We start from the raw sequence: 126,920 nt of genomic DNA, 5'->3' as shown, positions 1-126,920 counted from the left end.
AGAAACACCTTTATTCTTTTAACAGTAAAGTAAAATATGTAACATAATCTCAGAAACAAAATACTCCAGTTTTAGGCCTGATGCAACATAAAAAGAAAAAAAAAACTATACTTTTCCCAAACCAGACACAATAATCAACTTTTCAGATAAATACATGCTATGTCACTTGAAGGTTATAATAATCCATAATAATACTAAAACACAACAATAATAATAAAGGAAAAAAAATTCATGAGACATCAACACACACATAGTCCTCATATTTTTACCTAAATCTGGTTAACACACAACTTCCTTCTCACTTTAGCATCACCTTTGTCAGGAAAGTACAGTTACAGTTTCTGACCAATCCCCACAGACCTCCATCACCACTGTATAGTGGTGATTTTATATCTATATATATATATGATATGATATATATATATATATATATATATATACATACATATATATATATATATATATATATATATATATATATATATATATACATACATACATATATATATACACCAGGCTCACACTCCACCTCTTTGCCTATATTTGGAGTTTAGGCAGACTTTGACTATGCCAACATGGACAGTCTGAGCCCTTCCACAGGCTCAAAACAACTCTTCTAAGGGTGACATGACTCCATCCATAGTTATATATGGTCTACGTTTCACACACAATAACACAATAAAATGTGTGAAATTGTTATTTAAGTGAACGACAAAGGGAATGTTACACTCCAGTCTGACTTCTTGCTGTAGTTCACTGAGTTGCTGTTACATCAAAAGCACTTTTTATCTAGCAGGGTACTGTCTGGACTTATACAGTCATGCTACAGAAAGAGCCTGTATGCTCCATGACTGTTCGACTAAATGGGGAATTTTAGACTCCATTTTCTTCCTCTGCATGTCAATCAGCCCCTGCCACTACATTGTATACGTCATTCATACAGAAGTAGGTCAAAAGATACAGTGAGTCACCTACAACAAAGGACACTTAGTGGTTGACACCCCTCCCATCCGTCCCTCCCCTCTTAAACCCCGGGAACATCTGCTGCTTCAAAGTTTCATTCATGTTTTAATGGTCATCATTTATTAGTCTTCACAGAGTACAAAAGCCTGAAATGATAACTATTGACACTATTGTTTTGTGGGTATGTAATATTTTCTAAACTATTTAAAATCAGCATGGCCTGAAGCGGCAGTAGGAAGATAACTAAAGCTGCACAGAGGTGTGATTTCTAGCTACTCGGCACTGCTCTGTGCTGCAGCCCTGCTGACCACTGGCTGCGAGCACTGCTGGCTGTGTTTAGATAAGCTGGTGTGTGTAGGCGCAAAGCACAGATACTGTGGGCTCATATGTGAAAGTACATTACAGTGTTAAAATACACATGAGCTTTGACCTGATGTAAACAAAAGTGATGCAGTGGCCTGTTTAAAAGTCAAAGCTATGAAAACGGGGCAATATTAATTCAACAGAATTTAACAGGTTTGCAGTATTGACCAAAAACAAGCCTAACGATTAGCAGAGAACACTTATACAAATGGTAGTTAATTATTGGGGCAGTAAATAGCTGTGTAACTGAATCATTCAGACAGTAAGTAATAACATTAATATCAGTATTAGTAGTTGGCTAACCCACAGCTAGCAGTGTTTGGCTGTAATTTGGTGACTACAACTAATTTTTATTTAATAAAATAAAATATTATTTAATATAGTACATATACAGCTTTGGAAAAAGAGACCACTGCAAAATGTATTTATAAATATGAATTTAGATTAAATTAACAACATTTCAATTTTTAGGAGGAGTTCAGCAATTCAACTACCTTTTTTAGATAAACAGTCATGATCGGTCAGGTGGGGGATTGGGTGGAGGTTGGCCAAGGCTGTGACATCATCATAATTCGACGGCCCTCCCTGCAGACCTTGATTGGCCTAGATGTCTGTCATAGAGTGTTGTCATGCTAGAGGACACACATCTATCCATCCAATCCCAGAGCAAAGTGAAGGTTTAACAAGATTTTGAGTGGTCTCTTATTTTCTTCAGGACTGTATTTCATATTTGTCAATGATTTTTCACTTGAGAGATATGTTAGTTAGAAAATGGTAAGCTGGTAATCCAAACCTTGCTTAACCCCTTAATTAGTACCCCTTTAGTAGTCCACTGTTACCCACTAAAACTCGTATGGCGAGACAAACAAGGTGACCTTGGTGAGGTAGCGGCCCAGCAGGTTATTACGCTCCAGTTCGCTCATCTCCACCTCAGCCTCCAATGTTGCTGGACCCTTGATGGGTGTCACAAGTAGGAGGGTGCCTGTCTGCCGCCCTGAGCGCTGCACGCTAAAGTGACCCCGCCCTCGGCCCCCACCAAGGCCGAACCGGAGCGTGTCGCCAAGCACGCGGGCCGCAGACACCCGGAAGAGGACACGAGGGGCGGACATGTTGGACACCACAGAGAGGAAGTGGAAGGAGATGGAGTTGGGTGCTTGAGTGCACGCCTTGTCTCCCACCATGCACGGGTTCCTCTCACAGCGCCTAAAGGAAAGTGGGTAAAGATTTTAGGATTAAAGACCAGGTTATTGGCAACGCATCCTCATCAAAACAAAAAAAAAAAACACATTTGGTTGATAATACATCCCTCAGACACAACACATGGTTATGCTGGCTGAACATATAATCATATTGCTCAATGCCATCCAATCATTAGGACCAATACAACCTCAAACGTCTACATTCTTCTATGCCTTTTCTTTAAAAGCATTAAAAGAGTGTGGTTAAGATTATTATGAAACTAAAATAGAAGATTTACAGAAGCAGTGTTGGGAAATTGCATTCTGCTGATTAGCTGCAACCTGCCAACAATCCGCCCTTGATGATTGACTTACAGTATGTTGATGTTGATGGTGATGGGTCTAAGATCCAACCCGTGCCTTAGATCAAAGACGTTCTTTGTTTTTTTCAGCAAGCTGTGGTTGTGGTCAGAGTATGTATGTACAGTAGGCCTATATGTGTGTCTATGCTGACAGCTGGTGTTCTTGGGAGACTGTGCTTAATATAATTACTCCTGAGTCATTTTAAACATATGATTGTCTTTTAAAATGATACCCTAGTCAAGTATTGTTTTTCAAAGGCCTGCTGTTCTTCGACACAAACACAGCTGATGCATGCATGACTGGATAGATCTCTATGAAACAACACAAACCCCAACAATTAATTACATTATAAGGCCATATACAGTTAGGGAAAAATGATTTGAAGCCCTGCTGATTGTGTAAGTTTGTCCACTAACAAAGAAATGATCAGTCTGTAATGTCAATGGTAGGTTTATTTGAACAGAGACAAACATCAGCCATGAAACATTAATGACTTGGAGACGATCTGCAAAGAGGAGTGGGACAAAATCCCCCCTGAGATGTGTGCAAACCTTGTGGCCAGTTACAAGAAACATCTGACCTCTGTGATTGCAACAAAGGTTTTACCACTAAGTCCAGGTGTCTTTTATACAGGTAAGGAGCTGAGAGGGCTCCCAGTGTCAGCTCCTTACCTGTATAAAAGACACCTGGGAGCAGAAATCTGGTTGATTGGTAAGAGATCAAAAACGTATTTCATTCATGAAAATGTGAAATTATTTATTATTTTTGTTCTGTCTCTCACTGTTCAAATAAACCTATCATTGAAATTACAGACTGATCATTTCTTTGTTAGTGGACAAACTCACAACATCATCAGGGGTACAAATCATGTTTTTCTTTAACTGTATCTATAAAAAAGACACGTAGAATTTCCTTATTGATTTCACAAAAATGCCAATAAACTAAAGCCAATGTGTACAACACGTGCTATTTGCATTTTGCTATTTACAGTATAATGAAATATTTTATTTTGTTTCTGTTTTTGTTTTGTTTAGTTTTGACAGAATGCATTTTAAACCACAATAGGTTTCAGATCTCTTTGTGTATCTCAGTATCATTGTCTTCTGCATTCTGGGTCCTGCATAGCGACCCTCCTTCCTGATCATGACTTCCATTGTCTTTGTTGATGACCTTTGTTTTGGTCTTAAATGCTGAAGTGCCCTCAGCTTATAAATCTTCATAATAATAACCTAAAACTTCAGAAGATCTGTGGCCATGTCTGACGCTGAATAAACACTTTACATAAGCTTCAGCCTAAGGCTCACACTGCATGTGGTACACATGCTCCCCTGGTGATTCTGTACAACACAACACTACCCCCCTGCCCCTATACAATTATGACTGAGCTGAAGGAATAAATCACTTTAGTAAACACATTCACTGCCATAAGTATGTTGCACACTTCCTGTCCGATCAGCTTACAGAAGCCTGAACACCCAGCGGTTCAGCTGAGGCCAAACCTCAGTGCGACTGTCAGCCCAGTTTATGTTAGAGGATGGAGGCTAAATGATGGGTGGAGAAAGGAAGTGGTCGACATGGAGGTCAAACTTATTGTATCCAAACATCTCTCCATCATAGGCCCTATCATTGACTGCTTATCTAAGTCTTCTGAGGTAAAAGGTTTTTGGTTTCCTTTGTCTTATTTTCATAGCATCTCTGTTTGCTTTGTTTGCAATTTCATTGTGCTCTTCAGAGGCAAACTCTCAGTCAAGGTCCTTATTCCCCCAACATCTTTGCTTTAAACACTGATAACTGTTTTTGTTTTTTTCGCCCGTTTCTGTTAGCTCTCCCTCTATGGTAAAACAGGCATGACTCAGAGGAAAGAAAGATTCATCCTTACATGGGTGATGTCTTGATGTACGTAGCATTCTTCATGTGAGGACACTCCACACTCACACACTGAAAACCTCCAAAGGTGTTCACACACACCTGTTCCCCTGTGCAGTTGTGCATTCGGGTTTCACACTCGTCGATGTCTGAACAGGAAAGGACAGGTGAGAGAACAGCACATCAGTCAACATGTCTTCCTGACAGGATGACCTCTGACCTCTGAGCTCTGACCTGTGCAGCTGCGGCCGTCTCTGGCCAGGTTGTAGTTGGGAGGACAGAAGCAGTGGAAGCTTCCGGGTGTGTTCACACACTGATGGATGCAGAGCCGACCAGGCTGACCGAGAGGGAACAGATGGCACTCGTCGATATCTGGAACACAGACAGTATATAATTAAGCGGTATTAACATGCAGCTAAGTGGGTTTTGCACTGATGTTTTAAAGACGGGTGGACTTATGACCTGTGCATATGTTGTTGTCGCGGCCTGATATGGTGAAACCTACATCACAGGTGCACCGGGTGGAGCCCAGGAAGTGTGTGCAGTGAGATGGTCGGACGGAGGAGGATGGAGAGGATGAGGTCGGGGATAAGGATGTTAAGGAGGAGGAGGCTGACAGAGCAGCAGAGGCAGGGAAGGAGGACGATGAGGATGAAGAAGGAGCAGCAGGAGAGAAAGAGGCCAGGGAGTTGGTGGTGCTGTTGAGACCTGAAAAGAAAATATGATACATTTAAAAAATCAGAACTGGCATGAGGATTGGCACTGAACTGTAAGACTCACGTCTGCACATGGGCTGCTGGCCGCTCCACTTCAGAGACTCCAGACACACTCTGGTCCGTGGACCAATCAGCTCATAGCCAGGCTTGCACAGGAAGTGGACCTCATGGCCGATGCCAAACACTCTGCCCAGTCTTCGGCCGTGAGCAGGGGGTTCTGGTTTGGGGCAGGATGCTGGAAGCATTAAAGAGGGGCTCATTAAATAATAATTAAATCATTTAATGTCAACAACAGAAAACCATTAATTGTAGAAGACATATTTTAACATATAGCACATGTTTTATTACTAACCCCTGTAATCGGTAAACCTGGGGGCCCAAAACAATACATCCTTTTAAAGGGGGTCTGGGGGGCCCTTTTTGCTATCTGAGCCTAGAGGCCTATTGAATCTTACTTCATCCCTGTTAATAACAGCTCATAAATACAACACATGGTTAAGGTGCGTTTTCTCCTTATATAATTCAGGATAAGGTGTGGTCCCTTCACCATTTTTGCCAGCTTTGAAGATAGCCATGGTGCTGTTGTGCAGAGTGCTGATCTTCTTTCTAAGCGAGCGCAGGCCCTGCTGGTAGGATATCTCATGGACAGCCAGCATCTTCTCCACCTGCCGCAGTGAGTTGAGCAGGTCGTGAGTGGACGGGCACTCCTGTGGGCATCAAAAGAAACACTCTATGTCAAGTCAGAACATTTTTGGAGAACAATAAGATGCCTGCAGTGTTTGTCCTGTTATGCAGAGGGAGAGGACTGCAGCAAACTGGCTTTGTGTGCGGTGCATGTCAGGTGAGAGGTCTATACATAGAGGTGAGGTTTTTAAAGCTGCAGTAACACTTGGGTGAAAACTTGAGAGCTGACCTCACACCGTCTAAATGCTTAACAGTGGGTGAACCTCCAGGTTTGTGTTCTCACTATTTGTGAGCTACTTCACTGTGGTTTGTGACATTAGCTCATAAATATAACTGATCTAATCATAAGAGTAGATGTATTGTTATATTGCATTAATTATACATTATATTTTATGTCCTCCATGACATAAAACTACAGGGTGTTCTACACTGCTAGTGCTATGAGAAAAATCGGTGCTGTGACTGAATGCAGTCTTGATTCAGCAGCTATAGTATATGCAGTTTTTTTTGTTCATATCATATCAATATTCCTTTGTACAGTAAATTTCTGTATTACAAAATGTAAAAACCTAACTTTTTTAAGACTTACATGCTAAAAACTGGAAGCATGCAATCACAGCTAATATTTATTTATCTATTGTTTACTAAAACTGTAAGTATTTGGAAGCAGATTAAAAATATTGTAAATATAATATATTTATTTAAATATTGAGAAGTAGATTTTGACCAGCTCTTGCCATTACATAATATAATTTTTAATTACAAATGTAGAAATTCTCATAACCATTTGTACATATTTTCAAACCCATTGTGATCAAAAGAAAAGAAAAAAGTCATGTCATGAGACATCAGTACTTGCCTGAGCACAAGAAAATGAGACCTGGTGCAGACTCATCATCAGCACAACAACCCCAAGAGCCTTCATCCTGGACAACAAATCCATCCTCATACTGCCAATCACCTGCCAGCCGTTCTGTTCTGTGGTGTTAGCTTCACTTGCTTGCTTGCTTCTCCAAAACTAAATCATCTCCTCTTCTACTCTCTCTTTTTGAGGGCCCTTGCCAAATTTCTCCTTTCACTCACAGCCCTCCTCCTCCTCCTCCTCCCTGTCAGGAGCTGAGGGAGGAGGATGTAAAGGGGAACAGCAGCCACATCTGGAACATGCTTTTTTGTGATCCATCAGCATTCCCAGAAATAGACTCTGAAATTATAAGGAGCAGTCAGCTGGCAGGGACGTCTTTTAATCAACACAGTGACTATTTCAAATTCAGGAATGTAACTACTGTTCAAATTACAGCGCTGTTTTTTTGAAACTCTAAACCTGCTCTCTTGCAGGATAATGCTGTGTGGCTCCTAAATAACAAGGCATCCATGTGTCAGATATCCCCATCTGGATTATCCATGGCTGAGAAGAAAAAAAAGCTGCAGGGTTCCTGGAAGAAAAGACCTTAAAATCACCCTTCAGCGGCTCCAAGTGCTAACTCATATAAACTCGTAGTCATATAGAAAGTATGATAATGGCAGAGTATGCATGCTATCATCACCTATATTAAGTTTACTGCACACTCGCACTTAAAACTCAAATAAGAACTTTTATTGAAGTGTGTCATGTTGACACTTTTACTATATTTTTCTATTAGTTATGCAAAGTTCCAATGCCTTATAACCAGAGTTGCGAACAGAGTGTGAACAGCTAAATCATCATATCTGGGTTGATAAAGATATCTTTAGCTCAGGACCATAACCTTGTGTAATACCACATTAATCAGTCCACTGAGTAATCTGCCCACAGGCCAACAAGAAAGGAGTGTCAGAGTTGTGTCTAACAAAATAACCACTGTGGAATCTGCTGCAAGGACCAGGCTAACATGAGGTTTATGTTTCTCTTTATTTTAAGCCCCCATTCTGTTTTTAATGCCTAACCCTAACCAATAGTTTTTAATGCCAAATTCCAATCATGATTAAAAATGAAGTTAACAGCAGAGTCGACGGAACTTGAACATCAGACCCCTTAGTGACAATCTGCATTGTATGTATGTCCACCATCCCTAGCCTGCCTACTAACACTATGCCTGTATCAGTCCTATGACTGGATTACATGGTGTAATATGTCATGGGGTCATGAGGTAATATGTTACGTAAAACATAACTGTATGTTTTATATGTCTCATGTACTTCCTCCCACAATCTAAAGCTTGTTAGGTTAATTGATGACTCCCGTAGGTGTGAGTGTGAATGGTTGTCTGTCTGTGTGTTGCCCTGTGATGGACTGGTGACCTGTCCAGGGTATACCCCCCATTTGGCGATTTCTGACCCTCCTACAAAACTTTTCATGCCTCACATACTTCATCCAATTGAGCTGAAATTCACTGTGTCCACTCAGAACACCTGAACAGGATGATACGGTCATAGCGACACCTACTGGTCCTATCTAGTTTCTCTTGTAAACATGTGTTTGTTGTATGTCTCTGGAAATGAGAGGAGAGGAGAGCATAGGAGAGGAGACAGCCCCGTGGACCACAAGGTGTGCGAGGGCTGCAATGCTGCTTGCAGCTTTAATTAAAATTGAAACGCTTGAAGTTTCCAAAAGAAACTGTAATTTAATTACATACTTTTCTCGAGTATTCTAACTAATTACAAATACATTCATTTTGTAATTAAATTACGTAACATGTAATTCATTACTCCCCAACACTGAATACATTTCATATGTGTTGTTGTGGGCAGGACTAGTTGTCAAGGTCAAAAATGGTGTAGCAGATGGAGAGGCTTTGCTTTGTAAAAAGTGTTGTGAATGTGTGTTTTAATACAAATTATGATCTTTACATTAACCTATATCTAATTTGTAATGCCCGATGCTTTCCTAATGGTCTACACGATATCAGCTAAACCTTCAGATGAGCTGTTATAGCCATCCAGCCTTGACAAACGAGGTGTCATTTCTGGGTTATTGACCAAGTGTGTTTATTTATGAGGATGTGTTGGGGGGGTGTGATGTTTGAGGGAGCAGTATGTTAGGAAGTGGACATCCTTCATCCCACAAGACGCCTAGGTTCTGTGCTCAGCTCGACTGGTATGTGTCGTTCAGGGTTTGTCCTCCCAGCCTCTATCCAGGCAAAATCTTTGGCTGAATTTGCTTTAGTTTGCCTTGACACCCAGTTCTCCAGCTGCCTTGCTTGCTGGCGTTAATAAACTCCACCTTCTGTGACTTGCACTTGGGTCTTCATCGGAACATCCTTTGTGCAGTCACGATCCATTTTAAAGTAGGGAAAGGGTCACTGATTCAGTAACCACCAGTTCACTGTGCACTGCAGCAGATTTTTTTTGATTGTTGACCACTAGCACATGTGCTGCTGGTCATCTGCCATACCACCAAAACGCCCTGACTCACAGAGACCTGGACTCTATAAGACCTCTGAAGTTTCCCTGTGGTATCTGACACCTGTGTGTTAGCAGCACATCTGTTTAAGTCCTGAATGTTGGGGCAGCAGTGGATCAGAACATGTCTGTCCTGTCGTATCTCTGAAATCCAACTCCAGGAACTGGCTGTTGACTTGGTGTCTAAAATATAGGTCTAAAACTTTGAACTGCACCTAAAGGTCTGTCAGCGAGGGTCCATTGTAGGTCTATTGATCCACTACTGTAGTCCAGATGAAAGATCTCTACACTGTAATAATGGCTTGACGTAGATGATTTTCTGAATCCATGAGGCATTTCAAGAATTTTCAACCTCTAACTTTTTCTCACTCTGATGAAAACTCTTATTGTATGCTGATGTTTTTATTATTTAAAAGCTACAAAAACCATCTAAGGCACAACAGATTGCAATGCAGCGAGACCGGAGGCAAAGCTAGCAGCCGCCATCTAAAAAAGAGGCTAACAACCAAATGGAGAACCAAGCAGACCCAGGAACAAGGCACGGCCATGCACACACACACGCCTCATAAGTGGTCTATTTTCACTATTATTTACAGAGGTTATTCTCCAGTCTACTGGGACCCAAGGCAACTATAGTCACAGGAGGACCCTCCTTTATATTCTGTATAACACCTACAAAAATGGTCTTTGGCTTTAGTTGTCATTAATCACTGGAGGAGATGAGGCAGCCTACAGGCAAGAGGTGGCTCGGCTGGTGTCCTGGTGCCAGGAAAATAATCTCTCCTTAAACGCTGAGAAGACTAAGGAGATGATTATTGACCCAAGGAAGAGGAGAGACCAGCATGTCCCACTCTTCATCAACAAGGCCCAGGTAGAGAGGGTGAAAACCTTCAAAATTCTTGGTACCCACATCACTGAAGATCTCACCTGGGCTCACAACACGCGGCAGATCATCAAGAAGGCTCAACAGAGGTTCTTCTTTCTCAGGAAGCTGAGGAAATTTGGATTACCCTCCAAGCATAATACATAAACAATGCACCTTAAACACTGATAACACTTTACCCTCTATACATAGAACTGCACATTTTGCTTATTTTATTTTTCTTATTGCTTATTCGTATTTTTATTTATTCTTATGCCTAAAATAAGTCTACTGTTTTTTATCTTAGTTAGTATCTTAGTAAAGTGCTGTGCATTTGACAATACATTTCTTGAATCTTGAATCTTGAATAAAAACGCAAAAAACAGATATGGATTAAAGCATCAGTCAACTCCTGGACAGTCTGTGGTGCAATGTGGCATTGGTGGATGGAACAAGACAGGCAGGCCAGTCCATCGCATCAATGCCTTCATGCCTGCTGGAGGTCATGTTGCAGGGCTCTGGCAGTGCTCCTTCTGCTTCTCCTTGCACAAAGGTAGGTAGCAGCCCTGCTGCTGGGTTGTTGCTCTCCCACGGCCCCCTCCACATCTCCTGGTGTACTGGCCTGTCTCCTGGTATCTCCTCCATGCTCTGGACACTGTGCTGACAGACACAGCAAACCTTCTTGCCACAGCTCGCATTGATGTGCCATCCTGGACGAGCTGCACTACCTGAGCAACTTGTGTGGGTTGTAGACACCTCCTCATGCTACCTCTAGGGGTGAGGGCACTGACAAAATGCAAAAGTGATCAAAACATTAGGCAGAAAGACAACATGATTTTGTCAAAACTGTTCAAATTTACAGACAGATTATGATAAAACCCATGATTATTTAAGGTACCCCATAGATTTAGTGTAAAGATTTCACTTATACCACAGCAGACACAATATTCATAAATCCTGTTTGTCAGTAAAACGTTGTGTAAATGAGCATAAGCACAGCAGTGTTATATTTTTAAGACAACAGTAAATGTGGATTTTGTCCTTTGTCCACCAGAGGGCGCTTCAGTCTTTGTCTAGTTAACAAAAATTCACAGCATGCCTATCTAAACATTCATCCACATGTGCCCTTATGGAAAATGAATATTTATGTTAACTACAGCTCAAAGCTTTGATTCCTGCAAACCACATCAGAGCTGATTTACCAAAGTTTGTCTTCACACATGGAAACTTAAACCAATTGCAGGTCCCTTGTGTCTGAAGTTAATGTTTGTTTACAGCTGTTAAATATCTTTGATGTCATTTTTCCATAAAGAAAGCACTGTCACTATTCCACCATCAACAGCTGTGTGTTTGTTTGTGTGTCTGTACTGACCATGTGGTTTGATGGGTAAATGCTAATTGAAATGCATGAAAGGAAGCCGTTAGCCAGCTGCTGACAGAGGTTAACTCAGAAATAAATAAAGAAGCCCACGAGACGGCCCGGCTCCCCTCACCATCATATCTTAATAAGAAAAGACAGCTTTAATTAAAATGAAATCATTTAATGGATTTTGTAATTATAGCAGAATTAGTATGGTGGCTGGTGGGTCCAGCCAGCAGTGCCTTGAACTGAACTGATGCTTGGATTTCATCAACAAACACAGACCGTACTAAGACATCAACATAAAACAAAACAAAAACACAATCCTACAGTGAGAAAGAGGTGTTAGTGAAGCAAAGAAAGTTCTATATGTTTCATAGCTTATTTTCCCGAATGAGCAATTTCCCTCATCTCTTTCAAACATTTTTAGTTTATGTAAATATAAAAGACCCAGTACATCATATAAGATAATATAAAACTTTATTAATCCTGAAGGAAATTCTTTATGACAAAATCCAAAACCTTATGCCTATTGAGGAGGTTCTTCATCATTCAGTTTGCTTTTATGTATATAGAATGACCAAAATTTTATTTTGTTAACCTTGCAGTAACAACAAAACTAATGTAGCTTGTGGTTTCTCAGGGTTGTGAAGCAGCTGTTGTCTGGCACTGTTCGACTTTAACAACCATCCACTAGAGGGTGTGTGTCTCCATAAGACAGATACTGAATACCACCTGCCTGGAATTCCAAGTGCAGGTTCAGAATAGTAATAATAATGGTGGACTTCTGTTCTATGTCTTTATACTGACTCTACTCTCCTTGTTTTACACTACCTCTCTTTCTCACTTGTATGCATGCTCGCCCATCTTCCCTGCTTTCCTCCACATGAATGAACCATTCCCTCCTCCTCCACCCCTACAACACTAGATGGTACAAGCCACTGTCATACTAATCAGCCATCTCTTTACCCCTCTCTCTCTCTCTCTCTTCTTCTCTGTGTGTGTTTCTGTCAGTGAGTGAAGATTCTTTCTCTCACTCACACTGAGTCGTCAGGTTTTATATTTCTCTCCTCCTCCTCCTCCTCCTCCTCCTTCTCCTCTTCTTCTCTTGTTATGACCCATTTCTGGAGCGACTGCCACCGAGACAGATGTGAGTAAAACACACACACACACACACACACAAGCAGTAACATCACATGTTTAAGAGACTGTAGAAATAAGTGAAGCTGTGTTTTACTGTGACTCTTAATGATGCTAAAAGATGGGCAGGTGCATGTGTTAGGTGTAGTGTGTGTGTACTGGATCCTTTGAGTTCATCAAAGCGCCTTTTTGTTGTTGTGTTTATGAATAAACGAGAAAGAATCAAGGTCACTTTTATCTTATCCACACTACAAATTGTATACATTGACATTATTATAAGTCTCATGTAAGCATGTGTTTCAGATTTCATTTTTGATGTGAATTGCCTTTAAATGAATAATAAACATTTCCCATGTTCATGTCAGGTCAGACTGTATATAGAGCAGGTGTGAAACATAGAGATGTTGTTCACAAAGCATCTCAGAAAGAGTTTCCGAACCCTAATTTTTCCTAATGATAACTCACCGTCAGTGCATGACTGTGTGTGCATGAGTTCAGGCACAGACACACTTTCAGCATATTTATATTTTATATGTGTATTTGCATGCCCTTTCAGGCTACTGTACATAAGCACAAACCTCCTCATAAAGAGGTGTTAACATATTGCAAGTGAGATTTCCATGCTTTTTTTTTACTGTACTTCATCTAATCATATCAATTTATCTGTTTAAAATCCAGCCTAAAACCTTATTGTAACAGATGATAGCTGCTTGTGTTGGAAAAAAAAAGATTGATGATGGAGATTTTCTCTATATGACTGTGGGAAGTTCAAGGTTTTGTTTATCCATCCATAAAAGATCCTGTAAATGTCAGCACTTGCATCCTTGTGATCCAGACCACAAAGATGAGGTCACAGATGATAAGCAGCTTCTAAACCCAGTCAGAATGTGGATGGTAACATTTCAGTGGAGACTCTGATCACTAGTGTGTGAAAAAAAATGACCCCGAATTATGTTATTTTACTGTTATTTACTGTTATTCTACTCTAACATTGTGTTCTGTGGTTCATTGTTCACGGCAAGCAGCACAATCATGGCTACAAGTACAGAGAGCTCCAAAAAAAGAAAACAAAGTGTGAAGGTTTTTAGAAATTTTTAGTTGTACAAATAAATAAATATTAAAAGATTAGAGCTCCATCTCAGTAATTGCATTTTCACAACTTCTTCAATAAAGCATGCTATTTATTCATGTATTTATTTATTTAAGTACAATTTTTTACACTTAAACAACACGCTCCAAGTCAGTCACTCTTCTGTGAAATCAGCCTGTCCAGTTAGGATCAACACTGATTGTGAATCAATTTCAGCTGCTGTTGTGCAAATGGAACAGACAACAGGTGGAAATGAGAGGCAGTTATCAAGACAAGCCCTATAAAAGGAGAGGTTCTGCAGGTGCTGACCACTGACCATTTCTCTGTTCTCATCCTTTCTGCCTGATGTTTTGCTCACTTTTGCATTTTGTCAGTGCTCTCACCCCTAGAGGTAGCATGAGGCGGTGTATGTAATGAATGAAGATTTTTAACTGGAATATTTCATTCAGTGTGTTATTTAATTGTTCCCTTCATTTTTTCAGCAGTGTATTCTAGAACTCTTACATCATGATACAGTCAAAGACCATTGGATATTTCAAATGTAATTTTATTTTATTATTTTTATAAAGCTTGCATTTGAAACTTGCTGCAGTCGTTTGGGTTCAGAGGGTCAATTTGGAGCTTCACCCCAATGTTTGGGTTCATCGTTTCACTAAGCATTTACTGAGCCTCAAACCACTAGGAATGTTACTCAGTTTGATGTTAAAGAATGCTCTCTGTCAGTTTAGATTATGAAAATAAATTCCTGACGGAGGCGTGCACATCACCATTTCTTGACCCATTTCAAACCAAGACAGACAGACAGATGTGTTATCGCCATGGCCTCATCCAGACACCAACCTCTGCTCTGAGCTGTTTTTTTTGTGCCAAACTTTAAAAAAGCCATGTCCCTGAAAACCAATAACAATGAGTGTGCAATTGTCTCGTCATCACACTCTTTTTTTCTCCCTCCTCTCTTTTTCCTCTCCATAAAGCTAATGTGTCGTCCAAGCAATGCAAAACAATATAAGCAAACCAATTGCTGTAATCACTCAGTCGATGCTGCACAGTCGCCCATTAAGCTCTCTGTGAGCATGGTATCGATCACTGCTGGGGGTGGGTGGGGGGAATGATGCAGTTAACAGATGGTGAGTGACGACACTCATAAACCTCGCGCTAAAAGACTAATGTCATACATGCAGCATCCGGTGCAGCAACAATAAACAAGGCTGCCACCGACTGTCAGGAAGAAAGGGATGATGGGTGATGGGGGGCCAGCTGCTTCCTCTACAGAATGTGGTTTGGCATGTGGGGGGCCTTCAGAGCCAAGCACTAAGCTCTGATGGAGGTCGTGGAAACACACGTTACAAAATCTGAACGAGTGCCGACAGGGAGGGATTCAGAGAGGATATTGGAAAAGTTACAACAGGAAACAACATGAATTGTGTGTCATGTTGTATCACTGCTGCCTAATGTGAAATGCAAGCAGTTCTGACACCTCTAACATCTAGCTAATACTTCACAAAAAATATACCAGTTAAACCATGTTTTCATGTTAGGAAAAACATTGTATTAGTAAAAAAACTGAACATTCTTTACTTGACTGAGTGAGAAAGGTGGTTGTTTTGTGGGGCTTGTATCAGATCCAACGATAAAGCAGAGGATTGTTTCCCCACAGTCCTCTATTGATTAGTGCTCAGAGTCTGACTGTATGCCGGCTGCTCAGCACCAAACGCCAAACGCCAAAAGGACAGAGCTGCTGAACACAGTGGAGACTTTAGTAGCTAAAGAACAAAGAATTCCCTCCCTCCAGATAACTTCAGGGCCTAGAAACAGCTGGTCTTCACCAGAAAATCATAAGGTCGTATGGTCGGAAGACGCCGGTCATATGTTCTGTTAAACAAAAACATGTGTGTATGTGGAGGATGTATTATTGACTAAATGTAAAGATTTATGAAGGCAACAAGTCACGACATTTCTCATTGTATTGTCGAAGTTAATTGTGTCCTCTGGATGCAATCCTTATCTTATTTTTGCAAGGCAAGACTCTCCTTTGCCTTCTCTCTGGCTGATGGACAGGTGCGTGTTTGTTGTTGGAAGAAGGAAGCAGTGTGAATGTGAGAGGAAATTAACTCCAGTCTGACAGATGGAGGCCAATTAGACTTACAGGGCACTTGTTAAGGTGGCCGAGTAGGCCTGCTGTGCGCCTGGATGTGTGTTTGGGGAGTGTATGCACGGTTGTGTGTGTTTTGTAGTCCATTTGCAGCACAATTGCATTGTGTTCTCTCAACCTAATTTTGTGGAGAAAAAACCCTAACACAAAGTTATGTCTGATGGTGTGCAGGCTTAGTTTGAGGGTACAGTAAGCTTAGGTGTTTATAGTATGTCTCCAGGATTTGGATCTAACTCAATGGAAATATTACTTGTACAGTCATCTGTTGGCCATATAGGAACGTGCATGTTTGTGGTAGCAAGTGACTGTTTTCCAAGTCCATTGCTTTCAGGTCTGGCCCTGCTTCAGCTCAGGCCTCAGAGTCTAACCTGATTTGTTATTTTTTTCCAGACACTATGATGAACAGTGAATTCAGAGCTGGTCGGACCACAACAGCCAAAAGAGGAAGCAGTGTCCTCAACAGGTGAGTCTGTTATACACCGCATCTGCAGCTTATAGGTGGGGAAGCTGGTGCTGTGCATACATGAATAGATTCACATTGCTGATGTGTACATACACCTTAGGAAATGTTTTGAATCACCTCGGTGATGCTTGCTTAATACTTAATTTAGCAAAATACTGCTTTAATTCGTTAAACTCCCAGTGACGACCAGCATGCTGTTTGCTATTGTTATTATGTGATTAACTGAACAATGACAGTTCAATACATTGTAGCAGGATAGCAACTTCCTAGCTGGTGCGATGGCTGCTGTGCCATATGACTTTACTAGCTAACATAGAAACTTTTGGTAATCAAGTTTTCCGCCATTGGAATGATGTACCCATGGTAGAAACTTTTGCATTATATACAATAATGGATGGTGGTTCACAGCAATACCTGCAGATGTTTTGCATTCAACTCTTATTCTGTCATCACACTATGACTGACATGAACAGGTAACATTCTAGATTACATGTGCATGTATACATGTAGACGACAACCCCCCCCCCCCCCCCCCCCCCCCCCCACACACACACACACAAACACACACACATTTTATATTATATTCCTTATTTATCACCACAGCTCTTTATGCCTCATCTTGAATTACATCTTGAATTACCTGTATTAAAACTAGTGGAGTTCATAATAAGTTTTTGTTAATATGCCACCTTATATAATTGGCATGTCTCTGCTTTGACTGCTTGCTTCACCCTGTTTAAGTGACTTGTAAGTGCTCAATGAAATGGTTAGTGTTTAAGATGTGTCATATTGATGATTCTTCTGGCATTTCCTGCAATAATGAGCATCAGCAGTTGGTAGTGCAGGTGGTTTTTACTACTGCTTCAGTCAGTGCTTGCTGTGAAGCTGAGTGATGGTCCAGCTGTCCTCAGCTTTAACCTCATTTTCTTTTTACATGGAAACTAAAGCCAAACTCCTCCAAATCCCTCCAACGCCTGTCGCTGGATGGATTAAAACCGGGGACGAACACAGCTCTGTGCCGACCAGAGCTGGGATTTACAGCCAGGCAGCTGCACAGCCAACCCCAAGAGAATGTGGAGATCTGTGGAGGGAACCAGTGGAAACGGTTCACTCTGCATGAACCCTCAATGCTTGGATATAATTACTGCAGCAGTTAAAGTCAGCAGGCTTTAAAAAAGCTTTAGTTTTTGAAACACATGCATCAATAAAAAAAAGTATTTCTAAATGTAGCTTAATACACCAGTGATCAGATACATCTGATCCTGCATGAAGTCGTATTTTATTGGTAGGTTTTTTTATGAGGTTAAAAGTTATGCTGAAATTACTACCTCATTGTAATTCAGTTCATTGACAATGTAAATGCATTGCTGGACTGTGTTACCTTATCACCTTTATGAATGACCACACCTACTGTGACTGACCACCTGACCACATGACCACTATCACTTGTTTTTGCTAACTACTTCATACTTGGTGCAGTATGTCTAGAAACTAAATTAATGACAAATTACAATTGCCTGTCTAAGTATGTCCACTCAAAGAGAGAGTCCGTTACCGTGGCAACTCCATTGGAGTTTATAAGCAGTCATCATGTTCTCATTCATCCAGTCAGTATCACAGCACATATCAGAATGACTCCATTAGCAGAAGGTATGTCATTGTGAAGACAGAAGTCCTAATTAGATACAAGTGCACAGGAACAGGTACATACAAAATTAAGATTGACATTCAAGTTATATTCAGAGGAAGAGAAGGGGTAGGAGAGGGGAAGAAGAAGGAGGAAGAGAGTAAATGATAATTGCAAGATATAGTTTGAAACACATGCTTTGATAAGAACATTTTTAGCAAAACTGATATTTGCATTTTGACAATCTGCACCACCACAGAAGTGACTCAATGTAAGTAATTAATTACAGCAGCTTTCTTAATTCAGCTAACATTACACTACACAAAAAAACCTTTACTTTTGTATCACTAGATTAAGTTAGAAAAATAAATTTAAAAAAATACATTTAAGGTAGATTTTATATTAAATTGTTATTAGTTAAATTAAATAAATTAGTTTGCATAATGTCATTGTTGAATAAATGTTGCTTTATTTAACATATACTGAACATAAATAAATCCCAGGAATCTCAAAATACACTACAGAAACAAACACTTTATTCATCTGTATGCTTCCTTGACCCAGCTACAGATGCCTCTGTAGACATAGACAATAAGATAGATGCACATTTCTGCTAATTTAACCAAACATTCTGATGCACTGGGTTTAACATCTTTTTTTTTCCAGAAATGATACCTTAGAAGAATCTGGACAAATACATATAAATATATGTAGAACTGTATCATTACCTCTCCTTTGATTCCCACTGTCCTTATCCTTCAAAGGTTTGTCTGTCAGGTTGAAGTTCTCAGGGAACCTCTGACCGTATTTAAAATTCCTATCCACCCTGCAGACTTTCTTTCATGTTTGCAAGAAAGCCTTTTTTTAAGCAGTGTTTGCTTCATTCTGAATCTGAGCTTCAGAGCCTGAGAAACTCTCAGCTCAGTCTAAAGAGAAAGAAGCTTGACTCTGAGTGAGATGTTCACAGTTTCACTGGACAGGTAATGAACAGCAGGGTTATGATTATGGCTGAGGAGGTTGTGTTTGGAGGCCCTATGGGAATCTTTGAATGCCATTTTGGTAGAGTTAGAGTCTTCCTTAACTCCCACAGGCAGCCAATGGAGCAGTAGAGCTGCTGGTTCGACATAGAAGTGGATGGATGTTCGGACAGATCAGTAAGTGCCAATATGGCATCTTCTTTTAACATGGCAGCACATTTTGGCCTCACTTTTGTACAATGGGTGGTGATGGAACTCGCATTGTCCATGTGTTATGCCATCAATGGCTGAAAACTTGATTACCAAGGTAACACGGGGTTAACAAGGAACTAAGGAACATTCAAAATTCAAAAATCTAAACTGATTAAACCATTGTTCATAACTGAAAATATAGCAGAAGCTAAGCACTTCTATGGAAAGTCAAACAAAGGATTCATAAGTGGCTGTGGTCTTTTCCATCTCTTTGAATGTGTTGTTTAGTTTGAGTGTGTGTCAGTGTGGAGTAAAGGCGTTTGTCATTATGTTGAAAGATCTGTGTCACAGAGTCCAGCAGCTGTTGGTTTAACATGACAGGATGTCTTCAGTCAGAGCTGCAGTCTTGCTGCGAACACACACACACACACACTGACATTGTTGTACAATTGTGCAGCTTCTCACAGACAACACACTAAATCACTCTCTATGATTGATGGCTGCACTCCGGCTGTGCTGGCATTGCTGCACTTGTGAGGACCCACTGTACTCCTGTATTCCACATTCACATTAAATGCACGTTTGCTACACTTGCTGTTGCGTGCAATGCCATGTACAGAGCAAAAAAAAAAAGCGATTTCAAAACCTCTACTGAGACTGTGCCATCACAGCATTAGTAATTATTTCAATCAATGAAAAGATGTGATGTTTTCCTTAACAACAAAATGTAGCAAAGTTTGACAAATTTGTGTTTTTTTTGTGCTTTTGCATTAGTGTTGCTATTTGGGCTATGGTGTGTTTATGGCTATTGTGTTGTCTCTCACTGTTGGGCTGTGGGTTTTGCTGTTGTGTTGTAGCCTTGCCTTAATATTGTGACTTTTTATGTGTCTAGTATTTGCATTTGTGTTGTGGCTTGTACAGTTCTGTAGCAACTTTTGTGTTTATGTCAGCTTTGTGTTTATGTTAGCTTTTCTTTTCAGCTCTGATATTATAGCCATACCTATTCACTCTGTGAAAAAGGTCTGCCCTTACTAAGCATTACAAACCAATTTGTACCAATATATAAAAATATTTACCGAATTGCTATTACCAGCTTTCCGTTTTTATATTAAAACCAACAACAGTTAATCACTGACATACCTCCCCCACTGCATGCTGTTTTGGCTGTCTTTGGTTACTATACCCTGGAAATCCAACACAAATCCACAGAGAACAGACTAATCCTTTTGTGTAGAACATGAAAAAAAAACGACTTAATTGCTTAATCCAAGAAGTTAGCTGCTGAAAGAAATGACATTATGGTGGCTTGTTTCCCCCATTTTAAAATAGCAGACAGCCGTGCTCACAGGGAAACATATGACAGGACACAGAGGGAAGGCTGGACTGTAAACACACTGAGGAGTAATTATTAAAATGAGGCACGGGCGAAACGAATATTCCTTCAAAATAAAACAGAAAATGAGCATTGTTTACCAATATGTCATACCCATAGCTTCCACCCATTGTACACAAGTAAGGCCAAGATTTGTCACACGCTACCCATCTGGGAAAAGGGGTCTGTGCAGTGTATTTGTTTTATATATACATATTTATAACTAATTATTGAATTAGGATCTTGTGAATGTGAATTGAATTGATGCAGGAAATGACACTCCAACCCCTTTTTTTTTATAGTCACCAATGTAATGATGTCATTTTTTTAGGGCCAGTAAGCTGCTACGAATCTTGCATATAATCATGTGTGTCTTTCATAGATAGCATAGAGCTATGAATGAAGCTACAGTGATGTCACTTGTAGGCTTTTAAAGCACCATCTCGGACTCCGACTGTTGCCATGTTGGCAGTGTCACAGTCTGCCTAAACTCCAAATACAGGCAAAGAAGTGAAGTGCAAGCGTATGGCCATACTACTCCAGTGATGCCCAATCTCATCTGATCTCAGAAACTAAACAGGGTCAGGTTTGGTGAGTACTTGGACGGGAGATCATCTGGGATTACCAGATGCTGTAAGCTTTTACCCGGCCAACTATCAGCAGGATGGTTTTCCCTTGTGAGCTTGGTCCTCAAGGTTTATTCTTGTTAAAACTGAGTTTTTCTTGACACCGTCTGTTTGCTTGTGGGTTCAGGCTCTGGTTTTCAATAGCACCTAGAGACAATTTTGATTGTAAAAGTTGCTATATAAATAGAATATAAATACAATTGATGAAAATTGAATGAACGAATTAGTATTACTGAAAATGTTGCGTCCTGCTGGTCTGTTTCCTCTGAAAATAGGCTTCCACGGTTTTAATACTAATTTGTGGTTTAGAGGTAATGTGTGTTTTTTCCTGCCTTCTGATTAACTTTACATCAACCTTGTGAGAAAACAGATGCACACAAATCAAAAATGGAGGGAAATGGAGGACAGTGGTGAGATACAGAGACATACCGTGGTGTTGATGAGAGAGCGAGTGCACTATGCAGAAAGCTGTAATTATGTCTTCTTGTCCCTGGAGTGCCCTGCTGAGATGAGCGTTCAGTGGAAGAGATGAATCAGCATTTCCTTTGAGTAGAAAAATAACAGCCTGATAAAGAGGAAAACACAAATGGAGCCCCAAGAAAACAAAAAGCATTTAACAGACAGAAGATAAGGAGAGGAAACTAAGCAGAGCCATTGTTTAGATATAAATATGGTCTTTGATGGGGCCACGATATTTCCTCCATTCCACCTCATCAGCTCCAAATAACCAGGAAACAAAACATCCACTTTAAATAGAATTAAGATAAGATAAGACTGTGGGTAAAGGTTGAGCAGCAGTTCATTTATGTTGTGGCAGCTCTTCCTCGTATGTGCAGTCTGTCTTATATAAAGGACGATGATATATATCTACCTCATCTAATCTTTCTTATTTGGTCATTCTTTTTTATATTAAACTAGGCATGGGCGATATGGCAAAAAATATAGTATTATGATTTTTTATTGGTAAAAATCAAATTATTGTCAATGTAAAAACGAATCATCGTGATCCGTTTTTACATTGACAATAATTTGCATGTTTCCGTGTAAATGACTTAAGCCTACTGTCACGATTTAAAAGATTTAAAAGATTTAAAAGATTTAGTAGATTTAAAAGAGTAATACACCTCACATGGTGTCAGACGTGATCACGCAGCGATATTGGAAGTTTGTCGATTTTGGAAGCTGGAAATGGAAAGTTTTCGGCACAGTAGCAGTTTAATTTTGTCAAGCCGGTGGAATAGCCGAACTGGAAGCAATGTTTTTTTTATGGTACTGGGTCGCAACAAAGCTCGCTAATCAGTCAGCCGACATCCAAGTTAGTGTGCTGATATATTGGGCCTAGATGCGGAGCAGGCGTACGAGTCATTTAATTTGACGGAGGAAGAAGGGGCTGAGGATTTTGAATACGTATCGTGTCTGTTTAACAAGCACTTTGTAGTAGGCGCTGACGCTTCCAGTTATGGACTTAGTGGCGTACTGCTGCAGGATCATGGAGGTACACTCAAACCAGTAGCTTACTGCTCACGGACACTCACTGAAGCAGAAAAGAAATACAAGCAGATAGAGAAAGAATGTCTCTCTGGTGTGTGGGCTTCAGAGAGATTTTATCTTTATTTGTGTGGTCTAAAGAGTTATAGATTATTGACTAATCATAAACCTCTGGTGACACGTATCAACCACAGAGACCTTGATAAAGCCCCCTTAAGATGTCAGTGACTTATTATTCGTCTCTTGAATTTTAACCCTGTAGCTGGGTATGTTTCAGGCAAGAACCTGATCATACCAAGACCCTGTCAAGGCACCCGGAGTCCAAAATGGATGACAGTGGACTGAATGAGGATGGCCAGGCATATGTGGATGCTGTTAAAGAGCAGGAGTGACACAAACCAGTGTTAGAGCACATAAAAGGGGAAACCGTAAAGGATTATGCCCTGCAGCTTGTTAGAAAATACATCATGACAGCTCCCTTGCCAAAAGAGTTTAAAGGAAAGAACTTCCTAGTAGTTATAGACTACTACTCGAGGTGGCTGGAGATACTGAGCCTCAATAGGACCACAAGAGAAGCTGTGGTGAGCAAGCTAATGAGCATAATCACACAGTTTAGAATTCGGGAAGAACTGATCACTGATAATGGCCTGCAGTTTGTCGCTCAGCAATTCAAGGTTTTTATGTCCAAGTATGACATACACACAACGTCAAGCCCATTCTACCCTCAGGCTAAGGGGCATGCAGTTTGCACAGCCTAAAGCACCCTGAGACAAACACCCTCAGCTAGCTCTTTTGAGTTACAGAGACAGCCACCGAACCAATCAGAGAGTCCAGCTAGACTACAGACCACAGTCCCTAAGCTCAGGCCAAGACCAAGGCCAAAAGAGCCTATGAAAGAACCTACCATAGAAGATATTCAGCATAGCCACTTCCTGCTTTGGATGTGGGTGACAGAGTACGTCTCAAAACCGACGCAGAGAAGGAATGGAGGCAGACTGGGGTCATCCAAGCTATGAGTTCAACACCACGGTCATTTGTTGTGAAAATGCCAGGAGGAGAAACCATCAGATGAAACCGCAGGCAGTTGCAGATTATTAACAAAGAACTTAATGAGACCCAAGCAGGGATGAATTCAACTCCACCACTCTTTGTTTAAGAGTAATACACTTCACCATCCTGTATAGAGAAGCCCTTTATGCTGTATTATATCCAATCCGATACTTAAAGCTAATAGATTTTAATGTAGATCTTTGCAAGGACAGCATTCATCAAATTTGTTTTAGTATTATAGACTCACTTCTCTGTGAAGTGGGATATGTCCCTGTTTTTCCCAGCGGTAGCTTTGATGTTGACACAGGCAGTTTTTACAAGGCAACATTAGTGCAACATACGGTCCCATGTTAGCCTCCACATTGACTGTGTGACCTCATGATGACTTCAGTGCAGTCTGAGGTCACCGTTTCCTCCTGACCTGGCTTTCGGTTCAAGTCGAGCGAGCTGAGGTGGCAGGAACATGGCTGAACGGCCCATTAACCTCCTTCTTCCCGCCACGCTACAGTTCGCCGCCACTGATTTATAACACTGCAGCGAGGCTGCTGAGGGGGAGCGGTAAATCAGAATAAATGAATGTGGTGGAAGACTAAACTAAAAACTGCACAGCACGGTCTCACCTGCAGCCAGACGCTCATCCTATGAGCATGAATATTTATGAGCACAAACACACATTGGGTGAGGGGGCAGGTAGAAAGGGGGGGGGTAGAGATGCTGAATGCTATCATTAGTGTTAGAAGGGAGTAGGGGGGGCATTAAGTGGTGGCTATATAAATGCAAATTCCTCATCATTTTCTCACTGTGTCTCCTCTCATTGTTGGGTGTTGGGTTGAGTTTACTCACTTGGCTCCACAGCGCTGAGGTCTCATCCACACTCTACCTCCGAGCCTCCAGCAGACTCCTCATATTGCTCTGCAAAATAAGGAGAGGATATCTGAACACATAAATGATTTCTCCCCCTCTCTCCACAAAACTCTGGCTCTGAATGTGTTTGTCCATTGACGCTGAAGTGTAATTATTCCCATTACGAGAACTGGGCTCTCTAATAACACCATTAGGGTCTATAGCAGTACAGCACACAGCACAATGAAAAGCCGTATTAAACACCTGACAGGGCTTTTTCTCTCTGATTGGGATTAATACTCATACAGACACAGTATGAGCAATGTTATAGCAGTTAGCAACATATGTACTGAGGAGGAACGTCTCATTGATGTATAAATCATATATCTTTCATTTCCTCTTGAATGAATAAATGATACGTTGTTGAAAGATCAGATTCATGTTGGAAGAGTAGCAAATACTGTGAATGATTTTGGGATTGGACAACAGCTGAGTGAAAATAATTAAACCAGAAGAAAAGGCATAGTTTGCTGGATGTAGTGACATGTAAATTTAAACTAAAAAAAGGAATAGATTAAATCTGCAGTTGAGAATTTAGCAGTGACTAAATGGAAAATGAAATTGAAAACAATTATAGAAAATAAGAGTCTGTCACCAGAAGCTGTGCATCTGAACTCAGCTTCACATCCAATAAAGTAAATTTGACAAGCCAGAATGAGGACCTTGGTGCTTAACAACCTGTTCTGGCAATGAGGAGCAGATTGTACCCTGATTGTCCTCTGAGGCATTAGACAGTCGTCCTTTGAAGCACTGTAGTTTTTATTGTTGTGTCTTAACAAGACTTCATTGCCATAGAGCCACAGTGGAGTCAGGTGTTGTTTTCGAAAGCACTCACTCCTGCCCTACTCCCCATATGGGGAGTTCAGTGTAGGGCAGCATGTTTGGACATTTTGGACACTACCTCCGTCATTGCTGTCGCAAATTAAATGAGCCGATCTCTGCTGGCTAAACAAACTATGTTGTTAGCAGTTTTAGCAGCACATATCGCTAAAAGTAGTGACCATCAGATGGACACTACTTTTTAGGATGCATTGTGGGATACATTGAAGGCCCTGTATGGGGTCTATAATTTCTCACTAAGAATTCAGATGGCACTACAAACTGGCGGAGGCTCTATAGGGCCATATATAGTGAATAGGGAGTGATTTCGAACAGACTGACATTTATAACATTACTGAAAAGCATGGGTTCTGGATTCATAGAAACAGGATAAAAAATCAAATTCAGCAGACTACAGCAGTTATTAGAACAATGGTGATGCTGCTTTCTTTGTCACAGCAACATTAGTCAGTGAAAAACCTGTCGTACATCTTTTATTTTATCCTGATGGCACACACACTGTCCTATGAGATGGTGAGATGTCTGTGGTCCTCTCAGTGGAGCCTTCTCATTTGTTATCGGAGATATGTGCAGTTTGGCTTAGCTAAAACACATCAGTGTAAGTGTAATTTTGTTGTTGTTGTAAAGAGCTGTAAATTAGGTATCTTACTTGTCAGGCAATACAAACTACTATTTACCTACAGGGCTCTGGAGAATGTTCTGGCACTTTTATTTTAAATTCAGCTCCTGAATGTGTAATTAGCCTTTTAGGACTGAAATCTGGATCTCCAAAATCTAATTAGCTTTTTTTTATTTTTTTTTTTTTCATTATTTTTTTTTTGTAGCCCAGGGCTGATCTGTTCAAAATGTGAAAAAAATCCTGCTGACAGAGTGCAGCTTAACCTCAGTCAGAGAGGTGATGAAATGTCCCTGACATGGCCATAAAATACATCTTAAAACCTGCTGAGTAAAGGATTTCTGTGTTTGCGGTCCGATTGGATGGACCAGCTGTGATGTTTATTTCATGATCACTGTGGTCAAAACCTATTTGCACACCATTACATCAAATCCTCCTGCAATTTGTAACTGCAGAGGCCATGTTAATCTGTCTATAATCTGGAAGGTAAATAGGTCCCACAGACACTGTCTGATGAGGACCGTCTGATTCTGTGAGATGTTTTTTGACCTCTGTGTAAGGTTGTATTTTACTTCCTTTTCTGCATTGAGCATCTCAATGTAGAGTTTGTTGACATATATGGTAAACACCCTGGAGTAGAGTGGATGTTTATGGCTATAACCTATAACACTTGCAATTCTTTTTCACTGTTAAACAGGCGTAAGAACACTACTTGTACTTGTAAGTAACACTACTTGCTTAGGCTTATAGATTACACCTACTCTTGGTGACGTCTGGCTACTCTCACTAGTTTTTGCTGTTGGGTGCACTAGAACTAAAAAACCTTCCATACTTTGAATCACATTTATTGCTGTTTTCTAGATACAGGCTGTGGCCCAGTTCAGGGCAGCATTCATCCATGGACACATTATAAGGCAAATAAGTCTACAACTGTGTATCATGTCTGTCCCATTTCAAAGGCAAATGCATCAAAACATCCAAAAATATCAGAGGAGCGAGGCTTGTTCTGTAGATAAATATCTTGTGTGTGGTTGTGAATGGTTCATCCAACATGGCCTAAAATATTCGTTATGTGACAGGGAATGTTTGTCTGGGTGCATCTCAGTGTGTTTATTGGGGATGAGACCTGTCACCATACTAGCAAAAAATGGCAAAGTTGAATGTTTTAAGACAATCCTCTCTTAACCTGTTAATGCCTAACCTTAACAATGAGTGAAAACAAAACCCCAACCACCCCGACCTACCTCCTAATGTGTGTCCCAGGAATACAATCATATGGTCAGTTGTGGTAGGATAGACCTAACCATTGTCATATCTGGGGATGTATTATCAACCAGCATTGATACATATGAAGTAAAAAGTAAACAGAAGTGATGTAACCTACTTTTTGGATGAAGTCAATTTATGTTCTAGCCTGTCATGTATATGTAGAGCTATAGGTGGTGCTTTAATTTTGAAAGAAGAGACCGGAAGTGTTGTTGTTGTTGTTGGTATGCAGACTTCTAACGTTGTTGCAGAGAGTTGGAATGTTTGGTCGTTCATTCAGGGGAACCTCCGTGTTTTATTGTTATAATAAGAAGTATAGGTGTATATAGAGTTCGCTCGGTTACACTGTTATGTAGCTTAAAAACAATAAATGAAGTAGTCCATACACTCAAGAGCTTCCGCGTAGTGAGAATCAGTAGTAAGGTGTATGAAAAACAGATTTGGCCCTGAGTGCATTTTTGAAAAGTTAATTTTTTGACCCAAATGTAAAATTAAAGGTTCTAAAAATAAAGCATTATTTGTTTTTTGTATAAAATTTAAAAACAAAAAAATGACTGTCTAGATATTTTTTCATTTGACTGTTGAATATTGAATGAACAAATTATACACAAACCCACTTCTACATGAAAGTCCACAGTATTGTCGTCCAAGCTGGAGCCATCCAGCCAGCGCACTGCCAACCCCCTTTTCCATCCATCCTAACATTTCATAACAGTTCCATGGCCAGTTGATGTTGGGCCAAATGCCAAGATGTAAATGTAATAGTGTCATTTGAGGAGTGGGTAATTACCCACTCGAAGTGTTGGTTTACTGTGAGCAGGCATTGGTTTTACTGTAATTTTACTACTGTAAAAATAGGATAAGACCCCAGTCAATTATTTACCTTGAACAAGTATAATGTATGAGTTGAAATCTTTTGTAAAGTTGATGTATTTCTTCACATGTTAGTACTAGTAATCAGGGCCGGCCCGTGGCATAGGCAGTATAGGCAAATGCTAAGGGCGCCGTACATCCAGGGGGCGCCAGAAATTGAGGAAGAAAAAAAGTGCAACTTCCATTAATCTTAAAACTAGTTGGTGTGATGTCGTCAGAAAAGAATATCCTCACATTAATTTAACTGGATAGCAAGGCCTACCAAGTAGTAAAAGACATGGGGAAAAAACAATAATAATAATATAGCCTCCTCTGAATAATGGACTTTACCAGCTACACGGCGTTTTGATTAGTCAACACGCCACAACATATCAAAACTTCCCGAACTGTCTGATGTCCAGGGGAGGAAACAAGCAAAGAAGAGGAGGAAAAACGCCACAAAGACAGAGGTAATGGTACGGTAAAGATTATGTCAATTATATTATTTTGCTGTTGCAGAACAACGATTGATAACGCCATTAACAATTAGCATAACATGGTTTGCTAATCAATAAATAGCCAGCGCTATCTGTTAGTTTTACCGTCAGCTAATGGACGAGCCTAGTTGTAATGGAAATAGTCATGTAACTCCCCCATCACTCCTTCCTCAGGCAAACGTGTACATATGAGATCTATCCAGCAGGTCTTATTGCATTGACATGGTTATCTGACGTTTTCCCAGCTTGTAATAGTCAATCAAAATGCATTACATAGTTGTGAGTCTAGCTGTTTGTTGTGTTACATTTCATATAGTCTAAAGTGTGTTTATCAGTGTAAAAGTGCACATCATTAATGTCAGAGCAGCAGCACCACCCAGCAATGATGCCGCAGCATCAAGCGGACCTTCTGTTGCTCCAGTAGTGGAAAGTGGTGCTGGCAGCCATGTACATTATCTTGGCAAAACAAGCCAAAATGAACTGATAGAGTTCATCAGTTATAAAATAATAGAAGACATGACAGAGATCAAAATATCCAAATATTGTTCCATCATTTTAGACTGCACCCCTGATCTGAGTCTTAAGGAGCAGCTCTCTGTCATAGTCAGGATAGTGTCACAAGAAGACATTCCTCAGGTAAAAGAGCATTTCTTGGGCTTTCTTGTGGCAGAGCAGTCAACAGGAGAACACTTGTCATCGCTAGGCCTATATTGCATATGTTTAGTATGTATTTCTTTAATTCTAAGTATTTTGAATGTGAAATTGCTTTATTTTAATAAAAGAATGTCTAAGACAAAGATAAGTTTCTTATGAGTATACAGTATGTACACTAGCAGAGGAATTTACTGCTACCAGTAAATGGGGCGCCACCTGAAATCTTGCCTAGGGCGCCAAATTGGTTAGGGCCGGGCCTGCTAGTAATAGGTAATAGGTTCTAATAAGTACACAAAGTGTTCAGAATTTTAAAAAATCCCAACAACTACTAGATGGTTTGCCAATATATTTGGTCAATACATACAATCACATGGATGTTCGTGATCCTGTGAGTTTTCATGTAGCATGATTTTATGTTATTTTGTTTTTTGAGCAAAATGCAAGCTGTATTTTCTGTTGATTATTACCAAGTGTTAACATGCCAACCCATGAGAAGGTAAATATGGCAAATGTCAGTATACATACTGCCTTTATGAGCAGTTTAGCTTGTTAATGCTAACATATTGCTTGATGCTTATGTATAAGTGCAGCCTCAGAGAGCTGTTAGCATGGTGGCTGGTGGTGTTAGTTTGTGCTTTGTATTTTGTGCTCATTGATTGAAAAGTGCTCCCCATTAGTCTTCTTGACATCAGTCTCCCATGTTAATCACATTTATAATCTAAATGTCCTGAAGAAAATGGGAGGAGTGTGTATTTTACAGTGCAATTAAAAGTCTGCCTCTCAAACAACAACTTCATTGAATCCCAATATAAGAGGCTACTTAAACGCTCATGAAGCTGCTGTGAAACTAGTCAAGGGAAAAGACCAAATCATGAGCACAAAAAAGAGTGTAAAAGAGATGCTGCATTGTTTTGTTTTTCTGTCCTCGCACCATATTGTACTCATGGGGCCATATAAAATCCAACACATTTAAGCTGAAGACCTGAAGGACATTTTTATTTTTTTTGCTGGGATTATGAGGAGGTTGTATGGCCTGTTGTGTGTAATTACAGCGAGCATCCTCTGAGGTGGATGTTCCTGCTGTGATATCAAACCTAATTACACAGATAAAAAAGCAGTGCGAGCTTTGAAAGAGTTGTTTAGTGCGATCGCGGCTCAGAGGAGCGGGGCTGCTCTGCAGATCAATAGCCATGTGTAAAGCTTTGCTCTGACACAGCTCAATGGGAGACGCTCGGCTGAGCCTGAGCTCTTAGGAGGCACCCGATCGATGTTGTCTTTAAATGCTGATTAATACCTATCACTGCTGATGAAGATGAATGACAGCAGCGGCAGGAGCAATGACAGAGCTGCTTTCAACAGGCAGGAAAGATATGGATTTTACACCAAATCCCATGTTTGTATATATCAGCTATTGCTCTCTTCTCTAGCTTTATCTGTGCATCATTGTGTTGCTCTCTGACCACTCCATGTCATCTCCTCCTGCTGGGTCTTTATTAGACTCCTCAGAGGTGCTGGTGACCCTGATTTGAGTAGGTGGCTGTAGCTCCCTGCTGCTACTAGATAGTAATATCATTATAATTCAGTTTTATCAATTACATGACCCATATCACAATGTGGATTAAACAGCTGACGAAACATCCTCACTTCCAGGGCAGGCTTTACAATGTAGTCATGAAAACCATCTGGTTTAGGTTTAGGCATTCTGCATGAAGAACAAAAAAATGTTGTTACGTAGAGGGTAGAGGATGTCACCAGTACAGTCCTGTATCATTCAAACCAAATGGCAAAACAACCAGCAATATAGCACCTATATAGCGATAATAGGCAACACTAATTAAGCAGTAAGCCAATACACATACTCAGTGTGCTGATTGTTGTTGTCATGGTAGTACTAGTACATATGTGTTTATTTTTGTGTGGTTCTCAAAATCAAGATTCTTTTGTCAAATCTTATACTTTGCTAACACGTCCATAGACCACAACTTGGGGACCAAGAATCCAACAATTATTATTATGATGAACTAATTTCATTAACGAACTTGACTTAAAGTGACTTATTTACAAAATAACTCCTTATATAGACCTTCTTTATGGCTGCCATCTCTTCGATATGCACCAGGCCACACATGTGACAGCCAATCCAGTGTTTCCCAGACCAATTGGCAATTTGTGGTGGCATCTTGGCGCCGGTGTCACATAGGTTGGTGGAGTCGGTTGTCAGGGTTTATACAGGTTAAATATACACCTGTATGCTTATCTAATGACAGTTTCTAAAGCTACAAGCATTTTGAATTGATTCAGTTCAATCTTAATTCTCTCAGTTCTGACTGATAAGACAAATAAATACATTTTACTAGAACCCTGCCTGGACCTTCCCCTGCCTCAACTCCATACATTACAGGTCAGTAGAATGAGTTCACTCATACAGATACCTGGCCGTTAGGAGGAATACCCATCTTTTCAATTTCATGTTTCATGAATTACTCACCAAATTAAAGTTGAGTTTCTACTCGAATCTGTGCCTAGTTCAGCTCTAAACTTTAGATTGTCATTCAAGGAATGGATTACAAAAACAACTGAAGGTTTTTTATTTCACACTGGCCTCAGCCCATTTAACCTGTTCTTGTGTTGTAAATGACATTTTCTGGTAAAATAAAGGTTAAAATAATTAGTTCAATATAACCACATAAATACATTATAACTTAAATACTATAATTAGTAACTAAAGGTACAACATGGCAATTAACTCGAAGCTTTTGGTGTTATTATTCTTTATGTCACTATGGGCATATAACGTAGTTTATGTCAACTATAACCTCATTTCATGTTTAATCGCCTAATTGTTTGATGTGTTACCAACTCCGTCTATGCTGAGTAAGGGTACGGGATGTTTATTATCAATAACGTTCAGTAAACTCCAGATATCGCTGACCGATCTTCTCTGTGCAAATATCCGCTGAGACAGGTTTTCCTTGATATTTTTTGGGCATCAGGCACTGCGCATGAAGAGGAGCGGGCGGATCAGCTGTCGGTGTGTTGCGAGCATGTATGCTTGCATGTGCGCTGGTGTGCGTTAAACGAGAACGAGAGGGAGAGAGAGAGAGAGAGTATAGCGGAGTTGATACAAACAAAACCTCACAAAACACATTTGTTTTTTTAAATGATACAATAGCCTGTAAGTACATATGCACAAACTGTCTGTAAAACCACTAATCATAAGGTCTAAGGTCGAATTTTCACTGTGGCATCATGATGTGCACGACTGTTAGACTGTGTTTTATAATTCTTGGCAGATTATCTAATATATCCCTCCTTGCCTCCTCAGAGCTGACTATGATGTGGAGTATGACAGATACGTTGATGAGCACTATGATCGGTGAGTGACCGTAGATGTTGTAAATAGAACATTAAAAAGCAGTGTTTGTGTGTTGAAAAGGCTTTCTTTGCCTTTTTTTGCCTCTTTGAAGGCAAAGAAAACGGTGGATCATTATTAGCCTACTTGGAAAAACAATGTTTGTAACAGTAACAGAGTCCGCACTTATTTTACAAGTGCCTGGAAACTTAACTTTGGTTTTCCTGCCACCAACCGATTAGGTCAGTGCACCTGGATGACTTCAGTTGTCCCATCCATTGTTTCAAACCCTTCTAAATGTATTTTCTAAGTGACTCTGAGAGCCTGCACAATTTTAGCTGAGAGGTAGACATTGGTCTCACTCTGGAAACACGGACTGTCTCTACTGTACATTTGTTTCTGACGTGAAGAGGCAAAGTGATTTCCTGTTTGCAGCTCCAAACGCTGGACAGTGAGGTGAGGAAGCAATCTGCCTCTCTAATTTAGAAGAGAGGTGGTTACAATTCCAGAGAGAGCGGAACAGCACGAGCTTGACCTGGTCAGATTTAAGCCAGCCGGAGAGAGGTGTTTTGTGAGGAAGAATGCCGCTGTTGGCATCCTGTCTTGCACTCCGTACTCAGCTTGTATTTTGTTTTAAAAAACTGTGCATCCAGCAATGAAAAAAGGCTCAAAGAAAACGAAATACTAAACACCTAAGAGAGGCAAGCCTTTTTGGAATCTCCCAAATTTGAAACCAATCGCAACGCAACCTTAGGTCACCTGTTTGCCACATGTATTCTCAGAGAAATTAACTAGTGATTGTCTGACAACTATTTGAAACAAATCCAATATATTCCAATATATTTTCCTAACTTTACAATATAATAAATTTACATTGAACTTCTTAAAGTTGACCTGTTTGTAGGCAGGAAGGGAGAAAGTGACACTTAAATATGTTATGCCAATGTGATATCATGTCATGACATATAAATAACACTTTTAATCACATTCAAGCTATTGATGTATTCTTTTCAAGCTGTTTTGCCTGCATTCACTCACATTTTAAACAACTCTCTTGTTATTTCACATTTCTGTATCACTGACACACTTCTTTATAATAGAGCAACACACAGGCAGGCTGAGGATGCTGGTTGGCTGAGGATGCTGTGGAGCTTCAACCGTGAATTGCATGCTTAAAACTGCAGTTAAAAGCAGTGTAAAAAAAGCTGGTGTGATTAGCTTGGAGCTTGTACAGACAAAAGATGCTCCTGGAAAGCTGTAGATGCTTCATTCACTTACAACTTCCCCTGAATGTTAAAATGAACAGCTGTGGTGTTTTACTTGACATGCAAATTATGTCGCTTCTGTAGCTTTATAGTATCACGCTTGCCCATTCTGACTGAAACAGTGTTACATCCTATGGTTACATTATTTAATGCTACAGAGATATCCTTAGCAAAGCCTTCTGCAATTTTTAGTACATGTTCGGCCTCTATAAGCAGAGACTTGTAGCATTCACGCTGCAAGGTTTTTGACAGGAAACATGCTCAAAATTGATCTGATCAGTTTAAAACTTTGTCTTGTACTGTAAGAAATACTATGCATGTTTTCTCTTGAAGTAACGCTGAGCACCAGCACACAGCTGCACATGACCTGCAGGTTACCCAGCAGCTAACAATAAGATGGAGTAGATGTGAATAAATGGATGTGATGGCAGAACCAGTGAACAAACCAGAGGATTAGATTAGTAAGTGATAAATTTTGTGCTAAGCCTTTGTGTTTTATATTTTAGGATGTCCTATTTAGCTGCGGATTGTCTGTTTTAATCTGAGAGCACCACACCGGTAAACACCCTTAGCACCCTTAGTGCTTTACTCAAACGGCTGATGTAGACAATCAGATTTTCACTGGTCTGTGTGTATGAACATGTTAGTGCAAGAACATAAATAAATGATAAATATGAATACATGGTGCGATGAGTGAGTTTTGATATAAATATGAACTGAGTGAGAGAGCATTAGAAATGGATGTGTGTGTGTGAGGTGGTAACACAGATCAGGGTGAAGCTGTGTACAGTGGGTACTGAAAGTATTCAGACCCCTTTAAATGTTTCACTCTTTGTTATATTGCAGCCATTTGCTAAAAACATTTAAGTTCATTTTTCCTCATTAATGTACACACAGCACCCCATATTGAAAGAAAAAAGCAATTTCCCCCTGGAATCAATAAAGTATTTCTGATTCTGAAAAACACAGAATTGACATTTCTGCAGATTTATTCAAAAAGAAAAAGTGAAATATGACATGGTCCTAAGTATTCAGAGCCTTTGCTGTGACACTCATATATTGAACTCAGGTGCGTCCATTTCTTCTGATCATCCTTCAGATGGTTCTACACCTTCATTTGAGTCCAGCTGTGTTTGATGATGATTGGACTTGATTAGGAAAGACACACACCTGTCTATATAAGACCTTACAGCTCACAGTGCATGTTGGAGGGATCATGAGGTCAAAGGAACTGCCTGAAGAGCTCAGAGACAGAATTGTGGCACAGATCTGGCCAAGGTTACTAAAACATTTCTGCTGCAGAAAGTTAAAGAAAGTCAAACATCACTCTGCAAGGAGGAATGGCAGAGGATCCCCAAATCCAGGTGTGAAAACTTCTTTCCCAAAAAGTGCTTCTACTAAATACTGAGCAAAGGCTCTGAATACTTAGGACCATGTGATATTTCAGTTTTTCTTTTTGAATAAATCTGCAAAAATGTCAACAATTCTGTGTTTTTCTGTCAATATAGGGTGCTGTGTGTACATTAATGAGGAAAAAATTAACTTACATGTTTTTAGCAAATGGCTGCAATATAACAAAGAGGGAAACATTTAAGGGGGTCTGAATACTTTCCGTACCCACTGTATAAGTTTGTCACTCTGCAGTCAGTGACAGGGCTGCTCCGTCACAACATTTTTTGACGTTGGGCTGTGTTAGTAAAGTTGTCCACAACTTATAGACCCAAGGTATGCTGGTTCTTGTATAAATACACATGATGTATCCATTCACGGCAGAGACTCCTACTGCATCATGTATTTTGGTTTTATGTCTGCTCTCTCGTCTCAGCTCCCATTGCTCTCCACCTCTTTTGTTGGGAAGTTAAACCTACTTTATTATGCCTTTCTAGACTGCATAAAAATGCATAAGCATAAAAAAGTGAATAAATGTACGCACAAAACTTGTCACCATGGAAACCGAAAGAATGGCAGTAGTTTGTTCGTATTTATAACCGAGAATCTATATAAACAGCACAAACAGAGGGAGAGAAGATCATTCTGTGCTCATTTTTATAGGAGTGCTGCTGCTCATTCACAGCCTTGTAAAACCTCCTCACAGCACTAAAGGTGGCACGGCTCTTATTTGTGCATGCAGCAAATTTCAGACAACAGAGGAAAAAAAAACTGTGCCGCTCTTGTTATGGAAGTTTCTCTGATGAGATGAATACAATTTCACAAGAAGAGTCGTCTTTTTAATATTTATTATCTTGTGCAAGAGGGAGACCGTACGGTCATGGCTGAGGATGTCCAAAGAGTACATGAAAACAAAGTAATTTATATACTAAGACCACTTCGTCACATTACACTGTTGCTGAGCAGATTGGTCTTCAGTATTGTGGTACGACTTCTCTGCACAACATAGACTGGGTCAAATGGGGTTACACACAGATAAGTTCAGTACATCAGGTGCAAAACATCACCTCTAACAAGCTACATCAGCTCTTCATGTGAGGGAGAGCCTTATCTAGTGTCCTTGAAGACAGGTGCTTATTGAAACTCACACACACAGTGGAAAATACAAAGCACAACAGCGAGCAGTATAATTTTTTACCATCACACTGCTTGTTGGGGCAATTTAGTGTGAAGGAGTCAACAATTCAGTGTAGGTAGTTACAAAGCATTTCCTCCCTCTCAGCCTATAATTCATCCTCCATCAGCTGCTGTGAGCTCACCTCAGCTGCTGGCTGAAATCACAGCGAGGGATGGATAAAGCAGGACGCACACTGCAAGGCACGCTCAGACCTACGGATGAGGATTAGGGCCACTGAAAAAAAGGTTGTGCTTTTTCTCAGATTAAAGTCAGAATTCTGACTTTATTCTCAGAAAAACCCATGACCTATCAGGCAGCATCACTGAAATATATGCCATGTAAACAACAACAAAAACACTATTATTGAGTAATGAGGTAAAATAAATCTTTAGAAATCTCAAAAATATTTTAGCAAAGCAACAGAAATTACTTCAAAATAAAATTAATGTTGTGAAGGAAGAAAAATACTCACCGATAATATCTATGAAAATAGACTAAAATAAGTTTGGAATATTAAGTAAAAATTACAAAAGTAAAAATAAATAAATTAAATAAACGAATAAACAAAAAAAGCTGTAGCTGTGTAAACTGTACATCAGCCCAGCCTCAATGGAAAAATGAAAGCTAAACAGCTTGCAGTGACATCTTATCTTATCGTTACAAGCTGAACTGCAAGATAGTAACTGGAAAATATTAGAACAATGAAAAAAAACATTCAGATGCAAAAGCAGATTATTTTGAGCTGCCCTGTAAAAGCTGAAGTGGATATAAGTGCTAGTGGCTGCATCAACAGCACCAGAACCCTACAATGTGTTTTAATGTTTGTTACAATGGTGGGGAAAAAATCCTGTTCTTATGCTACCTAACTAACTGAAACCTTTTTTTTCTTTTCAAATTAAGCCCTACTAATTAAAAAAGGGAGTTCTGGTGCTGTTGTGATTTTCGCAAACTGTTTAACCCCAATCATTCTTTTCACATTGTGCGTGTGTAACTGCTATCACTGTAAGTTCTACTGATTTGATTTTACCAAATGTTTTATGATCAGTCAATTTTTATTCCAACCACATTTGCAAAAATAAAAACTGTCTTCAGAGTTTGAACATCTGTCTGTCTTTGTGGATCCAAGAGCCATTTCAATTGTTTATTAAATGTAAGGATGACAAAGGAAAACACCCTTTGTCAATGAATGGATGAAAAATCAAAATGCCACAACCAGCTAAAAATGAACAACAGAAAACCCGCAGTTTACATGTTTTGTGCATCCAGCAATTGCTTAAAGGGAGTGCTCCTCTACCACATTATCTGTTTAAATAAATAAATTAATATACAACAAATGTTACTCAACAGAACTGAATTGTGTATAAGCATTATGAAAACAAAAAAGAACATAATTTACTGATGTGGCAGCATGACTGAGAACAAAAGTTACTTCTTCGACTGCTCAGGTGAGCATTTCCACCCACTTCCTGTCTCACTATCACTATCTGGACTTGAGATTATTTAATAACCTTTCTTCTTGGATAAATGGGTTCAGTGTTATCTTTCAGGTTTTATTAAGACATGGACAGTTCTTTGCCTGGTTTTATTGGGTTCTTTTCTATGACCACAAGACATATCTTGGTTGTTGAACAAATAAGAAGCTGCTTCATCACTGCAGTAATTACTTAACAGAAGGTTCTTAACTGTTTGCTTAGTTGACCTTTTTGGCCAGGCAGTGTGTTTTCTAAGGTGGTGCTGAGTGTAAAAAGTGAGAACCACTAATCTAATGATAAAGTTAAAGATGGGGAAAGATAATATGGAGATAGCAGGGGAGGGAGAATTCCTCAGAACCCACCAGCTAAAAAAGTGTATATGTGTGTACATTTATGTGTCTCGTATATATTGTTGGAACAATATCAGAAGAGTGTTTAACCAGCACACACTGCATTGGACACCTGTTACTGACTTCATCTCCATCAGCTGTGTGAGCGAATTGTGCCATTTAGTTGTCATGGCAATGGTGCAGGTAGCATCTCAGACTGAGATTTTTTTGATCTGGGTACCTCCTGAACTCTATTACCAAAATGCCCAATCTGTGGGAATCTTTTTATGTGTGTGTTCCTAGTGTTAAAAATGTAAGCACTGTTGTGAGTTGGAAAAAAATGTCTGGGGTTTTGTGATTCTCACACAAAAAGTCTGTCAGTCCCTGCTTGTCAATGGATAAGAAGCAGTACATCCTGGGCAGGTTAACACAGAGAGACACACAACCACTCACAGCCAAATTCAAATAACATGCTTTGGTATGTAGAAGCAAGCCTTAGTACCTGTAGGCACAGAGAGAACATGAATGCAGACCAGGCATAGGGCATAAAGCCAAAATCAGCTAGTTAGTAGGTGAGGGTGAGGTTTTGATTGACATTTCAGGTCAGGTGTGAGTCACTTTCTTCAATGAAATTGCCTAGGAATTAAATCACTCATTTTTTTTCAAGTCATCTGCATTGTTACCATTTTTCTGTTACTTATAAGGCACAAGTGCCTGATCTGCAACAAGCTTCTTTGCCATTTGTTTGGCCCTGCTGTAGTGATCCTGTCCCCCTCTGACTACTATGAAACAAAGTGACATTCCCCTGATAAAGGTTAAATAAACCCTCCAAATAGCTGTTGCCCCACCACCACCTGCTAAAACACAGATCACTGCAGGCAGCCAAGGACAGGAGGAGGAGGAGCATAAAAGTATGGAGGTTGTAAAAAAAATGAAGATGAAGGGGAGGAGCAGAGGATGGATGGAGCAACAGACAAGTGTGAGGAGAGAAAAAAGCTGACTGCTCGAAAAACAAGCACGTTGGCAGCCACACTGATAGATGCTCCACTCACTTTCTGTCTCTCACCCTGCATAACGTGACATCATCGCCCCATCTTTGTCTTTTCTTCACACGTGCCCCCGTTTCACACCCTGACAGCGAACACCACAGGAATCCTTTTTGTATGCAGCTGCATGAAGCAGGAAGAATGATGAATGATTTCACAGCACTCAATGTGAAACGATATGTTTGGAGGAAGGTCGGGTTTAATTGTAACGTCGGCAGTGGAAGACTCTTAGTAACAATAACTCTTAATCTAACTGTGTTTTATCAGTATTTTTATTTATTAACCTTTAATCAAAGTACTGCTAATTACTGCTGCCTGTATTTAGATTAACCAGGGGTTTAGGCAGACATTACTAACATGAAAACACTTTGAGCCACTTCAGAAACCTATTGGAGACATTAATGAAGGACTATCATTTACAGTCTGTAATTTATAAGAGGTGCTACAGTATGGGAGCCCAAAACCGCCAAAATTAGTGAAGAGGAGCATTTATTTGCACAATATATGATAATGTGATATTACATGACATAATATACAACTGATTAAAGAGGAACAATGAGGGTTCCATCCCAGCCGTGGAACACTTAGTCAGCGCTTTGCCTTAACCAGGGTCCTTCAGGGGGCGTGGGGGGTTGCCCAACAAGCCTACATGTGCTTTGTGGATATGGGGTTGACTTAGGGGTGCTCTTTGCTTCATTGAGCCAAGACTTTAAGCTTTCACTGGAATCAAGTGTAAAGCAACAGGGTTAAGAATCAGCACCTCTAATAGGCCAAAGGGGTTAAATGCTCTCTCAAGATTGGGGCAGGTTGTTAGACGAGTGTTCTTTAGTGAACCTCCCTAGCAATGACCAGAAGTTATTTTTTTCTCTTAAGAATTACACAGCTTGAATTTGTGAGCATTGCTGCACAGCCGGAACGCCTCACTCCACATGAAGTTAGGTAAAGCCTCGGAGCCCAGCCGTGTCAACGCTGCTGTCCTGTAAATATTTATAGGCGTTTATCTGCTGGGCTGTGGATAATCAGCTTAGCAAGGTACAGTAGCCCCCATTCTCAATCTCACACACAAATACACACTGGTGTGTTGAGACTGCAGGGGCAAACACAGCGGGAGGTGTGTGATGATCATACGACCTCACAAAATCAAAAAGTTGCTGATCATATGTTAATCCTCTGCTGTGCTTCTAAAGTGCTTCAAACTGTCTGTGTGACTCTTAGAGGACATCAGAAAAAACAGAAATACCAGAAATAAATAGGGGTATGATGAGATCAAAATAAAGACTCTATAAGGAGATGTCAGATCTTTGAGGTGCTGTCAGACCTGCAGGAATATCTTCACAATATTTTGATTTTAACCACATAATTTCAATCTCTCTAAATGATATTGTTCATCATGGGGACAGCAACAAACAAATTGGAATAAGAAAAACCAATATAAAAAAATATTATATAGAATTGCTGACAAGAGAGAAATTCAAAAGAGAAATTGTCCGTTATGAAAACGTCAAATATTGAATCAGTAATGGGGCTGACACCAACTGATGCTGCTTCATTTGATCATAAACAGGGTCATTTCCCCTAACTGAAAGGTATTGACAGTAAAAACCAGTGGGAGTGGTGTATACAATTTAAGCTAAAATTTGGATCAGCAAGCTGTGTGTGTGTTTTTTTACCTGTGTGTGTGTTTGTTACCTATTTGCTGCCTCACACTCATGCAGTTGAGTTTGACCATCATCACTGTCACAGAGTTGGATTAGGATTACAAGCATAAAGAGCCTCAATTCATAGAAGAACTGTGGCAAGTTAGTTGCACGCCAAAAATCGGCCTCTTTATCAGTGCAAGAGACAGTATTACAGAGAAAATTACTAATGTTTAACAACCTCAACCTCATCTGTAAGTGATGAGGATTTATGAGTCATGAAAGCGGATGTTGATGGATAGGGTTACATCATAGAGGTTCGGGGGAGGCTTAAGGATCGGCAGCAGCACCCAGACTTGGTGGACCCCCTTAGTTCCTAAGAGAGAGTGGCAAACAGATAAAGAGGACTCCATTTGTTACCATCCCCTTCCATCCCTTCACAATATAACATGTTAATGTTGGTTAACTTTGCCACTAAAAAGATGAAAAATGTCGGGAAAAAAAGTGTTACAGGAACCAGAGCAAACAAAGAGAGGAGGCTCTGTGCCAAACAAGTAGTAAACAACACCCAGAATGCACTGCACATGCTGCCTTTTTAGCCCATTGCTGCTAATAAACATCTTATTTGAGGCACTGATATGAGGTTAAATAGCAGTGAATGACAAAGTAGGTCAGTGTATGAGCTAACAAAGGTTTCAGTCACTAACATTGCTGTTAGTACGCTTTGGTTTTTTGATCATGATCCCTGTAGAAACAGACTCCATCGACTGTCCCTGCCGGGAACAATGCTGTTCAGCACTGCTCTCATCGCTCAGTTTTACATTCATTTGCCTGATTCCTCTGCACTTTTTGATTAGCTGTGAAAGTTAGACTTTAAACTATAAAGTTGACAAAAATCTTTTGAGAATAGTGAAGTACAAATTTTACTTATAACAGAAACGCTAAAGTCCAGCAGTGTGTCATGTGGCAGACCTCTGCATCCTTCTTGCTGACACGTTATTTCTGTCCTCAGGCCTTTTCATGTCGCTACCAAATCTTTTGAGGTTTACCTAGTGTGTGCATTTATGCATTTTCATGTGCGTGTGACGAGTGTATTCATGTTTCCCCTGCTGTCGATCCTCCTCCACCAGCTGTAGATGGCTGCCAGGATAGACAGCCATGGTTGACAGGGAGAGGATAGGCTGCTTGTCGTCTTCCCCATCGCCTCCTCTATCGCTTTCTGAATCAAATTAGAGCTGTCAGTCAGCTCTCACCTACAGCAAAAAACACACACTATCACAATAACTGCAGCAGAAATCACGGCGTTGGCGAACAGCGACCATCACCTATTAGAAAAAAAAAGCGGGAGAAGGTGCAGCGTGCGCAGAGTGAAGAGGGCACATGTGATTATGTGATGAAATCAGTGCTGGTTATCTGCTTTATAAGATAAATCACTCAGTCCTTCAGGAGGTTTAAGCAGGAAACAGCTGCTTTGAGAGCAAATTCACTTTCAGATGACTTTCAACTACAGCTGTATTAAAATGTCGGAGCTTTCATTCTCAATTAATCTCCTTATAGATCATTTCCATACTTATGTCAGACTCAAGGGCCTTAGCTTGTTAGTGGACAAAGACACCTGTGTCACCCTGCTGAGGGTTCTTTAACCCTTAAGAGGGTGACAGACTAAAACTTTCCACTAAAATGTGACAAGCAGGTAATCTTTGTTGTCAAGATTTTCAGTCATCCAGGTCATTTTTTGATTAAAAAGTTGAAGCAGGGCAGTTGGACCTGTTGGAGTTCTTTGAAGACATTGTTTGTGCAGCCACTTTTTAGAGATTTTAAGTATTTTTGTACCATCATGCAGATTTTGTTGATTAATGATCTGCACTTCCCTTTACAATCATCATCATGTTCAGAATAAAACACTGACACACGCTCAGTGTCAGTGGGCATCAGTTGTATCAGGTGTGCTTCAGGCACGCATGAAGATAAATGACCCAAGGGATGAACGATGACTTGTCCGTTCACACACCCTCACAGTCTCATTGTCACCACTCTTTAGCATTCAGACCTTTGGCTCTGTAATTGGATCACAGTCACACTGCGGCTCTGTACTGAGTCATATTTTATATCTTTTTTTGGCACTCTGAATGGAGAAGGATAGGGAGGCATGCGATAATTATTGTTAAAGGTCTGTTTTACCAGAAGGTCTAAATGCAGCTCCCAGAATACTCAGCCACACGCAGGATTAGATGTGTTTTTGAGAATGATAATACAAAATATGTGTTTTTCCCTCATCCTGAGGTCATGTTTTGTTTTAGTTTCCAATCAGCTCTTGTTTTAGTTCGAAAATATATTGTTCCTATTCTCACTAGAAAACCACAGAAACTAAACGTAACCACGGATGAAGGTTAACAGCAGGTGAAAACAAAACAGCTTGCCCTAAACTCCAGACTTCTAGGTAAAAGTCCACCATATTGCATGTACCCCTAATGTCCCCAACCTGCCTCTTAACACAGACCTTTGCAGCTATATATCTGTCCCATGAGCGGATGACATCGGGCAATACAATTATACATTCTATTAGCATAAATGTACCATGTGTCGTATCTGGTGGATGTATTAACAACCAAATATGGAGACATGAAGGTAAAACCTGAGAAGAATCTACAGTGTGTTCGGAATCATGTTTTGGGGTCCTGATGACAAAATTAGCCTCATAATATGTGCTTTTTTACTTTTAACTGCCAAGTCAAACCAAGTCTCCAAGGATAGTTCCGTAATACTATGTTTATCAAAAGCCGAAAATGAATCCTGATTATGTCTGTGGAGCAAAAAAAATTTTTTAAAGAAAATTCTGCAGAAATTTAGTTCATTGAGAGGTATAATATTTACTCTGTGTTTTCAAAAAGCCACTAGTAAGCACATGCAAACAATCTTATCAGCTTGGCGACACATGCACTGCAAATGTTCACATCAGCTAAATACACAACGACGGACCTGCGGACACCCATGTTTATGCACTGATATCCATCAGTATGGTAATTATTAACATGTTCTACAATGGTCCGTCACTTTTTAAGGTCTGCAGCATCATTTCTGCATCTGCTTGTGTAAATGGTTGCATTGTGTTTAATAGTAGGTTCTGTTGTCTTTTCACACAAACAATGTGAAATTGATGAAGATGAAGATTTTTTGATTTCCTGCTATTTGCACATATTTTCTTATTTTTTTCCTCAAACATCATTTCAATATAATTGGTTACAGTGCACAAAAAGCTGTTTCACAATATGTTTTCCCTTTTGCTGCACAATTGCTGATTACTATTATAATTTCCACCAGAAGGCTTCACTTGATATCACTAATGAAACAGTCAAGATATAAACAGGCAGTGTGTGTTACACACCCAGTCAGAGCTTCAGGCAACACTGGTGCATCATGGGCTTCTAAAGCTTGTCTCTGTGTGTGTTTTGCAGAGTGTTTGATTACCAGCGCGTCCCCTCTTCAGTCCCGGTGGATCCTACTCCCGTCAAACGTCCACGCCCTTCATCAACGTCCTCCTCCACATCTTCCTCCTCTACAGCGGCTCAGAGGATGAAGAGCAGCAGAGCATTTAACCACAGCAGTAACACACACGCCTCCCCTTGTGGCAGCAGCAGTGCTAAATGTAAGAAGATACTGTGCAGACAAAACTACACGTTTGAACATGAGATCCGGTATCACTGCATCAGCATAATCATGTTGCATGCTTGAATTACACTGCTTTTAATTAAGAATTAAGAAAACCTTTATTTGTCCCACAATGGGGAAATTGCGTTTTGTCTTGTAGTATAGAATCACAGGCTGGAGCCTATCCCAGCTATATACAGGTGAGAGGGGAGGTACACCCTGGACAGGTTGTCAGTCCATCACAGGGCAACATACACATACAAACAATCATTCATACTCACACCTACAGGCAATTTAGAATTGATTAACCTAACAAGCTGCTTTTCAGAATGTAGGAGGAAGCCAGTGTACCCGGAGAAAACCCACGCAGGCTATATCCACTACACTACCGTGCTGCCTGCTACAGAACATCTATCAGCTAGCCAGATGTTTTTCCATAAGCTGAGCTGGCAGGAGAGTGAATGACTGCAGGCCTAAGGTGGGGAGAGCAATAAAGAACCTTCAAAAGAGTCCTTCAAAGAACACACCACTGCAACACAACAAGGCTGGCCCATTTCACATCCCCCTTCACATTTGGCCTGGTAATGAAGAGTGCATCAGATGGGTCTTTCACAGACCAGCATATCCCAGGATTAATTGCACACCAGTAATAGAATGTAGTAGTGAACAGCCCAAGAGTACACTTTTGGAAGTAAATATCAAGTGCAGGTTGCTAGGCAACATGGGGAGGCAATCATGATAAAGAGGGAATCTTCCACAGACCAGACCGTTTACTCAAATTAACCAGACCAAAGTGCTCTCTACACAGCTGCTTTGTTCAATTTACTCATGCTTATTGGGAAGTTACAGTTCTTGTCTTTTGATTGATGTAAACTTCAAGATACAACAGCAACAGCAGGCACAACTACACCTCTAAAAAAACATTGAAATCATTGTGTTTTACCAACAAAATCTCAGCAATGCAAGAATAAATGAGGGGGCGCTAACTTTTGAACAAGACTCTAAAGTCATTTAGTGTTTTTTTTTTTTTGTCCATTTAAAAAAATTGGTGTGGAGCTCCTGCTCCTTTATTTTAAGAAGAGCCAGTTTAGGTGGTCCGGGCACCTTATTAGGATCCCTTGTGAGGTGGTCCAAGCATGTCCAACTGTGAGGAAGCCCCAGGGCAGACTAAGGATGCAGTGTCTCTCAGCTGGTCTGGGAGCATCCCTGGGTTTGAATGCTTAAGTTGCCACCCTTGCAACCAGACCCTGGGTAAACACAAGAAAATGGATGGATAGATGAAAAAAAAATCCAGTATGTTTTTTTTTATTTCTGTTAGTCCAAACTTCTATTAGAGTTAGAGAGCAACTCTAACTACTGAAGGAGGAACTACTGAAGCTTGGTACTTCAGTAAAAGTACAGTTACCCAACAAAATATATACTGAAGTTAAAATAAAAGTGCTGCGTCAACAATTCTACCTAAGTAAAAGTCTTAAGTACTTACTTTTAAATTACTGCAATGAGTTGTCTCTCAGTATCTAGGTGGTGCCATTTTAATAAAGAATGCAGATATAGCTCCTGGTAATACAACCCTGCTCTCTGAGTCCCACACAGAATGCTCTGTTATATCCATCAATTGTTTTTGGGCCCTCTAAATTCAAACATATCTTTTAAATACACTCACTGGTGATGGCTCAGTTTAGAGTAGGCTGACTCTGGATCCATGTTCAACAGTAAGGTTAGCTGCAAAGGACAGGAGGCAAGTGACAGTCTATCTACTGCTGCTGCTGAACATGAGCTCTGCTGTCATTGGAGCTGATAGAGCCGCCTGATTGGTTTAAACCGAGTGACGACAAACATTGTAGAAATGTAGAGTAGGAAGTACGGATAATGTAATGGAGGAAAAGTACAAAGTGTGCTCTATTATTTTTACTTAAGTAAAGTATAGATACAGAAAAATGTACTTAAGTACACTAAAGAAGTACAAAATACTTAGTTACATTCCACCACTGCTGCTACAGCTTTTAATTGACTGCCTGTGAGACCCATGTGACACACTGAAAGTGATGGAGACATCAATAAACAATATAACCAGGGTTATGACAGCGACTCTATGGACTGTAAAGGATGAAAATAAATATAATGACCATAAGCGTGCCCCGAAAAGTGAAAGAAGCAGTTCAGGCAGTGGTGTGGGACTGAATGTTAAAAAGCTTCAAACCAAAGAGGGCACAGACACCAACACCCTGCTGCTGGCAGAGCGCGTTTAACACCCTGAACCTCTCCAATTAAAAGCTTTTACATTTGAAGCCCCCATGGCAGTCTCAGCCTTGTGGTTCACATTTGTGACAGTAATATTTAGTTTTTTTTCTCATGAACTACTATGAAAACCTGGATGACTCTGAGGATATCTCTTTTTTAAAACCCTGTTCATGTTACCCCCCCCCCCCCCGCCTGTGTGACAGCTCATCTCAGTGGTAGGGCCCCAGGGTGCTGGAGAGAAGGCGGGGGCACTCCAGATGGTCTCTTCATTAAAAGCTTCTGTACCGCGGGGCTCTCCTCCCCTCCATAACCCAGCCGAGCCTATCAGCGCTCGCAATTAGACTGAGTTAATAGTGCGTGGCAAATAAGAATTGTTTATACTAGTTTATTACAAGCCTTAATAGTTTTTACTGCACCCCATCACAAGGAAATTAGATTGCCTTTGCAAGCTTCCGAGGTCGAAAACCTTTCAGGATTGAAGTAGTTTTCAGGGTCGTTTGGTTAGCTGTTGGTGGCACCGTCGATGCATTACAGAGTGTAGCAAGGACGGAGAGTCAAGCAGCTGAAAGAGGAGGGGTTGCAGCGCTGAGATGGTGCAAGAGTACTAGTGGAGGGTTTTTTGTCTAAAAGCTGTCATTATGCCCTCACCTTAGAGCCAATAGCTTGCTAATGCTAGCTAATGCAAACAAATTGCTTCTTCACCCTATGTACTGTAGCAAAAATAAATGATAACAGCATCTGATTCATCCAAAATCCCAGTGACTGATGTGGCCTTCTATTGTCGACTGTGTTTGCAAATACCACTCCATAAATGCAGCTTGGTAATGTCATTATTATTAACACTGTCTGAGCAGGTCTCCTGTGGCTGATGCTAAATTGGCTGTTTTGTTATTCGCAAATTACATCGACAACTAATGTTAGAATCAGTAAAAAACAGTGAAATGATTTCATCCATGGTACATTCTGTAGTGTTTCAAACAGTGTTTATTTTTACCAACAGTAATTGATGGGATGGATTAGACAATTTCGTGAAAGGATCAACCTTATAATCCTCAGTTAGATATATGTGAAATGTCTATATGTTGGTTTCTTACTTGTGGGTCAACATACATGACATAAACAACACAATAATAATAATAATTTTCTGATTCATTATTCATTTTTAACTTCTTCATCTCTTTTCCTCTGCAGTGAAGATGGCAGAGCTTCTTGCCATAAAGAGGGAGCTGACAGTAATCAAGGTTCAGATTGATGATCTGTTGGATTGCGTGGACAAAATGGACAGACAGAGGAAGGACTGCTCAGGTAGAGACAACAAACAGTCTCACACTGTTTGCGTGTGCATCCGCTTGTTATTGGTGCAGGGTTTCTGTGTTGTACTGTACAACTGTACAAAGTATTTGTAATCTACTTATAGGTGCTTGTAACAGTTAATTTCAGGGCGATTAGCTTTAGCTTGAAAACAAACAACAATGCATCCACTGTGTCCTCTGCATGGTTCATCTGCTGATAAGGATGCCAACTTTTTACCTGGAACCTGAAAGGCTCATACGTATTCTATTTGTATCTTTAGAGTGATATTTTGCATTTCAAAGCAGCAGGTAAAACGGCTTTGTAGCAGTTGTGTGGGTGACTAGTGATACCAGAGTCAATGTCCATATGTCTAGTCTATGATATTGTCATGTATTAGGAATTCATTTTTTTATCATTTTTTACAATAAAAGCTGTCTCTAGATACTGAGCCAGTGGCAAACACAAAAGTTGCAGGAAGATCTGCTGTACCTACAATAACTGGAAGGTTTTAGGTTGAATCCTCAAAGTGGAGGAGGTGTCTTGGCTTAAGGAGGTTCCACAGGACAGGTGCCTCAGTCGCCTGTTCTACTTTTGTAGAAGCTGGGAACCGAGCAGGTAACGGAGCTAGACCTCTTGACCTTGTATGTAAGGAGAAGAAGTCTATTTTTGAAGTCTATTTTACTGGAAGCCAGTGAAGACAAGCTAGAACAGAAGAAACATGATCTCTCTTGTTTATTTAGTACTCTTGCTGCTGCATTTTGGCTCAGCTGCAGACTTTTAGAGAGTTATTTGACCATCTTGATAATAATGAATTACAGTAGTTTACCTTAAACACATAGATACCACTGGTGAGATCAATATGTTGGTAATTCATCATCATGAACCCCAATAAAATCTCACTGAATTGGTGACATCAGTGTAAAATGTCTAGAACCAGGTGTAGATTTCATTCTTCATTTTCAAAATTTGAATTGCATATTATCTTGTTTATTACCCAGCATGACCCACATTCTTAAATATATACATATTTTAGTTGGACCTGCCCTCCCTTGAAATACAGCTCAAGCACAACAGACTAAACACATCCTGCTCTCCTCTAATATGCTAATGTGAATCATATCCATTACATTAGGATGTTCAGCACAGTTTTATCGATCAACAGCCTCACACATTAGTCTCATCCACGCAGTGACTGAACTTCTGCTTCCAATCGTCTGCAGGATGTGGCAGATGCTGATGCAAAGAGAGTCACTGTGTTTACCATCAGATATGAGTCGCTATCACACTGCATCAGCGAGTAATAGTTCAATGACAGAACTGCCACCAGTGGAGCGTGGATTATGACAGTGAGGTAAACAGCGATAAACACCGGCCTCATAACCTTTCATAAGCTCCCCTTCAGCGCTCAGGAGTTATCTTGTCGTCAAACCAGCTCTGCTAGCGTGTGTGTGTGTATGTGTGTGTGTCTGTATGGTGGTTTTATGGTTTTATGCTGTGGATAAACAGATGAGGAAATTATCCAAAGTGACATGTTGATGGTCTTTACTTCCTCAGATTGGTTCAAACGTTGTCTCAAACTGAAATGAGAAAACTGAAACCTAGAGAGTATCAAAATGTAGCTAGGAAAATACAGCATATGTTCAGCCTCAATGTTTTGCTAGGGCTTGAAACCTTTAATCTTTATGGTGCCAGTCATTCAGTTGTAGTCATTTACCCCCATAAGACGTAGTTACATTACCTAAAACATCTTGCCTGCATGCCTCAATGGGGGCACCAAGTTCAGCTTGTCTTTCCTCCAGCCTGTCCTCACCAAGAAAACGTAACACCAGGTCAACATTTCAGACCTTGAAAGTCATGATAAAAACCTAACCACTGTTGATAATGAAACAGCTCACAGTGTTATGGGGACTTGAACCTCGGACTCCTCAGTGAAAATCTACCACGTTTAATGTACCCTCACCAATCCCTACCTGCCACCTTACTCTTTACTCACTCTGCTGTATCAGCCCCATGTTCAGATGATTTCGGGCAATACAATCATGTTCCATCATGTTCCATTAACACAAATGTAACATAATGTTGTATGTCGGGTGATACATCCATATGTTTCGAAGACATAAATTAAACCAGAAGCGGCTTTTTTTAGGACAATTTTCCTTCCTCACATGTAGCTTAGCATTGGTTGCTTATGAATACAAGTACGTATGCCTTTTGTGTGATCACACAGTACATACTATGGTGTCAAAAGGTTTTTTACAGCCTCTAGAGGCTGCAGGGAGACATGCAATTTTTATATGGGTTTAAGGTCTCAGCACTGGAGGTTGCCTAGTGGTAGTCGAATCAGGAGGACAAAAAAGGTCTAATAGACTGTTTTACAATTACAAAGAGCAATCACATTGTCCAGAAATGTCACTTTATCTTATTATTAGGTAAAAGTAAATGCTGACAGATGTTTTTAAACCCAAAAAAACAAGGCTTAGCATGCACCAGTGTTTCCAGCTGAAATGACTTTCAAACACCCAGACAAAGGAATGGCTCTCTATCACACACACACACACACACACACACACTGTTAGGACAAACTTCTGAATTCATTGTAATGTTAATTTCTACTCTCATATTTTGTACGTGTGTGTGTGTCAAGAGTGTCCACTGAACAGGGAGCTCAGTGTGTTGGATTCTCCTCACCGAGGTTCAGTCAGCAGCCTGGAGAGAGAGAGTCCTGAACCAGGAGAGGCCAGTGAAGAAGACCCGCTTCACTACCAGCACTACTACCCCCACAGCTACTCCCACAGGGTAAATACACATATCCCATAAAGGGGGTACGCCACCAATAATTTGATCCCCTCCTAAAAAAACAGATTCTCATTAGGTGTAGGAAGGATTAAATTCCATTGGAATCTTAGGTCAATGTCAACCAATGTCAAAAGCAAATCTACACCTGTGACATAAACTTTAAAAATCCAAAGGGTTGAATACTCCTTATAGGCACTCTATACTCTCTACTGCAGTTTAAAGTTGCCAATAACCAGCTCTAATTACATACCCTGCAAAGTAAATCTGCAGCCAAGTGTGGAAAGTAACGTAATACTGCCCTCTTGTGGATAATCCTATATTACTGTAATTTGTGATGATTTCACTGCAGGGGCTACAGCAGTTGCATTCATTATTATTAAAGTATCTGTCATGAGCTTTTTTTTTATTTATTTACAGCAGCAGACACCTTTAAACATAGTGAAGTGTAATATTCACGTCCATGTTGGTGTCTTGATTCTAGTGGAACTAATGTTAAAATGTGAGGGGTGTGGGCTGTGTGGGGTGGGGGGGGAGGCTCACTGCAAAGACCAGTTCAAGATCAGTGCATAATCTCTTGGAGTTGGAGGACGTATTTACTCCTACCTTGCAGCTGGTCTTTTTTTTAAAAAAAAGCACCAGCTGAGGAGATGAGTGGTGCTTTCATGCAGAGATGCAGAGATCAGACTGGCCCTTAATCTGCTGCATTGTTCCTCTGACAGTGAAAGTAATTACCCTTTGTGTGTGTTAGAGAGAGAGAGAGAGAGAGAGAGAGAGTGTGTGTGTGTGTGTGTGTGTGTGTGTGTGTGTGTGTGAGAGAGAGAGAGGGGAAATTTGTTATAATGAACAGGAAATGAGGATTTGTGCAAAGTGTGGAGACTTAAAAATGGGAGTGTGCTCCATCCAGGCGAGTGAGGCAGCAGTGAGGACAAAGAGGAGGAGGAAGAGATGAGAAGCGATTCTAATGATCATTAACTGCAGTTAACAGTTACTACCTTTCTTTTTTCCAGATAAAGCAGCATCAGTCTGATCTGGAGGACAACCTGTGATGCAGCAGATCAGGTATAAAAACAGCCAGATAACTTTTCAGTATAAAAATCATCTGATTGTAGTTGGGTCTTTTTATTAGGCAAATACAAAAACAACAACTCATCAGGAGCAGCAAACTTCTGTCAAAAGTTGTTGTTTTTATAGAGGTCTGTACACCTGCTGATGATCAATTCATCAAGGACAGATGACTTTAGCCCATTGTTTAAACTTGCTTTCCAGATCCATCCAGAAACACCGCTAAATTCAGTATCAGCTGGGATGGACAATGCTTGGAGAGAGGCTGGCAACATGGATCGGACTGACTCTCCTCCACACCAGAATGTATCCATTACATTCACTTTGGATTATGTTACATCATCTTTTGTTCTTGTTTCGAGTCATGACAAAATATGCTCCTGACAGATGACTCATGGCTCAGGTGGCCATGTTAACATACATGATCCATGCATGTATCAGGTCATTGACTTTAACTACACTAATATGAGTGTACTGTAAAATCTGAAAGTGTCAAGAATAAGATGATGTGGTTAAATATTTGCTAATATTATTTATGGGATGCACAATTAACATTAGGCCTATGTGGGATATGGCCAGACTCATCACCCCATCTCTGCTTCCCGTGTTGTGATCGCTGTTAATAAAGTCACTGCAGCAGCTGGCAGCTCCTTATCACGCATTTTCATCAGGCCTGTTTCCATTATGCGTGGCCAGCTGTGTACAGGACTCCATTTGTGTCAAAGGCTCAGTGAGCACAGTTTTATGACTCTGCGGGTGAATTGCACTGTGTAATTCCCTCAGGAAATCAGTCATAAAGTCATACACAGACTCTGACAACCCCTCAGAAGTGAACAAGGCTTCAATACAGATGGTATCAATTGGATCAAATATTTTAACATTGATTATTTGACAATATAAAGGACTGACACTAGTTGGGCCCATTGTTGCTTGCATGATGATACATGTAGCTACTTAATTTATCAAGTAAGACTGTACATTAAGCTAATAAATCCGCTTATTAAAGCTTAAACACAATGCTTGCATCATCTGCACAATGTGTCTGACAGTCCATCTTACTCAGGGATGACTCCACCCAGTAGTATCACAGAGACTAATAAACAAGCCTCACAGCGGTTAGAGTTTTCATTAAATGGATAATTTACTGAATACTGGTATGAATGTATTCGTTTTAATGTGAAGTGTAACAGAGAGCAGGGTGAGTCATCAATACTGCTCATTTCCACCAAAGTATGTGCCATCACAAAAATCAAAAAGACATTTAGTGTGCAAACATGTTCTGTGATCACATCCCTGTTCACATTGAGTCCTTCTTCACAGAGCTGATTGGAATTTTGACTGATTGAATGAGACACTAATTTGATCAGCAGTTCCATGTTGCTGTTTTTGTAACTATAGCTGGTCATGTCACAAAAATAGAATAATATTATCCAATGTCATAATTGTCTCAAAAAGAGGGGAGGGGATCCTCCTGATGATGGCAGCAAAGGATGGGGAAGAGGATATAGCAAAGTAGGGAATCTTAAAAAAGTAAGTACAGTTATACATATTATACATACCAAATTTAGTAATAAATAAATAAATAAATAAATAAATATCAGTTATACAACAATGGCTGCACATTGATAATTGATGATTGTTTTATTTTATTTCTTGTTCAATGCCACAAATCTGCAAAGAAAGGTGAGACTTTAGGACAACAGTGATTTTAAAATGTGCTGGAAAAAAATTGTAGCATGTTTTCACACAATTCACAACACCAATTCACTTAGTCACGCAACAGAGCTGCATGTAGTGTTTAATTCCAGATTAACAGTGCCATGATCAGAACATGTGTTTTTTTTTACCTTTGCTTATTGAGTTTAGCCTGCATGTAAGTGTTGTCATCAGACATTCCTGCTCCATAAAGGATGGAGGGAAAGCAGTTGGATCCACAGACTGACAGAGACATTTTGAAAGTGGGTTTTTATTTTAATTGCTACAGCTGATGAAGGGATGATATCCATACTCTTCACCTAATGCACTGCAGAGTATTGTCACTGGGATACACATGTATCATCATCGTGTAACAGTTCACTGTCATGGGCTGGCTCTTCACATTCATTCATTCATTCCAGCAGAACTTGGGTTTTACAGAGAGCACACTGACACCAAACCTGTTGCCAAGGACAACTGTGACTGTAAATATGTTCAGAGCATTCATGTAAAATATTTGTCAAGTTGAAATGTATTATTATATTTATGTGTATTTATGTGTTTCTTTATACTCATTTTAGATTAAGTGAAAGTAAAAGGTTTTAATAAGGATCCTGTAAGTGCAGACATTCATTGTAGCTCCTATACTGCTGGTGCTTTTGTCTTTGTTAAGTGCTGAATGTATTTCATTGTCAGTGTAGTAAATGTATTTTTCATAAACATGCCTGACATTATTTTTTGAGTATGGTATTAGAAAATGATGAAACGCATTGAATCTGATGCTACTTTTAGGAAATCTGAATACTGAAGAAGAAAAAAGGGCTTAATTTTACAAGGGAGAAAAATATTTATTAAACCGTTTTTGTGCTTAAAAGTTGATCATTTCAAGATGTTCTGTGTATATTGACCTAGCTGAAACTTAGCCATACAAATAAATAAATACAATTAGAACTGATGAATCTGCTTGGAGGAGCAGAGAAACATCTTCAAGAAAACAAGTCCAGATGCCTCACTTCAACCCTTTGAATGAAAATGACCTGGAAGACTGAGAATCTTTATTATCTGTTGCAAAAATATGTATTTATAAATGAAGTATGTTAAAACTGAGCAAGTTAATGTCTTACCATGTTTCTTTATGTTATAACTGCAATCTGGGGACTTTCAATGCACAAAGGTGCAGTCTGCCACTCGATCTCTATTTATATTTATTTTGCTTGTAATATGTTATATGTTTTTGACACATAAAAATATACATCTATATGGCCTATTTGTTAACATTATGATTGCATCATGCAATATTCATGCATCATGCTAATATTTGCACATATATGTTCATGTATGTATATATATATATATATATATATATATATATATATATATATATATATATATATAGACTGGGGGACTGAGAAACAAAACAAACATGAATGTCAAAAGATGCAGTTCCCCCTGTAACCTCTGGGGCGTGCTCCAAAACTAAAACTGAACTGATCTCCAAAGACTTCCACACAGACTTAAAAGTGCAAAAACTGGTTTATTTTTATTGGCACACATGCACTTGACCACAGATTTATAGAGTGTGTAGGCTTAAAACACAGCAGGAACTACAAAGTTACAGTTTAAGCTGCGCAGCTACAAACAAGAAAAAGCAGACAGTTCCTAAAAAATGGTTGACTTTTTGGGAAATGTTTATTAAAAATGTACTTTGAGCAATTTACTTTTGCAGGCCAGCAACACCAACTATGAGATTCCCTGAGATTAAAAACTCACATCAATCTTTGTAATGTTTGTAACAAATCATGTAAGAACTTGTCCAATGCCATATTAAACATGTTACATAGTGGGGCTGCTTTTTGCCTTGAACAGACAGACAAGCAATTTCCCCATTGTGGGTCTAATAAAGGATTTCTCAATCTTAATCATTTTTTCTAAGCTGATTTCACCATTTCTAGAATTTATGATAAGCTAATATAACCTGATGACAAAGAAAACACAAAATAAAGACAACTGTGTTGTTTGCAAGGTGCAATTTGTTTCACAGAATTTAGAGAAAAATTTCTATAAATTAAACATTAGTATTTTAAAACCTCAGATTTGAGTTTAAATAAACACACATATCATTTCTATCCAGGCTGCATTGTCAGTGTTTTAATTAGATCAGGCTCTTATCTCATCCTGCGTGAGTGATCATTATGGTCAATATTGTGCTGTTGACTGAAGCTGCACTCTGTCAGCTGGTCTTAATGATTTATTAGAATCACAGCTACCTTTGACCCCAGGTCTGTTTGCAACAATGCATGCTGGGTAAATGTGAGCAGTGAAGGCATAACCGGTTGGATGAGTTTTTAGGAACTTAAGGATCGTACTGCAGTGCGGGGGAACGATCACACACATACACACAGGTAAGACGTCTGTCATAGTACAACACTGAGACACGAGGCTTTTCACTGCATTCTGAATCATTTTACAGGACAGTCCATTACTTACTAACATTCTGTTAGTTACTGTACTGTATTTTTTTTATCTTTTTAAGTTTCCTTTGTCTTTCATTGAAATCCTGTTGATTCAGCACACGATTACATTTAGCTTTTATACACAGGAAACTGCCTGCATTGGGACCTACCGTATGTGAGGTGTCTTAATATACAAAGTGCTTTGTTAAACTTTTGCATAAACACACTAAGACTAATTAGATTTAAGAACAACATACAACATATGGTCCCCATATGTGGGCAGTTAAAATGTATCTTATTATCCATTACTTTAAAAGCAGCATTTCTATGTTACACTGAAGTGTGTAGCGTATGAATTAGATAGCAGCTCTCTAATCTCCTTTTTAGGACAGGCCTAAGACATGATAAAAAGGCAAGGTAGTCCCACATCCTTCTAGGTTCATCTTTATGGTGATAGCAGGGCAATTGTGTAAAAATGTGGCATGCAGCCATGGCAGATTTCTTGCCTGGTTCTGGTCTAGCATGTGGTCTCTGAAACTAATAAGTGACTGTGACTATTAACCTTGAGTAACTCCAGGTGGCTTTTTATTCGGTCAACTGTGTCAAATGCAACACTGCGACAATGTCCTAAGAGTGTCAAAACTTTCCTGCTTGCTTATCACCCAGCTGTTACCTCCTTGTGTCCTTGAAGCACGGATGACATATGTATGGCCACTATAATCTAATAGTGAAGGGAAATTAGTGTATTTTTTAAATCTATTTGTTCTTAAGTAGCTCATTCTGTCTGTATGTTTAATTAAAGGTGTTGTAGGTAAAGTTGGCCTGTCCGTCACATCATGTCCAGCCCCCTCACCACTCATGTGCTTAACACTGGCGATGGCATCCCAGCTGCCAGGATGGCCCTCAGCCTGCACAGACTGGACTCCAAGCTAATGGTCTGGACCATGCTGAGCGTAGGGTACGTTTTAATATGTTGCTAATGTTTAATTAACAATAAATTACCATTAAATAAATAATATATGACCTGGACTGAAGTGTTTTGGTTAAGGGCCACTGGTCAAAGGAGAGTAATAATTAAGTAAGATTTAAAATTTCTGCACAAATGGTTTGAAATGTAGGACAACAAATGAAGATGGCCGCTGTCCTGGTCTCATCAGCCAAGAAGCTTTCGTCCCCGGCATGTACAAACTGCGCTTTGAGACGGGTTCATACTGGGAGAGCCTGGGTCAGACTGCCTTCTATCCCTATGTAGAGGTGAGACAGTGAACAGGAAAACTGGGTAAACATTATTTGAAAGAATTAAATTGATGATCTCAAGTTAACACACAAAATCCAAGATCAATTGGCCAATGACTCCCGTGATGCCGATATAACAACTGTGACCACAAGGTGTCACAAAAGCAAATAAAATTTTCTTATAATAAGCACCTCTTCTCTTGTGTTTCCAGGTTGTGTTTACCATCAGTGACATGCAGCAGAGGTTTCACCTCCCTCTGCTTATGAGCCGCTTCTCCTACAGCACCTACAGAGGAAGCTGAAAGCTCCAACACAACCAGCTGCAGGCAGATGGCCTAATGTTGTCTCAGTAGATTTATACTTTGGACTTTAAAAGGCCAGCTGTTTTTCCTCCTTTTTTTTTTTTGGTCTTTGACGTTGATGTTATTTTGTGAGTATGTTACAGTTAAATTGAGTTAACACTGTAACTGATATTAGAATAAAAAGTGTTTTATACTTAACTGTGTACAGGTGATGTGATATGAGCCTTTTTTTAAAATCATTATTCAGTCATTTTTTAATGTGTATGGAATGTTTTGTATTTAAGATTAAGATTAAGAAACCTTTATTAGTCCCACAATGGGGAAATTGCATTTTTGCAACGGCATACAGACAGCAAGGGATAAGTTAAGAAAAAGATATATACATTAACATTAACTTGAATACATTTCTTTGATGCCTTTCTATTAGACTTATACCGTATATAGACCTATATTTCCAATTCTTCATTAATGGAAGGATGATTGTATAAATGATACAAAGCACAAGGTGAAAACAAAAATAAGCAGACCTTTATGACATGAGTAATGTAGAAAATACTATATTTTTACATATAATTCTTTTGTATGTTGACAGAGTGCTTCTTAAAACACTATTTTGTGATATGATTTTCACTTTGAAAACAAATACTTGTCGGAATTTCACAATTTCTGAAAGTAGATGCTACCATACAACAGTAACAGTAAAAAAACTGTAATTAAGTAGAGAAACAAACAAAATGCATTGGCCGGGAATCGAACCCAGGCCTCCCATAGCACATCTAGCTGCAAGAACACACTGAGACTACACTTGAAGATCAGGTCTCTATGTTTGCTGCCGGGTTCTGATGGTCGGCATGATCCATCCTGCCTTTTTTTAACAGTTCAGGCTGCTGTTACTGTAATGGTGTGCACACTTAACAAATGACACATAAACATATTCATTTTCTTGAAAGCACAGTGAAGACTGATATAACCTTGAGGTGGTTAAAGTTATGAGACTTAAATCTTGTAATTCTTTTTGTGTTGTTTTATATTTTTTGTTCTCAATATTTTTTTATGTTTTCTTTTTTTTTTGCTCTGATGTTCACTAATGTTCACTTTGTAAAGTCTTTATACAGTTTCATGTTTATTTTGTTTAATTGCCCAGACTCTAATATGCTGCTCATGCTATTTGCAGCATAGTCCTGCAGCGCCGTCCTCTGGTTATAAATCACAATTCTTGGAAAGCAAACATTACCGGAAACAGAGGCAGTGAACTTCAACATAAAAGCGCATGCTTGACCTAAACGAAATATAATTAATAATAATTTTGAGTGAATACATTTCAATTACAATTTCAGGCCATAAACATAAGGGAATTGCAGATTTAATTTAAAATTCAGCATATAGAAAAACAGAAAATTTGGATTCAAAAGAAACATTTCAACAACAACGTTTTTAACAAAAAAATAGGCCAATGACTTATGGAAAAATAAATAAAATGATACTAATACTAAGAAGAAGAAAATAATTCCGTTTTGATAGCAATGTACCACTTGGATTAATTTAATACATTTTATGTTATATATATATATATATATATAATATATTATTTTGAATATTATTTTATATAATTTTTTAAAACAATTATATAATGCTATATGTTTGTTCTATATGTTTTATTATAAAAACTAAAATCCCAACAATATCATAATGCCCGTCATTTATAAGGTCTAACATGATTAGAGGCCACGATTAGAGTTGTTGGGTAATGTAGTCCTGTTTTATTTTGAAATTACTGCAGCGGAAGTGGTGAGTTTGAGTGTTGCAGGAGTTGTTGCCGTCTCGTTTTGGAGCGTGTAGGTCAGCGAGCAGGAGAACGATGTTTTTTAGCCTGACACCATGTCTCCGGCTGCTGACAGGTCGCCGCTGCCTCCTGTACTGCCGCAGTATCGTATCAGAGAACAGCGACAGGGTGAGTGCTTCTTCAAATACTCCATTTTGTCTCTTTGCTTCAGAGTTTGATGTGTTCAAGGAGGTCACGTGGAGAGTAATAAGCAAAAGGTGCAGGTCGAATGTTTGCAGGGACGGTAATAAAATTTTCATTGTGTGTGTCATTGTGCATTCATACAGGTGGCCATTAAAGCTAATAACATGTCCGTTAGCATCCCAAATAAAGCATAAGACACTCCGTTTACAAAGCACTGTCTGAAATAATTATTAAACCTGTCTTTCCTGTAACTTTTGATTCTAAACTCTTAGCTTTACTTTAGCCTTTTTAACTTTTAGCCGAATGTTTTTGTTTTTGTTTTGGGATAGTGTAATATCCTGTAGTTGTAGCTAGCTATCATGAGCACGCATTCTGTCGTTATCAACCCAATCAGTGTTTTTCTCTATGAAAAATATGCTTGAAGTTTCTATTTATATTATCGCAGAAAATACCCAAAACGTCACACTTTCAAATTCCTGAAAGTCGACAAAGAAACCCCAGTGATACACATAAGTCAAAAATATCAAACGTCATCTATTTATTTGGGAAAATCATGTGGTATTACATATCTAGTCACAGCAGCTAAAGTTTTAGCTCGATCCTTTTTACAGACGCTTCCACAACATGGGAATAAGGTCAGGAGTTTGATTAAAACATGAAAAAGAAGCTGCCCTGGCCAAGATGCAGCAAAACCATGATACTTCCACCACCATGTTGTGCAGATGGTATAAGGTTTTGCTGATTCCAGACATGTTACATCCATTGACAAAATATTTTCCCAGTAGCCTGCTGGTTCACATAATTTTTAGTGAACTGCAGACAGACAGCAGTGCAGTGCTATACAGCAATGTATAATTTTAAATAAATAATCACTTTTGTTACTAAAAAAGCACTTATTTCTATCTAATTATTTTACCAAAGTAAAAGTGGCGTAAAATTGGGCAATTCTGCATTTCCCTTCTGCAAGGTTTTGATAAATTATGTTGTTTATGTTCTTGGTGTTTGTTAGGAAAAACATCAGAACCGTTTGAAGTTCCAAATCTTCTGTCAAAAGGGACTAGTAATTTCTAATTTCTGATTCTGAAAAATCTACCGACTCTACTTTTATGGATTGTACTACAAGTAAACCTGCACTCAGAGATCTCAGCCAGGGTTTAGTTTTTGCTTACAAAAACACTACAGAATAAAAACATAATTATGAAAACTATATTCCACGCGTTGTCCACAGAGGGCTGCTGTGGACAACGCGGTCTCTGCATTTAGGTCAATATGTGGTGAGGATGGCATCTCATTGGGTGAAGCTGTAAGGGAGCAACATGGAAAAGATGAATCTGTACACAGGTCAGTGTTACACACATAATATGGACTCGTAATGGAGTTTTGTATCATGCAAATATAAATAGAATTTTACCTCTTTTTTATTTTCATGCATGAACTGCTTTTTCTGAAAGAACATATCCACCTCTAATGCTTACGCAACTTAAGAAAAACACACATAAAATCAAACACAATTGCACACCTTTCAAACCTACACTGTCTCTTTACTGTCCATTGCTTATGTCCCAAGGAGGCTGATTGAACACACCTTGTTACAAGGTCCAATCTTCAGCCTATCTTCAATCTGATGGTATTTGTCCACAGGATCAGTCGTTTTCACAGTTTTTTTTTTACCCATGTATTGCCTGTGTATGTATGTTGTAATTTAAAACACAATGCGGTGAGTGAGTCTTGTGATTTAAGAGTCAGGGTGTTGAGCTCATTTGCAGTTCTGGCTCGGCAACCTTGTGCAAGTGAGCAGTGTGCGGCACCACTTAACGCGTCACCTATCTCCTGCCAGATAATTCTAAAAAGATGAATACGATATGGATATAAAATTTTCACTTTTGAATTTGTTTATTTTTTTGTCAGTCATAGTGTCACTGTATAATGGAAAAGCACATCATCTGTTTCGACATGCACCTTAACACCTAATCACTAAATCTGCCAAACCTAAGTGCAACTGTAAGCAGTTGTAGTGGATCCAGTTAATTGATTAAAAACACACATTAATGCATCAATGTTAAATTAAATAAATAAAATGTTAATCACTCTACATTACACATACATGCCAGCAACTGACCGAACGGCCGACCTGATCGATCCCAAACCAGTGAAATGTCCATTGTGTTGCCAACGGACATACAAACCTTGTCTGTGCAAACGTTACAAAAGACTGTTATCTGCACCTTTTGTGTGGAGAAAAATCTCATGCGTGCACGTAGAACGTAGAACCTCTGACAAACATGTTCTAATCCTTCACAATCTATTACCGTCATATCACAGACCCCTAATAGAGGGGTTTGTTGTTTCATGTGGGAAACATAACAGCTTTAATGTAATTAGCTATGAGGCTCAGTGTTTTGTATGAGAATTTGAAAATGGAGAGCGGTAAGTGAGAGTCTTGCATTGCTGCTGTCCAGATGTTGCCCTCCAGATGTAGTGGTGTTTCCACGGTGTGTGGAGGAGGTCAGCGCCTTGGCCAAGGTCTGCCACCAGCACCGCCTTCCCATCATCCCCTTTGGCACTGGGACAGGTTTGGAGGGAGGGGTCGGCGCTGTGAAGGTGACAGTATCTGTGACCGGATATTTGTAATAATCCTTCCATCCATTGCCATACCTGCTTTTTTCTGTGCAGGGCGAAATTTAAAATGATAAATATAATGTTAGTTTATGTAAAATAAAAAATAAGAAAACTAACTGCATTCTTTCTCTGCCACTTAGGGTGGTGTGTGCTTTAGTTTAAGAAACATGGACCAGGTCTTAGACCTCCACCCGGAGGACTTTGATGTAACAGTGGAGCCTGGAGTGACTCGAAAGGCCCTCAACACCTACCTGAGAGACACCGGCCTGTGGTTTCCAGTGGGTCAGTCACAGTGGGTTTACAGTAGCAGAGTAAAGTACAGGTCATGGATGCACTGAAATCAATAACATCAAAATATTGATACAGTTTCCTTATAATGTCCTTAAAGACAAATGTCTTCCTATATGTCTGTTCTCACCCTCTTAATCACAGTGATATGTGACTGGATGTGGTTCAAAATCACACTGGTGACATGCTTTTCTTGTATCAGATCCAGGAGCTGATGCTTCTCTGTGTGGCATGGCTGCAACAAGTGCATCCGGTACTAACGCAGTGCGTTATGGTACTATGAGGGAAAATGTTGTGAACCTGGAGGTGGTGCTGGCTGATGGGTCCATCATACACACTGCCGGGAAGGGCCGACGTCCCAGGTAGACATCAACTATTATTTTTTTGTCCTGTTGCCTTCCTTCTTGCCTCACCTTTTTTTCTGTCTTTGTTTTCTATCTGCAGGAAGACGTCTGCAGGTTACAACCTGACAAACCTGTTTGTGGGGTCAGAGGGCACCCTGGGCATCATCACCAAGACGACATTACGTCTGTACGGCATCCCAGAGGCCATGGTGTCAGCTGTCTGCTCTTTTCCCTCTGTCCAAGAAGCTGTGGACAGCACTGTGCAGATTCTGCAGGCTGGCGTACCCATCGCTCGCATCGGTGAGGAAGACAGTGTAAAGTTTAGTATTACAGAGGGCTTCATTTAAAGGAGAGTTCTGCTTGGTTAAATCCAAGTTGTGACTTAGATGATCAGACAGTGTAGTAGCTTAAGCCTAGAGGTAGGGGGAAGCACCAGACCTGGCACTTAAATTCTTCTACACAAGTCTCTTACAATGCAAGAGTCAGCTACTCACAGATAGACACAAACACGACCAGCAAATGAGAGAGCTAACAATAACAACTGTATTTAATTCTATCATAGAGCACACCAGCATGTTTATGACTCTTTACAACTAACTGTGTTTTTACTGGCATGACACTGAGACGTTTGAAAGTGGCATCAAGTGTCACTGTTTGGCGGTTACATTCATTATGTGTGTCATTTCTTTGTGTAGCTGTACACACAGTTTGCCAGCTATCTGTGACTGACTGGCTTCAGCTATGCAGATGCTGGAGTGATATGAAGCTCCTTGTCCTTTGGATACAGGATCAGATTTTGCATGGGTACATGGTATTAAAATTGTTTACATGCACTGAGCTGTTGCTGTTTAAGTTTGGCTGCATCTGGCTACATAACATTGGTGTGGAAAAATGAAACAGGTTTCTTTGTTGACTTATGACAGTTGCTGGGCTAGTCAAGAACTGGATACAGCAGTAGCTATGTCTGTTTCATGATATCTGTGTGATTTCTTTAGTGCGTAATCTAAAGATCAAGGGTTAGCTGTGGAGGTTATTATGCTGAACACATAAAATGCTACAGATTAGAACGAGCAGGAATAATGTTTGTGGTTGAATATAAAGACTACAAATTTTAGTAAGGACTCTTATCTTTAAAGTCTCCAAGGACGGAGCAGACTAACGTGTTTGACCCCGTTGCCAAGCGTGACGCATTTTTTAGGAGACGCGGTGGGTTGTCAGAAAAAAAAACATGAGAACGCGTTCCTAATAATATAAACAGCACAGAATGGACGGTGACATGTCTCAGATGATGATGTGATCTTAAACACAAATTGTTTGGATAGAATTCAGCCTGTAGGATATCAACGCGGGGCGACTTGCTCAGCTGTCACCAACGTTCTGTGATTGCTGTCTGTTACATGGAGGCGCAGGTTGGTGCAGATTTACCTGCAAACAAAATGGAAACAGGTGAAAGAACGCTGGACAGAGGAGCAAAGCTCAGTCTGAGCACAGTCAGCTGATGAGAGAAGAAAACAATCTACGAGACACTGGGTGCGAGAGGACAGAGCACAGCACTGTGAGGAAAAGCGCTCAACCAATCACATCTCATAAAACAATGTGTCACCCTTAGCAACGGGGTCAAACCTGCCTCCTCACTAAGATCAAACTTTTAGTCTGCTCCTTCCTCAGAGTCACTCTGAGAATGTTCTTAAATCACTTTTAAGCTAGGAGTCCTTACTAAGATTTTTTAGGCTAAGATAAGAATGGATTCTAAGAATCTTTGTGAATACAGCCCCAGGACTTTATATTGCAGTAAAACAGATCCCACAGTGGCTTCTCTTGAGTTTAGCTGTTAAGACAGAAAGCCAGACAGACAGTGAACCCCGAGGGGAAATCCAGGTGGAACCACAATGTTAGGAAAGTGTTGTGCAATTTTGTGTAATTTTGTACGCATGTTTTAGATTAGAATATGTTAAATAAAGTGATGTTTAAGTTTTATGTTTGCACTAACATCTCCCTGAATAAGCAAAACTCTGCCTCTAAATGTCGAAACATCACAGTGATATTTGCAGTGACCCTCTTCGAAGAAATGCTGCTTTGTGTGTATTAGTTTAAGAGAAGAAGTACCGGTACATCACAATGACAGCTGTGCTTGTCCTGTTTGTCCTGTGTGTGTGTTTGTGGATATGTGTGTGTTATTCAGAGTTTCTGGACGATGTGATGATTGATGCATGCAACAGGTTCAGCTCTCTGTCCTACTCTGTCAGCCCCACTCTGTTTCTGGAGTTCCACGGCTCAGAACAAAGCCTCGAAGAACAAGTCAGTACAACTGGTACGTGACTGTCCCTTTCAGTGTTTCACATAAGGTGGTAAAGTTAAAAACATGAAGCCTTCAAAAATGTACAATTCATAGAGTAACATACTGTGTTTATGCCATTCTGCATGTAAGGTATAGAGGTGGGGAAGGTTTTTCTTTACATTTTGTCTAAAATTCAAACTGCATTTACACCAAATGTTTTGGTTCATCAGTATTGTCCCACACAAACATTTGTGTGTGCTTCTGCAGAGGACATCACTCAGAGTAATGGCGGTTCAGATTTTCAGTGGGCTCGAGATGCTGAAACACGGAGTCGGTTGTGGAAAGCTCGTCACGATGCCTGGTATGCTGCTCTGGCTCTCCGACCCGGCTGCAAGGTAAACAAAGTCCACCAAACCTCCAGCTGTTTTCCTTTTGTTTTCTTTTCTTTTGTGTTATTTATATTGCTGCTAACTTTAGAGTTGGTTGCAGAAATATTGAATATAATGCTGTCTTATAGATTGTTGCACTGGAAACAGCACTTTTGTCTCATATTATTAACAATTTAAAACATGAAACTTTTCTAATGTCATGACCTTATCCTGTTTGTATGTTTGTGTGTGTAGGCCTACGCTACAGATGTGTGTGTCCCTCTGTCTCGACTACCTCAGATCATTGTAGAAACGAAGGAGGACCTGATCGAGAGCAGACTGACAGGTGAGTCTGATGCATGTTTAATCCTGCACACTTGAGATTCAGCCATCTTGTGAACTGTGTAGTGAACTTTAGTGTGCACTTGCAGCTTCTGGCTAGATTTTCTGATTTAAGTGTGTAGTTCTGATTTAAGTGTGTAGTGTATATCTAATATTATAAGTACAATATTAATAAAAATTAAATATTAATGTGATTTATTATACATAAGCATGACAGAGCGCATCAGCACTGATCGTGGAGGATGTGTTTACACTGTGCATGCTGTCTGCCTTTAGGTCCAATAGCGGGTCATGTGGGTGATGGAAACTTCCACTGTCTGATGGTGGTGGATCCCAGTGACCCGGACGAGCTGCACAGAGTCCACCTGTTCACAGAAAGACTGGCTAGGTAACACAACCATCTCCTCTGTAGGGTGTTCTCATGTTAAACCTGAATGCTCTGCGATCAGTTTGAGACATTTTTAACTTTAATTTGTAAAGCTGCTCTATTTTAGCATCTTTTTTTCTTATTATCATCTTTGTCTCTCTTCAAAACCTTTTTCTCAGCCACAGTTATTATTATTATTAATAATAATAATAATAATAATAATAATAATAATAATAATAATAATAATAATAATAATAATCTTCACCTAATCTTTCTGTGTGTGCAGGCTCATCTTTAAACAGATTTACCTAACCTTTGGCATCACACTCTGGCCCCTTTTTCTCAACCAATGCATTAATAAATGTTGGCAACATTAACCTGATTTAATTACAAAAATGTATAACTTATAGAGTGTTGGTGTCAACCAGTCTCATGTACTAGTATGTTTTTTGTGTCACCTAAAACTAAAAGGCAGCTTGTAATCCAACCCTTCAGACACATACTATCATCACAACTTGAATCGGGAATTACACTGCCAAGATGGCATCCTCCATACTTAGCTTATTTAGCTTTAAACCTACTCTCTTTGAAGTCCTCACTAGGGCAGAGTGAACATGGAGAGGAGAAATAGGTGGACTAGTAACTCCACCTGTATTACCTTAAAGTAGTATAAACATTTTTAATTTACAGTGGGTTTGTTCACTCTTTGTTATATTGCAGCCATTTGCTAAAATTATTTAAGTTCACTTTTTCCTCATTAATGTACACACAGCACCCCATATTGGCAGAAAAACACAGAATTGTTGACATTTTTGCAGTTTTATAAAGAGAAAAGAAAAAGTGAAATATGACATGGTCCTAAGTATTCAGAGCCTTTGCTGTGACACTCATATATTGAACTCAGGTGCATCCATTTCTTCTGATCATCCTTCAGATGGTTCTACACCTTCATTTGAGTCCAGCTGTGTTTGATGATACTGATTGGACTTGATTAGGAAAGACAAACACCTGTCTATATAAGACCTAAGTTTTTTCTTTAGCAAAATCTATGCGGGATTTCATGTGTCTTGCACTGAGGAGAGGCTTTCGTCCGGCCACTCTGCCATAAAGCCCTGACTGGTGGAGGGCTGCAGTGATGGTTGACTTTCATCATCTCCCGACTGCATCTCTGGAGCTCAGCCACAGGGATCTTTGAGTTCTTCTTGACCTCTCTCACTAAGGCTCTTCTCCCCCGGTAGCTTAGTTTGGCCGGACGGCCAGCTCTAGGATGAGTTCTGGTCGTCCAAATCGTCTTCCATTTAAGGATTATGGAGGCCACTGTGCTCTTAGGAACCTTAAGTTCAGCAGAATTTTTGTAACCTTGGCCAGATCTGTGCCACAATTCTGTCTCTGAGCTCTTCACTCAGTTTCTTTGACCTCACGATCCTCATTTGCTCTAACATGCACTGTGAGCTGTAAGGTCTTATATAGACAGGTGTGTGTCTTTCCTAATCAAGTCCAATCAGTATCATCAAACACAGCTGGACTCAAATGAAGGTGTAGAACCATCTGAAGGATGATCAGAAGAAATGGACGCACCTGAGTTCAATATATGAGTGTCACAGCAAAGGCTCTGAATGCTTAGGACCATGTCATATTTCAATTTTTCTTTCTTAATACATCTGCAAAAATGACAACAATTCTGTGTTTTTCTGTCAATATGGGGTGCTGTGTGTAGATTAGTAATAATAAAAAACATGAACTTTTTAGCAAATGGCTGCAATATAACAGAATAAAAAATTTAAGGGGGTCTGAATAAATACAATATATCTTCAAAACAATACCCTCCATCTTTACTAACAATTGGGTTATTTGTCAATGTAAAACTGTGTTTTGTTCTCTGGTCTAGGCGAGCTCTGGCCATGGACGGCACCTGTACTGGGGAACATGGAGTGGGATTAGGAAAGCAAGCTCTGCTCCGCGAGGAGATGGGACCTCTGTCCATCCAGGTTATGCAGGGTCTTAAGGATGCTCTCGATCCACTGAACCTAATGAATCCTGGGAAAATCCTCCAACAGGTTGAGCTGTAAACAGTGTTTCCATCAGAAGGGGTCGCAGTGAGATGTGAGGTGAAATATGTAGGAGTACTTCCTGTTGAAACAAGAAAGGATGTAGCACACAAGTGAAAACTAATCAAAGGTGAATCAAAGGAGCTTGAATGTGCTGTTTTGATTGGGTGGGCTTTTGCTCACTGTGTGTGACTTTTCATGTACCATAGGGTTCTCATGCCAAACACTGAATTGTGGGCTCTTGAAAGAAATAACCACTGTAAGTTATTTATTGTTGTGAAACACGTCCAGTGAAACCTAGCTGTGTATAAAATTATATTTTTAGGTGATTTTTCTGCAGTCCATTCATGATTCATCTTCAGACTTTATATGAATGTAAGTCTTTCTATGTTGTTGTCTGGATGTAAACACGTCTTTTAAACCAGGGAACAGTCATTTTTTTCTCAATGTGTATGTTCTTCATATAGAATCTAGTAATTATGAGAAAATGAACATTCATTTGCAGATGGACATTTTGCCTTGTGTTAAATGTTTTTGTCAGTTCCACTCCAATACTTTGCAGCATTCTCTTGTTTTATGTTATAAGATATTAAATACCAGTGGGTTCATTAGATAAAACAAGGAAGTAGATTGTTTTTATAAAAATCACTTGCACTTTAACTATGTTAAACATAAAATATGCACAAAAAATAGCCATGAAGTTTCATCGTATTATATTAGTATTTGAAATAGATATACTTTTGATATTGATGACATAAGGGGAATTATGTTACAGCAGCAGCCTCAAAACTAATAGAATACAAAATATATAATAACTAATACACGAAAAGCAGAGTTGCAGAGCTTAAAAGCGTTCATGTTCATATAACAAAACAAGTGGGAATAATACAAGGTAAACGTACGGTATTATGTTAGTAGTTTTTTTTTTTACACACATGCATGTCATTTCTAATCTGTTTACTCATCTTCTCAAAATCCATCCAGGAGTGTTTCTTCATTTTTAGGCATCACCACAGAACAGCAGGACCTCGAGAATCTGCTGCTGGTAAAATATGATGGCATGTAATAACAAGCTCCATGGCAACTTCTTAAACCTTAGAGGCAGAACCAACATAGTAGAGTATTTTGCTTTGTTTGATATATGTGATGAAAGTTGACTATTAAATTGGCCTATTTTAATCTCCCCTAGAAAAAAAACATCATCTAAACTTGTATCACATGAAGCGGCGACATCCACACACCAGGTGGCGCTGAAGGATAAACTCACAAAAAAAAACATGACTTCACAGTCTGTTACTTTTTTCTAGTATAACAAAACAACTTTCAACCTAAATATTTAACCTGATTTTATCAAGTACGGTAGAAAAACCTGAAAAAAATCTGTGGGACATTTTTCCTTTTAAAAAAGGCAAAACTGGAAAGTTGCCCTCACATCATAATCCCACAGCAAATGAACATGCATGTGTGTGAGGGGAATGTTATGATCCATGGCAGTTCATCTGTGTGCGTCAAACCTGCAGTATCTCACCCATCATCATATACATCAAAAGCTATCACAAAACTGTCACAGACAAAATAATCACAAGGTGAGCAAAACAACCACAAAATAACTTTTCAAATGAACAAAAACAAAGCATAAAAATAACCACAAAAAGACAAAATGATTACGAGTTGAAACAATAATGTGTGCTTGTATTTTTAAAGCTTGTTTTTCTTTCATATTGTTGTGTCTAATGCTGTTGAAGAGCTGTGGAGCGTGATGGACAGTGTAGTGTTTGTCAGCAGTTAGCCTGTCAGACCATTTGCATGACATCAAGGTCGTGTCCTCTGAGTGGAGGCTTCAGCATGAGGAGCAATTTACAAGTTACTACTGTATTGCACATATATTTAAAAAGCATCAGCTCTGTGGGCTTTCACTGGGGCTAATTTTAACACAGTGCCTCCAAACCTGCTTACACTGTACTTTTGTGAGCTCAGGTTCTTTATTATATTGTAGGTGCATGTCATGGCTGTGTGTGTGTAAGAGAGAGAGAGAGAGAGAGAGAATAGATTTATTTTGATGCTCATAGTGTATCACTGCCAAAAATTATTTTTCATTATTTATGCTAGAATTCATCAATTACTAAGCCTTTAGTTAAAACCTATATGACATTTTTTAATATTAAAAAAAAACATTAAAAAATTACACTCAATAACTCATATTAAGTTCCTTATGTACAAATTCACTTATGGGTTTTGGTTCCTGAGAAAAAAATATAATTTGACTATTATGCAATGGAGTGCTGGCAATGATGCCCTTTCCGTGCACACGACTGACCTCCTGCCATAACCTGGCTGCTCTGATCTGAATGCTGTTTGGCCTACTGGTTGTGGCTGAAGGCTAAAGTAATATAAGACACATATTTTAGTATACTGTGTTTATGATTGGCACATTTTTGGACATTGTGAAAGCCGATTCACCATAGAGTCTTTCACTCTGTGGTTTAGCTGTGTTAGCACAGTAAATTAGCAACTTAGCAAGGCAGCACACTTTTGTTAAAGGTAGGGTAGGAGATTTTGAAAACTCAGTGAGAGTCAGCCAGATTTTGAAAGTAAACACACGTCCCTTTCTCTTGGAGTTCACCCCGAAGCCACGCCTCCTAACCAGTCTGTGACTTCGGCCATCATGCACGTACCTCTCTGGTGCGCACAGAGCAGGAAGAGAGTGGCAACCAGCCAATACTCCGCGCAGGGGCGCCTCGTAGGATTGGCTGATGTTTTTAGCGTTTTATAGCTTCCACAGATGATTAATATTCTTCGTTTTAAAGCGAAACTGCTGAACTAATTGGTTGCTATCGGATTGTAAAGAGAAGTTACACTAATTTAACAAAAAGTGCATCAGAATGAAATCTCCTACCCTACCTTTAAATGATCAATATATTTCTGTTATTCCTATTTTCTATAGAAATGGCACCATCATCAGTTTGACATGCTTCACAGATGATAATTAAATTAAATTATGAATGTTTTTTCCCTCCAAATCAGTTAATCTTCTCACAATACTGAGTTGGAACTACAAAAAAGAAACAGCAGACATTTAAAGACATCTGTGTTTTTTTCCTCCCAAGCAGTCTTAAATTTATATTGGAACCATTTGAGCTGATTGTGTGTGTCTGTGTGTGTTTACATGCCTGAGGAGCAGAGAGACCATTTATAGGCCTGCTGTCATTACAGCTCAATAGATTAACACCTGCTTTATCACAGCATGGACTCTACTAAGGTTTACTACCTTATTGGGTAGGCCAAGAAGACCGAGTCTGTCTGGGTGAAGAAACAAAGAGCCAAACAGAATAAAACCAGCCTAATTAACACACACATACACACACACACACACACTCGCTCACGTGGGATTAGACCAAGTAATCCCAAACCAAACATGTGAGCCAGTAATCCCAATAATTTAGCGTATGGTGGAAAATATTTATTTTTAGCTATTTATTGGTTTTAAATAGATACTAGCAAAATTAAAATGCCGAATGATCAGGTAAAGCAGTTACAACTCAGTGTTTCAACTTTCTTGTCGTTTAAAATCTTTTTAAAAGAATCTACACTGAAAGAAATGACTTGTAAGATTTACTTAAAAAAATTTCTGTAACAATTTGCACGAATATTTTTTAAGTAAATTTTAATGCTGCAATAATAAGTAAGACTTACTTTGTAGATTTAAGTACAGTTTACTCAATACTGGTAAGTTTAGAACCTACTTTTGTGAATATATTAAGTAAATGTTACTTAAATGCATTTAAGTTGATATGTTATTTTTATTTAAAAAATTAAGTAGAGTATTATTTATTTAATTAATGTGATTAAAACATTAAGTAAATTTTACCTTTTAGTTATGAAAGAACTAAGTAGAATTTATTTCTTTCTCCCTATTTTATTAATTATTTACAACAAATTCTACTCACTGTAATTAAAAAATGATGCATGAATTTGATAAATGTAAATGACAAATCACAACACACAAACACGGCCAAATACCTTTTTTTTTTTTTTATTGGAACTTTTGTGTTGAACAATTTGATCTAAGCATCCATAATTGTAACAGTGGCCACAGTGGCATGACTTATATCAATTTATAAAACATTTACCCACTGATTTAGACCGGTCATAGAAAAAGGACAATGGTACTGGAGGCTGCTGATGTTTCAGTTTCCTTGTAATAACATAAAGTTACCAAAAATAAGAAATTGTCACTGGTTTTGACCTCAGCATAAAATATGAAATGGTGTGTATGACATGAGACATATCTGATTGACAACAGTAACAATACATAAGTCTATTAGTACCTTGCTTTTAAAGACAGTTCTGCAAGACTTCAAATGTGTAGGGGAGTGGTTGAGTGTAGTCAAACTTAAGTGCTTAAATAAGTCCCAATGAGGAGCACACATGCCACTACACCCCTGCCTTCAAGAAGGATGGAGGCTTCCACTGGATCCTCTGCTTCCACTTCATGGTACATGAAGATCTTCAGGATGTGTTCCATGTCTTCCACCCAGCAGCCCACCTGCATACAATGTACAACACAAATTAAAATGCATACATTTAAAAATAGAACTTATTGTTCTTCAGACAGGAACCATCCATGCATCATTAAATAAAGATTAGATCACACTAAACAAAACAAATTTATTTTCCAATCAGCTGGGCCTATACAAATAGAACATCTTGATACACAACATCATTGGAGGGTGTGTGGAACAAGGATGCAGATCTCTTGCACATTACAAAAGATACGTGTGGAAAAATGTTAATACAGCTATTACAAAGATTTAGGGAAAAGTTGCAAACAACTGGACAGTGATGAGATTAGAAGATTTCTATTTACCGTAACTAAGATTGTACTTGCAAAATAAAACACCATTTGACAATCATGCCTGACAGTTTGGGAACATTAAACACGTTACTTACCAGGCAATCTTTAAAAAGTTCCTCTTCTTTTACACCAAGGTACAGTCTGAGGTCCCAGAGAGCAGAGTCATGTCTCATCTCAATCCTCTGGGGCTGTGAACAGATGTTTGTGTCAATATTAAACCATAATTTATATGCCATGAACTGTCAAATGTGAAGAGAAGAGCATACATTTGCAAAGACCAGTAAGACCACTGCAGACACCAGAAACCAAGCTGGATCCATACTCCGCGAGACAAAGAGCGGAGAACGCGCTCCACGGGTGGTAAGAGATACAAAAAAAAGGTATTTTCCGCACTGAGGTACCATACTCCGCGAGACGCGTGTGTGCAGAACTCCTCATACGGCCCGCCCACTAAACTTAAGGAAAGACTTTACTGAGTTTTTAACACACCACAAGGACTTGTGCCATGGCAAGAGGGCATTATACAGAGAGGGTGCCTGCAACAGCGTGAGATGTCCGGCGATGAGTTGTGAAAATGCGACATTAAAAGTAACAATAGCAAAGATTCAGTGTTTGTGCCTTTATGACCACATTTGCACATCTACTGTGTTCCAATGTGCCTGCCATACTTCAAACTGTCCGGTGATGAGCTGTGAAGATGCGACATTAAAAGTAACAATAGCAAAGATATACAGACATTGTTAACGAGCCTATTATGCCCGGGTATGTAGGAGTATATAGAATGGTAATAACAGTCACCATCTGGTATGTGTGAATGGCTGTCTGGAGTTATTGGTGACAAATCACCCTGACTTGCCTTTCTTTCTTTCTTTTATTGCTCATCATGCAAAACCGGTATGGTCTTATCTAAATCTGTTGAATCAGTGCTGTTTACACACCTACCTATATACCTGGAGAGGCTCTTGCGCTTCTCCACTTTCATCACGCCCACAATAAATTCCGACCAATCACAGCATGGTTGCCGCACAGCCTTGAAAGACAAAGTTCGGCCCGGACCCTGTGCACAGGAGTGCGGATCAGCGGGCGGTCAGAGACAAAAAATGACGTCATTTTGTGGGCGTAACGTCTGCAGGGGGGAAAAATGTCTTTGTCTCGCGGAGTATGGATCCAGCTTAGCCTGTCCCAAGTCTGTCCCAAGACCTCAGCTGTCCACTGCCTGGGCTTGTGTTAGAAAAGACATCACCCTGTGAATGAACAAACACCACATGTGTGTTTTAACAATATTACAAACACTTTATGTTGCATTAAGCCGATTTCCACCTACCTGAATGACAATGTTTTTACAAGAGGGTGCTATCCAGCTCTCTGTTGACACAAACACAGATTACAGATTAAAGTAGTTCTGTCAATAATTACAAGTTCAAAAATAAATTAATCATTTTTAATACTATTTATAAGACCAAATTCCTTTATTTCAAACAGTGCAAAAGGCTTAATACTGAAAACAATATGACTACAGCTATTGTTGCAAACGTGCCTTAACGTACATGTAGAACAGCTAAACAGTAACAGACCCAGGGCCAAGTGATGCCTCTTGCTTGCAAAGTGTGCGTCTGTACAGCTGCTCCAGTGAGGCTTGGGGAGGCTGCAGGCTAGCAGCTAGCTTGTGTTAACATTCAAGTGATACTTCATCACGTCAACAGAGCTGGTGCGCATGGGGTGGGGGGGGGCGACACGTTATTGTCAAAGGCAATAACTGACGGTAGTAGTTTTTTAACACGTTCGCTCCTTCGTTTTAATCTGCAGTACTAATCTTCATACTTCTCCCTGACATGTTTTACTGTGCAGTCTCAGTGTGGACGGGGCTAGTCATACCTTGGGAGCCTCCCAGTGACCGCACATAACGTCCACAACACGGCCTGTACGCACACTCGCTGTCGCAGCGGTGCGACGTGGCTCGGTTGCCACACATTAAAAAGAAATATTAAGGACTCACCGTGTGCACCTAGCTAGTTGTCAAACTAGGCTGCATATGTTTTAAACTCATGAGAACTGTCGCTGCCAAAATGCCTCTGGTTGATCTGACCAGATTATTTTGCACAATAAGCACAGTACATACGTATTCTACAGTCACAACTGTAAAACAGAAATACTTACATTGAACATGAGTATATCCAGCCGCGCAGCTCCTCCACCACAACCATTGTGTGTGTCCGTTACAATGTCGTTCAACTGAGCATGCTCCGATTCAAACTGCTACCTACACTTCTGGATTAAACATTACTCAATACTTATAGTATATGTGCAGTGAATACAAATTAGTTAAATACTATGCTCAAATACATAATAAAACTTACTCTTTTCATACAGTTCGATTGTTACATGATAAAAATGAGTATATATTTATGTTTTTAATTAAGAAATTCTAGTATTCTCTTGATTTTAATATTATTAAGTAGAAAATGTTACAGGTAATTTAGTAAATTTTAGAGTCCGTTTTTTCAGTGTACAGAGGGCAGTTACTTCAATTTTAAAACATTTTGCAAAAGATTCCAAGCAGAGGGGCTGCAAATTCAAAAGCTTTCTTTCCAAACTCAGATCGAACCTTTGGAACAGACAATAAGAACAATTCATTGGAACGAAGTCTGTAAGATGATAAGCTACGCTGGGAAATAAGCGACTGTAGAGAAATAGGAAGCTGACACAGAATGCACTTATAAATTAGTAGGTGCCAATGTTTTAATCTACGAACTGACAAGGAAGTCCAGCCAACATGAGCATAAAGCACACAATGATGGGTCAGAGCTCTGAGACCTGTGATGAATCTCAGGGTTCCATGGAAGGCTGTTTCAAGAGCTTGTAGGCTCTGAGCAGAAGCATACATATATATTACATCACCATAATCCAGCACTGACATGAAGGTGGCAGCAACAAGTTTTTTCCTGGCCTCAAAGGAAAGACCTGATTCTAAAATAAAATCCCAGTTTCAATCTCAGCCTTTTTACTAATTGTTTAGTGTGAAAAGTAAAGGATAATGAATCATCAATCCAGATGCCAAGGTATTTGTATTGATTGACTAGATGTATTAGTGAGCCCTGTAGGGTGATGATTTGTTTCCAGGTTTTAATTTAGTGTATGTGAAAAGCATCAACTTGGTTTTATCTAAATTTAGGATGAGTTTTAAATCAAAGAGATTGTTTTGAACAGTGTTGAAAGCTGACTGCAACTGACTGACAGCGTTAGATGGTGTAGAGCCCGTAGAATAAATTACAGTGTTGTCGGCATAGAAATGAAAATGTGCGTTATGAGTATTTTGATTTATATTGTTGATGTAGAGAATGAATAGCAGTGGTCCTAGGACTGACCCTTGAGGTACTCCTTTGCTGACAGTAAGGGTTTTGGATGTGTAACCTTCTGTCTGAACACACTGAGTTCTGTCTGAGAGATAATTTTTTGAACCATTTCACAGCTTGCTGTGACAATCCACTGGCCAAGAGCCTACGTTCCAGGATTGAATGATCAACAGTATCAAATGCTTTTGACAGATCAATGAAATGTGCTGCACAGTGCTGTTTATTGTCTAAGGTGAAAATTATGTCATTTATTACTTTAATAGCTGCTGTAATCGTACTGTGTTGCTTTCTGAAACCGGATTGAAATTCAGAAAGAATGTTATTTTCAAGCAAAACTTGAAAAACTTTTAACTGGACGCTGATAAGGGACTCCATCAGTTTGGCCAGGACAGATAGTTTGGAAATGGGTCTATAGTTATTTAAAACTGTTGGGTCTCCACCTTTAAACAGAGGGAGGACATAGGCTGATTTCCAAATTGGTGGAATTTCCAGTATTAGGTTAAAGAGATGAGTCAGAGGTGGGGCAATAAAATCAGCTGCTAGTTTTAAAAAGTGGGGTTCTAATTTGTCAGGACCAGGTGATTTTGCAGTGTCTAAAAACTTTAGAGCTTTATGAACTTCCCGAACTGAGAGAGGGGTAAAACTGAAAGGTTGAATAGATGCACAAAGTGAATCAGACGTAATGTCGACTGCAAGAGTACCATGGAGAGTGTCAAATGGAACCAGAGGCTACAAAATATTTGTAAACACAAAATAACACTGCTGTCTGTCTGTCTGCTAAATAAAAAAGTCAAAACCTCGAATTATGACACAAAAAGTGATGCTAAAGAGGTGTCTTTGTTTTGATTTTAAAAAGAAAGGAAAGAAAACACATTTTTGTGTTATTGCTGTTCTTGTTTTGAAACTATATTTTTGTGTATTCTTTCCACACATTCCAGCTGTGAATGATCCAGCTGTCCTCCATCCCACCTGTCATAACCTCAAATGATACAGATCTGATTAGCCCTACAGAAAAAATCCAGGCCAATCCCGTGTAGAGGAATTAAAACAAAGTGTATGTGTCTTCTCTCAGCACGTCTCCCGTCCTGTCTGTGTTTATGATCCGAGCTTGCGCACTGAGCGCTTCCATTGTCTGGCCAGTAGCAGCAGCAGCGGCGGCGGCGGCGGCGGAGCGGTGAGGAGCGGAGCGCCGATCAGAGCGCAGGGGAACGGCTTCACAGTGACCCCGATCTCGGGTGGGGGGGAAAGAAAAGCGAGCGCTGGTTGGAGCTCACCGGACAGACAACGCGGACTGCGACGTCATTTTTTGTGTCAAAGACAGACCGTCTTTTTTTGGCGGTCAGACAGACAGCAACAGTTGTCACGATGTCTGAGCTCAGATGAGGCGGGAGCAGCGGAGTGAACACTGCGGCGCTGCTGTGATCCGGGACGGCCCGGGATAAACGTGTTGCTGCCGCGTCCCGCCTGCAATGATACAGCCGTGCTAACCACCTGGGACAGCGAGGGGAGCGCGCCGTGCATCTGTCGTCTGTCGTGCTGGGATTTCGGCGTCATTCAGCTCGTCAGCCATCCTCCGGTTGTGTCGAGATTTTGTCTGCGGGTGAGGTGAATCCACACGTCAGGGCTGGCTCATGTTCCGCTCAGCAGGGAAACGGGCTGTTGCGTCTGCAGAGAGTCAGAGCTGACGAGCCTGCCGAGACACACCAACAGACACGCATTCAGGCCAAGAGACAGACAGGAGCGAGGGGAGGGGGGGCGACAGCCTGATCCGGCTCTCTCGACCCTTTGCGGATCGAGCCGAGCCCCCTCCTGTTTCCGACCAGAACCCCCACCCATTTCTCTCCCGCTTTGGATGGGGGGAAAGCAGAGCACGGCGGGGCGGCCCCGGGGTGCTTTTCCCGGTGTCTCTACGGATGACAGCGCGGTGCCACCCTCGGCCCACTTTGGTCACTACCGGCCCAGTGGCACCATGGGCCTACGGAGCCGCTCTGTGAGTTCCGTGGCCGGGATGGGCATCGAGCACAGTTCTGCCGTGCCCTTCGGTTTCTACACCCCCAGAGGGACGGACTCGGATCGAGCCGGAGGGGAGTCAGGGGGCAATACCGCGCCCCCACACGGTACGAGCTACCAGGACACTGGGGGCGGAGGGCACCACACGGACGGTGTGCTGTATCTAGGGTCCCGGGGGTCGCTGGCTGACACCTTGCCCCTGCACATCGCACCACGTTGGTTCAGCGCGCACAGCGGTAAGTGTGCGCTGCTGTACACACACACACACACACATGCTATGACACCCAGCAGGCAGATTTTGTGTGATGGCTGATGGATTAATCATCATACAAACCCCACACAAACGCTTTCCCACGGACACTTGTCTTCTGCCAGACACCTACCATCACGCACACCTTGTTTACCTGCAGGCAGCCTGCTGAATGACACCAATGCAGTGTCATTACATTTGATAAAGGGGAGGTTCAGCCTGATAATACACAGAGGAACAGCTTCTTATCACGTGTGATGAAAACAGGACATTTTTTTGCTGGAATATTTGTTCAAACACCTACATAAAAGGGCTTTTAGTAGGTCATTCATAGCTGTGTGTGTGTGTGTGTGTGTGTGTGTGTGTGTGTGTGTGTGTGTGTGTATTGGATTTAGAGAACATAGGGTGTGCTCTGTCTTAACTGTCACCGCTGCACTGTCTGCATAGGTCATTCCTTGTTGTGTGAAATGACACTAATAAGCCTGTTGCCAAATCTGGCTGAGTCAATTAGCCTAGCGATTAGAGATGGAGGGGAGGGAGGCGAGAGATGGAGGAAGGTGAAGCAGGGAAGGGAGAATGGAGAGACGGTTTGTTCATGCTCATCATCGGCTTACCACTCTCTACAATATGTTTCTGTGTGTGTGTATGTAGAGCTGCATGTTATTGTTGTGCCCCTGCTACTGTCTGACAGTTTCATTCATATTTCCCATGGCAACTAGAAAACAAATTGCACCCATTCAGCTGGTTTCATCACAAATGCATACTAAAACGATAAAGCAGTCAAGGAACATCATAAACACACTCCCACCCCTCCTGTCCTTCCCGCACGCAGCAGCAGGATCAGCCAGGTCCCCAGGCTCTCGTTACCAAAGCCCTGAGTGTCTCACAGCAGGAGAATAGCGAGTGGGATGTCAACATCTCAGCTGTTTTTCTTTCTTATTTTTTTTTGGTAACTTGCCTACATCGCCTAGCGACTCTCGTGTGCTTTTTATACCAGAGACTGATAACAAGGTTGGAGGAGGGAGGGGTGAGGGGAGTCAGAGGAACATTGGAAAATTAGAAGAAGGTGCACACACACAGAGAGAGAGGCAGCAGTGTGTTCACTACTCAATCACCTTGTTTTATTCAAAGCAGGATTGGATGCAGTCAGGGAATCTACAGGGCTTATGCAAGGTTCATTAATTGAAACACAATACCTGTTTGGCCATCAGGCCATGGGTTCCCATAAGGCACCTCAAGACAATTCTGTTTGACTATTTAGATCAATTGTTGTATTAAATTGAATTAATATGAACGTAAACGGACACCAAAGGGCTTATTGTACACTAAGGTTTGATACAAAACAGGGTACAAAACCAACACAAAGATAGAAAATGACAATACAAAGATACAAGTGACCACACAGATCCCCCCTGTGGGGTCTTATTCGCACAGATGACGGCGGCCATATGCTCCATCAGTGGAGGTACAGTCTTTATACACTGTGCGATTTTTAGCAATCTTTTAAGACCATTGCATGACTATGTGTCGCGAAAATTATAAACGTTGGTAGAACGTCATGTTTGATGGGTGCAGATTGAACGATGACCATTTACTGAATCACAGGTGATTGCAGATTACGACGAACATCAACATGCGAGGTGGAGGATGTGGAAGCGGGGGTACAGGTCGTAGCAGCTGTCACACTGTGAGACAATCATCCTAAATTTCTGACATCACTAGATTTTATTTCAGCTTGTCTTTGGTCGCAAGACGCTAACAACAGCCGTCGTGGAACCTGTCTCACAGTGTGACGGAAGACCACCGTGTTAGAGCCACGGCCAAAGATATCTCCACGATTCTCATACGATGGTTGTCTAGCTGTCGTAGTGTCAGACTACCACAAAGATGCAAAACTACCATAACAGATGCAAGAAATTCAAAAGATGCATGCAAAACAGCTACACAGAGTCATCACACATAGATACAGAATAGCTATGAGGTGCAAAAGTACTACAACGATTTAGAAAAGACAAAAAGAGACTCAGAATGATCATAAAGAGACATCAGATAACTACATAAAGATGAAAACTGCATACAATGAGGCAACCAATAGCTAAAAAGATACACAAAGCAAGATACACAATACAATACAATACAATACAAAGGAATACAACAAGTTATAAAACTTGCAAAAACAGATTGCAAATCTCTAGATGTCCAATGAATGCATAATGAGACACAAAGACAAATTTGCCATAGAGAGAGACGACAGGATAAAGACATGACAAAGAACCCCACAGACCCAATATTACCACAAAAAACAGCATGATGACAACACAGGCACTTAAAATCACAACAAACAGATGCAAACTGACCACAAAGAGAAGCCAAATCTTTTTAATGCATGATGCATATCTAATGTAATACCCGTATCAGCATCATTCTGTCGAAGGCATGGGAGGATTAGTAAAGAGCCTGAGGGATCCAGCGCTTCTGTCAGACAACCGCAAAGAGACAAAGTCACCACAAAAAACAACTGCGAAGAGATAATAAATGCCCACACAGAGACACAGCAAGGTTCCAGTAGTCGCTGAAACCTCTAGGGACAAAATAAATTATCGTCATATCATATTTCTAGCTGTGTATGACAAAGACACTGCAAATAATATATGCATGTTTAATCAGTTTAAAACAGTGTCAAATACAAACTTGTATTTGAGTTTTGGAAGAATGGACACACCTACAATGTTACAGGTTGCTTTTATAAGGGATTTTTGTTCTGCTCTAACCTGTCTTTTGTTGGAACTCTGCTGCCTTTTCTTTTTGTGAATGAGGAGTTCAACCCTTTAACCTTGTGTATTTTCAAATTAGTTTTAGCATTGCTCTGTGTGGTCTCATGTTGGGGTCTATTTGAGTCATCCAGACATGTAATGTGGGATTTCCTATACCTATAAGACCTATAAAATGAGACTTTCACCCATCACTTCTTTGGCGGCTTCCTCTACCTGGGAGCTACACTCCTTCTGATATACTCCTGGGTCTATAGCCCTTGCTACTACAGCAAATGTTACTACAGCCCATAAAATGGTATTCAAGCCAGCTCTAGTAGCTAGTAGTAGGATATTTATGAGGGATGCATGATTTTAGATTGATACTGTTCTCAATTCGACTGATGCACTATACATGCTTTGCGTACTTTCCCTTTTTCCATTCCCCATGTTCAAGTGTGTGCTGCTATTGACATAGATAGTGACCATTAACTCTAATTTGGGCCATGGTCGACCTCCATGCTCCTTTCCAGCCCTCTCCATGTCTTAAAAAAAGAACACATTGTCAGACCAGGCTCTTCAATCTTGCATCATAGCTATCATTTTTAGCCTTATATGTGGAGCATACCAGCTTTTTTTAACATTTCATGATGTAAACATTTTGAGGAAATGAATATTACCTTCTAGAAGAACAGTGCCAAGTTGCGTGACATCTTCAATCACTACCAGAGGCACACAGAAATAAGTTCACCTCTTTGGGACTGTGTATGTGTCGTCTGCACACACAAATGTGCGTCTCATTCTTAGAAGTATTGTCAGGAGACGCTCAGGCTTGCTGTAGTGAAAACACTTCTCCGTAAGATGGCTGTTAATCATGCAGGCCACAGGTGCCTCCTCCCTGTCCTGCCCTCGGGGAGGTTGGCGTGTATTTGTGAACGAGTGGTGAAGAAGGAGTGGAGGGGAGTGACAAGAGACTTAAAATCAAGGAGAACAGATTGTCTCTTTAAGATTAAAGAAAAAAGGCCAGCAGCAGTGCAAAAGTGTGTGTGTGTGTGTGTAGATACACCTCAGATGTTAAAAGATGCGGGCTAACGTTAATCATGACACAGACCGGTGGGAGCTTTGCAGATGTATTTGTAATGTAGCCTCACATTGCACCTTGCCTTGAGATCGCACCCTCTCAAGCACCCGTACACATCCTGTCCACATACAAGTGGAGGTCACATTAAATGACAGATTTGACAGATTTGAGAAATCAGTGGAGGTACAGTGAGATGAAGTTGCATCTCACTGAAGTTGTTGTGTACAACAACTTCATCTCACTGTACCTCCACTGATGGAGCATATGGCCGCCGGCATCTGTGCGAATAAGACCCCACAGGGAGGAGCTGTAGCGATGTGTCTGAAGTAGGTCTTAGTGTTGAGTAACAAATGGCAGATGTCAGGATAAAAGAATTATTTCCACATTTCCACAAAGGTAAAATTAACCTTAAAAGCATAATATCAGAATTAAACCACACTAAAAAACAAAAAAAAAAAACGAGCATACATATTTATATAGTCTTTTTTTTACCAAGTATTTGTTTTCAGTATCACATGAATTTGTAAGTTTTGATTCATTTATTGTATATAATTTTAAAACGACTGGTTTATAGAAATAAGATTACATTATAAAGAATGTTAAATGTAACATACTGTCATGAGAGAACATACACATAAAACTGAGTTGTAGGCTACATTAAATGGTTTGGTTGTTAAGTTAATACCCCCCCAAGTGTCAAGGTGCAAACAAACGCTGAATAATCCTGTCTTAAAATGAAGCTTTATTTGTGATATGTTTCTAAAATTGGCTTTAGACACTTTGAAAACTGTAATGTGTCAGCTGTCCTCTTGAAAACAACAAGGAGCACTTGATAGTGGTCTGTCAACATGGTAGACAATCTAATATTTGATGGCCCTCAGATCATGGCGTGGGGATTTCCAGGGTGGATCACTGCTGGTGCTGAAGGAAAGAAGCTCAGTGTTGTGGTCGGGTTGTCTGCGGGTAGCTAAGTGAACATAATTGTGTTGTTTTTCTTTTTTTTCACACTTGCTTTGGAGTTGTGTACAAAGGACTTTGATTAGTTCCAGCATGAGAGCAGCATGAGAGGCTGGACAGTGAACCGGGGGGACCTATAATTAATATGTCAAGGATCAGACAGATGTGTCAGAATGACTGGGCCGGAAACAGTGTATGAATCATTAGAGAAAGTGGTCAGAACAGAAGAAGTCTGCTCATTGTGCTGCAGCGTCACTAAAAGGCAGGGGGCACAGAGGGATGTAGTGACACATGTTGTTGTTTGTATTTGTTATATGATCCACTCATGTTGCAAAAGGAAAAACAGGACATTTCCTGTGAAATACATAAAAGGGATGGTGGACTTAACAGTAACAATGGAGAAGTTTAAATCTAACAATTCAATTTTAACAAAATCTAGCAGAACATCATCATCATCTGACACCACTTTGGTTGCTTGGTTTGCTTGAATGCTGTATCATTCGTAACGATCATGATAATGAGCCTCTTGTTCTTCAAAACAAAGGGAGGGATGAGCAGATACACAAAGACTACACGAGAAATCCAAAAACAGACCTGGTCATACACTTGAACGCTTGGAAATACATACAAGAAGATGGGGCGATGGGTGAGTGGAGGGGAGACAATTAGACATAGGTGACACACATTATGGTGGAGCTGGTTATCAGCAGTGGAAACACGAGGGAAGGACGACAAGACACCTGAAACAACAGGGGCATTAGAACACCAAAATAAAACAGGAAATAAGAAACCTTTCAAAGTAAAATACATAACTAAGCAGTGGAAGCCTGACAATTTATTCGCTACTATATTTCACCGTTATTTAATTTCAAGGTTTTTGTAGCCTTCAGGCTTTAATGTGTTTTCCCAACATAAATCAGATATATATAAATGTCAGAAAACCTGATTCCACATGTTCATGGACCAACTGCTTGTTTGTTTTTGCGGGTTCAATATAAGGAGATAATCATCTGTTTTACTCTCTCCTACTGAGGGCAGCCATGTTTTGCTGCTCAGTCCACATGAGACAGAGCTTCTGGCGTCTGTTCTATAGGCAATATAGTAATTGTGTGACACTGGGACGACAAAAAAAATGGTTGTGAAGCTTTTTGTAGATGAGAGTCATTTGGCTACCTTTAACATTTCCTGAAACTGAAACCCCTGATTGGCTCGCTGTCTGAGGACAGACTAGTTTGATTCATCCCACACCAAACACAAATAACTGTCTTTACATTACAAGCCAGTGCTTTAGCAAGCCTTTGATCATTATATCTATCAGTCAGTCGAGTCATCCCTCAGACTGCCGGGCCTCCCCTCTACCCTCCTGCCTCTTTATTGATAAAGCTTGTCAATACAGCATCAGTGCTTAATCAATACAACATTTGCACTGTCTTTCTGACTAACAAGTTTAATCTCTGATGACCTTGGCTGCGAATTCTGCCGTGGTACCTTAGAAGTGGAAAAGCATTTTAACACTTAATTACTGCACCTGTTTGAATGGGCCTGTAAAAGAATAGAATCAGCTCAAAATGAGCGGAGGCTTTTTTTGCAGATGCTTCACAGATTTCCCCAGCAGCCACAACTGGTGCTGTCACAAAGTCCATTTGTTACATGATGGGTCAATTCGTGAATCAATTGTTTGTCGCTACAATACTTTTAAGCGCCCAAGTTGAATCAGATAAGTTAAGCCTCAGCAGTTTAACAGCAATATGGAGCACACTGCAAATACAATCATGTTCAATAGTTAATAACCCTCTTTTAACTTTATGTTTGTTGTGTGACTGATCATAGTGGGTCTCAGTATTTTTGTGCTAGGGCAACAACTCCAAAGAAATTCAGGAATAGCTTCACTTTTTCCACATTTTGTCATGTTACAGCCTCATTCCAAATTGTATTAAATGAATCTGTTACCTCAAAATTCTACACACAATAACCCATTATATAAAAGTTTTTTTTGACATTTTTTGAATTTATTAAAAAGGGAAAACTAGGATATCACATTTACATAAGTATTTACATCCTTTGCAATAAAGCTCAAAATTGAGCTCAGTTGCATTCTTTTTTCCACAGCTTAATTGGAGTCCACCTGCGGTAAATTCAGTTGATTGGACATGTTTGGAAAGGCACACATCTGTCTATATAAGGTCCCACAGTTGACCGTGCATGTCAGAGCACAAACACTAAGCATGAAGTCAAAGGAATTGTCTATAGACCTGTGAGACAGGATTGTTTTGAGGCACAAATCTGGGGAAGGATACAGAAAAAAATCTGCTGCTTTGAAGGTCCCAATGGCCTTTATTATTCATAAATGGAATACGTTTGAAACCACCAGGACTCTTCCTAGAGCTGGCCGGCCGTCTAAACTGAGTGATCGGAGGAGAAGGGCCTTAGTCCAGGAGGTGACCAGAAACCAGATGGTCAGTCTGTCAGAGCTCCAGTGTTCTGTGGAGAGAGGACAGCCTTCCAGAAGGACAACCATCTCTGCAGCAATACACCAATCAGGCCTGTATAGTAGAGTGGCCAGATGAAAGCCACTCCTTAGTAAAACAAACATGGCAGCCCATCTGGAATTTGCCAAAAGGCACCTGAATAACTCCCAGACCATGAGAAACAAAATTCTCTGGTCTGATGATACAAAGATTGAACTCTTTGGTGTGAATGCCAGGCGTCATAGTTGGAGGAAACCAGGCCAATACCATCCCTACAGTGAAGCATGGTGGTGGCAGCTTCATGCTATGGGGATGTTTTCAGCAGCAGGAACTGGCAAACTACACAGCATAGAAGGAAAAATGAATTCAGCAATATACTGAGCTATCCTGGATGAAAACCTGCTCCAGAGTGCTCATGACCTCAGACTGGGAAGAAGGTTCATTTTTCAGCAGGACAATGACCCGAAGCACACAGCCAAGATCTCAAAGGATTGGCTTCAGAACCACTCTGTGAATGTCCTGGAGTGGCCCAGCCAGAGTCCAGACTTGAATTCGATCGAACATCTCTGGAGAGATTTTCGAATGGCTGTGCACAGATGTCTCCCATCCAACCTGATCAAGCTTGAGAATTACTGCAAAGAAGAATAGGCAAAACTGCCTAAAGAAAGGTGTGCTAAGCTTGTGGCATCATATTCAAAAAGACTTGACTGTAATTGCTGCCAAAGGTGGATCAACAAAGTATTAAGCAAAGGTTGTGAATACTTATGTAAACGTGATTTCTTAGTTTTCTATTTTTATTAAGTTCAAAAAATGTTTTTCTTTTCACTAGAAATTGATTGGTTGCCAGTTTCTAAATTTAACTTGGCTCCATTGTTGTTATCTAATACTCTCCCTACCTGCTTTTTACTACAACTAAGTATACGTGCATATGTTACATAAACTAGTTCCAAATTTTGATGGAGATTTATAATTAATTCTTGCTTGCTTCTTGTTTTTTTTTTTCATTTTAAGCCCTTTTTTAAGATTCTGTGACCTTTACATTAAGCTTCAAATAAATGTTTGCAAAATCAGACAACTGCAAAAAAAGGGGCTAAAAACACAGAGAGCAAAATGCCCAAATCCATACAGACAGATGAAAAAGACAATTTCACACATCCACAAGCACATGCACATGCATAACTCACACACACATCCCAAACACACACACACAGTTGGCCTACACCTGGTTAGAGGTTAAAGCAATGACTTTTTTCACATGTAATCTCTTGCCACAGAGTTCACTCACCCATCTGAGTTACAAAGCAATTACTCAGCAGCCTCATCACCTCCTCTGTCTCGTCCCCCCGATCCCCCGCCTCCCCTTTTGTCTCCTGAGTGCTATTGTTCTCAGATTACAGACACATAAGCAATTCTTCCACCTGTATACACAGCTTTTTCATTTAAATGTAAATAGTGGTAAAAAACATAATTCCATTCATTCCAACAATAAATTTAATCCACAAAACACCTTGATAGGTGGAGCAGCGGGATGCATTTTCCACTCAGCCTTAGTCAGAAATAGTGGTTTTCTCCTGTCCACAAAGTGGGCCAGTCAGAACGTCGTTGAAAAATCATCTCTCAAAGTTAGGTTCACATGCTGCATTTTTATTTTATTCGTCTAAAATTAGACATTGTTGATCAATATTTATCTAGCTGATGACACCTTTTAATTATGCAACAGCACAATTGCCAAAAAAATTGATGTGTGGTTTATCCATTTTTTATTTTCCAGATAAGCTTATATAGTCACAACACTACACATATAGTGAGTATGAATGAGTGGGTGATTTCAGATGTAGCCAGGGTATTTATGCATGTAGCAGCTGTATTGAGCACCTGTATGCTCAATACAGCTGCTACATGCTGGAAGAAGCCAGAGTACCAGGAGAAACCCCACACAGGCACCTATTTACAAATCTCCAACAAGGATCATCCTGATTGGTTTGTCTGAAGAATGTTTGATGCATGTGTGGCTTGCAACATACTAAGTCAAGTCTGGTTGTTGTGTGGTGACAAAATTACTCACACTCAGGAACCTATTTAATTCCTCTATTATGATTAAAGGGATGAGGGCACACTGCTGGCCCCCCACCTGCAGGAAGTGAGGATTCACTGCTATTACATTATAATGAATTTTGCTGCTTTGGAAGCATAACTATCTTGTTTCTATCACTAGCATTGTGGGGAGCAGCAGGTGAAGTGGACTGGTCTAGATCATACTGTATGCATATGGATATTTTTTGCATACTGCTGTAATAAACTGGCGACCTGTCTAGGGTGTACCATGTCTCTCAACCATTGGTAACTGGGATAGGCTACAGTGACCCTATTCAGGTCAAGCAGATTAGAAGATGTTTTGAAGGTGTGTTGGCCTTTTGATGCACACTGTCTTCAGACTTCAGACTCCCTGAACTTAACATGGATTGAACATTTGAGCGCCGCTTGCATGCTATAATAGACAAGACAATAAGTATGCAGGTGTTAGTTGTTTGGTAGTGGGTTTTTTCTTAGTGTGAACGGGGTTGTACTCATCATGATGTTACCAGTGCATGATGGCCATATTTTGGCTCTAGGGAGTGGTTCTGTCATCCTTCCTGTGTATAATCAGTGACTGTTACTGAGTCCTGAATGGGGAAAACAATATGTATTTAGTCTCCATAGCAGTTCTATCTGTGGTGTAGGAGCTGTCTTCACAGATAGCCTGCAGGCAGAGTCTGAGAGAGAGAAAGATTAGACATCTGAGGCCTAAAATAAGTCCTCCTCGCTGGTGCTTGCATCAACAGGTTTAGGATTTGGAGGGATGAAAAGCGCCATCCTACCAGGTGCAGATTATTGACAAGTGTAAAATGGTGTCCATGCTCTGACATATAGTACATGAAATCACTGATGGTCTCCTTTACACACAGAAATAAATCCTCCCACACACACTCTTTGCAGCACAAACAAATAGAAACACTGCTGCACGGTGCATGCTGGACAGTAAGGGACAGACAATCAGACTGACCTCCGCCTGGGTGTTGTGGCTGGATTTCACAGCCGAGGGTTCCGGGAACACGGGAACGGGAGAACATCTGTGCTTGCTGAACTGTCTGGTTGTGGGATTCGTGAATATAGGTCAGTACTGCAATTTATTTCTGTTCCCTCTGCTGCGCACACACTCTCCATCTTTCCTCATCTCTTTCCTCCCTGTTAACTCAGTGCAGAGGAGACGTATGAGGACACACACACAGGGCAGAATTAAAAATGACGGTGGAATGAAGGAGACTGTGAGGAGACATTTGGAGATGGAATTTTGTTGCTGTGACAACCACATAGCTGCCTAATTTTTTTTTTAGATGTGAACAAGCCTAGAGTGTACACACACACAAACACACACACATACACACCGCCTCACCTTCTGCAAATGTCACTCCAACCTTACTATTCCCTTTCTGAATGATCTTTGCCACATACTCATTTCTTGATGACTAAAAGATGACCACAAAAAGAAGCTCCTGCTAGCAGCTTACATGTCTGACTCTGCAGTGCAGAATGGCTGGGAGGACCTGACATATCTGTGGCCGCAGGGGCCCGGGGGCTATATCCCTGCTTGCACACACATGCATTTGCAGCAACAGAAGTGGAGCATATGATCAGCCAAAGCAAGTCTGAAACTGACCAAGGTTTCATAACATTATTTAAAAAGGTCATCATGTGTCATGTGGCTGCATGTCAACACCATATGTACCGTAATTGCAATGAGGCCAGCCAATTACGAGCAGTGAGGGCCTCAGACGGGGCCACCGTGGCAGATGGTAGGCACGGCGACTGTTGCTATGGTCCATGCCTTAATGTCGTCACTGCAGAGCAAAGAAACTAGCTAAAGATAAACCTGAGATACTGTAGGTTGTATTCATGCTGCACTACTTGACTGTACACCTGGCTTAACACTGACTTTCACTGTAGTGACCTCATTCAGCATCTCTCGTTTTATTAAGCTTTAAAAAAATTGGAACAAAAAAACTATACATCATCATAAAATATAGGATGATAATTGTGAACATAGTACATAATGAATATACATACAAAAATCCATTCCAAAATTAAATGCCAGTATTTTGTCACTTTTCACCTTGTGAAGCTGAGCTACCCATTGTTTTTTGTGGAGGTGCTGATGGAAGTAGCTAAGGAGTAAACCATCTCTTATTCATTTTTTTTATTATCTCACATGAGGCATAACGAAACATGTAAAAACAGCAGCAGCTGATGTAACATAATCACATCTGAAATCATCCAAAGTCTGGGAGCGAAGAGAGGCGGAGCTTGCTTGGCATGTCTGTGTTCGTGTCTTTGAAGAGGAAGGTTGTTGGACTAATGAAAGTCGACATGGATTTGGGCTTGCCCTCGTATATCTTTAATGTTTATGTTTATGGGTTTGGCTCAGTTTGTATAGTAAGCTAATCCTTTAAGAGGCTGCATGTAGAGGCGTTGATCTGTTTACAGTCTTTTCAAACAGTGTGAACTTTTTACTGCACATTACTCAAATATACTGGCAATTTCTAATTGATGGAATGATGGTAGCTGAAAAATGTTAATGTTATGTTTTTTAAAAACATTATCTACTAACTCTTCTTCGGTGTTGGGCTAAATGAAATCCGCCCAAATGACAAGTAAATGACAGGGCGTGAAACGACACCTGTCAATCATTTACCCGGCGCCAACCCGCTGCTGATCGGTCAGAACCGATTGACCTGTGGGCTAAATGAAGTTTAGAGATATCCTGTGTTATTTTTAAATATTTGATGCTGTTGCGACTTTAGGTTTTACTAAAATTCAAAAAAAAAATCATCTTTATACCATAATGTAGGGAGGGCTTAGCCCCACTAACCCATTTATACCAGCCGTCACTGGTCATTAGAATAGTCAGTTGTACACCCACGAAAGGCCACACTGAGGTAGCAAATTATTTTCAGTTCAATTCAATCCAGTTTTATTTATATAGAATCTTTTACAATTTGAAATTTTCTCAAGGTGCTTAACAGAAACCCAGAACCTGAACCCAGAGCAAGCGCTTAGAAGAAGACAGAGGCAAGGAAAAACTCCCCAGGAAGAAACCTTAAGCAGTATCCGGGTAGCCATTGGCAGGAGGGTCCACGCAGAGATAGAATATAACCATGAAATTTGTTTATTTTAACTTTAAATAAGTAGGTAATTCAGGTGAAACTGCATTTTGAAAATAAAATAAACAAAAAAAAAGATCTGCATGTTTTATTTTATTTTATGTGCATGGTTAAATTGACAACGAAACAATAACAAACTAGTAGAATATATTAAATTAATAATAAAATAAATAATAGCTGTTGACTTTGACTTTGGCCTCTATCAGGAGTTTAAGTGTATGAATATTTAAGGCCTGATGAGTTAGGAATAATTATTATTATTATTTTTACAAATTATCAATTAACAATTAAAAAGATCCGCATGAAGAAAAGTCGAGCCTTTGCTGGTGCACAGCTCAGCTTATCTTTGTGTAATGTGTGTTAATGGATGAACATGGGTTCATGAGAGTTTACCGATCCCTTTCGGGCCCTCTGTGGTCTCTGGAGAGAGAAGCTCTCAAATTTAACCCTGGGTGACAGTGGGTCGAGCCTACCCAAAGCACAGGTTATCTGTCCCATCTTTTCTCACTATAATTACAATTTTTCTTTTCCTCTCCTCCTTCTGAGGTCACATTACCTTATCTGTGTGACAAACAAAACATGTTTCTTGCTTTTCTGTTTCTCTCCACACCGCCAACATCCATCTTCTCCTCTGTCTCTCCATCTCTCTCTTGTTCTGTCCTGTTCCCATGGAAACTGCTGGTCTTTCCAGTAAGGTAAGGAGTTTGTTGGCGAGAGTTGCGATAGTTATGATGTAATCAAGCATTTCCAGGGCTGCCGTTTATGGTCATGACAGTGGTGGGCTGCTGACGATCAGGCTTTCTCCCGTCTGACTGCGAGGCAGAGAAAAAGGTACAAATGCTGCTGTCTCATCCGCTCACTGTCTGCTGTGTGTGTCCCTTTGTGAGGTGTGTCTCCTCCTGGTGCGTACAGACAGACACACAGGCAACAGAGTGGTTACAGTAAAGCGTGGAGTAGAATCACTTTGGTGTGACAGTAATTAACAACAAAAACACTATTTATAGGATGAGGGAGGAGAAGATCTTACTGCAGCTTATGGGTGACACAGTTTTCAACAAGAAATTCTCTGTGTGTTGTGTAATACCTCCAGTTCTCAGTTCATGCATGGAGTTCCTCAGGGATCAATCCTCAGGCCACTGATTCTGCAATTGGTCAAATCATTGATTTGCATCTACCACATCTAGGGCACAACATTATACTACTCATGTAGCCTACACACCTAAAATAAGAATTTCAAATGTTGTTAATTTGTCAACCTCTATTGTGAAATCAGTGTGTGTGATTTGAGGTTATGTTCCAGTTTAGGACCGTAAAAATCTAAGAGCTGACCCTGGACAGAAAGCATGTGTTAGGGTTTGGTAACCATAGTCATGTCCCGAATTTCCTTGAGGGACCTTCCCAAAGGGATTAATAAAGTATATTCTATTCTATTTTATTCTGACAAGGAGCAACAAGCAGCAGTCTCTGGGGTTGAGATGTTTAATGGCCCATGCAGATGTTTAAAACCTGCAGTTCACCATGCAGCCTCTAGGGGCAGGCTCCAAAAGAGAGTCAACCCCCATAGACTCCCATGTTAAAATGTCGAACCTTACAGTAGAAATAAACCAAGTTCAAAAAACAGTTTTGGTCATGAATGCTTTTAGTGACGAGCAAGTGACTCAGGCTGACTCGTGTGTGTCTTCCCTTTCTTCAGCTCCACCTCTTTACCTGTAGTTGGAGGGTTAGGTTTAGGGTTTAGGTGGACATTGCCAACATAGTGACTGTTTGAGCCTCCTATAGAGTCTCAGAATGGCTTTTCAGAAACCTATATCGCCTATATTGTCTATGGAATGACAACAACAATTACCTTTTTTGCCTCCTCCAACATGTTTATGATAACTGTGGTAAAATATTTTTATAACTCACTTATTCCTATTCCTAATTAAGTGAGGACTTGGGTCACCTTGTCTGTATTTGGTTTAAGTGGACTGTGGCATTTTACTTTAGGTTTTTTTCATACATCCATACATCCATATACTGGATTACTACCACATATGAACCTCTTCCCCCAGTCTGAAGTACATATAGCAGTGTTGTGTATATTCACTGAAGAAATGAGTATATGTGGAATTGGGGTTGTGTCCAGCTCATTCTTCCTATTCATCCTTGTGGTTGCTCAGCTCTGCAGCATGACAAGCAGTGTGACTAGAGTTGCTCTCAGACTTTCTATCTGTAGTATTAATGGTGTCTTCTCTCTCCTCCTCTCTGATCTGTCTGCTTGACACCGCCTGCCTGGAGTGCCTCTGTGTGTTAAATCTCCGCTTTCAGTCTGCCATGCCACTGAGCTAAACCCCCAGAGTGGCTTTGTTGTGCTTCTGCAGTAGAATCTCTGCCTTCAGCCTGTCTGCCATGGAGCTAAATCTCAGCATGGCTCTGTGTATGTGTGTGCATCTGCAGCTGAATCAGTTTCCAACTTCCCTGCGATAGAGTGAAATGCTCCAGTGTGCTTACTTCCTAAATTAGAGCAGGAATTGACAGAAGAATCTTTAGCTTGTGGAGCTGACCATGTCCTCAGCTTACCTCAAGAGGACTGACGCGCTCTGTGAGGTGTCTGTTATTGGTCTAACACTCCTTTGTGGATGAACAAACAAGACAGCTGGACATCACATAATTTGTCTGGTCAGTTCCCCTGCACTTAGCCTTTTGTTTGCTGGTTTCCGTTGTGTGGCACATGTGGGAGTAGTTTTTCAGATGGATCTATGTGACCACAGCAAATTAGGGGATATCCACTCAGAAGCTTGTGTTGACCACTTAATACGGGTTAAGCTGCACTGACCTACACTCGAGGAGTAGGAAGGTTTAACACAAGCAAAGTATTGGTGTTTTTACTCCATAAATGACTGCAAATATCATCTAGTTTAACTGACTTTAGGCTCATTCACACAGCCTGTTCCTTATACATGTTGCCAGAAATGGGATTAAATATCAAATGTGAGTTAAGGGAAACTATAACATGCAAGTGGCTTAAAATGTGCACACAGAATATCATTAGAAGTTGTTTAAACACCATGCCATGATATTACATTGGTTAGAATGATGGAGCATTTTATTTTCTGAGGTATCAACAGTGCCATAACGACAACAGACAGCGGTAAGCTTTGTAGAAACTTGAACTAAGTGAAGTTTCCTTTAAGTATTTGCTATACTGCAATCTGTGTCTGAAAGTGGCATCTAAGCTTTTAACACACTGACGCCAGAACACCACCTTCAGCTTCATATATGGCATGCTTCATATTCACACCCTGGTCCCAAACAGGACATTATATCAGTGGCAATGGAAAGGATGAGATACAGATAGAAAGTAAAGGCTAATCTCAGTGTTTAGCCTTTATGTGTATGTTTTTTTTGGTAATCAAAAGTAAAAATCAAATCTTCAATCAAAGTTATTTCCCTTTTCTCCTGGTTTACCCACATCCTCTTCTACCTCCACTGATATTGATTAGCCTTAGCTACCAGTTTACTTGTGGGAGGTGACTTTTGTTTAATGTGGTGCTGCGTCACTGTGTATCTCGCCTTATCATCACTTTTGTTATCCCATCTCCAGCAGCGCTGTAACATCTGCTCCTGCATTCTACCTCAAAGTGGCCTTCATAGACCTCTAAGGGTCCTTGAGGGCTGAGGATTTTTTTACATAATTTAAATAATGACATTTATTCACAGTATAGAGCTAAAATGCCTGTTGATGCTATTTGGCTTTTTTATTGAAAAACTGTACAGACTGAAGTCTCTCTTCTCATACACTGGTTCGCCAATCTAAACAGCCAATCAGTCCTTATAAATTGAGACACATAACTATGTTTGGATTTTATTGTTGGGGAAGGTAGGATGTATATGCACTCCAAATGGTGTGCATGTAGACTGACACTACTCCATTCAGCTTAAAACTGTAAAACAGTAATTACTTTGGATTACACAGGCCTACTGCTGGAGTGCTTATAGCTGCATGTTGTAAAGGGGAAGAATCATTTGTAGGTGTGGAGAAGCATGCAGCTGATGTGTGACACCCCACAGTCTATAACTGCAGCTGCCTTCCTGTTCTGCAGTATTAAAACAATGTAGGTTCACTTTCACTCTAATCAGTGAGAAACATTGCTATTTATTGTTCATATACATATAAGACATAAAAAAACAAACAAAAAATTGATATCTTGATACCAAAACCACCTGTTATCGACATGTGACAAGTTCAGTGATAAATGATGTCTATGAATCTGTCTTACAGACAGCGAGGTCCACAGGTGGTCTCTTTAGGAACTGTAGGACTAGGCCGGTCATGATAACAAATTTTGCTGGGCGATTAATTGCCAAGAGAAATTATTACGATAAGCGATAATATTGTCGTTTTGAGACCATGTTCAACTAATATGCAATTTCCCCATTGTGGGACTAATTCTAGGTTTCTTAATCTTAATCTTAATATAATGATAACGACATATAATGCAGGTACACCCTTCAAAGATCAATACACTTTAATTTCTAATCCAATCATCAACTTTATTATTATGAATATTAATAATGATATTAATTTCAATGTTGATATTAATATTATTATTATGAGTAGTGGTAGGCCTATTACCTATTATGGCTTATCTGAAGCTGCGGGCCATATAAAGTCCGACGATCGGACTTTGCACAACTTATATATGCTAGTGGTGCCTTTTGTCATCCAGTCTCTTTGGCAGGGAGGGAGAGAAACAGAGAGAGGAAAACAAACAAGCGTGCAAATGTAATTTATTGTGGCTAATAACAATGATGAATGTACCGTTTCCTCAGCCATTGTCCACTCATAGTGTTTTATTTTGAAAATCAACCACATTTTCTCTACTGTTCTTGGGTCTGACATCCTGACATCCTGCCTGCCAGATCTGACGTAGCTTTGCCACAACTGAGTAGAGTCTCCAAAAGTAGACTCGACACCTTTCACAGGACGGAGCGGAGGGTCGCCTTTAAAATGCACTGCAGCTTGTCTGATAGGACCGCACCACACCGAGTAGTGCAGCAGCGATCAACTGGTACGGCACAGCTGGAACACGTTGCAAATGTGCCTGGTGGTGTCAGCCATGTTAGGCTTCTGCTTTGTGAGGACAAGCTACATGTATGAAGCATTACTGCTGGTGCACAATCCGAGCCTCCCATTGTTGTCATTGTTAAACATGCTTTTACTTCGGTAAAAGGTTTGTGTTGGTATTATCTTTTGATGACTACTGACTGTATTATTGTCCACGCTTCCAGAGAGAAACCACACACAGAGCTGCTTTAGAAAAATGCATGAATGGGCCCTCTGTCATCACTGCGCCGCTCAGGTGATGGTTTGAGAAAACAGCCTGTTAGGCGAGCTGCGACTGTTGGTCACTTGGCGACGTCGCAGCAGCTTTATAAGAACAATTTAGACGCTCAGAATTGCTTCTGAAGCAAAGCAGCTTTCTCTCTCTGCATTTCTTCTGTCTCATTTTCTTTGCCTGCTGCTGATTATTCCTCCACTTCGATCTGCCCTTTTTGTGTCCTCCTGACTCTCCTCCTCCTCATCTCACCATTCGGCGTCTCTCCTCTGCTGTTTAGCCTCTTTTTATTGTTTTTTCTTTTCCCTCTTTATTGGCCTTCTCACACTCTTAATAATTCCCCCTGCAACCTCCTGTCTCTGCTTCCTTTTTCCTATGCTGTGTCCCCTCTCTGTCTTTCTCTCTTTCTGTCTTTCTGTCCTCTCCTCCTCCTCCTCACTTCTGCACCATAAAGTAGACGGCTGGATGATTCATCTCTGCCCCCGGACTGTAGTGATCCTTATTTTACTGCACAGTAAATACTGCTCCCCCCTTCTTCTTCCTCTTCCTCTGTCATCTGTCTGTCCTTTGCAGCTATAGACAGTTATCAGGAGTAGCAGATAACAGGCAGGAGTGGAAACAATAACGCAGCCTTCATCTGCTCAGTAATTATTGTTCTGCAGATATTTTATGTTAGGTTTGAATACAGTCAGGATTTTACAGTGCTATATTGATTGGATCTGAGAGTGTTGTTTGTGCAGCATTACTGCTCCAGGGCACCAGGTTGATTTAAACTGGCTCCTCTGCTGTCTACAATCCAGCCATCTTTTTTTTTTTTGAGGGGGGGGGGCATTTTCATCATTATGGGTCAGGGCATATCCATGTTTTAATCATGACTTTACGGCTTTGAGTGTCTTTACTAAAGTCTGGTTACAGAAGAGAGAATTATTTTAGGGTATCACCAGAGGATTATTGGCTCTATAGTACTCTGTACACCCTGCTGAGTGGTAATAGCCACTAGCATCATCCCAAGTAAGGACGCTGACCTTTATGTAATTAGAAAATGTACTACAATGAGTCAGCCATTGATACAGAACAAGAGCTGACATGGTGATCAAAGACCCCTTAAGGCCTAATGAATCTAAAGATTACTTCTATACCAGATTAACTTCTATAATTCTATAATATTCTTGCATTTATATATACATTTATGTTGATATAAATATACCAACTAAAATGCTACCATACATGTATGGTATGCACTCTAGTTCTAAACTAAATTAAATATAAAGTGTAAAGTTTTGCCCTAAAAAAATGGATAAACCTAAATTATAATAATCAAATCAATTACAATTTTTGCTCATTTAGCCATCTGTTGTGTTCTGAAAATGTAAAAATTGGTAATACGAGACTTGCCATAAGACAATGCTGAATAAGTCAAAAGTCATACTAAAGAAATGGAAAACTGAAAATGATGGCATGCTTCTGCTAAAAGCTAGCAGAACTTCTTCTAGCCTGTGTCTCCAGTAGTAGTTAACACTGTATGCAGATGATGTGCTAACATACAGAAGCTACAGAGCTTATCTGTTCTGTAATGTTATGCTGCTGCAAGTGAGCAAACCTCTTTAAAATAAATTTGGTCACATCTAATTGATGTTCAGGCAAAAAACTCATTTCATACCAGTTGTAATCGTGCTGTTAATTTGTAGCTGCACTTTCTGCCTTCGCGTGCCTCCTCGATGCAGTTAGTGCCTATGTCTTCATCTGTAAACGGTGTTTATTTGAGAGTGGCATCAGGGTCTCTTGATGAAATATGCATTGTCCAGAGATTGAGTTGTATGACCTTGACTGGGAAGTGTGTGTGTTGCCTGTGCAGGGGTGTTTGACAGGAATAAGTCTCCATGGGACCATTAATAGCACTTGGGCTCACAGTGTGTGACGGCTCTTTCTATTTCCCAGTTGTTATTGCATAGTCATGCAAGGTGTGTGTATACTGACAGGTGGACTGTAAAACAGCATGCCTTAGGGTTTGATTGGGTGCTTCATTGTCACTCTCTTCCACCTGTATGTATCATTTTTACACATTGTAGTTTGTGATGCTACCAATCACTCAGTTTGTTACTGTATCATAAGATTTTATGGAAAACTCTCTTTGGATAAGATTAGGTGGATTCCATCCCAAAGAAGATATTCTGACCTTTCCTACTTACTCAACAAATACTGTATATTGAATTCATGGACTTCATTGCAAATGGTAATCCATACTACAGTATAATATTTACATATTGCAATTGCCGCCTGCTCACTCACACCTAGAGTCAGAACTATTTTGTTAGATTCTGTTGGATGAACTTTGCTATATAGCTCCAAGTATATGCTTATGCTAATTCTGGAAATTATCCGACAGGCATGTAGCTGCCTCAGGAACTAACCCTATATGTGAGAGGAGAATGACTCAGGGTGGTGAGAAAAAAAAGCTTCAAAGTAACACTGGGAGGCATTAAGTAACAAGCTAACAGCAAGTCGAATAAAGTCAAACATTTCTTTAAAAACACTGTGACAACAGACGGTAAAGTTCTAGAACAAACTGAAAGTTTTTCCAGTTAAGCCGCTGTTTAAGCTGTTTTTTTTTGTTTTTTTTTTGTCCCTTTCTAGTTATCAGTTCAGTGTTAGAGCAGAAAGCTAATTGCTGACAATCAGAACATTTTTATCATAACTTAATTAGCCTGGCTAGCCATAACCATTTACTTAAAAAAATTCTTTCAATGAAATGTGTCTGGAATCCCCCCCATTCATAGCCAGCTCCGCTTCATACAAACCACTTGATTGTAACCGTTTATATAAAATGTCAAGTTTTTATATCAAAACCAACAACAGTCATTCACTGGTGTACCTACTCCACTATGCACTGTCTGGATGTCTTTTGTTGATGTTGTTGTGTGTCCATTCATATGCAGCTTATTCTGCATTTGTTGGTGCTGTCTGCTGGAAATACAATTCACAACCACAAAAGCCAGACTGATTCAATGCGTTACAGTACCAAATCCCTGCCATTTTTTTATTTAATTAGTTACATCACTGCATTACCTAAAACCTCATCACAATACTGCTAGTTACTAAAAAAGAACAGCCCTGTCTGATTTCTTGTGGGAGTTGTCGCTAATATTATGCACAGGATGTATGTCTTTCTTTAAAAGTATCGACTCTCCTGACCCATAAACCGTGCATTCTAATTGTAACAGGAATGGCAAACACATTAGGATACTCTCTTCACAGTGCTTTTATATACCAGTAGGTACAGGATTGCCTTATAACACACATATTGTTACAAGTCAAACTGCAATAAACAAACTAAGGACACCTCAAACAGCAGACTATTGGCTGGAAGACATATTACCAAGGTGTAGTTTCATTTCACTGATGTTCTTTTCCTGTTCAAAACAACGTGAATGCTTCCACAGCATAAAAGCTGACCTCTCTGCCACTAACGCAGACACACATTGTGTTATTAATGAGAATATTACTAGAATAACTTGAAACACAAAACTCACCACTTTTATAGTAACTGTTACAACTCATATATGTTACCATGCAGGGATGGGCAAGAGGGACAAATCTATTAGTTATCAGCAACTGGCTTAGTCCATGTAAGACCCAATTAATCTGGCCTATTGTGCATGTTCTTTTTGCAAGCATTTCTTTGACAGCATATTGATGACATTGCATGCAGTTAATCCATTCAGTTTACCTGACTTTCAGACATTTAAAATTAGGAGTTGTCTTCAAGTCAATGTTTCCTTCACCTGTGTCTGCTTTACACTGTACTGTGCATGTAGAGAGGAGTGCACACTCACTGCACACTCAGACATGACAATTTTAATATTGTTTTACACACACACACACGCACAATAGAGAGTGCACCAACTTTTCAACATGTATAGTTCCTGAAACATCAGGAGGAACGTATAAAGAGCGTGAAAAAATGCATGTTTAGTAAGGGTATTATAGATTGGATTATGAAGTGTCTGGGCTAACAGACCCAAACATCCTCCCAACATGTATTTGTATCCCTCCTGTAATGAGTTATATAATAATCATGATGTCAGTGAATCATTTCATTAGTTTATTATCGGTGCCTCTGTTTTTCCTTCATGGCCTCTCTCTGTACAGTGGAGAGCGAAATGTTTGTGTTGAAACCATTGACAGTAAAAACTATGGACAGAGCTTCCGTGACGTCACCCGTTTGTTTCTGAAGAGCCGTTTTGAGGCTCGGTGGGAGGTTTCGGGATGTGATGACCGACGCCATGTTGGCGGCGTCACGTCCGCCAAAACTCTCAAATATGGACAAAGAGGGGGAGCACGAGCGGGGTTTAGGGGGGCGGGCGATCGTGGGAGCAGGAAACTCACGCTGTGATACGGCAACTGTCTGTCACTCAAGCGGCAACGCCCATAATTATGCGTAATTTTAAGTCCGAATACAATTGAAACGAGTGGGTTGTAAAAAAATTCACCCCCCCTACAATTGACACTAGAAGAGAACCTATCATCTGAGACCAGAGTGGTTTTTTGTACCAGGCCGTTAACATTTTAATTTATGCTGTGAAGTCGGCCATTTTAACATGGGAGTCATGGGCTTCCACTTTGAGCCCTGAAGGTTGCCGCTTGGTTGAAACCAGCGTTGTTGCTAATTATTTCTCTCCCACTTTCAGTCACTCTTCTTCTGTGAAATGAATAGAAGTTTAGTTAAGTCTGTTAGTGGTGCCATTATTTGTATTTTATCAGTCAGCTTATCGGTATTCTGCTCAGAATTGCGTTGTTGGTATTGTGACTGATATCATCACTGTGATGAGTGGATGAGTCATTGGTAATTACCAGTGCATCAGTGTGTTTTAATTACTTTAACTATAATTGGCTGTTTCTGTTATGATTAGAACCCCATTTTCATCAAATATAATGCAGTTAATTCCAATTTTTCAGAGCATTTTTTAATGACGAATGAAGCGTTCCTGCTTCCTTTTCTTACTTTTTTTAGTTTTATATTTAAAGCATGAGTGGCAAACTCCATCTGACATAAGAAACTTTCAAGGACTCATCTGCTGTTGGAAAAAGAGATGTTAATGTGCTGCTAAAACAAATTATATTTCTACCTTGTGCTTTATCCGGGTTTCCTGTGTGTTATGTGCTTGTCTTTCCCCTTTCTGTATTACAGGTTGTCTGATTGGTGGAGTGCTGGAGGTTGCTTCTGATTGGAGACAGCTGGCCACTGCTTCCTCTCCCTATTTAAGACCCGCCTCATCCCCACAGTCTCCCCTTCTTGTTTGGGTTTGGCCTCCATTCCTGACGCCACACTTTGTGTTAGAGTTTGATTGCGTTATGTAGTTTTCTGTTGTTGTCGATCGTATTTCATTTGGAAGATTAATTGCAAAACAAAGTACTCTAATCTCCTTCACTATCTGCAAACATTTGAAACCTGAGTTAACAAGTAGACTAGGACAGATATGCTGGGATATAAATCTATGCACACTGATCATCTGTTGTCAAGCACATTAGAGGTATGTTATCTACAGTTTGGTTTTATTATGTGGGTGTAGTGGTATACAGTCAATGGTAATCAGTTTGGAGACAAAGACTGAAATAGGAATCCAGCAACAAACTGCTGTGGACCAACCAGTGTTATTATCATACCATTCAATAGACATTATCATCATACTTTATTCCTATACATATTGCCCTTTAATACCTTTGGAATGAAGCCCCTTAGTGATCTTACTTCTCTTTAAAGCCACCAGACATTATTGACAAAATCTGTAATTTTACCAGAACACATAAGCTGTTGGTGTACTGCTGCTTTGATTGGGCGTTATTTTCTCTTATTGTCTGACATTGCTGTGTTAACATTGAGATCTTGGTGACTTTGCAGAGAGCATAAAAAGGTATGCAGCTAACGGGTGTTTTTTTTCACAACATACAAAAATTCATCATTGATATAGTTAGATGCCATCATGCCAAGTGTTGAACCAGCTGCTGGGGGAAATCCAAACAGGAAGCTGAACAACAGATTTTGCATTTGAGTCATTATCCTGCTTTGATCTGCTCCGCTCGCTGAATCTTAATTATTGTATCACAGCACAGTGCTGCTTCTCTGTGCAACTTTGATTCACTGGTGTTTTTCATCACTAAAACATCACAGAGGGCTGACCGGTAAACAGCACGACACATCATTCAACGCAGTACAAGTGTGTGCTCTGAATGCGGACGTGGAAATGTGTGTATGCAGCACCTGTAGCCACTGAAGACAAAACAATAGGCAGTGAGGGAAATTAAAATGATTGTATTTGCAGTGCATGCTGTGTCAAAGATTAAATCAATTCTCCCAGATTTTTTTCTACAAGCTCTTAAAAAACACATTTCAAATGTGACAGTCCCTTTAGAGTGCTCCATTGAAAAGGAAGTGTGTTGTTGTTTAGTGTTGATGGTTATAGCAGTACATTGTCTAGATAGATCTATCTATCTATCTATCTATCTATCTATCTATCTATCTATCTATCTATCTATCTATCTATCTATCTATCTATCTATCTATCTATCTATCGTTTTAATGGACATTTTTTTAAAAACACACGTTGTTAAATGTCTGTCTTGTGCTGTTATTGTTTTCATCCTATAGTGTTATCTTAATAACTCATTGTACATTGTATAGTGAAAATTATTTTTTGATTTTACAAAAATCAGTATGTGCTTGTGCCTGTGCTTTCTATTTGCATTTGCAGCTCGGCTCTGAAGAGTATAGTTTCCTAATGCTGTGGAGAAGTGCATACAATTTTTGTTAGTGCAGAATAGTCTTAGTGGACTCAGTGGTTCATTGCAATACATTTTTTTGCTCTGCTTTAACAAATACATCATGGTGCATTCAAGGAACATTGGGAAGTTCACTTATTTATTTCTTTTAAAACAATTAAAACAGCATCAATTTAATACTGCAGGTGAGTTTGACCTGAAAACTGTAACAGTGTTGGTGCTAATGGTCCTGAAATGAAACAAATGACAGAGGTACAGTAGTTTGGCAATTTAACGATTACAGACACATACACTATACACACTATTGCATGGCAGCTGACCCACTTTTCCCTTGGCTGCTATATTCAGAAGCTCCATAGGGACAAACAGAGATAAAAGAGAGGGAGGAAATGAGTGAAAAAGAGGTGCAGAAGAAAGGTGAGAGAGTTCAGGAGAAATGAATGGTTATGATACATAGTCCAGCAGGACTCACACAGTGTGTGTGTGTGTGTGTGCCTTCAAATCAGCAAAGCACCACAAATCCTTGAGGACATTTCATATTCAAGAAGTACATAAGGTCAGACTGGGACAAAAATAAATCACAGGACCTGATCATAAATTAATTATACTGGTGCCTGTGTGTGTGTACTTGCGTGCTGTACAGTTTTAAAAGTTGGATTATGTCCATTTGGCACATTTCTTGCTAATTTTCTTTTGGACTGACATCCTGGACCATGGGTGATGTCAGTGAACGCCTCACAGCTTCATTGCTCTGCTTGGAAAACAGAGTTTAACAGTTAAGTCAGAAATATACAGATTTTTGTTTTGTTGTTGACTGAGAAATTCTTTTTTTCATTTTTTTTTTCTCCATAAAATATCAAAATTGGACTTTTTAATATGGTCACACAGTTACAGGGCTGCCAGAATGTTTGATTTCCTAGACAGGTGGAATTATGGAAAATGTAGGGTATTTTGACCTCTGCTGTCCCACATTCAACATATAATTCAAAATTACTTCAGTAACCATTTTGAGTACAATCTGGCAAAGGTAAAGTAGAGAAGAGAGAAAAACAACAAGACAAGATAACATAAAAAGACAAAGCAGAACTGAAGGGGAAGTGAAGGAAATCCTGTGGCTGGCTCCCCCTGCAGTCATGTAAATCTCATTATAGCACCACATGATTGTAGCACATTGGAATCTTCTGTCTATTCACAATAACTTAAAAGACTGTGACACTGTCACCACCGACAGCCGCCTCCTCGTAATCTTTAATCCAATCAGTGGAAATAAAAAAGTTAAATTTAAAAGAAATAAGGCACAAGAAATAAGGCACATTTCTTTAAATATGATGAGCAGTAGATCATATTTGATGTAATGTAACCCACCAACCACACATATACCTGCAAAAAAAAAAACACACATCACAGTGTGAGAGTGGAGGGTGGCAGCCATTCTCCCTCATCACTGAGTCGTGTTTGTTGTCAGCTGTGTGCAAACTCGGCTCATGTGGCTCAGTGGTGGATCTAATTATCTGTTATAATGTTAAACTAATACAGTTAGGCCTAATGTTCCCATCCAAACAGCACCGGAGGACTGCTGAGATGCTCCAATTATTAAAAAAAAAAAAAAAAAACAGGAGAGGAAGAGTGTGTGGAAATGTGTGAGAGGATAGATAAGAGCAAACAAGCAAATGAATGTTTTACTGTAAAACTGTTTGTTATGACAGAGGTGACAGATACCAGCAGTATACCAGCTACAAAAAAATGTGAAAGAAGCTCTGGTTATTTGAACTATAGGTCCGTTTCTAGTCATTATAAATATATATATTAGAATACATGTATTTTCATACCAGTGTGTCTTATCTCACATGGCTTGGTTGGACTTCATTAGCCATGTTGCTTTGTGTATTGGAATGTTTAGATGAAGCAGCTTGTTTAATGTTGTTTACTTGTTTTCGTCACTTCTTTTGCCTTCTTCTTATTAAATTTACACATTAAAACAAGATTGCACATTTAGTGCAGATTAAATCATGGTAGCTGACTGGAGAAAAAAAATAAAGGAAATCATAACATTATTACAAATGTAATGCTACAGAAATTAATCAGAATGCTGCTGCATCCATTTCAAGAGCATTCAGAAGTTGTTTATTGAGTGTGCACCCTTTTGTGATTATATATAATATTAAAAGCTCCATCAGTTCAAACAAAACAAGTCTATTGAAAGACAGTTGTCTTCATTTACTTTACTGTGTTGTGTCTCAAATCACTGTGTTGACCTTTAGATCTCATGTCACTAAAGTGCTAAAAAATGTGCTAGTAAGTCCTGATCCTAGTTCAATAGCTTCTTCTTCTTCTAAGAGGCTCACCCAAGACCTTTTTTGTTTTCTGAGGTGCATATAATAAAAGTCATTCAATAATTACTGGTAACTGCAACACACTGTTCCTCTTTGTTTTGATTGCTGGCACCATTGCTGGTTTTGCATGTGGGTGGATAAACAATCAGAGTGAATGCTTCTGGTGCTAGTACCTGAGGATAGATGAATAACTATACAGGGTATTATTTGTGGTCAGTGAAGCTAAAACAAGGCAAAAAAAGGTCCAGATACTGGTCATTATTTATTAGCTTTGAGGAAACATGAAGAAATATTATAAAGAAGAAATGTTTGATATTTCAGATGTCAGGTTGTTCTGTACTTTTTTTATCATATATTTATTAGACTATCATATGCAAAAAACCAGGGTTCTAGATTGGATTGGATATTGGAAGAAATTTAGAAATTCAGAATTTCAAAAATCCAGGCTACGGCAATAGAAACGTGTGTGGACACTAGAAGAAAATGTTGTACTGATTGAGTTTATTTACATTTGTGTAATATCTATAATGAAATAAATTAAACAGCTCTCTACACTTGCAGACGTTAGTTGTGCTATAACTAGTGGTAATAATGGTAAACAATGAGGCTACACTGACATAAATACAATTAAATATATTGACAGACATGCAAGCATCCAGGTTGGGGTGTGGTTAAATTTAAAATTTAAAAATAAATAAACACACATGCCTCAGTGATGTTTACTACAGAGTTGTGTATGTGTTTGCACTAACATTTTTCCACTGTCTCTCTCTTTAGGATTCAAGTGTCCTGTCTGCTCCAAGTCTGTGGCATCCAATGAAATGGAGGTTCACTTTATCATGTGTCTAAGCAAGCCTCGCCTCTCCTACAATGGTAAGAACCTCCACCTGTACCTTTTCTCAGCCTCGGGCTTGTCAATGTGCCAGCAAGTAATGAACTGGAGTTTTTCAATATTATGTAGGTTTTTTTCATATGTATTAGTCCCTTTCTGATACTGTGCCAAGTCTGCTACTGCTGTGCTGATACATATTCATGACAAGGTGGGTGGGTCTACAGTCTGACACGTTATGATTGAGCTAGACCCTTCATAACTTCATATAAATGAAGGGAAAAAGGGAAAATCATAAACATTAATAGAACGATTTTACACAACATATGTATCCACTCTTGAAAATACACAGCTAAGGTGATAGTTCCTGTCTAAGAGGCACACACTGGTTGGTGCAAGGGCAGGGTTAGGATGCAGCCTCTGAGTCATGTCTTGATGAAAAGGTGAAAAACACATACTATTTGAATACATATAATATGCATATGAACAGGTCTAAATTCACTTAGTTACACAGGTACAAGCTAGTACAATGATAGTGGTTTATTGCAAGAGCAGCATGATGTGTACTGTAAAGCTGAAGCTAGGAGGAACAGTTTAACCTTAGCCTGGTCAGCCATCCTAATTCTGTTTCTATTGTATACAAACAATTAGACTGACATGGATGGGAAGGACAGGATTACAGACCCATTTCTCTGAGACAAATTTCGCCAGGTAAAGGGGTATGACTGACCAGGCTAATTCAAACTCTGACCAAATCAACCTGGGCAACTTATTGAAGTACCTTATAGGAAGAAAGAGATGTTGGTCAGGATGCTGTGCCCTTTTGTTGGTGTTACTAATGAAAAGGGTTAGCTTAGCATAATATGTCTTACCTCAACTGGTCTGCATGTCTGAACTGTCAATCAGCTCTCACAGCAGGTGGGTGAGAAGAGAGACAGATTAATGATAAGATAGCCTTTATAGTCATAGTTATGACATAACTAAGCCAACTGTGGTATATTTTAGAAAAAAAATTGCAGACTTGCATTTGTTTTTACTTTGTAATTAATATCATTTATATATATATATGCTGAAGAGTTAACATTTTACAAAGTTAAGAACTTCGGCCATAATTTTACAGCAAATTCCTTTTAAACTGCATTTAGTAATAACATTTCTCTCAGTGATCCCAGAGGTGAATTCTCAGCCTGGTCTGTGTGGAGATGTGGGTGCCAGCCATGTCAAGGTCTTTTATTATGCTGTATTGATCGTCTGCATAGTGTAATCCTGCTCATCTCTCTCTGTCTCCATGCTGCCTGCTCTCTCTCCTCCTCATATCCAACCACCACTTGACTGATTCAGTTTTATGGTCACTGACTGCTGATGGTGTTTTGGGTGCACGATACCGGCTGCTGTTTGAAAGATGTACATACATTATACAGTGTAAGAATTCAAGCAGTGTAAAATGCTTGAATCAAAACAAAATGTCAGGTTTTTACATCCTGTACTTACAATAAGAGCTAACAGCATTTACATTTGGTCATAGAATCCAGCAGTATTTCATTTGGAATTAGAGTTAACATGCTCACAAGTCACACAGACCTCCATGTTAAATTTGTCCAACATGTTTACAGCATGGTATCAAAGCCAGATTTGGTCTCTACAGATAAAATAACCTGCCTATCTCATTCAACTCACGCTCCATTTCCTTATTTTTTGCATTAGTCAGAAGTCACTTACTGCAAAAAATACATTCAGCCTCTTAGCTCTAGAACCACCTAAGGGATCAGTTTTACCCATTTTAAAAGCAAAATACTTTTACATACTAGAATGTCATAGAAAACCATTGTGTAAATACTGCTAGCAACATTTATTGTGTTTTCTTTGTTTTTGTTTTATGAACATGCTGTCATAAAACAAGTTACGTTTAGATTATGGAGCTTAGCTGGCCTACTGTACAGACACGTTATTAATGCCATATGGATTTTGCAATACATGACAGCAGAAAGCAGCTGCATGTTTGGTCGTGATACATTCTGTCATATAAAACCTCTGTTCTATTACTGACACAGCATTCACATGTAATTGTGAATGCTGTGTCAGTATTTCACCATATATATATATATATATATATATATATATATATATATATATATATATATATATATATATATATATATATATATATATGGACTAGTTGGGAGGCGTGGCTTCAGGGTGAACTTGAGAGAAAAGGGGCGTGTGTTTACTTTCAAAATCTGGCTGACTCTCACTGAGTTTTCAAAATCTCCTACCCTACCTTTAATCATTACCAGCGAGAATACACACTCCATCCACCCAAATCTCCTCCTGCTGACTTAAATGTCTCACTCTCACACTAGGTGATGTAATCTAATAGTAGTTATGTTTCCCAAGTGGGAAAACTCAGGCAGGAAGCAAATGTTGCCTGAAGAACAATTCACATATAGTGAAACTTGATATTTATGAATCAAATAAAAGAGTGCAAAAACCTGTATAGACACACTGTCTGTCTTCCAGTCCCCTGTTTATTTCCATAAGCAGGCTTCTGTTTTAATTATGGCCTGTTGATGCCACTCCTGGTTGATTGATTGACAGCAGAAATGTCCGCTCATTGCCTCGCAGCACCTCTCTGATTGACACATACATGTTTGAGTTGAGACTGCACACATGCACGTCTGATCAGGTCACCTTGTTGAGGTCTGTGTGGCGCCAATGTCTCTGATCATAATGTTAATAGAGTCATGTAAAGTTTTCAAAGACTGGTGGGGCACAGACTGAGAAGTTACAACCTGTCACCATGGCTTGCAAGGCCAGTGCAATAAAAAAATGATGTAAGTTTGAAGCCTGCAGCTGAATTCGGACTGAACGCTGAGTGACAGAGACAGAGGGAGGAGAGTGAAACTGTCTTAAGGAAGATGGGATCCTGAATGATGGAGTACCCTGATGGCTGATAACGGACGAGAGGAGAGAGGGTAAAAGGAGAAACACTCCTATAATTCCTCTCTTTTTTTCTGTTGCTCCTGTCCATCCTGTCACTCCTTATTTCCAGCAAATTACTCTCTCTCTCGTTCTCATCTCTCCCTCTCTCTCCTATGTGAGTCTGTCTGTCTGATCCCGCTGTGTAATCTCTCTGTAATTTCTTTTTTGCCCCCTCTATCTTGCTCCAACTCTCTTCTCTTGGGTGTTGAGACCCACAAAATGGGTTCAGCTTATCTCATTTTCCAGCATGCTCTGGGGTCCATTGTCAATCACCTGGGCCAATGACTGGCCTACATTAGCACATCTCACACACACACATTTACAGAACTATAGAGCACTTCATCCGCATACATGCAGATAGTCTGTTCAAAGGATTGGTGTTGGAGACAGTACTGACTGGTGTAGGTCATGTTTAGCTTGTGCCATCACATGTTGGAAGCATGGTGAGTTGGCCCCTCCTACAGTGGAACTCTCAGCCTGGAAAGGAGCAACTGTCTCATTGTGTCTGTTCCTGCTGCCAAAGCAGTTTCATCCAGCACTAGTTGAAAGCTGATGGTAAAATGCTACTTCATATTTGGACCCTTTCAGACCCTGTATTTAAGAGAAAACACCCTCCATGTGTTGTGATTCAATTGCTGTACTTTGTTGTTGTGATGGAGACGAAGATGACCTCATCAGGCAAAGCTCTAGATTTATCTATGTGCAAAAGCTAATCAATGTAGTTGACAAAAATTGTCAAAATTAAAACAAATTAGGCAGGCAGCAGTGCTGAGGTCATTACTGTAAATGTAATAACTCTTTTGCAATTAAACATTTAATAAGACCCAGGACCCAGGAAGAGTCATGTGCATAACCACAGTGTGCTAAGTTAACAACAGTTAACAGTTAGCTGAGTTTGTCACATTAAAACCTGGCAGACTGAGCCAGCCGCCAACAAGCCGTACCTGAAAGTTAGTCCACATCAGCAGCAGCAAAGGAGGAACAGTAGCTTGTGCCTGCATTTTTCACATCAAGAAATGTTCTTAGACTTATTGACATTTTTTATTTGCATGTAACGATGCAAAATACCGAGTTTGACTGCTGCAACAAATAACAAGAACAAATAATGAACCAGTGAGAGCATTAATAAAGACTATAAAACTGGATGTTTAACTTTTGTAACTAGAATAGCTTAAGAGTGGCAAAGTTAAGCAAAATATAAGCATATAGGTACATTTGGACATTTAAATAACTGTACTGTTTATTGAAACAATAATTGATTCATTGTTTCAATAAATGACAGGTTAATCAACTAGTAAAATAGTCATTAGTTGCAGCCCTAGTCCTTACTCTCACCTATGTTCATGAACTTTGGGTAAAGAAACATCAGCTAGAGAGAGTCAGAGTAGAAGCTTTTCAGTGAGATCTTTTGGCCCACGGTGCCCCTTTCTGTAGAGGTTTACCTATGGTGAGCGATGTCCCTAGGCTCACTGAAGAGAATACATATTTAACAGAAAGAGACAGGGACTCGAGCTAGCATGTTTCTTCCTTCACCAGTTGCTGCTGCTATCCTTACTGTGTATTATGTATGGAAGACGGGCTTTCCATTTTGACCCCTTAAACAACATTTAGTCACATTTTTGCCAGAACTGCTGTATAACAAATGTTAGCAATTAGAGATAAGGGGTAGATGGCGGTCCAAATGTTCACATAGGAGGCTGTAGTCATCCCATTGTTTATGTGCTTTATGACCCAAGGTTAAATTAAGGCCTTAAAACTACTTAACATGCATTTCAGAAAATACAGGACTATAATATGTATTAGCCAATTTGGGTGCTAGGTCAACTGACACCATAACCCAGTTGATTATTACACCTAGCCTAGCCTGGTGCTTAACAAAACGAGCTGATCATAGGTCATCAGGAGGAGGAAAAAAACTGCCCTTCATCTGCTGTTACTTAACAGGGACAGGGTGAAGAGGGTGGCAGACTTTAGGTTTCTACATTGTGTATCCAAATAAAGATCCTGTGTGTCTTTGTATAATTTGTATCCGTACAATGACATTAAGGTTCTATTCTATTACACTGGTGTAATAGATCTGCCAGCCAGATTTTGAAATCTGATCCTAATGTTTCCTTATTTTAAAGCAAGCAGGCTGAAGGCCTGGTATCAGTCCATGGTGGATCACATTTTTAACCCAATAAATAGGTCAATTCTTACCATCGGATGACCCGGCAGCCTGAGAGCCCAAGATGTGGGTTATAATAAGAGCGTGCCTTAGGTGCCAAAACAGATCCATTCACAAACAGGATCAGTGACACGGCTAAATCTGTACTCCTATTTAATCATGGATTTAGTTGAAATAAGGTGATGCTGTTAGTTACTTAGTAACTATAACAAAGTGCATGTCAGGGTTAAATGTAATATGTAAACCTGAATATGTTTTTTGTGTCTCTCTGCCTGCATGCATTGTGCAAGAGCAGGTTCAGGTTATATGTAGCACACTGAGTCCATGTGAGCTGACCACTGGATCTGGGTTTCGACTTTGCATGATGATATTTTAATGCATCTCACTAAATATAGCTGTCAGTGTGAGGGGGAGGTGGTGGCACATGCAGACATGGCACTGAGGAAGGGTGAAGGTATGAAGACTTCAGAGACATGCAGATTGCCTCTTGCAGCTGAGGTCTGCTGGAGGACACTGAAAGAGACAAAAAAGAGGGAATTTGAAGCTGTGATTCAGGGAAGTAAAGAGCGACTCCTCTAAAGTCGTTATTGATGGGAAGGTGCTTGATACCATATGTCTGCTGGCAAGCCTGCAACCGCGAGAGACAGCTGAAAGTCAAGGGAGGCAGGCAGGTGAGGAGAGGGTTGATGATTGAGAGGCCCAGGAATGCACTTAAAATACCTCACATCTCATTTCACCATATTCAGAGCCAAAGAGTTTATGTGTATAGATGTTTGTGTTGTTGCAGGTTCATATTTTACATTATTTACATCAACTTGTTTTATAATTATGAGAAATGGTTGTGGTGGTATACACCTTTGTTATAGAACAACAACAAGATTACAGCTTTGTTTAAAATATTCAGGGAAATGTGACCTTGAAAGTCGTCATTTGCGTTGTATGAACATATCATATTTTTAAAAATTATATGTACAAAATATAAGCTGTTCAGCATCAGCTAGGTCTGATGCTCCTATAGCACGAGGGAGAACCAGCCATGAGAAGTATGGTGAGGATCCATTTAAGCTGTTGTAGTTCCCTAGGCCTTACAGCTCCCAGCCAGGATGGGGTTAGTCTGTAGAAGGTGGTGAGATGACAGGTGGATAGGCCTACCTGAGTCTTTAAAGGCCACTGCCCTTTATTTGGCTGCCCACCTTGACAGGTTTTTGCCGTTTGTCTGTTCTTGTTGTGCTGCCGCGTCAATCAGGAAGACACTTTGTCCTATACTACAGGATTGTGGTGGGGCTATCCCACCGTTCAATGGGCGACAGGTGAAAGTGGACACCCTGGGTAGGATGCCAGTGTGTCATAGGACAAACAGACACACAAATTTAGACACAACTACAGTTGTCTATGTCCACTGCACCAGCTTCAACTTTCCCACCATGATTGTTTTGAAAGCTGAGCTAAAGTCAAAGGAGAGGATCCAGACAAAAGGTATTCTTCTCTAGGTGTGATACCATGAAGTGGAGTGTAGACACAGCATGTGTATTGGTTAACAACAAGCAAAGTATATGGGATTTTGAGTCATTGGTTACAGTCCGACTTGCTGATGAAAAGACTGATGAAAAATGAATTAGAAATCTGTTGCAATATTTTCACATTGCAACAGTGAATGACGTAAATGCAATTTGAACTGTTGCTTTGCGACATCATAAAACAGGAGGGCTTTGAGGGCCGTTGAAAATGTCATCCTGCTGAAAGTGAATCAAATCCCAATGTTTTTAATTTTATATGAGCATGATTTTACAGAGATGTCTGTCTGTACCCCAATGATCTCAACTCAGCAGGAACTTTGGGTCACATGTCAGTACATAAGGGGGTTGAGACCTCAGTAATGTAGCTGCAGGATCAGGAAAAACTTCAGACGTGAACATTAAAATCTTATAATAAGGTCTAAGATTCAGTGGGAGCCAGTGATGGTTAGCTATGCTCCAATTTGATCAGTTTAAAAGCATCAAAGCAGCAGCTGCACCCGCAGCAGAGAGAGTACTGGCTGAGGCAGCACTGATGAGTTAGAGCGCTAACTTCATCCAGATGACCTCATTTTTTAAAGTATTTCACTTCAGGTATGGGGAAACACTGTTTGGCAACCCTCTTAACTTGATTATCAAAGTAGGTGTTGACCTTAAATTTAATACACTTTGCACCTACTATCAAATGAGGGATAAAACAGCACTTTAAAAAGCCAATGTCAACTTTTTGTCCATGTATTAAATTAGGAGGAATCTCATAGGAAATCATTGTCATCAGGCTCAGTATGTAGATTTCTGCATCTTAATCCAGAGCACTTTGTGTAAAGAGACCCATGGTGTTTTCGAGGGGGGAGGAGGGGATGTGAACAACAGGGGAAAGAGGGAAAGATGGATGGCGTGATATAGATGGAGAGCTATCTCAGTGTGTTTCAGGTGTACCTATTGATGTATATTTTTCTAATGAAGACAGCTTACACTTTAACCGACATGCACAGACCCTTAGCTTTGTTTCCTCTTTAGCAATTTGTTGATATGGTTGGATGACATTTTCTTGTGATGAATGAGGATAGCATTGTTGTTGGCGTCAGTTGTTGACACAAACATTAGCATTCAAGCAGCTACATTAGCATACAGCCATGATGTTGAGGATATGTGCTACATTTTTGCAGATAAGATAAGATCATTATATTATTTATTGGCTAATTGTCATTGCACTTTCGCATGCTACTGTTGAACTCTTTGAATGCAAGTTTGTCATTTATTCCGGTCTCTGAACTGTTACTTGTTAAGGTAGCACTCACAAAAGGGGCAATCAAGGCTGATAATATTTTGGCACAATGAAATATTTAAGATTAAGATTAAGAAAACCTTTATTTGTCCCAGAATAGGGAAATTGCTTTATGTTATGCGAAAAATTTGCGTTATTCTTTTTCTTATATTTTCAACTTAATAATGAAAAGATGCAGTGAAACACACACAGGTTAAGATCAAAGATGACATGCAAAATAATAATCTGGTGACAAACTGCGACCAGCTGCAGATGGGTAGTAATGTGAGGTGAGGAAAGCATGCTACATGCATCACACCTTACATTACAATTCCACAGATATGATCTTAAACATGGGCAGCTGCCATACTGCAGGTGTGCTTCTTCACTCACAAGAAATGAAACTTTTGTGGCTGTGTTTATAATATGACAAATTGATCAGCAGGGGTCACAGAGTCCATTCTTTCTGTGAATTAATGCACCCTTTGATGATAGCATGAGGGGTTGTTTATTGGTCAATGTCAATCAAATGTGTCACCCACAAAGACCTGTCTAAGCCGATTACTCCTGAATAGTGTTTTCCTTCTGGAGGTTGCATGTAGAGATATCTGTTTGAAATCAATCATTACACATTCAATATGTAGTTGCATATTGTTGGCTGCCGAATTTAAAAAGTCAGGCTACGTGCAACTACGTGTTATATATACTCAGATATTATAATAATTGCATTAAAATGAGATTTTAACACAGCTTGCTGCTAAAGTGGAAATAAAGGAGTTAGGTAGGACATTTGTGAATGTCAGCCTCCTACAAAGATGTTCTCCTGCTCGGTTTGACCCCAATTAGAATAGACTCAGGACACCATGCATGTCTGAGGTGGGTTGTTTTTTGACCACCTTTAAAAAGCCTGGATTATCCTGGACGTAAAAATCAGTCTACAATGGTTTCCTGAGCAACTGTTACGTCAGTAACAGTACGTACGTACGTAGTACGTTAGTAGTTACGTTATAATCTGTTTCTGACATGAATACATTGTTTTTTTTTAAATAATGTTTAATATGTTTAGGATTTGAAGCTTTTGGGGGATTAAATATTATGCATGTTGGTTAATTCAGTTATTTTTAGTTTTTTAAATTTTAATTCGAGGCTAATCAATCAAAATGAGTATGGAGGGGGTGGTTGGATTAAAACTTTTTAGCACTAAATATTTCCGTATGATAAAAGCAAAAACAGTCTCCTCCTTTGCTTCTTCATCCCCCCAAGCAGGAACAAACAAACTCTGTGTATACTGTTTGTGTGGTGCACCAATGCTCTCATTGCTCTCTGCTGTGTTTGATATGCTGTTAGAGTTTGGAATTTTGGATGTTTTGGTGCATACTGATGTGTCCTCCCATTTGTGTGTATGTGTCTGTGTGTGGTTCGCTGCCACCTTAGATGATGTGTTGGCGAGGGATGCCGGTGAGTGTGTGATCTGTCTAGAGGAACTGCAGCAAGGGGACACCATAGCCAGACTGCCGTGCCTCTGCATCTACCACAAAAGGTGACTGACACACACAAACACACACACACACACACATTCACGCACACACAAAGATCTGAATCATTGCCCGATATATAATTTTGCACTTCTTCTAATTAAATCCACTTACAGCACTACCCATAAAGACATTTCTTAAAGATGGATGGCACTTGTTGCCTTTGATTTAGAGGTTATTCATATTATAAACACTGGATAATAAAGGTGCTGGTGCTGCATTTCTAAATACTGATATATCACTGCCACATAGCTAGCTAAAGATAATTAGTTTAAACAAAGGACACAGTCATACAGCTAAGATGGCATTACACATCAGCTAGTGCTTCTTGTGTATGTTTATATATTGTTTCATTATTTATTCCATCAAAAGTCATACATCACACAACACAATGAAGGATTAGTATCACGGCAAACAGGATCTTGAAATGTTCATAAATGTCATGATTCATTATGTTATCATAACTTATTAATAATAATAATAATAATAATAATTTATTTTCAGCACTTTTATACTGGAATATTTTCAATTTGGCAGCTATGTATACTCTAGTTACATGTTTTGCTTTATATTATATTAATATATATTAATAAAGTAATATATAATATAATAATAGTATAACAGTATTCCATATATACTATCAATTTAAATATCTAATATAGTAGTAAAAATGATCTGATTACATTAAAGTAAAATATTTTTAATACCAGTAGAATCCAAATTTAGGTTTTTTTATACAGTTACACTGATGAACATCTGTTTGTGAATGAAGTCATTTCACAGACTGGTTTATAAACTTGTACCCCACATAAACATGATAAGTTAAGGTTTTGTAGTAATAGAACTTGCATGTGTGAGTGAATCTTATTAATGTGAATATGCTGTTTGGTGTGGAAATATTATTCCAACATGCCTTTACAATCTTTTTGCAGCAGTTATCACAGTAGAATTCAGTCGTTGTCTTGCTTTATTAAATTCCCATTATTACCTTGTGCCTCTGCAGCTGTATAGACTCATGGTTTGAGATAAATCGGTCCTGCCCTGAACATCCCTCTGACTGACTGACCACCAGGCCTGCTCTGAATACTGTTCAAGGTAAAACACAAGACACACAAACACATTAGTAATCCTTGAAGGAGAGACACACCAGGTAGGACTATAGTCTAGAAGGGTACGGGGCGGGCATTGGTAAGCTGGAGAGCATGCTTCAGTTTCTTACTATAGTAAATACTGCACCATAACAGCTTTTATAAAATAATACCCTTCTCTGTCTGTGTGTGTCCTGCCTCTCCTCCCCCTCCTCTCCCTTTCAGGGCATCTCTTGGTCCTACCATGGATATCTGGACACAACCAAATCAACAATGAAACAATCAAGACATAACTTATCTTGACAGAATCCATCATCCTAACCAAGATAATTATTCCATGTGAACTGAACCAAAAAAAAAATAATGTGACTGTCAAAAACATCGTACATTAATGGCTCCTTCCGAGCCCTCCACTTTACATCTGCTGGTGATACTGCTTACAGCCTCCTTCCTCTCCCTTCCCGACCCTCTCACATACCTCTCCATGCTAACAGAGTCCCTTAAAGGGCTTTCACCTCCGCCCCACCAACACCACCTCTCCACCTCTCCACCTCCGGCTCAACCGGTTGCCTCCCTGACGTGCTCAGGTCCTCACAGGCCTTCCGTCTTTTGTCTCTGGATTCAGGCCTGTCTGTCACTTGTGTCCAGCCCTCTCATGGCCTTAAAATGGAGAGAGCAGAAAGAAGAGGCTGAACTGACAAAAAAATGGAGGATTGTTGAGCTGCAAAATGTGAGAGAGACATGTACATTATCTGGCGGGCCTCTCATCTTCTCAGACAGCGGGACTCCGACTCGGTGATGTCCTCTCATAATCGACTGGCTACCGGTGTGCTCCTTTCTCATGGTTCCTGCCTCAGTTTCTGTACCCTCACCTCACCACTTTGAATATATTTCAATCAAAAAGTCCTCACAGTGCTTTTTTTAGGTCTGGTTTGTGCACACCTGGACAGGCAGAGGGGTGATGGAAAAAAAATAAAACAAAAAGTGGGATGTCAGTTTGTCATGTTTTATGGTTTGGTGAGGGAGGGGTGGTGGTGGGGGTGGGGGGGTTTCTAAAGATGAACTGTGGGTGATGGAGTGGAGCAGTCTGAGCATGATCAGTCATGACTGGGATGGAGGAAGGGGCCAGCAATGTAGTTTACGCTCCTACTGTGTACGTGTGTTTGGGATGTTCCGCTGTCAGGCTTCATTTGGTGTGTGTGTATGTGCACAGTGTGTGTGTGCTTGGATTGGTGACAACATAGCTTTTGCCGAAGCCTTGTGTGTGTGTGTGTGCGTGTGTGTGAGAGACAGCGTGAAAGGTCACTGTAGAGGGCTGACTGGGACAGTGCTGTGCGTGTCTGTGTATTAAAATGTTTACAGTCTAGATGTCCATGTTCCCTGTGTGCGCGACTGGCAGTCCTCCCTTTACTTTGCTGATGTTTACAGCTAGAGAAGCAACATGACATATTGTAAATTTCACATGTAACCTCTCTCATTTCTTTCTTTTTAGATCTGCCAGATTTTTTTCATGTGATCATGATGAGTCATTATCTTGTGAGAGTGTGAGTGCGTGTCTCCATGCATATGACTGTTCGCATGGAAGGATTACTGAAAGTGGGTCTACCAAAGCACAGGCTATGGGGGCCCCATGGAGCCAGGACTGTTAACTCTTAACATTTAGTCAATCGAAAGAGACATCAAAGGTATGAACAACCACAAAGAGACGCAAAATGATTCTAAAAGTGACTCAAAATGACTTAGAACAAGCACAAAGTGACTCAGAATGTCTAAAAATAACCAAACCGTGACACAGCACAGACACACAGTCGCAACAAAGAGACAACAAAAAACACATTACAACACCTACAGTGACCACATTTGGCTGACTTTTTAAGACCACAAATATCTCTCATAATGACTAAAGAGAGTTAGAAACAACAACAACAAGACAAGTCACATAGTGACACTGAAATATTCAAAAGAATTCTAGCCCTCTGGTGCATAGTGGTCACTGCAGTGGACAGCTACTAAAAAGTAAATTTCTCTTTAATGCATTGGTTTCTATGGTGGATCTGCAGATCAGCCTTTAGAGTTGTCTCTGCTGCCACACTCTATTGAGGTCAACTCAGTGGTGAGTCAGTGTAACTGCAAAAAAAGTTCCTCTGAATCCAAGATGGCCGACAAACAGCCACCCTTGCCGACCACGGCTGGCATACCTGCTAAATTCTTCTAATCTAGAAGAGTCCCACAGGAAAAAAAATATGATGATATGCAGTAACATCTAAGGGAGGATATTATCTGTTTGGAATATGAAATTTTTATGTCCAATATGTAGAAAATTACGATTAACCATGTGTCCAATGAAGTGGACATCATGCATCACCCAGTATATTTTTTAACACAAGTCATGTAATTGCTTCACTGTTTCTTGTGACTGTTTTGGTCATAAGTCAGTTTATAATTGTTATGTGTATAAGCTATTTGTTTAAAATATATTTTTTTGCAGATTAGTTGTAGTTTTTGTTACTCTAATATTTATTTTATCATATTTTGTAGTAGTAGTAGTAATAGTTTGGCACAGGATATCACTGGCCCCAACTCACAGATGTGAAAAATGCAAACAGATGCCATGATGCTGCATGCACATGGAAGACCAAATACATCTGCATGCAATGCTGTGTGCCACTGTGCCCTGGATGCATTGCGAACTTTCATACAGCCTAGGTGTTATGAACATAGAAGTGTTCCGGGATGCAGAGACCAAAATATCAGTTTGTGTTTTCTTCCACCATGCTAATGTAATGGTTTGGTAATACTGTCCTGCATCCTTTTAGAACTGTGATGACTCACAATAGAGTTTCTCCTGTTGGAGATGATTTGACACATTCAGGTGTAAGAGTCAGTGCCATTGGTTTTCTTATTCAGGCCTAAACATTGCACCTATACAGTGATGAAATTTCCAGAAAAAAGTTTTTCAAAGCATAAAAAAGAAACAAGTGTTTGTATATTTACAATATAACACAAATTAATTCATTTTTACAGTAAGTTCACAATGTTTTATGTTGAGCGCTCAGGCACATGTTGTCCACTGGATTGGACATGTCTCTAACTTTATGAAAAAATCACATTTTTGGAAAAAACATTTTGAACTTTTTTTTTTCATGTCCTAAGAAGAATAAAAACACTTAAAAAAATGTATTGACCAAGGCTTTCATAATTCATGCATCAGAGGGCTAGATTTGGATGACTTTCCACAACAATTACCTAAAACAACCACAAAGAGACTCAAAACTCAGAATCACTCAAAGCAGCCACAATATGACTCAGAATAGTAGGAAATTACAACAAAGAGAATCAAAACAACTTTAATATGACTTAAAACACCTATAGTGACTCAAAATTATGACAAAGAGACTTAAAAGAATGGTAAAAAAAGACTCAAATTGCACACAAAGCAACCACAACGTGACTCACGACGTTTCAAAAGCATGACAAAGAGACTCAAAACAAGTACAACATGATTTAGAAACAACTCAAAATTCTTTAAATTATTCAAAAAAATTCTAGATTTGAAAAACTTGAGAGGACTAGAAACAGCAAAAAAAAAAACTAAAAAGAAGATGCGAAATGAAAACAAAACAATAAAAACCCTCAAAACCTTCGATACATAGCCATACCTGCTTTGTCTCTTAGGGTATGCAGGAGCCTTTTTAAAGCCTGTGCTCTGGAGCTCTTTGGCTCATAATCCATCCATGAATGTTTGTGCATGTGTGTTTGCGTTTAAAAAGGCGCCTCTTCTTGGTCTCTGCTACTGTCGGTTTCCCCACATTGTGTTTCTGCTAGAGCAGGTCTGGCTGTCTGCGACTGGAGACGTGAGCCACTCAGACCCTCATAAAGACTCTGTAGTTCCACTGTGGAGCCACTGAACGGGGCTTATTTATTCATTTGTTCATATTTAACAATATTTGTTTAATATTCCAATCATGTGAGGTGTTACTCACTCTTCAGAATGCCAAGAGCTGATGTGTGAAGACTACTATAAATCAACAAACAAACTGCATTTACAAAGCTACTGTAAACAAATGGTGGAATAAATTGTGCTAGATGACAAACCATTTTCGACTCTTATTCTGTCACCCAACCACTCTCCAGGGGTTCCATTTTAGGTTTTATTAGTTTCATTAGAAACCTTTACCATTACCAGAATGCCATCTGACAGTACACTTGGAATCACCTTGAGTGGTAGGTATCAGCAAGTTACTGGCCAGGTATTATAATGACTGCACAAAACAAAAAATCTCAGAGGGAGGAGTTGTACAGTTTGATGGCCACAGGAAGGAATGACCTCATTTCAAGAAGGAATGAGTGCACACTAGACATTTTCATTTTGCATTTAGGAGGGATCAGTCCTCCTGCACTTCAGCAGCATGTTGTGGAGAGGATGGAAGCTGTTCTCCAGGATCCCCTGCAGCTTAGACAGCATCCTTCTGTCTGACACTGCTGTCAAGGAGTCCAGCTCCACCCCCACCACATCACCAGCCCTTCTGATGAGTTTGTTGAGTCTGTTTGTGTCTGCTGCTTTCAGTCTGCTGCCCCAGCACACGACAGCAAACAAAATTGCACTGGCAACCACAGACTCATAAAACATCCTCAGCATAGTCCGACAGATGTTAAAGGACCGGAGCCTCCTCAGAAAATAGAGGCGGCTCTGGCCCTTCTTGTAGAGGGATTCAGTGTTCTTAGTCCAGTCAAGTTTATTGTCCAAAAACACCCCCAGGTATTTGTAATCCTTCACAATAGATGTAATGAGAGAATTTTTACATACAGGTGCTTCAGTACAGCTTGAATATAAACACTACTCAACCACACAGGTGTTCCTGCTTCATTATAGGCAATCTAATATCATAGCACTTCTGTTTAAACATCTTGTGACCATAAAACTGTTATAAGCCTGGTGGTGTTAAGATCGCCCCTGCTCTAGTGTTCATTTAAGCATTATGGTGCATAACAGTGAGCCATATGAAGCTAGATAATGCTAACTGCTGCCATCATTGGCTATTTATGTGACACACAATGTTCCCAGTGTATCATAGCCAGCGCCTTACAGAGAGTTGATCTCATGTGAAATGATGTGTTCTTCATGGTCTCTGTCTGCCACTTAGCTCAGATACAAAGATGCCTTTATTTCATATGGTTCCTCTTAGTTTTAAAGGAAAAAAAGTCTGATGTCAATTTCTATGGGATGAGTAATGACAATAATACAGTAACATGTCAAAATGTGAAAAATGACTGACCTGTTGTCTTGTAGTAATATCACAAGCTTATGGTTCCCTGACTGATGGGAAAATGTAAGATTACAGTATGGACTTACTGTCATTTTTCATTTGACAACTGATGAATGTGATTAGGACAAAGAGGAGGTTAAAGGAAAAAGAGAAGCGTGCAGAATGCTGATTTGTTTTCCCTTTTTTTGCAGTTTAATTTAATGGAATGTCTCAAGGTTGTTGTTCCAGTCCTTGATTGAACTACTCACCATCTTATTTTATTTTTCTATGATGATGATGAATAGTATTACTATTATAGTTACATCACAGATAAACAGGATAGAAGGTGAGTTTAAGATTTTAATGGTAATATTATGACCTCTAATGGCAAAAATAGTAATTGCAAATTGACTGCAGTGAAATGGGAAATTTTAATATTTTGTACTGGTCTCTAATAAAACTAGTATATATAAAATTCACCGTGAGTTTTAAAAAATCAAAACCAACCAATAAATAAACAAACACCTAAATATAAGAAAGCTCGATAAAAGTAACTTTTTAAAAATTAAAATGTTCGACTTGTTCTGGCTTGTTCGAGTTCTATTGAATCGATTGCTCTTTTCTGAAACTCTTTGCAGCGTTCTGATTGGTCTGTATTTCTGGCGCCAGAATAGCAAAACTAGGAAGAGGTGTAAACACAGCGGTGGATCTTCGTCAGTCCACTGAAAACATTTAGTGAATTCCAACGTTTTCTGTCTTCACGCACAAATGGACAAACAGTCGTACCTCCCTGTACAACCCGGAGTAGGAATGGAGGACAATTTCCTGTCCCTCGATGATATTTTGCTTTCTCATCAGAGACTTCCTATCCGGACGGAGTGCGTTTTTCCCCGGCTTGGATTCCTGGAGAAGTCGACTGACACGCAGGACATCCCGTTGGTCGGTAAAGTTACTTAAATAAAAAAAATATAGCTACATTAAGATAACACTTTCTTTCATAATGTTATAGACACCGAGATACCTTTACTTTTGCGAAATGTAACACGCGAAACCTCATTCAGTATTTTAATGTTGTGTTTATATAAACACGTATAACGAGAACCTGAATACGACTCGAGAATTAATACGACTCACTTCTAAATGGTGCAGATTATAAATAAATGTTACATGTATTTTAATTTAAAGCATACACTGTGACGTAGTAAAAATACACATTCATTATAGTCTCGCGTTGTTGGTCGGCGACCAGTTGGCAGTACTTTAAAGAATCTTTTCACCAAGAAATACAAAAAAATGTAAACATAGTTACAAATTTCTAAAACTACTTCAGACTTACTCACACTAAAAAACAGACTCTGTTCTCAATTTTTAAATGTTTAGATGAAGTGTGTTTGGGTGATTTCTATGTGTTTGTGCTCTGGAAGGATCTGTCAAAACACACTTGTGATTGCAGCTCTGACCCCACAACACCTCCATTGTCAGTACAAGAATTAGTGTCACATACTGAACTTAACAAAAATGCTTTCACAGGATTGAATTATTATATAGGCCCAGTTGTTTGTGGTTCTCTTGGTAACTCTGAAGCATTTCTATTATCTCAGGGTACCAAGATGGAACTTCCTCTCTGGCTCTCAAAGGGTCTGTATGAGAGGAAGAGGAAGGTGCTGTCTGTGGAGCTTCCCAAGATGTATAGAGAGGGCTGGAGGACTGTGTTCACTGCCGACCCTAATGTGGTGGACCTGCACAAGATGGGCCCCTACTACTATGGCCTGGGATCCCAGATGCTGCACTTTGACAGCCCAGAGAATCCAGATATCGCACAGACACTGCTGCAGGTGAGGAGTTCATTTCCATTAAAATAGACGGTTAGTCATGGCCCTAAATTTATTTATAATAGCAACCCAGCCATAAATATTAAAATCAGAAAAGGAAGGTTTGTTAAAGTGCAAAGCATGTCTCTGCAAATGAAAGAAAACTGTATGTCTGGAACCTCTGGGAGGTGCGGCAAACCTGCAGAAGAGGAAGAAGCTATTGGCCTTTAATGATGGCAAATATTAAGTGGCATCTTTTATAAAGGCTTGACATTTTTAAATCTGCTTTGAAAAATGTGAAATACTCCAATCAATTAAGTAAAAAGTTTGAAAAGAAGGGAAAGGATCAGTCAAGTGCCTTTAAAGAAAGTAGAAATTTTCTTTTTTCTTTTGATTGAGGCAAATTTTTGAGAAAATATTGTTCATCTGAGAACATTTGTGAAGCACACAGAATATTTTCCATCCTGTAATAATACACTTAATTAACTGAGTCAACAATTAATTGTTATGAATGAGGCCCAAACAGTTGTATGTATGTGTAGGTATCTGTAGGTATCAGTGTGTTTGGGCCCAGCTTAGCAGACAGACAGTTTAATACATTGCAGCTAGGGGGTGCAGTCAGCTCAGAAACACAGGTTGGCTGTTGGCTGTCTGGTGCAGCTGTTACCAGGCAGATTGACTTTAATCTCATTGTGTGACAGACAGACATAGAAACGCAGGGTGGATGCACACTAGACATTTTCATAGTTTCACATAACATACTTATTTTAAGTAGTAAAACTTTTTTATTACATGAGTTTTGAAATCTTTCATATTTTTACTGATTTGACTGAGTATGCTAAGAAGGTGTATAACAGGGGTCTCAAAGTAGCGGCCCGCGGGCCATTTGCGGCCCGCAAGCCGATATTTTGTGGCCCCCTTAGTTGAATGACCTTATCAATTCGATTGATAAGGTCATTCAACTAACGATTATTGAATTGATCAATAATTTGCATCCCTATTCTGACCTGTTATTAATAAAGATTGAGACGATTGGACCAGTTGTACTTTTTTGGAATATTTGAAACCCTTTTTTTTAATGCGGCCTTAATGCGGCCCAGCCTCACCCAGACTATACCCCCAGCGGCCCCCCGGGTAAGTTGACTTTGAGACCCCTGGTGTATAAGATATGCATAGCTTATGTTTATCTGCCCAGATAACTGCTAGAGGTTTCATAAATTATGCATACTTAAATTTTTGATGAAATAAAAATATCAGTGTAGAAAGTGACTTCCATTTTATGCCCAATTGGCTGAAAAATCTCAAACACAAACTCAGATTTTCAGATTTCTCTTCTGTCAACTGAATGACTGAAGTTTTAAACTTAATTTCGGACAAAATGAAACATTTCATAATGTTGCCTTGGGATGTTATATTGTTAATATTTTGGAAATCTGAACTCAGTGGTGGCCACATACTCTTTGATGTAAGACTTTTTTAAGATCAACATATTTGAAGTTGTGAAGTTTTGCCCAAAGGCTCAAAACATTAAATTATACTTGTCTGAAGTTTAAATTTTATATCGCAGGTCTCCACTGGTTCGCTATCTAGGTCACTTTGATTTAAAACTTTGCTAGCAGGCCTTAATGTAAAATACATCAACTGAAATTCTTAATGTTTCATGATGGGCTTTTTGATATAACTCCAAACACTGTTCCTGTGTCCAGACATTCATTGGTCGGTTCAGGCGGACCATGGACTCCTCACAGAATGCCTACAATGAGGACACGTCTGCACTGGTGGAGCGTTTGGACTGTCTGGAGAAGGCTTTATTCAGGTCTGGACAGAGTGGCCTCAATGGCTTTCAGAGCTGGGAGAAGGGTCAGGCCTCACAACTCACAGCCTCTAATCTGGTTCTCAACTACCGCAAGAGGAAGATCACTGATCTTCAGCCCTGACGGCAGCCTGCCGTTTAAACATGGATACAGAAGTCAGACCTCGGTGAGTACATCTGAGAACGGCCGCAAACAGACTCTTAACAGTGCTTTTTCTGCCCAAGGACTGGTTCAACGTCTACACCCGAGTCCTGCTGTCAGTGATGGAACAGAGACCCAATATCAGAGTAAAAATGTGTATTTATTTTGTCCCATTCTTTCTGTCGACTAATCAATAAGTTGATTTGTGATAGACATCAGGTGATCGATAAATATTGTCTGCAAATATTCTGTTATTTAGATTAATTGTTTTCACAATAAAGATTTGTAACATTTTTAGGTGGATGGTGAAATCTTTTGTTTTGGTTTAATTAAAATTAAAATTAGTACAAAGGGAAAGCAGAGATAAAAAAAAAATGTCTACATTGGTCGAAGCTAAGGCTGCAGTGAATAGCTGCAACAAGGAAGAATGTGTGAAGCATGCATAATTGTGTGATCTATCACTGTCTAAACACAAATGAAAGCAGCTCCCACAACAACAGCCAGACTAGAAACATTAGCTAAGCTAAGTATGCTAGCTGATTTTTCTGTTAAATCCCTCCAATAATGTGCTGCTTGCCACATTCAGGTGTGATGTGCCACCTTGGCAGGCCAGTTTATTTGACTCTCA

The 126,920-nt window shown here is 39.8% G+C and overlaps 5 protein-coding genes and 1 long non-coding RNA gene across 6 annotated transcripts; 4 read left to right on the top strand and 2 right to left on the bottom strand.

Moving 5' to 3' along the window:
• Positions 1-2,168: 2,168 nt before the first annotated feature.
• On the bottom strand, positions 2,169-7,076 carry LOC114451572 (fibulin-7-like). Its single transcript, XM_028430313.1, has 7 exons — positions 7,014-7,076; positions 5,997-6,156; positions 5,514-5,684; positions 5,196-5,441; positions 4,968-5,105; positions 4,747-4,882; positions 2,169-2,529 (listed from the first exon to the last, which is right to left on the bottom strand). Exons 1-7 carry the CDS (start codon positions 7,074-7,076, stop codon positions 2,169-2,171), a joined length of 1,275 nt encoding a protein of 424 aa, XP_028286114.1.
• A 49,147-nt stretch (positions 7,077-56,223) lies between these two features.
• LOC114452291 (5-hydroxyisourate hydrolase-like) lies at positions 56,224-58,136 on the top strand. The gene is made up of 4 exons (XM_028431532.1): positions 56,224-56,342; positions 57,196-57,351; positions 57,512-57,647; positions 57,842-58,136. The coding sequence occupies exons 2-4, from the start codon at positions 57,230-57,232 to the stop codon at positions 57,929-57,931; spliced, it is 348 nt and encodes a 115-aa protein (XP_028287333.1). The 5' UTR covers positions 56,224-56,342; positions 57,196-57,229; the 3' UTR covers positions 57,932-58,136.
• A 1,597-nt stretch (positions 58,137-59,733) lies between these two features.
• Positions 59,734-69,143, top strand: ldhd (lactate dehydrogenase D). The gene is made up of 11 exons (XM_028431037.1): positions 59,734-59,882; positions 61,126-61,238; positions 62,357-62,498; positions 62,657-62,798; positions 63,007-63,166; positions 63,249-63,448; positions 65,331-65,459; positions 65,694-65,821; positions 66,050-66,140; positions 66,413-66,524; positions 68,392-69,143. The coding sequence occupies exons 1-11, from the start codon at positions 59,790-59,792 to the stop codon at positions 68,570-68,572; spliced, it is 1,491 nt and encodes a 496-aa protein (XP_028286838.1). The 5' UTR covers positions 59,734-59,789; the 3' UTR covers positions 68,573-69,143.
• A 5,316-nt stretch (positions 69,144-74,459) lies between these two features.
• LOC114451990 (uncharacterized) lies at positions 74,460-75,903 on the bottom strand. The gene is made up of 3 exons (XR_003672225.1): positions 75,564-75,903; positions 74,731-74,771; positions 74,460-74,650 (listed from the first exon to the last, which is right to left on the bottom strand). It is a non-coding gene; the product is annotated as an uncharacterized LOC114451990 (long non-coding RNA).
• Positions 75,904-77,899: 1,996 nt separating this feature from the next.
• znrf1 (zinc and ring finger 1) lies at positions 77,900-118,270 on the top strand. The gene is made up of 5 exons (XM_028431038.1): positions 77,900-79,005; positions 106,679-106,774; positions 116,092-116,197; positions 117,196-117,287; positions 117,506-118,270. The coding sequence occupies exons 1-4, from the start codon at positions 78,612-78,614 to the stop codon at positions 117,251-117,253; spliced, it is 654 nt and encodes a 217-aa protein (XP_028286839.1). The 5' UTR covers positions 77,900-78,611; the 3' UTR covers positions 117,254-117,287; positions 117,506-118,270.
• Positions 118,271-123,200: 4,930 nt separating this feature from the next.
• Positions 123,201-126,589, top strand: gins3 (GINS complex subunit 3). The gene is made up of 3 exons (XM_028431583.1): positions 123,201-123,465; positions 124,128-124,361; positions 126,044-126,589. The coding sequence occupies exons 1-3, from the start codon at positions 123,295-123,297 to the stop codon at positions 126,272-126,274; spliced, it is 636 nt and encodes a 211-aa protein (XP_028287384.1). The 5' UTR covers positions 123,201-123,294; the 3' UTR covers positions 126,275-126,589.
• The last annotated feature ends 331 nt before the right edge of the window (positions 126,590-126,920 follow it).

The sequence above is a fragment of the Parambassis ranga genome, chromosome 19 (genome assembly GCF_900634625.1).
Source record: "Parambassis ranga chromosome 19, fParRan2.1, whole genome shotgun sequence".
Taxonomy (NCBI): Eukaryota; Metazoa; Chordata; class Actinopteri; family Ambassidae; genus Parambassis; species Parambassis ranga.
The sequence above is the reverse complement of the archived record's forward strand: the minus strand, read 5'-3'. Positions and strand labels throughout refer to the sequence as shown.

Excerpts from the sequence above, each read along its gene's own strand:
- LOC114451572 (XM_028430313.1), bottom strand. The coding sequence starts at position 7,076 with ATGGATTTGTTGTCCAGGATGAAGGCTCTTGGGGTTGTTGTGCTGATG. Across the intron at positions 6,157-7,013 it reads TGATGATGAGTCTGCACCAG|GAGTGCCCGTCCACTCACGA; the intron begins GTCTCATTTTCT and ends TGATGCCCACAG. Across the intron at positions 2,530-4,746 it reads TACATCAAGACATCACCCAT|GCGCTGTGAGAGGAACCCGT; the intron begins GTAAGGATGAAT and ends ACTTTCCTTTAG.
- LOC114452291 (XM_028431532.1), top strand. The coding sequence starts at position 57,230 with ATGTCCAGCCCCCTCACCACTCATGTGCTTAACACTGGCGATGGCATC. Across the intron at positions 57,352-57,511 it reads TGGACCATGCTGAGCGTAGG|GACAACAAATGAAGATGGCC; the intron begins GTACGTTTTAAT and ends TTTGAAATGTAG. Across the intron at positions 57,648-57,841 it reads CCTTCTATCCCTATGTAGAG|GTTGTGTTTACCATCAGTGA; the intron begins GTGAGACAGTGA and ends TTGTGTTTCCAG.
- ldhd (XM_028431037.1), top strand. The coding sequence starts at position 59,790 with ATGTTTTTTAGCCTGACACCATGTCTCCGGCTGCTGACAGGTCGCCGC. Across the intron at positions 62,799-63,006 it reads CGGCCTGTGGTTTCCAGTGG|ATCCAGGAGCTGATGCTTCT; the intron begins GTCAGTCACAGT and ends TTCTTGTATCAG. Across the intron at positions 66,525-68,391 it reads TTCACAGAAAGACTGGCTAG|GCGAGCTCTGGCCATGGACG; the intron begins GTAACACAACCA and ends TCTCTGGTCTAG.
- znrf1 (XM_028431038.1), top strand. The coding sequence starts at position 78,612 with ATGGGGGGAAAGCAGAGCACGGCGGGGCGGCCCCGGGGTGCTTTTCCC. Across the intron at positions 106,775-116,091 it reads GCCTCGCCTCTCCTACAATG|ATGATGTGTTGGCGAGGGAT; the intron begins GTAAGAACCTCC and ends CTGCCACCTTAG. Across the intron at positions 116,198-117,195 it reads CTCTGCATCTACCACAAAAG|CTGTATAGACTCATGGTTTG; the intron begins GTGACTGACACA and ends GTGCCTCTGCAG.
- gins3 (XM_028431583.1), top strand. The coding sequence starts at position 123,295 with ATGGACAAACAGTCGTACCTCCCTGTACAACCCGGAGTAGGAATGGAG. Across the intron at positions 123,466-124,127 it reads ACACGCAGGACATCCCGTTG|GGTACCAAGATGGAACTTCC; the intron begins GTCGGTAAAGTT and ends CTATTATCTCAG. Across the intron at positions 124,362-126,043 it reads TCGCACAGACACTGCTGCAG|ACATTCATTGGTCGGTTCAG; the intron begins GTGAGGAGTTCA and ends TCCTGTGTCCAG.